Source organism: Oncorhynchus kisutch, linkage group LG6 (assembly GCF_002021735.2).
Source record: "Oncorhynchus kisutch isolate 150728-3 linkage group LG6, Okis_V2, whole genome shotgun sequence".
NCBI classification, from domain to species: Eukaryota; Metazoa; Chordata; class Actinopteri; order Salmoniformes; family Salmonidae; genus Oncorhynchus; species Oncorhynchus kisutch.
This window is the reverse complement of record NC_034179.2, coordinates 16202914-16341413: the sequence shown is the minus strand read 5'-3', so window position 1 is coordinate 16341413 and position 138500 is coordinate 16202914. Positions and strand designations below refer to the sequence as shown.

At 44.0% G+C, this 138500-nt stretch overlaps 2 protein-coding genes across 3 annotated transcripts; one reads left to right on the top strand and one right to left on the bottom strand.

Annotated features, from left to right (window-relative positions):
- Positions 1–23912: 23912 nt before the first annotated feature.
- LOC109892401 (mucin-2) lies at positions 23913–75216 on the bottom strand. The gene is made up of 4 exons (XM_020484902.2): positions 74382–75216; positions 53263–57918; positions 47909–47983; positions 23913–25145 (listed from the first exon to the last, which is right to left on the bottom strand). The coding sequence occupies exons 2-4, from the start codon at positions 56823–56825 to the stop codon at positions 24944–24946; spliced, it is 3840 nt and encodes a 1279-aa protein (XP_020340491.2). The 5' UTR covers positions 56826–57918; positions 74382–75216; the 3' UTR covers positions 23913–24943.
- Positions 75217–90252: 15036 nt separating this feature from the next.
- Positions 90253–136851, top strand: zgc:73226 (BCL2/adenovirus E1B 19 kDa protein-interacting protein 3). Of its 2 annotated transcripts, XM_031826297.1 has the most exons (6): positions 90253–90613; positions 99685–99829; positions 132460–132547; positions 132703–132782; positions 133307–133456; positions 135866–136851. In XM_031826297.1, exons 1-6 carry the CDS (start codon positions 90571–90573, stop codon positions 135912–135914), a joined length of 555 nt encoding a protein of 184 aa, XP_031682157.1. In that variant the 5' UTR covers positions 90253–90570; the 3' UTR covers positions 135915–136851. The 2 variants fall into 2 exon arrangements, 1 of the variants encoding a protein (XP_031682157.1); XR_004210196.1 differs by lacking the exon at positions 99685–99829 and having other exon boundaries at positions 90323–90613.
- Positions 136852–138500: the final 1649 nt, after the last annotated feature.

The window sequence follows — 138500 nt, the reverse complement described above, 5'->3', positions numbered from 1 at the left end:
CTGCGAGCCAGGCCTAATTTCCATCCTCACCAATGCTCTTGTGGCTGAATAGAATCAAGTCCCACAGCAATATCATGTTTAGTTGTTAAGTTGGATCATTATCTATTACTTTAGTAATAGTTATAACTGCAAGGGGTCCTCGCAAAACACAAAACAATGGGGCATATGTGGGTCATGCACACAAACCTGCAGCATGTTTGTAAACCAAAGGCCAAGTTTCAAGTGTTAATTTCACATGCACAAGTACAGCCTTTCTTGCAAGCTCTAACCCCGACAATGTAGTAATCAATAATACTTTTCAAGTGACTTTAACATGTATCCTTCCTTTCTTCCTTGAGGTAATCACTGATCTGTTCCACTTTACATTGCTCTCATCAATCATGTCATGTCAGATTAGTGATTACCTCAAGGTAAGAACAAAGGATCCATTTTAAAAGTGCTGCAACGGGGCCATTATTTCTGCAGTGTAGTCTGTGCCCTCGTCTGAGCTCAGTGGGATAGTATAATACAATGCACAACAGAATGCTCTACTGGGGGTCATTAAAGACCAGTGTCTGGGTCCAGCTCTGGTTCTGATTCTGGTTCTGGTTCTGATTCTGGGTCTAGTTCTGGGTCTGGTTAGGTTGTGTGGGACCTAGGTGAGTGTGTTTAGTCCTGACATCGACTGAGTAGATGTGACTGGCTCTGGAGTTCCTCTTGGTCATCTGATGGACCACCTGCTGCTGCGTCCACTCCACCTCCAGAGACATGGAGGTTACAGGACCACTACTGTCAGCTACTTAGTATGGAATGCACACTTTTGTTTTGCATGTTTGCTGATTCTGCTGAATTCCTTACAGGTGAAAGGTCCAATTATATTCATATATATGTATTTATGTAAATGTAGTATGTCTTATGCGTGTGTGCCTGCGTGTGTGCAGGACGTCATGCAGCTGCTAAATTATGTAGGAATGTGTCAATAACACCTCCAGTGGACTCTAGTTACATTGGACTCTAGTTACAGTTAATATACTTTCTCTGTTGAATCTATCATTGAAGGACCGACTTCATTTAGAAAGCAGACTAGCCTAGATATCAGATTGCCATCTTCAATGGCCCTGCATAATCTTCTTTCAGTCACTCACAGGTGATAAAATCAACTAGGCCTATTGGTCAAACTGCAGATTTCACTATACTGTGAGTGTACAAAACATTAGGAACACCTGTTCTTTCCATGACATAGACTGACCAGGTGAATCCAGGTGAAAGCTATGATCCATTACTGATATCACTTGTTAAATTCACTTCAATCAGTGTAGACAAAGGGTAGGAGGCAGGTAAAAGAAGGATGTTTAAGCCCTGAGACAATTGAGACATGGATTGTGTATATGCTCTTCTATTCAGAGGGTGAATGGGATTTTAACACTCAACAGTTTCATCAAGAATGGTCCACCACCCAAATCAAATCAAATCAAATTGTATTTGTCACATACACATGGTTAGCAGATGTTAATGCGAGTGTAGCGAAATGCTTGTGCTTCTAGTTCCGACAATGCAGTAATAACGAACAAGTAATCTAACTAACAATTCCAAAAAACTACTGTCTTATACACAGTGTAGGGGATAAAGAATATGTACATAAGGATATATGAATGAGTGATGGTACAGAGCAGCATAGGCAAGATACAGTAGATGATATTGAGTACAGTATATACATATGAGATGAGTATGTAAACAAAGTGGCATAGTTAAAGTGGCTAGTGATACATGTATTACATAAGGATGCAGTCGATGATATAGAGTACAGTATATACGTATGCATTTGAGATGAATAATGTAGGGTAAGTAACATTATATAAGTTAGCATTGTTTAAAGTGGCTAGTGATATATTTACATCATTTACCATCAATTCCCATTATTAAAGTGGCTGGAGTTGAGTCAGTGTCATTGACAGTGTGTTGGCAGCAGCCACTCAATGTTAGTGGTGGCTGTTTAACAGTCTGATGGCCTTGAGATAGAAGCTGTTTTTCAGTCTCTCGGTCCCAGCTTTGATGCACCTGTACTGACCTCGCCTTCTGGATGACAGCGGGGTGAACAGGCAGTGGCTCGGGTGGTTGATGTCCTTGATGATCTTTATGGCCTTCCTGTAGCATCGGGTGGTGTAGGTGTCCTGGAGGGCAGGTAGTTTGCCCCCGGTGATGCGTTGTGCAGACCTCACTACCCTCTGGAGAGCCTTACGGTTGAGGGCGGTGCAGTTGCCGTACCAGGCGGTGATACAGCCCGCCAGGATGCTCTCGATTGTGCATCTGTAGAAGTTTGTGAGTGCTTTTGGTGACAAGCCGAATTTCTTCAGCCTCCTGAGGTTGAAGAGGCGCTGCTGCGCCTTCTTCACGATGCTGTCTGTGTGAGTGGACCAATTCAGTTTGTCTGTGATGTGTATGCCGTGGAACTTAAAACTTGCTACCCTCTCCACTACTGTTCCATCGATGTGGATGGGGGGGTGTTCCCTCTGCTGTTTCCTGAAGTCCTCAATCATCTCCTTAGTTTTGTTGACGTTGAGTGTGAGGTTATTTTCCTGACACCACACTCCGAGGGCCCTCACCTCCTCCCTGTAGGCCGTCTCGTCGTTGTTGGTAATCAAGCCTACCACTGTTGTGTCGTCCGCAAACTTGATGATTGAGTTGGAGGCGTGCGTGGCCACGCAGTCGTGGGTGAACAGGGAGTACAGGAGAGGGCTCAGAACGCACCCTTGTGGGGCCCCAGTGTTGAGGATCAGCGGGGAGGAGATGTTGTTGCCTACCCTCACCACCTGGGGGCGGCCCGTCAGGAAGTCCAGTACCCAGTTGCACAGGGCGGGGTCGAGACCCAGGGTCTCGAGCTTGATGACGAGCTTGGAGGGTACTATGGTGTTGAATGCCGAGCTGTAGTCGATGAACAGCATTCTCACATAGGTATTCCTCTTGTCCAGATGGGTTAGGGCAGTGTGCAGTGTGGTTGAGATTGCATCGTCTGTGGACCTATTTGGGCGGTAAGCAAATTGGAGTGGGTCTAGGGTGTCAGGTAGGGTGGAGGTGATATGGTCCTTGACTAGTCTCTCAAAGCACTTCATGATGACGGATGTGAGTGCTACGGGGCGGTAGTCGTTTAGCTCAGTTACCTTAGCTTTCTTGGGAACAGGAACAATGGTGGCCCTCTTGAAGCATGTGGGAACAGCAAACTGGTATAGGGATTGATTGAATATGACTGTAAACACACCGGCCAGCTGGTCTGCGCATGCTCTGAGGGCGCGGCTGGCGATGCCGTCTGGGCCTGCAGCCTTGCGAGGGTTAACACGTTTAAATGTCTTACTCACCTCGGCTGCAGTGAAGGAGAGACCGCATGTTTTCGTTGCAGGCCGTGTCAGTGGCACTGTATTGTCCTCAAAGCGGACAAAAAAGTTATTTAGTCTGCCTGGGAGCAAGACATCCTGGTCCGTGACTGGGCTGGATTTCTTCCTGTAGTCCGTGATTGACTGTAGACCCTGCCACATGCCTCTTGTGTCTGAGCCATTGAATTGAGATTCTACTTTGTCTCTGTACTGGCGCTTAGCTTGTTTGATAGCCTTGCGGAGGGAATAGCTGCACTGTTTGTATTCGGTCATGTTACCAGACACCTTGCCCTGATTAAAAGCAGCACCACCCAAAGAACATCCAGCCAACTTGACACGAGTGTTGGAAGCTTAGGAGTCAACATGGGCCCAAATCCCTGTGGAACGCTTTCAACACCTTGTAGAATCAATGCACCAACGAATTGAGGCTGTTCTGAGGACAAAAAGGGGGTGCAACTCTATATTAGGAAGGTGTTCCTAATATTTTGTAAACTCAGTGTATGAAGCCTATGTGTGATTTGATTGACAACAATTTTGTCATTTACAAATACTTTATACAGCATTAAGAGTTAATAAATGGCCTAGCATATGAAGGATTTAGTGACTGACACACATCCCTCCCTTCGAAATGTTGAATTGCACTGTATGATTAGGCCTAGACTAGGCTTCTTTGTATGGCAGACGAGTAGCCTGATTAGTGAGAAGTTGACACCGCTGTCCTTGAGATGATGCTAACAATGTAATTATGGCAGACACAGAGATGGTTGAGCCCTCCTATTCATTCAGGATCAGTTCAGGACAGTGGTAGTGGATAAACTGGGATCTACACGTCAGTGGAATATTATCCATCCCTATCTGTTATCCATTAAAACCAGCATTTGTTGTGTTAAAGAGATTTTGGCAATGAGGCCCTTTATCTACTTTTCATGAGTCAGACGAACTTGTGGACACCATTTTTATGTCTCTGCTTACAGTTTGAAGGAAGTTTCTAATTAGTGCTAGCACAATTGCTCACTAGCATTAGCACAATGACTGGAAGTCTATGGGTATTAGCAGATACCCACAGACTTCCAATCATTGCGCTAACACTAACGGTAGTTAGCATTGACTTGCGAAACTAGGTCTGACTTCCTTCATGCTGGACACAGAGAAAAACAAATGGTATTCACAAGTTCATCTGACTCTGGGGTTGTAGATAAAGGGTCTAATTGCCAAAATCCCAAAGTATCACTTTAAGAAGACCTTGAACTGACACCCTCTGAATGAACATTTGATTCTCAATCCATTCCCAGAACGTGCTAATGTTTTAAATGATTTGCTGATATATATACACACTACCGTTCAAAAGTTTGGGGTCACTTAGAAATGTCCTTTTTTTTAAAGAAAAGCAATTTTTTAATCAGAAATACAGTGTTATTAATGTTGTAAATGACTATTGTCGCTGGAAACGGCAGATTTTTTTATGGAATAGCTAAAGCAACTATCACTCCTGTGTTCCAATGGCATGTGTGTTAGCTAATCCAAGTTATCATTTTAAAAGGCTAATTGATCATTACAAAACCCTTTTTCAATTATGTTAGCACAGCTGAAAACTGTTGTCCTGATTAAAGAAGCAATAAAACTGGCCCTCTTTAGACTAGTTGAGTATCTGGAGCATCAGCATTTGTGTGTTCGAACTGGCAGCTTCATTAAATAGTACCCGCAAAACACCAGTCTCAACGTCAACAGTGAAGAGGCGACTCTGGGATGCTGGCCTTCTAGGCAGAGTTGAAAAAAAAAAACATATCTCAGACTGGCCAATAAAAACACAAGATGAAGATGGGCAAAAGAACACAGACACTGGACAGAGGAACACAGCCTAGAAGGTCAGCATCCCGGAGTCGTCCCTTCACTGTTGACGTTGAGACTGATGTTTTACGGGTACTATTTAATGAAACTGCCAGTTGAGGACTTCTGAGGTGTCTGTTTCTCAAACTAGACACTCTAATGTACATGTCCTCTTGCTCAGTTGTGCACCGGGGCCTCCCACTCATCTTTATATTCTGGTTAGGGCCAGTTTGCGCTGTTCTGTGAAGGGAGTAGTACACAGCGTTGTACGAGATCTTCTGTTTCTTGGCAATTTCTCTCATGGAAGAGCCTTCATTTCTCAGAACGAGAATAGACTGACGAGTTTCAGAAGAAAGTCTTTGTTTCTGGCCATTTTCAGCCTGTAATTGAACCCACAAATGCTGATGTACCAGATACTTAACTAGTCCAAAGAAGGCCAGTTCTATTGCTTCTTTAATCAGGACTACAGTTTACAGCTGTGCTAACATAATTGCAAAAGGGTTTTCTAATGATCAATTAGCCTTTTAAAATGATAAACTTGGATTAGCTAACACAATGTGCCATTGGAACACAGGAGTGATGGCTGCTGATAATGGTCCTCTGTACGCCTATGTAGATATTCCATAAAACATCTGTCATTTCCAGCTGCAAAAGTAATTTACAACATAAATAATGTCTATACTGTATTTCTGATCAATTTAATGTTATTTTAATCAACAAAAAATTTGCTTTTCTTTTAAAAACAAGAACATTTCTAAGTGACCCCAAACTTTTGAACGGTATATATATATACAGTGACTTCAGATATTATTCACGTTACGTTACAGCCTTATTCTAAGATGGATTAAATAAAACATATTCTTCAGCAATCTACACACAATTCCCCAAAATGACAAAGCGAAAACAGAATTTTAGAAAATGTAGAAAAATATATATATATATATCCACCTGTGGTAAATTAAATTGATTGGACATGATTTGGAAAGCCACACACCTGTCTATATAAGGTTCCACAGTTGACAGTGCATGTCAGAGCAAAAACCAAGCCATGATTTCGAAGGAATTGTCCGTAGAGCTCCGAGACAGGATTGTGTCAAGGCACAGATCTGGGGAAGGGTACCCAAAACATTCTGCAGCATTGAAGTTCCCCAAGAACCCAGTGGCCTCCATCATTCTTCAATGGAAGAGGTTAGGAACCACCAAGACTCTATCTAGAGCTGGCCACCCGGCATAACCGATCAATCTGGGGAGAAGGGCCTTGGTCAGGAAGGTGACCAAGAACCCGATGGTCACTCTGACAGAGCTCCAGAGTTCCTCTGTGGAGATGGGCGAACCTTCCAGAAGGACAACCATCTCTGCAGCACTGCACCAATCAGGCGTTTATGGTAGAATAGGCAGACAGGAGCCACTCATCAGTTAAAGGCACATGACAGCCTGCCTTGTGTTTGCCAAAAGACACCTAAAGGACTCAGACCATGAGAAACAAAATTCTCTGATCTGATGAAACCAAGATTGAGCTCTTTGTCCTGAATGTGAAGCGTCACGTTGGGACGAAACCTGGCACCATCCCTAAGAGTGAAGCATAGTGGTGGCAGCATTATGCTGTGGTGATGTTTTTCAGCGGCAGGAACTGGGAGAGTAGTCAGGATCGAGGCTAAGATGAACGGAGCAAAGTACAGAGAGATTCTTGAGGAAAACCTGCTCCAGAGCGCCCAGGACCTCAGACTGGGGGTGAAGGTTCACATTCCAACAGGACAACGACCCTAAGCACACAGCCATGACAACGCAGGAGTGGCTTAGCGACAAGTCTCTGAATGTCCTTGAGTGGCCCAGCCAGAGCCCGGACTTGAACCCGATCGAACATCTCTGGATAGACCTGAAAATAAGAATGGGATATTTTCCCAAATACAGGTGTGCCAAGCTTGTAGCCATACCCAAGAAAACCCGATGCTGTAATCACTGCCAAAGGTGCTTCAACAAAGTACTGAGTAAAGGGTCTGAATACCTACGTAAATGTGATATTTCCGGGGTTTGTTGTATTAATTTGCAAAAAAAACAAAAAAACTTTTTGCTTTGTCATTATGGGGTATTGTGTGTAGATTGATGAGGGGAAAAAAAACTATTTAATCAGTTTTTGAATAAAGCTGTAACCTAACAAAATGTTGAGAAAGTCAAAGGGCCTGGATACTTTCCGAAGGCACTGTATATTATAATTTCATCATCGAGCCAATGTTGATTTATTATTGATATGAATCATTCATTGTAATTCTGTATTGTGTATTCAATGTTTTGCAATAGTTGTGCTCGAAGATTAATTCCCTTTTTGAGTTAAATGTATTCCTTTTGAATTGGAGTATTAATCTAGTATTCCACTTTGGGAAAAAAACTAACTGGATGAAAGCTGAACAAAACAAAGAAAATGCACCTCTCGGCAAGCAGTCACACCACTTTGAAGTTATATAACATATACTGGGAGAGACTGACTTTGATGTTTAAAAACATTCATTTCAAATAAATGGCAAATTCCTCTGGAAATAATTGTTAAACTGTGTTCTTGAGCACCTTGACTGCCCCACAGGTAACTAAGGCACCAGTCCTCCTACCTATTTATTTGGTTTTAAAAAGTCTTGCTGTAATGCAAACTTTTATTGCACCTCTAGTGTACAGGTCCCTAGGGGTCAGTTGTTGAATGGAAATACACACAAAACATATTGAAGTTTTGAAAGTCTGTGTGATAACATGCGTCTTGGTGAGAGGTGTAGGAGTCAGGCGCAGGAGAGAGCAGGAATGTCTGAGAAGCGTGTTTAATTAATAATATAGTCCAGCAATACAAAAACGGCACAGACCAAAACCCCAAAACTACGCTCTCGAATCATCAGAAACTCGTCCAAACGCATGGAGGGACAAACACAGTTCCGACACTTTACATACACATGCGTAATAGCGAAAAAACAACAAACATCAAATACACTCGAGCGCAATGCACACAAGTCTAATCCTGCACGAATTACGGCAGGTAACAGGTGCCCTATATACCCACAGAAAACAAAGCAATGAAAACCAGGTGTGAAAAGGAACACAGACAAAACAACCAGAAAAAGAAAAAGGGATCGGTAGCGGCTAGTAGACCGGCGACGCCGAGCGCCGAGCGCCGCCCGAACAGGGAGAGGAGTTACCTTCGGTAGAAGTCGTGACAGTACCCCCCCACCTGAAGCGAGGCTCCCGCAGCGCGACGACGCCGGCCTCGAGGACGACCCGGAGGACGAGGCGCAGGGCGATCCGGATGGAGGCGGTGAAACTCCCTTAGCATAGGTGGATCCAGTACGTCCTCCACCGGCACCCAGCATCTCTCCTCCGGACCGTACCCCTCCCAGTCCACGAGGTACTGAAGACCCCCCACCCGACGCCTCGAGTCCAGTATGGACCGAACTGCATACGCCGGCACCCCCCCGATGTCCAGGGGTGGTGGAGGGACCTCCCGCACCTCATCTTCTTGAAGCGGACCAGCCACCACCGGCCTGAGGAGAGACACATGAAACGAGGGGTTAATACGGTAATACGGGGGGAGCTGTAACCTATAACACACCTCGTTTATTCTCCTCAGGACTTTGAATGGCCCCACAAACCGCGGACCCAGCTTCCGGCAGGGCAGGTGGAGGGGCAGGTTTCGGGTTGAGAGCCAGACCCGGTCCCCCGGTGTGTACACCGGGGCCTCGCTGCGGTGGCGGTCAGCACTGGCCTTCTGCCGCCCTTCGGCCCATTTAAGGTACCCGTGGGCGGCCTCCCAGGTTTCCCTTGAGCGTTTCACCCAATCGTCCACCGCAGGAGCCTCGGTCTGGCTCTGATGCCATGGTACCAGGACCGGCTGATAGCCCAACACACATTGGAAGGGCGACAGGTTCGTAGAGGAGTGGGGGAGTGAGTTCTGGGCCATCTCCGCCCAGGGGATGTACTTCGCCCACTCCCCTGGCCGGTCCTGGCAATACGCCCGCAGAAACCTACCCACATCCTGGTTCACTCTTTCCACCTGCCCATTACTCTCGGGGTGAAACCCAGAGGTCAGGCTGACCGAGACCCCCAAACGTTCCATGAACGCCTTCCACACCCTGGACTTGAACTGGGGACCCCGATCAGAAACGATATCCTCAGGCACCCCGTAGTGCCGGAAGACGTGAGTAAACAGGGCCTCCGCCGTCTGTAGGGCCGTAGGGAGACCGGGCAAAGGGAGGAGACGACAGGATTTAGAAAACCGATCCACAACGACCAGTATCGTGGTGACGGTGGCAGATCGGTCCTTGAAGTCAACCGACAGGTGTGACCAAGGCCGCTGTGGAACGGGAAGGGGTTGTAACTTCCCTCTGGGCAGGTGCCTAGGAGCCTTGCACTGAGCACACACTGAGCAGGAGGACACATAAACCCTCACATCCTTGGCTAAAGTGGGCCACCAGTACTTCCCACTAAGACATCGCACCGTCCTCCCGATCCCCGGGTGACCAGAGGAGGGGGATGTGTGAGCCCACCAAATTAACCTGTCTCTAACCACCAGCGGAACATACACCCGTCCCTCTGGACACTGTGGTGGAGTGGGCTCAACACGCGATGCTCGCTCAATGTCTGCGTCCACCTGCCACCTCACAGGTGCCACTAGACAAGAAGCCGGGAGGATGGGCGCAGGATCAATGGCCCGCTCCTCCGTATCATATAGTCGGGACAGTGCATCTGCCTTAGTGTTCTGGGAGCCTGGTCTATAGGAGATGGTAAACCTAAATCGGGTGAAAAACATGGCCCACCTTGCCTGACGAGGGTTCAGTCTCCTCGCTGCCCGAATGTACTCTAGATTACGGTGGTCAGTCCAGATGAGGAAAGGGTGTTGGGCCCCCTCAAGCCAATGTCTCCACACCTTCAGGGCTCTGACAACAGCTAGCAGCTCCCGATCCCCCACGTCATAGTTTCGCTCCGCCGGGCTGAGCTTCCGAGAAAAGAAAGCACAGGGGCGGAGTTTCAGTGGCACACCCGAGCACTGGGAGAGTACGGCTCCAACCCCAGCCTCGGATGCGTCCACCTCCACTATAAATGCCAAAGAGGGGTCCGGATGCGCCAGCACGGGAGCCGAGGTAAAAAGAGCCTTCAGGCGACCAAAAGCCCTGTCCGCCTCAGCCGACCATCCCAGACGCGTCGGCCCCCCCCTTCAGCAGTGACGTAATGGGCGCAGCCACCTGCCCAAAACCCCGGATAAACCTCCGGTAGTAGTTGGCAAACCCTAAGAACCGCTGCACCTCCTTTACCGTGGTTGGAGTCGGCCAATTACGCACGGCTGCAATGCGGTCATCCTCCATCACCAACCCCGATGTGGAAATGCGATATCCAAGGAAGGAGACGGCCTGTTGGAAGAACGAGCATTTCTCAGCCTTGACGTACAGGTCATGCTCCAACAGTCGCCCAAGTACCCTGCGCACCAGAGACACATGCGCGGCCCGTGTAGCGGAATAGACCAGAATATCATCGATGTAAACCACCACACCCTGACCGTGCAGGTCCCTGAGAATCTCATCCACAAAAGATTGGAAGACTGCTGGAGCATTCTTCAACCCGTACGGCATGACGAGGTACTCATAATGGCCGGATGTGGTACTAAACGCCGTCTTCCACTCATCTCCCTTCCGGATACGCACCAAGTTATATGCACTCCTGAGATCCAGTTTTGTGAAAAACCGTGCTCCGTGAAATGACTCAATCGCCGTGGCAATGAGAGGTAGCGGGTAACTATACCCCACCGTGATGGAATTTAGACCTCTATAGTCAATGCACGGACGCAGACCACCCTCCTTCTTCTTCACAAAAAAGAAACTCGAGGAGGCAGATGAGATGGAGGGCCGAATGAACCCCTGCCCCAGAGATTCCGATATGTATGTCTCCATAGCCACCGTCTCCTCCTGTGACAGGGGATACAAGTGACTCCTGGGAAGTGCAGCGCCTACCAGGAGATTTATCGCACAATCCCCTCGTCGATGGGGTGGTAATTGGGTCGCCTTCTTTTTACAGAAGGCGATAGCCAAATCGGCATATTCTGAGGGAATGTGCACGGTGGAGACTTGGTCTGGACTCTCCACCGTTGTAGCACCGATGGAAACTCCTACACACCTGCCTGAGCACTCCTCCGACCACCCCTGTAGAGCCCTCTGTTGCCAAGAAATCTTGGGGATGTGACGACCCAACCAGGGGATCCCCAACACCACCGGAAACGCAGGAGAATCAATGAGGAAGAGACTAATTCTCTCCTCATGACCCTCCTGCGTAACCATACCCAGTGGAGCCGTGCCCTCCCTGACTAGCCCTGACCCTAATGGTCGGCTATCTAAGGCGTGCACTGGGAAGGGTTTGTCCAGCTGAATAAGGGGAATCCCTAACCTGTTCGCTAAACCGCGGTCAATAAAATTCCCCTGAATCTACTAGCGCCTTATGCCGGGAAAGAGGGGAAAATTCAGGAAAAACAATCCATACATACATGTGACCAACAGGGGGCTCTGGGTGAGCCTGGTGCCGACTTACCTGAGGTGTCCGGGCAGTGCTCGGCCTGGCGTCTCGACTCCCGGGGGGACCCCCCAGCACCGGTCAGCAGTGTGCCCTCTGCGACCACAGCTGGCACAGGAAAGGCCCCCTCCTCCGGTCGCCCTCCCTGAAGCACCTCCCAGATCCATGGGTGTTGGAGTGGTGGAGCTGGGAGATGGAACTGACAGAGCCCGGTCTGGACGTCCGCGGGTCGCCAGCAAGTTGTCCAACCGAATGGACATGTCAATCAATTGGTCCAAGGACAGGGTGGTGTCTCTACAGGCCAGCTCCCTACGGACGTCCTCACGCAAACTACACCTATAGTGATCGATCAAGGCCCTGTCGTTCCATCCCGCGCCAGCGGCCAAGGTCCGGAACTCTAGAGCAAAGTCCTGAGCACTCCTCCTCTCCTGCCTCAGATGGAACAGCCGTTCACCCGCCGCTCGACCCTCAGGTGGGTGATCGAACACGGCCCGAAAGCGGCGGGTGAACTCTGGGTAGTGGTCCCTCGCCGAGTCAGGATCGTTCCATACCGCGTTGGCCCACTCCAGGGCTTTACCTGCGAGGCAGGAGACGAGGGCGTTCACGCTCTCACCCCCCGAAGGAGCCAGACGAACGGTCGCCAGGTATAGGTCCATCTGGAGTAAGAAGCCCTGGCACCCGGCCGCCGTCCCATCGATTCCGCGTCGAATCCCACTGTGCTCAGGCAATGAAGGAGAGGGGAGTGGTACTGGTTGTGGTGTGGCTGATAACGGTGTGGGAAGGCCACCTCTCTCCCATCTCTCCATCGTCGCCATCACCTGATCCATGGCGGTCCCCAGTCGGTGTAACACTGCCGCGTGGTGTTGAACTCGCTCCTCCACGGACCCTGGGAGTGCGTCCACTCCTGCTGACTCCATAATTATATTGGTGCAGGATTCTGTGAAACATGCGTCTTGGTGAGAGGTGTAGGAGTCAGGCGCAGGAGAGAGCAGGAATGTCTGAGAAGCGTGTTTAATTAATAATATAGTCCAGCAATACAAAAACGGCACAGACCAAAACCCCAAAACTACGCTCTCGAATCATCAGAAACTCGGAGGGACAAACACAGTTCAGACACTTTACATACACGTGCGTAATAGCGAAAAAACAACAAACATCAAACTCGAGCGCAATGCACACAAGTCTAATCCTGCACGAATTACGGCAGGTAACAGGTGCCCTATATACCCACAGAAATCAAAGCAATGAAAACCAGGTGTGAAAAGGAACACAGACAAAACAACCAGAAAAAGAAAAAGGTATCGGTAGCGGCTAGTAGACCGGCGACGCCGAGCCCGCCCGAACAGGGAGAGGAGTTACCTTCGGTAGAAGTCGTGACAGTCTGAAAGTCTTTAGTTTTTGTTTTCAGCAGTTGTTGCTTGCTATTAAAACCTTAAATATGCCCGAAACCTTAAATATGCCCTAAATATGTCCTTTATGCAGTCTAATACACAGGCAATAGGCCAGGTTACTTTACCTACACAACCCCTCTAATAAAACGCACTAGCTACTGTGGCAAGTGGCTGCAGGGCTAGCCATATGAGTAATATAGTAAGTTAGTCATTATACACTGCTCAAAAAAATAAAGGGAACACTTAAACAACACAATGTAACTCCAAGTCAATCACACTTCTGTGAAATCAAACTGTCCACTTAGGAAGCAACACTGATTGACAATAAATTTCACATGCTGTTGTGCAAATGGAATAGACAACAGGTGGAAATTATAGGCAATTAGCAAGACACCCCCAATAAAGGAGTGATTCTGCAGGTGGTGACCACAGACCACTTCTCAGTTCCTATGCTGCCTGGCTGATGTTTTGGTCACTTTTGAATGCTGGCGGTGCTTTCACTCTAGTGGTAGCATGAGACGGAGTCTACAACCCACACAAGTGGCTCAGGTAGTGCAGCTCATTCAGGATGGCACATCAATGCGAGCTGTGGCAAGAAGGTTTGCTGTGTCTGTCAGCGTAGTGTCCAGAGCATGGAGGCGCTACCAGGAGACAGGCCAGTACATCAGGAGACGTGGAGGAGGCCGTAGGAGGGCAACAACCCAGCAGCAGGACCGCTACCTCCGCCTTTGTGCAAGGAGGAGCAGGAGGAGCACTGCCAGAGCCCTGCAAAATGACCTCCAGCAGGCCACAAATGTGCATGTGTGTGCTCAAACGGTCAGAAACAGACTCCATGAGGGTGGTATGAGGGCCCGACGTCCACAGGTGGGGGTTGTGCTTACAGCCCAACACTGTGCAGGATGTTTGGCATTTGCCAGAGAACACCAAGATTGGCAAATTCGCCACTGGCGCCCCGTGCTCTTCACAGATGAGAGCAGGTTCACACTGAGCACATGTGACAGACGTGACAGAGTCTGGAGACGCCGTGGAGAACATTCTGCTGCCTGCAACATCCTCCAGCATGACTGGTCTGGCGGTGGGTCAGTCATGGTGTGGGTGGCATTTCATTGGGGGGCCGCACAGAGGTATCCTGACTGCCATTAGGTACCGAGATGAGATCCTCAGACCCCTTGTGAGACCATATGCTGTTGCGGTTGGCCCTGGGTTCCTCCTAATGCAAGACAATGCTCTACCTCATGTGGCTGGAGTGTGTCAGCAGTTCCTGCAAGAGGAAGGCATTGATGCTATGGACTGGCCCGCCAGTTCCCCAGACCTGAATCCAATTGAGCACATCTGGGACATCATGATCACCACAGACTGCCCAGGAGTTGGCGGATGCTTTAGTCCAGGTCTGGGAAGAGATCCCTCAGGAGACCATCCGCCACCTCATCAGGAGCATGCCCAGGCGTTGTAGGGAGGTCATAAAGGCACGTGGAGGCCACACACACTACTGAGCCTCATTTTGACTTAAGGACATTCCATCAAAGTTTGATCAGCCTGTAGTTTGGTTTTCCACTTTAATTTTGAGTGTGACTCCAAATCCAGACCTCCATGGGTTGATAAATTTGATTTCCATTGATAATATTTGTGTGATTTTGTTGTCAGCACATTCAACTATGTAAAGAAGGATGTGTTATTTTAGTGTTCCCTTAATTTTTTTGAGCAGTGTAATTCACAGCACAATGAATACCTCAACCCTTTATTCCTCCTGATGATGGAAGCCAGCCTTCTTTCATACCCAGGGAATCCTCTGGTTGAAAAACCTGAAATTCACTGCTTTCATTCACCTGCTTACTCTGCCCTCATATTTAGCCTAACAACCAGGGCTACAAGTAGAACACAAAACGATTTGACGTGAGCTATCATGACACAAGGCAAGACCCAGATGCAGACACAGGAGGCAGATTGTTGGAGTCTTACAATGTTTATTAATCCAAAAGGCTTACCTCCTTAAATGCTCTACAACAAAGCTTTCTTATTGTCCAACAAGCTTTCTCTGCCCCTAACCTTCTTCTGAACACCTCCACAACAAAGGTCATGTGGTAAGAGGAATGTCATGTTGTATTGCTACTATGTTGTGTTGCTGTCTTTGGTCTCTCTTTAATTAAGTAGTGTTGTGGTGTCTTGTCGTGATGTGTGTTTTGTCCTACATAAAAAATGTTTCATCCCAGCCCCTGTCCCCGCAGGAGGTATTTTGACTCTTGGAAGGCCATCACTACAAATAAGAATTAGTTTTTAATTGACTTGCCTAGTTAATAACGGTTAAATACAAATAATAAATACAATTGTAATGACTTAAGCAAAATGTCATGTACGTGTTAATGTTCGTGAGAGTATCAGCTTTTCATATTGTGGTCACAATAGTTTGTAACTCATACCGTTCAGACCTTATAGACGTTTTTGTGAGAAGACCTGTTTTCGGCATTCACTCTTTTCTCACAAACACGGCTCTAGTTCATCCCCCATTGGTATCAGCGGATGCAGAAGAAATAGACAAATCCAATGCATGAAACAGTCCAATGCAGTCTGTCGCTCAAACACACAATGCTTAAAAGGGCTTGGAAGCACTAAATCACGCCAGCATTACCATGGGATTCAAAGCAATTTATTTAACTGGGCTTTATTTACATATACTGGTATTTCTATTTTACATATACCTGGTATTTCTTCACTTCGTTGATGTTTTTTTTTTTTTACCTTTATTTAACCAGGCAAGTCAGTTAAGAACAAATTCTTATTTTCAATGACGGCCTAGGAACAGTGGGTTAACTGCCTGTTCAGGGGCAGAACGACAGATTTGTACCTTGTCAGCTCGGGGGTTTGAACTTGCAACCTTCCGGTTGCTAGTCCACCGCTCTAACCACTAGGCTACCCTGCCGCCCCAGGGGCGGCAGGGGAGTGTGGGGGGTGGCAGGCGAGAATTTGGCAAATATTTTATTAAACCAATCTGAGCCTGAGTTGACTTAGAAACTGGGCAGGTCGTCTTTTTAATGAATCATTCACTGCGCACCTGTGACAGCCCTGCTGAGGCAGTACACATGTAGATGGCACTCGGATAAGTACGGCTGTTCTGCCTTTGCTAGGAGATGTGCCGGGCATTGTTTAACTCCCTGCAGTTAAGAAAAGTTTATTCTCCAGCTCCACTATGTGTGTGAGTGTATTAGTGTGCCTCTAATACAGCAGTTTCAAACTCATTCCATGGAGGGCATAGTTTCTGCTGGTTTTAGTTTTTTCCTTTCAATTAAGACATACACAACCAGGTGAGGGGAGTTCCTTACTAATCAGTGACCTTAATTCATCAGTCAAGAACAAGGAAGGGAAAACCCACAGACACTTGGCCCTCCGTGGAATGAGTTTAGCACATGCTATAACACAAGACTCAAATCTTGCATGAAATGCCGTATCTTTCTGCTAACCATTCAGTATCATATTATCATGTTTCCCCTCTCCACTGTAGTCAATACCGCTCATCGACCTGGCCAAGGCTTTCGACTCTGTCAATCACCACATTCTTATCGGCAGACTCAATAGCCTTGTTTTCTCTAATGACTGCCTCGCCAGGTTCACTAATTACTTCACAGACAGAGTTCAGTGTGTCAAATCGGAGGGCCTGTTGTCCGGACCTCTGGCAGTCTCTATGGGGGTGCCACAGGGTTCAATTCTCGGGCCAACTCTTTTCTCTGTATACATCAATGACGTTGCTCTTGCTGCTGGTGATTCTCTGATCCACCTCTACACAGACGACACCATTCTGTATACTTCTGGCCCTTCTTTGGACACTGTGTTAACAAACCTCCAGACGAGCTTCAATGCCATACAGCTCTCCTTCCGTGTCCTCCAACGGCTCTTAAATGCAAGTAAGACTAAATGCATGCTCTTCAACTGATCGCTAACTGCACCCTCCCACCCGTCCAGCATCACTACTCTGGACGGTTCTGACTTAGAATATGTGGACAACTACAAATACATAGGTGTCTGGTAAGGCTGTAAACTCTCCTTCCAGACGCAAATTATGCATCTCCAATCCAAAATGAAATCTAGAATCTGCTTCCTATTTTGCAACAAAGCATCTTTCACTCACGCTGCCAAACATACCCTCGTAAAACTGATTATCCTGCCAATCCTTGACTTCGGCGATGTCATTTACAAAATAGCCTCCAACACTCTACTCAGCAAATTGGATGCAGTCTATCACAGTGCCATCCGTTTCGTCACCAAAGCCCCATATACTACCCACCACTATGACCTGTATGCTCTCGTTGGCTGGCCCTCGCTTCATATTCGTCGCCAAACCCACTGGCTTCAGGTTATCTATAAGTCTTTGCTAGGTAAAGCCCCGCCTTATCTCAGCTCACTGTTCACCACAGCAGCACTCACTAGTAGCACGCGCTCCGGCAGGTATATTTCACTGGTCACCATAGCAGCATCCACCCATAGCACGCGCTCCAGCAGGTATATTTCACTGTTCACCCCCAAAGCCAATTCCCCCTTTGGCCGCCTTTCCTTCCAGTTCTCTGCTGCCAATGACTGGAACAAATTGCAAAAATCACTGAAGCTGGAGACTCATATCTCCCTCACTAACTTTAAGCACTAGTGGTTAGAGAGTTGGACTAGTTCAAATCCTCGAGCTGACAAGGTACAAATCTGTCGTTCTGCCCCTGAACAGACAGTTAACCCACTGTTCCTAGGCTGTCATTGAAATAAGAATTTGTTCTTAACTGTCTTGCCTAGTTTAATAAAGGTAAAATAAAAAATTGTTGTCCTGTTATGATCTGATGTAAGTGAGACTTCATTTCTCTATTATTTAACAGCTTAGGCCAATGATTCATATTAGCTTTCGTCTCCAGCACCTACTGCACAAGGGAAGTCTCAGTTGTCACATGGACTTCATACACTTTTGCTGATGCCTCGAGTCAGAGTCAGTGAAGCCTATTAGCCACATTGCATTGGATTGCGTCGCTTTGGCCAACTTTGACCCTGGCATTGCTTTGAAGTGTCTCAATAACAGACATTATGGTCATCCATTTGAACCCATCACTCCTGCTTCCCTCCTGCTTCTCCGTAATGACCCTCACAGAGCCGAGCCCATCTGATAAACTCTGACATCTGCCTTGGAACTCACACCGACAGAGCAGAGCTGCATTGGCGTGAGAGGGGGGACTCTTTTGTGTATCACCCTTATCTGTCTTACCTTACCGTTTTCCAGTCCAACCTGGCTGGCTTTTTGTGCATTCCGAGCCAGTCTTCCTCTCTTCCCCTTTGTTCCTTCCTCCAGGCGGACCTCAGATCTTCTTCTCTGTTCTGTAAACCCTGCTCTGTCATCAGGATTACAGCTCACTGCTGTACAGGATTAATGACTGACAACTCTATACTCCTTACACAGAGCCAGGGAAGAGAGATGGGGATAGGCCTCTGGATGTGTGGGTGAGAAACAACTGTGTTGCTCTGTCTGAGAGATTTTCTCTGAGAGAAGCACAATACATGTGTGTTGGGGTCTGTGTGTGTTGGGGGGTTTGTGTGTGTGTTATAGGGGGCTAGTGTGTGTGTATGTTGGTGGGAGGGTGTGTGTATGTGTGTTTATAATTTTAGGACTGTGGTACTTGCACCGCAAAAGCACATCTACTTATACTTTTATTTTCGTAACTCTTCTTGAATTGCACTGTTGGTTAAGGGCTCGTAAGTAAGCATTTCACGGTAAGATCTACACTTGTTGTATTCGGTGCATGTGACAATGTCAAGGTGTGTATGAAGGCGAAGTCAGGTGCAGGAGAGCAGAGCATACTAAATAAAGCGCACTTTATTATAGTTACAAACCGGGAGCACAACAAAAGCGATCAAAAAATGGAACAATAAAGTAAAGTGCTTAACAAACATCACTTGACATGAAAACAATTACACACAAAACATGATGGGAAAAAGAGGGTAAATTACAAGTAGATTGATCGGGGAAATGAAAACCAGGTGTGTATGAAAACAAGACAAGAAAAATGAAGCGGCGATGGCTAGAAAGCCGGTGAGGTCGATCGCCAAACACCTCCTGAACAAGGAGAGGAGCCGACTTCTGTGGAAGTCGTGACAGACAAATACATTTGGATTTGACTTGATTTGTATACCTCGCTGAAGCACAGCAGGATGGACAGTTCAGTTGGTATGCCTCGGGCCTCTATTAAACTGAGTTAGGTTGTGTGATGCAACATCCCAGAATGTACACTGCCGTTCAAAAGTTTGGGGTCACTTAGAAATGTCCTTGTTTTTGAAAGAAAAGCAATTTTTTTGTCCATTAAAATAACATCATATTTATCAGAAATACAGTGTAGACATTGTTAATGTTGTGTAGACATTATTAATGTTGTAAATGACTATTGTAGTTGGAAACAGCAGATTTTTTATGGATTATCTACATAGGGGTACAGAGGTCCATTATCAGCAACCATCACTCCTGTGTTTCAATGGCACGTTGTGTTAGCTAATCCAAGTTTAGCATTTTAAAAGCCTAATTGATCATTATAAAACCCTTTTGCAATTATGTTAGCACAGATGAAAACTGTTGTCCTGATTAAAGAAGCAATAAAACTGGCCTTTGGACTAGTTGAGTATCTGGAGCATCAGCATTTGTGGGTTCGATTACAGGCTCAAAATGGCCAGAAACAAAGCACTTTCTTCTGAAACTCGTCAGTCTATTCTTGTTTGAGAAATGAAGGCTATTCCATGCGAGAAATTGCCAAGAAACAGAAGATCTCGTGCAACGCTGTGTACTACTCCCTTCACACAACAGCGCGAACTGGCTTTAACCAGAATAGAAAGATGAGTGGGAGGTCCCGGTGCACAACTGAGCAAGAGGACATGTACATTAGAGGTTCTAGTTTGAGAAACAGATGCCTCACAAGTCCTCAACTGGCAGCTTCATAAAATAGTACCCACAAAATGCCAGTCTCAACGTCAACAGTGAGGACTCTGGGATGCTGGCCTTCTAGGCAGAGTTGAAAAAAAAAGAAAAATCTCAGATTGGCCGATAGAAATGAATTATTAAGATTGGCAAAAGAACACAGACACTGGACAGAGGAACTCTGGCTAGAAGGCCAGCATCCAGGAGTCGCCTCTTCACTGTTGAGATTGAGACTAATGTTTTGCGGGTACTATTTCATGAAGCTGCCAGTTGAAGACTTGTGAGGCGTCTGTTTCTCAAACTAGACACTGTAATGTATTTCTAAGTGACCCCAACATTTTGAGCGGTAGTGTATGTGTGAGTGACTGACTGAGTGTGTGAGAGTGAGAGAGAGAGAGAGAGAGACTCTGTGACTGTGTGAGGATCCATGTCTGAGTGCTCAGTGGCAGCAAAACATGCCAGTTCTCTCTCTCCAAATGTTCAGCCAAGTGTCCTATCTATCGACAAACAGGGGCATGTTGCTTGAAACCTGTTCAGAGTGTTGCACCCTGAAACAGTTAGGCTGTTGGGTTGTGTCTGTGAAGCCTTGAAATATCAATTCCCTCTCTGCTATATCTGCCAGACTACATCTGTTCACATACAAAATACTCCATTCTCCTTCCTTCAGAGAACACTGTCTGGTCTCTATTGGGAAACTGGCATCTACATTTCTGTTACAAATAGGGATGGGTAGAATCATTTGAATCAATTGAATAGAATTTAGAAGAAAACAAAATGACACTGTTGTTATCAAATATTTGTGTACATTTTTGACACAAGTATGTGTCACGATGAGAGAGACCATCACTAACAAGGAATCTGGCGTGGTTTTCGTTGTTTGCAGTCTTAAAGCAGATGAGGCTTCTTTTTGTGTGATGGGCCCTGCAGCATCCAGGAGAAGTGAGCTGTCTGCACAGCCATCTGGGGAAATATGATGCACTGCTTCTGCATCTCCTTGTGTTGGGTTGCGTAATCATATTATAAATGTTTAGGGTCCTGCATTTAGGTCAACAGGCATTTCACGGTTGACCTCATTCTAAGAATGTAACATTGTGACCATAACTACTGTTCCCTGAAGGAGAATGATCTCTGTGAACCAAGGCTGCCTTGGCCAACAGGGAGCCACAAGAATCAATGGAAAGGCACCCAGTTCAATGTTGGCTGAATATAAACCACTGGCAGAAACGCGTAAAAGAGGATCAGCGACCACTGGTGCGCCAGTTGGTCCGTTCCTGTTTTCTTGTGATGTATAAAGATTTACATCTTTAAAAGAGCGCCAAGCCCCCTAAAGAATGTTACACGATTGTCAAGAGAACCTGCGCCGCAGACTAGTAGAGGAGCAGTGCCAGCCGTCCCCTAGTCTAGCACACAAACTGATTAGAGCTGGGGCAGCCTAAGCATGCACTGACCCGTGACATACAAGACAACAAATGTGAGTATCTTTTGATTCATAGGGGCATGGTCGCAAACCCAATCCCAGCTTGTTAACCTTTGTTGTTTCGGTCGCATTAGCCATTTTACTTATTGCTATTGCCAGGTCAAGCATTTAGAAGAATAAATAACTGTTCATGATTAGGAAACGTATGAGAACCATACAAACTTCAGAACACAACATCCAGGGGGTGACCACGCTCTACCACTAAGGGACAGTTTTGTTGGCAAAACGTACAGTCTCGTGTTCCAATTGTTTGTTTTAGTAGAGTGAATCATTCCTGTTCACACAAGGTGAAAAGCGGAATAATTCAACGAATGAACCCAAGCCTTACACTTATGAACTGTGGAAGGCGGGGCTTCCAGCGAGAAGCGGATTTCAGTGGCCTTGTCAGGCGTGATTGTAGATCCTTCAACCGAAGTCGCTAGAGTGCGACTCCCCATAGTATGTTGTACTGAAGTTGACTGACTGAAAGGGAACTACCTCTTACATGAGTCTTGCAAGAAGGGAAATCTGGTGAGACGTCTCTTTCAGAGAACCGGGGTTACATATTGTAACTCAAATTTCTCTTTCAGTCGTCTTGGTTTTACATCTCACTATGGGACACTTATCAGAAATCTTTATTTACCAGGCTGCTGGGAAATAAATGCAGTCTTTATACCTTCGGTGTAGTGAAAGTATAGCTAAAAGGGATATTTACACTGAACAAAAATCTAAACGCAACATGTAAAGTGTTTCATGAGCTGAAATAAAAGATCCCTGAAATTTTCCATACGAACAAAAAGCTTATTTCTCAAAAATGTTGCGCACAATGTTGTTTACATCCCTGTTGAGAATTTCTCCTTTGCCATGATAATCCATCCAGGTAGCAGGTGTGGCATATCAAGAACCTGATTAACAGCTTGATCATTACACAGGTGCAACTTGTGCTGGGGACAATAAAAGGCCACTCTAAAATGTGCAGTTGTGTCACACAACACAATGTCACAGATGTCTTAAGTTTTTAGGGAGTGTGCAATTGGCATGCTGACTTGAGGAATGTCTACCAAAGCTGTTGCCAGAGAATATAATGTTAATTTGTCTACCATAAGCTGCCTCCAACGTTGTTTTAGAGAATTTGGCAGACCATCCTCAGACCACGTTTAACCACGCCAGCCCAGGACCTCCACATCCGGCTTCTTCACCTACTGGATGGTCTGAGACGAGCCACCCAGACAGCTGATGAAACTGAGGGTTTGCACAGCCGAGGAATTTCTACACAAACTGTCAGAAACTCAGGGAAGCTCATCTGCATGCTTGTGGTCCTCACCAGGGTCTTGACCTGACTGCAGTTTGGTGTCGTAACCAACTTCAATGGGCAAATGCTCACCTTTGATGTCCACTGGCACGCTAGACAAATGTGCTCTTCTTGGATGAATCCTGGTTTCAACTGTACTGGCAGATGACAGACGCGTATGGTGTCGTGTGGGTGAGTGGTAATCTGATGTCAACGCTGTGAACAGAGTGCCCCATGGTGGCGGTGGGGTTATGGTATGGGAATACATAAGCTACAGACAACGAACCATATTGCATTTTATTGATGGCAATTTGAATGCACAGAGATACCATGACGAGATCCTGAGGCCCATTGTCGTGCCATTCATCCACCTCCATTACCTCACGTTTCAGCATGATAATGCACATGCCCATGTCGCAAGGATCTGTACACAATACCTGGAGGCGAAAATGTCCCAGTTCTTCCATGACCTGCATACTCACCAGACATGTCACCCATTGAGCATGATTGGGATGCTCTGGATCGATGTGTTTGACGGCGTGTTCCAGTTCCCGCCAATATCCAACAACTTCGCACAGTCATTGAAGAGGAGTGGGACAGCCTTTCACAGACTACAATCAACAGCCTGATGAACTCTATGTGTCGCGCTGCATGAGGCAAATGGTGGTCACACCATATACTGACTGGTTTTCTGATCCACGTCCCTACCTTTTTTGAAGGTATCTGTGACCAATAAATGCATATCTGTATTCCCAGTCATGTGAAAACCATAGTTTAGGGCCTAATGAATTTCAATTGACTGATTTGTCAGTAAAATCGTAGAAATTGTTGCGTTTATATTGCGTTTATATTTTTGTTCAGTGTAATTAGCTGGCTAACTGACGATAGCCAGTTAGCTGAGCCATCGCGTGAAATACCAATTTCTGACTCGAGTATCTTGAGGTAGAAATGCATGGCTAGGTTAATGTAAAAGGGATGGTGCTTCAATGGTGTGGTAACACACTGTGAAGAAACAGCACTGCTCGTGTTAGCCAAACAAACCGAATGGGGGTTTAGCCCAAAGGTTGCTAGCTAAAACACCTGTGGTGCAGTTGTAACAACGCTAATTGTGTTTAGGCCAGGCAACAGGTGTTCTGTAGTTACCCGACGACAAAAAGCACTGCTAACAAGCTATACCAACTTGTGACTCATCACAAGACTTAATCTTGTAAAAAATCAAAGACAGCATTAATGACAATATTCCCAAACAAGTTGTTGTAAAATACTTTATAGAGCAGTAATCCGTATCTGAAATATAGCAATTCAACCAGTAGAATATGTTTTTTCCCCCTCACTTTTCCTCCTGGTGCATTTCTCAGCCTGTCTTGTTGTATGTATGTGTGTGGTTTTTGTATAATCAATTCTATTAAAAGTTTTGAATAAGGGTCATCATAATAATTGATTTGTTGAAATGTCTCAGGGTATAAAAGCTGGTGTTCTAACCATCATCTGTCCATTAGTGATGCGGATGGATCCTTCCACTCTTCTCTCTGTACACTCATTCTTTTCCGCTCTTTTTTAATCCCACCATGCCCTAGCCTTTTATACCTCCTCACTTTCTTGACCTTCATTTTGTCCTTACCCTTTATTTTCATCTTCTACACTTTCACTTCAACAATTGCCTTTACAGTACCTCCCTCCCTGCACTTAAAACTGACCACAGGCGCTGAAGAGGCATTTATTGAGGTGCAACTACAACACAAGCATGTTCGTTTCACTCTTCACTCTATACAGTTCCAACACCAGGAACAGCACAGATTCCATTCATCCACACACCACGGTTCTTCCAGGTCCTTTAACTACTTTTATGTTTCTTTTATACCTCTGTTATTTATGTTTGATTTCTCTTTATACCTCTTTTATTTATATTTTATATCTATTTTATACCTCTTTTATATCTCTTTTAAACTCTCATGTTTACTGCTTCTTCTCACACTTGTTTTGAGCTTCCATTTTCTTTCTCTCTCTCTATCCACATCAGGGCCGCACACTTCACACTCTACCATTCAGACCCTCACAGTCTATAGAGGAAGCATGTAAAGTACTGTATCCATCTCCGTCCTTCACAATCTTAAGAAGGAGTGGCCTTATTCATTGTGTCCTTCCCTATCCCACCCTCCCTCCAAAGTTTAAAGTTCACAAGAACCAGAAGCACTTCTTCCTACTTTTCTTGCCGCTGTGAGGGGGGCGTGCCAGTGTCACCGGCAGGGGTGTTTCCTGGCGGTGTGGCGTGGTGGGCTGAGGTGTCACAGTGGGCAGGAGGGAAACCTCTGGAGGGTCCTCTACCCTCCACGTGCGGGTCACTGCCCCCTCCTGCAGTCGGAAGTCATGCTCCACACTGCAAAGGAGGGAGAGAAGGAAGGTTTGTGTCACAAATACTCATCTCACATGATCATGTCAACCTGAAAACTGTACCATGCTGGCTTGGATATTTTATTTTCACATTGGGTGCATTCATAAATTCACTCTGGCAATCTACTGTGATATAAGTGCACTCTGGTTTGATAGTCTCAGAGCGCAGAATAATTTATGCATTTACGAACAACCTACAACCAGTTGTTAAGACAGGTTTCAGTTAACATAAAAAAACACAATTCAATTGTTGACGGTAACACAGTTACAATCACTAACCCTTATACAGTATACTCTTAGACAAAAAGGGTTCCTCATAGGAGAATCCTTTTTCGTTCCAGGTAGAACATTTTTGGTTTCATGCAAAACCCATGCAGAACCCTGTGGAATGGGTTCTGTATGGAACAAAAGGTTTCTACCTGGTACCAAAAAGGGTTCTTCAAATGGTTCTCCTATGAGGACAGCCGAATAACCCTTTAAGGTTCTAGATAGCACCTTTTTTCCAAGAGTATAACCAGGTCTGCTAGGGCAAGTAAAATTGCCAGAGTGAAGTGTTCTCTCATTTATGTCTGAATGTAGCTAGCAAGCTAGCCAACTTTAGCCAGTTAACTTCGGTGCTTGACTGCCGTTGTGAGATCAGAACGCTTGGATCAACCCTACTCTTCAGCCCAAGCAGCCAGAGCGTCCAGTATGCGCTCCGACCACTCTAATAGTGAATGGCTCGGAATTTACAAACTGAAAATCTGACAACACTCTGATTTTATGAATGTCCCAGAGTGCACTCTGACACTGGAGGCAATTTACGAACTGAAAATCTGACAACACTCTGATTTTATGAATGTCCCAGAGTGCACTCTGACACTGGAGGCAATTTACAAACTGAAAATCTGACAACACTCTGATTTTATGAATGCCCCAGAGTGCACTCTGACACTGGAGGCAATTTACGAACTGAAAATCTGACAACACTCTGATTTTATGAATGTCCCAGAGTGCACTCTGACACTGGAGGCAATTTACGAACACACCCATTGTCCTTTCCTGCACTCTTAGATATAAGGTGCTATCTAGAACCTAAAATGGTTCTTCGGCTGTCCACAGAGGAGAACCCTTTGAAAAACCCTTTTGGTTCCAGGTAGACCCCTTTTGGGTTATATGTATAACCCTTACCACAGAGGGTTCTACCTGCAACCAAACATTTTTTTTATCTGGAACCAAAAAGTGTTATCCTATAGGGACAGCTGAAGAACCCTTTTGGAACACTTTTTTCTATGTGTGCTTGGTTCCAGCAACTATGTTGGATAAGTAAGCAGATCAGCAGAGTACAGCTTGGCTCGGCTTGGTTCAGCTTGACTCTGTAGTGTGAATGAACCAAAAGAGGGGTAGAAAAAGGAAGGGAAGAAATAAGTCAAATAAAAGGCAGCTAAGATACTGTGTCAGAAGAGGTGGACCCAGTATGTAGGAGTAGCGTCAGTTTTAAACTCTGATGCACCTCTCCCACATTCTTTAAGATATTCGGGTGAGGCATTAATAAATAAACACATCGTAGATAAAGAAAAGCCTATACGGACAATATTTACTGGCTGAACTACTTTTGTCAGCAGTTGCACGTTCAGTATACGAAATTGTGCTTCCCACTGCAAACAGACTTCTTCTCTCTTTTTTGACTTTGCTGCCTGCTGATTCTTGCTGATTACGCAGTGAGTGTCCTAGTTTGCTAGGTAGAGTTTCTCATCACAGCACAGATGCTTAGATGAAGTGAGGAGTCCCTCTTTCAGTGGGAGGAGAGAGAGAGAGATGCTGAGGGAGAGACTTCTCTTTCAGTGGGAGGCGAGAGAGAGAGAGAGATGCTGAGGGAGAGACTTCTCTTTCAGTGGGAGGAGAGAGAGAGAGAGAGATGCTGAGGGAGAGACTTCTCTTTCAGTGGGAGGAGAGAGAGAGAGAGATGCTGAGGGAGAGACTTCTCTTTCAGTGGGAGGAGAGAGAGAGAGAGATGCTGAGGGAGAGACTTCTCTTTCAGTGGGAGGAGAGAGAGAGAGAGAGAGAGAGATGCTGAGGGAGAGACTTCTCTTTCAGTGGGAGGAGAGAGAGAGAGATGCTGAGGGAGAGACTTCTCTTTCAGTGGGAGGAGAGAGAGAGAGAGATGCTGAGGGAGAGACTTCTCTTTCAGTGGGAGGAGAGAGAGAGAGTGAGATGCTGAGGGAGAGACTTCTCTTTCAGTGGGAGGAGAGAGAGAGAGATGTGAGGGAGAGACTTCTCTTTCAGTGGGAGGAGAGAGAGATAGAGAGAGAGAGAGAGAGAGAGAGAGAGAGATGCTGAAGGAGAGACTTCTCTTTCAGTGGTAGGAGAGAGAGAGAGAGATGCTGAGGGAGAGACTTCTCTTTCAGTGGGAGGAGAGAGAGAGAGAGATGCTGAGGGAGAGACTTCTCTTTCAGTGGGAGGAGAGAGAGAGAGAGAGAGAGAGAGATGCTGAGGGAGAGACTTCTCTTTCAGTGGGAGGAGAGAGAGAGAGAGATGCTGAGGGAGAGACTTCTCTTTCAGTGGGAGGAGAGAGAGAGAGATGCTGAGGGAGAGACTTCTCTTTCAGTGGGAGGAGAGAGAGAGATGCTGAGGGAGAGACTTATCTTTCAGTGGGAGGAGAGAGAGAGAGAGAGATGCTGAGGGAGAGACTTGACACAACAGCAGGACCCTGAGCTTCAGAAGAGCAACAACTGCAGAACAATGATATGTAACGGGAGCTTCATATTCCTCTCGAGTCATACTAGCTGTCAGAATTTGCCACACACACATTTAGGAATTCAGGCACTCAGACAGACGCAAGCAGGTAGAGTAGTGGACAATCAGCAGGCAGAAACACTAAATGGGAACATTACAGACAGGGTATGTCAAAGAGGATCCATCCCCACTATACACTACAGACAGTAGCCTAGAAGGTGGTGAAAAGCCAATTCAAAACTAAACCTCTTTTCATAGAGCGCGTTGATGTCTGCTGTGTGGCGACTGCTAAAGCTTCAAACAAAAACACAGACCAACTGCAGCAAAGCATAAATAGTGGAGAGGCAGCATCAAACACTAGCTGAGTAGCCTACTCCCTCTGCCCCATCCTAACACACACACACGCCACCACTATCCCAACATCACTCCCCCGGGGAGATGTCCTGTGTTCGCGCTGTGTTCCTCTGTACAAATGAATAGCCCCAGTCAGTGGGCCCAGCGTGATCAAGGCTCTAGGGCACTGGAGGGAGCTGTCCTTCCTCAACCTTAATTATCTCGGCTAACTTCGAGCAACGAGGAGCCTACATAGTGACTACAGTAAAGTGCTGTGTCAAGAAGCTAAGCACCAAACACAACACATGCATGCGCACACACACACACACACACACACACACACACACACACACACACACACACACACACACACACACACACACACACACACAGAGAGAAACAGATTCAGATAGTGAGATTTGAGAGAAAGTGATAGGTATGGGATTCTTTACATGGGATCTTATCGATGATATGCATCTATACAGTGTGCGGTGTGTATGCATTTAATATGATCTTTAATTCAATATTTTTTAAATATTTGAAGACATGGTTATGTGAAGAAGTTTGAGAAAATACTGTAAGATGTACTGTAAGGAAATATTTGACAGTTTTCTGAGTTTTTCTTGATTCTATTGTAGGGGGGTTGAGTTGAACACAGCTATAGCCTAAAGGGACTAGGGAGAGGAGGATCAAAGAGATTCCAAAGTCAACAATAAAATAAATGGGAATGTTCCTCTCAATGCTGAAAAGGTTTTAGCAGGAAGCCATCCCATTCTACTGAGTGGCCTGACCTTGCTCTGCAAACTTTTATATCTTCTGAGACTTGTACTTTTTAAACTGTTTTTTTTTGGTTTGTTTCCACAACTGGGTACCGGTAGTATGCTGAAACAGTAGCGACCTTGCTCAAGGGCACCACAACAGCGTACCGCACCAGGGACTTGAATCAGCAACGTTCTGGTCACAACCCCACTAGTCATCCTAACCCTTAGGTCTTACGGCATGTTGTTGCCCTGACAATATTATTAGAGAAAATAAACACAAGAACACTGACAACTATTGGCTGAAACAATTCTATTAAGGGTAGAGTGACACTCACTCACTCAGATGAGTGTCTGATCATCCAGGATGAAACACCATTTTGTCCAAAGGGAATGGGCTCCGGTGGATTGGATAGTAAAATGTGACCGACCAGCTCAATTCGGGTTTATGTAGCAACATTTGAAATTGACTCAGAGCTATAAAATTGAATATCATACACTACAGGTAAGGAACAATGGGAAAGTAATTCTGCTTTGAAAATGAATAAACTTGTAACCCCACTTTTGAGAAAAAGGCTCTTGAATTATTTGGGACACCTACTGGAGAGCTCTTCTTTGTATACACCCATTCACCCATCCATCTCTTTAAGGATTCACATAAATCCTCATGTAAACAACCAAAGATTTCAAGACTAAAGGCTGGTTTATATTACGTCTATCAATATGTCTGTATACAGTTGTCATTCATCACAACAAGGTCATTATTTGCAAGTTAATATAATTAATAGTTAAGATAATTAGAAAAAAATAGCTTACGGTTGTAAGTGTGATGAATTAAAAGCAGGGCATTCTACTGGATAATTGTTGGAACTTTTCTCGTTGGCCTAACGTTTAATCCTAATTTGACTTTGGTGCAGGTCATGTTGTCCTTCACATTACCGTCTCTGGTAAACACACACTATATCATATAAAATCTAAGTTTATTTGTCACATGCACAGGATATAGAAAGTGTCAAAGGTACAGTGAAATAGCTACTTGCATGTGGAGTCTTGTTTAGATGTAGAATAATATTACTACACATTTCATACATGTACAGTAATGTTAGCTAGCTGCTTTAACTTGCAATGAGAACGACTTCTGACAAAATTAGAAACGTATAATACAATGTAGCTAGGTAGACTCTCTTACCCGTATACACAATGAACGCTTCTCTCTTTCTGTCACGGATGCCATGGTTGCCCTTAGTTTGAAGATGTAATCTGGAGACAGGTGTTTTATACAACAGCCTTCGACTCCCTCTGCATTTGCAATCAAACGCCTGAGTTTTCTCCATCCTCTTGGCTATCATACTCTGCTTCCACCGGGCATTCCACTGATTTCAAAACTCAGTCCTCCAGAAAGAGAGCTATCTTTAAAAGAAATCTGAGATAGAAAGGATTACCTACACATACTGAGCAGCTCATTATAGACAGAAGAGTGCTACATGGCAGACCAATCCAAACAGCATGTCCAGCCCATCCATTATTTCAGCCAATCATGGCTAGTGGGAGCGTTCCTGTCTTTTCTGTGGCTAAACCAACTAGGTTCATAATTTAACAATTGTATTTGTATTTACAGATGGCATACACATTTGTTATTAAGGCACATGAAAGTTCACATGTTCAAGAAGGCATCAAAAAAATATGTTTACTTTCAAATGCCTCTCCTGTGAGGTAGTGACACGGATCACTACATTTATGATTTCAGTGTTTACCTGTTTTTTATGTATTGGAGATTAAATTAGATTGTACAATTACAGAGGCAGTAAAGTTTTATGCTCACCTTCTGTGCTTGGTGATATTCCGGGGTGCATCATGTAGGAGTTGTTTGATTCAGGTGGGAGATTCAGTATGTCTCAACCCATGACTTTTATATAATATTCTTATTTAGCTAGCAGTTAAGGAACAGCAGGTGATGGACATTTCAATCAATCAATCAAATGTATTTTATAAAGCCCTTTTTACATCAGCAGGTGTCAGAAAGTGCTTATACACTTGGATAATTTATTCCACATTTACCAGCAGAAAACAGCAAGATATATTTGTAGTTCTCTCCAAGGAACCCGGACTGAACATGTTAAAAGAAAATAACATTTTGTTTTAGTGGGAAACTAAACTGAACATTGTGCTAAAAGCTCAGGGGCTTTAACTCTCTCTTTCTCTTGGTCTCTCTCTCTCCGTCTCGCTCTCTCCCTCTCTTATACCTGGACCTGGAGACTTGGACACATTTGCATTCTGTTCCACCAAGTACCTCATTGGCATTCAGTTCCCAAACTGTGACCATTCTTTGAAAATAGTCTCTCTTTTTACTTGAGTAAACCATCAGGACGGGCAGATTGTGTAGTGAGCTATAAAGAATGTGTGTCATAGAGACCAAAGTGTCGTTGTTTAGGTGTTTTATTACGTATCCAGAGGGGTACCATTTTGTAGGCTGTTATCCTATTAGTTTAGTCTCTCCAAGAGTATGTTATCAAGCGCTGCTGGACAACAGTGGCTGACACAATTTTAACTACTTTCAGGTATGAAACAAACAGACACTCATAATATAAAATCTACAATTCCCAGTTGATGCTTCAAAACCAACTTTATAAGATGTTTTAAAAATAGGTTCTATTGGACTCAAACTTACATGACACACAGTAAGACATTGTTGGCAAAATAGATGGATGCAGTTCAATGCATGATTCATATAATTCACCAATACATTTCTTGGTAGTCCCAAAAAATACTGATATCAGGTTATAAATCACAGATGGCCTGGTACATTGCTTGCTGCATCCACACATTTGGGATTCAATGTTTCAGTTTCAACGACTCAATATTTTGAACAAAAACGCACGACTGTAAATAAGGCTGGGAATGCGAATGCAAACTAGCAAGGACAATGATCACAAGTCAGTCATAACGTGCCCAATAGGCTAGCGCACATGTCAAACTAAAGGTCCACGGGCCGAATAGAATACACAGCATATTATGCACATCTGCAAGCATAGCAGCAAAGGCTGGACAAATATTATTGATCTTTTCTTTTGTTTTAATGTAAAAATTATATATACATATATATCCTATGTACATAAGTGGGAATTATAACGGGCCATATCCTTTCAAATAAAACAATAAAGCAAAAGCCTGCAGAGTTCTGTCATACTATCCAGGTCTATGCACAAACAGTTTGAGATCCAGAAATAGGTCCCTCACTGTTGCCGCTTGTTATAGACCCCCTACCAGCTCCTAGCTGTGCCCTGGACACCATGTGTGAATTGATTGCCCCTCATCTTTCATCAGAGTTTGTACTGCTTGGTGACCTAAATTGGGATATGTTTAACACCCCGGCCGTCCAACAATCTCAGCTAGATGCCCGCAATCCCACACCAAATATCAAGGAACCTACCAGGTACAACCCCAAATCTGTAAACATGGGCACCTTCATGGGCCCTCTAAATGGGCTCTCTAAATACACCTCTGCTGTTTTCAACCAGGATCTCAGCGATCACTGCCTCATTGCCTGCGTCCGTTATGGGTCCACGGTCAAACAACCACCCCTCATCACTGTCAAACGCTCCCGAAAACACTTCTGCGAGCAGGCCTTTCTAATCGACCTGGCCAGGGTATCCTAGAAGGATATTGACCTCATCCGTAAGTAGAGGATGCCTGGTTGTTCCTTAAAAGTGCTTTCCTCAACATCTTAAATAAGCATAACCCGTTCAAAAAATGTAGAACTAAGGACAGATATAGCCCTTGGTTCACTCCAGACTTGACTGCCCTTGACCAGCACAAAAACATCCTGTGGCGTACTGCACTAGAATTGAAGAGTCCCCATGATATGCAACTTTTCAGGGAAGTCGGGAACCAATATACATAGTCAGTAAGGAAAGCAAAGGCTAGCTTTTTCAAACAGAAATTTGCATCCTGCAGCACAAATTCCAAAAAGTTTTTGGACACTGTAAAGTCCATGGAGAATAAGAGCACCTAATCCCAGCTGCCCACTACACTGAGACTAGGAAACACTGTCACCACCGATAAATCCACGATTATCGAGAATTTCAAAAAGCATTTCTCTATGGCTGGCCATGCTTTCCACCTGGCTACCCCAACCCCGGCCAACAGCTCTGCACCCCCTGCAGCAACTGGCCCAAGCCCCCCCCCCCCCTGCTTCTCCTTCACCCAAATCCAGACAGCTGATGTTCTGAAAGAGTGGCAAAATCTGGATCCCTAAAAATCAACTGGGCTAGACAATCTGGACCCTCTCTTCCTAAAAGTATCCGCCGCCATTGTTGCATCCCCTATTACTAGTCTGTTCAACCTCTTTTTTGTATCGTCTGAGATTCCTAAAGATTGCAAAGCGGCTGTGGTCATCCCCCTCTTCAAAGGGGGAGACACTCTAGACCCAAACTGTTACAGATCTACATCCATCCTGCACTGCCTTTCTAAAGTCTTCGAAAGCCAAGTGAACAAACAGATCACCGATCATTTCAAATCCCACCGTACCTTCCCCGCTATGCAATCCGGTTTCCGAGCTGGTCACGGGTGCACTTCAGCCACACGCAAGGTCCTAAACAATGTCATAACCGCCATCAATAAAAGACAGTACTGTGCAGCAGTCTTCATCGACCTGGCCAAGGCTTTCGACTCTGTCAATCAATGCATTCTTATCGGCAGACTCAACAGCCTTGGTTTCTCTAATGACTGCTTCACCTGTTTCACAAACTACTTCTCAGAAAGAGTTCAGTGTGTCAAATCGGAGGGCCTGTTGTCCAGACCTCTGGCAGTCTCTATGGGGGTGCCACAGGGTTCAATTCTCGGGCCGACTCTTTTCTCTGTATATATCAATGATGTCGCTCTTGCTGCAGGTGATTCTTTGATCCACCTCTACAGACGACACCATTCTGTATACATCTGGCCCTTCTTTGAACACTGTGCTAACAAACCTCCAGACGAGCTTCAGTGCCATACAATACTCCTTCGGTGGCCTCCAACTGCTCTTAAATGCTAGTAAAATGAAATGGCATGCTCTTCAACCGATCGCTAACCAACCGCCTGTCGAGCATCACTATTCTGGACGGTTCTGACTTAGATTATGTGGACAACTACAAATACCTAGGTGTCTGGCTAGACTGTCGTGGGTGGAAGAAGAGGAGGACCAATGCGTAGCGTGGTAAGTGTTCATATTCTTTAATGAAACAACTGAACACTGGGGGGGGGGGAGGAGACAAATGAACAGTCTTGTATGTTGAAGAAAAACACAGAACAGAAAATAATCACCCACAACTCAAGGGTGAAAACAAGCTGCCTAAGTATGTTCCTCAATCAGGGACAACGATTGACAGCTGCCTCTGATTGAGAACCATACCAGGCCAAACAGAAATACCAAGTCATAGAAAAAATAACATAGACTGCCCACCCAACTCACGCCCTGACCATACAAAAAAAAAAGACATCACAAAGGAACTAAGGTCAGAACTTGACAGATAGTGTGGTCGACAGCTTATCGTAAGGTACTCTACCTCAGGCGAGCAATACCTAGAGACTTCTTTATTATTAGACACCGCGCACCAGTTGTTATTGACAAAAATACACACACCCCCACCCCTCATCTTACCAGAGGTAGCGTCTCTGTTCTGCCGGTGCATGAAAAATCCCACCAGCTCTATATTTTCCGTTTCTTCGTTCAGCCATGCTTCGGTGAAACATAAGGTGTTACAGTTTTTAATGTCCCGTTTGGTAGGATAATCTTCATAGTAGGTCCTCACTTTTTATTTTCTAACGATTGCACGTTAGCAAGGAGAATGGAAGGCATTGGGTTTTTATTTGCTCGCCTCTGGCTTCTCAGCAGGATCCCCGATCTGCGTCCCCTTTTCCGGCGTATTTTCTCCACGCACAAGGCGTGGATCTGGGCCTGTTCCAGTGAAAGCAGTATATCCTTCTCGTTGGACTCGTTAAAGGAAAACGTTTATTTCAGTCGGTGCTGAATAATCTCTTTTCTGATGTCCAGAAGATTTCGGTCATAAGAGCCGGTAGCAGCAACATTTATGTACACAATAAGTTTAAAAATAAGTTAAACAAAACGCAAAAAATAACAAAATTGCACAATTGGTTGGGAGAATGTAAAACGTCCGCTATGTTCTTCGGCACCATCTTCCCTCATTAGATTTAAGCTCATCTCGCTCTGGCTAGCATTAGTTGATCTTGTTATTGTTGATGTGCATAGGCAAATGAGGGACAGAGAGCCTAACTTTTCATGGTTGTTTGATCAATAGGACTGTGAAGTTCTCAAATGTAAGAGAACTCCTGTGGTATTTGCATATTTACAGAAATCCATTCAGGTGTATTTTCTGGCTTTTGGCAAATGCGTTTTAATGATCTAAAGTCGCGCTGTTGCTACTGCCTATAAACACACAGTCCAGTTCAAAGTGAATGGCAGGCACATGTGGCAAATGGCTTATATGCATATAGGCCTACTTTAGCTCTGATTGGCTATGGCGCACCGGTCCTAGACAAGACAGATGTTTTTATTAGATTTTATTTACTGCAGTGTCTATCAATTGTCCAAACGCACGTTACTTTCCCACTCTATATTGCTATAGAATTTTAACAAATGCCTTACTATACGTCATTCCCAAACATTCTATGGATTTATGAAAACATGAAAATGACCATATCTAAGTGCTTGCTTGTCAGAAAATGTTTTTTTAAATTGTCAGATTTTTCCTGGGGGTGTACATGAACAGGTTTGAATACGATTTCATGTTGCTAAAACACTGTCAGTTCCACATTAAATATAAACTTTCAAACTGACATTTAGTAGTAGAACTAAGCGAGAGGGGGTGCACTTTCAGTATATAGCTTTCATCCAGCTGCATCATAGGATCCTAATATACTAAAGTGCACACACACAGAGAGATAAATGCAAAAATGCCTGTGTGTATGCTTGTATGTGTGCGTGCTCTTTAAAACAGGTAGTTTGGCTACTCAGTGATGGTGGATTAAAAAGCGAGTTGAGGTGATGGATGGCTGGATACTGCCTTTGTTTGTCCTGAGACTAACTGCTGCGCTGTTGAGCTATTGACTGACAGCTGCTGGAACGAAAGGGACTGATGGATGGATGGATGGATGGATGGAAGAAAGAAAGAAAGAAAGGAGGAACGGGTGGATGGATACAGATGATATTTCAGGAGGAGAGGTGTGACAGTCGCCTTACTGGAGGAATGGAGGGATGGGGAAGAGAGAGAGAGAGACACAGAGAGAGAGAGAGAGAGAGAGAGAGAGAGAGAGAGAGGTAAATATCACTTAGCATCTCTCCAACTGTCTCTCCCATTCACTCACACATGAACACACGCATAGCGACCACGTTGAGCTTACTCTTCTCGTTTGTTTTTTAGTCTTTTTACATTTTCGGACTGTGAAGGTTAAGATGATCCCAAGGGGAGTGGCAAAATATGTTTGAGGAGTGGAGCGAGAGAGTGGTGGAAGGGGAGGGTAGGGGAGGGGTGTGCAGAGAGGCAGGAAATAGGGAACAGGCTGAGAGGAATGGGCAGGAACACACTTAATGCTCCATAAAACTTGACATCCTCGGGCGACTGATGGAGGATGGCGGTCACCAACAGCAGAGGCCAGGCATATCAACCTGACCACAACGCTTTCTTAATGGTGCTCTGTAGAAGGAATGGAAGAAGGAATGAATGCTGAGAACTACTGGTGCAGTCCATTAGGTGAGACCTACTGGTGCAGTCCATTAGGTGAGAACTACTGGTGCAGTCCATTAGGTGAGACCTACTGGTGCAGTCCATTAGGTGAGAACTACTGGTGCAGTCCATTAGGTGAGAACTACTGGTGCAGTCCATTAGGTGAGACCTACTGGTGCAGTCCATTAGGTGAGAACTACTGGTGCAGTCCATTAGGTGAGAACTACTGGTGCAGTCCATTAGGTGAGAACTACTGGTGCAGTCCATTAGGTGAGAACTACTGGTGCAGTCCATTAGGTGAGAACTACTGGTGCAGTCCATTAGGTGAGAACTACTGGTGCAGTCCATTAGGTGAGAACTACTGGTGCAGTCCATTAGGTGAGAACTACTGGTGCAGTCCATTAGGTGAGAACTACTGGTGCAGTCCATTAGGTGAGAACTACTGGTGCAGTCCATTAGGTGAGAACTACTGGTGCAGTCCATTAGGTGAGAACTACTGGTGCAGTCCATTAGGTGAGAACTACTGGTGCAGTCCATTAGGTGAGAACTACTGGTGCAGTCCATTAGGTGAGAACTACTGGTGCAGTCCATTAGGTGAGAACTACTGGTGCAGTCCATTAGGTGAGAACTACTGGTGCAGTCAATTAGGTGAGAACTACTGGTGCAGTCCATTAGGTGAGAACTACTGGTGCAGTCCATTAGGTGAGAACTACTGGTGCAGTCCATTAGGTGAGAACTACTGGTGCAGTCCATGCAGTCCATTAGGTGAGAACTCCCATTAGGTGCAATATGGATTTGTAAAAGGAACATTGCAGTGATATGAAATTACACTTTTATAATTAACCTAAAGCAATCAGACCTATTCTTACTTCAGATGGGTTGGGTTAAATGCAGAAGACACATTTCAGTTGAATGCATTCAGTTGGTCAACTGACTAGGTTTCCCTTTCCTTTTTATATTTAGTCTCTCCCAGACTTCCACCACCATAAAAATACTTTTAGTCAGCTGAAGCAAACAAACCGTTTTTGTCTGTAACTTTTTTGGTTATTGAATTATTCACCAAAATACTTTAACATTTACAGACGTTTCTGTAAATGAGAATATATGATATTGAGTCTATCTGCTAGTTTAACATTATTGGACAAATAGAACCATCTCACTGGTTGATTCAACGTTGTTTCCACATCATTTCAACCAAAAACATATATTTGGTGAAGTTCACTCAACATGGAAAACTGATTGGATTTTCAAAAAAGTAATCACCCAATGGGCATTTTGTGTTTTTTTTAACCAAAAAAATGAATGTACTTATCATATATCATATATTCTTATCAAAACAAGACATTGAACTGACGTCTGTGGGATCCTTCTCATATTGCATCCAAATAGCAGATTCATCCTCTTACATTAAGAGACGACCTATTTCAGCAGATTGGGGATTGTGCTAATGTAAGCGGTTTAGCTTGGCTAATTTAGCTGTGGGTGTGATATGAGTGTGATTAGTATTTATATTACACAGCCACATTAGGCAGTTTATTCTTGTTATGTACGGCACTCTCTTCCCTGTTTCAAAGACATGATGGCATGACACGGATGGATACCATCTGGCATCAATATTGGCATGAGCAGTATCTGTGATTATTGCCAAAGACAGCATAAACAAGGGTTCTCTATCATTCCTTATTTCTCTCTCTCTCTCACACACACACACACACACACACACACACACAAACACACACACACACACACACACACACACACACACACACGTTTCAGTTTCAGTTTCAGAAATAAACACCTGCAGTCACATACACACATACTATACAACAAATATTTGAGAGAAGAGCCAGATCATGCTGGCTGAGCATCATATCCCTGTGCTATTTCATCCAAATGGGAATCGAACCCACAGGGTTTCTTTCACCTCTCCCCTGTGAGCCGCCTGTTGCTCTATGGCCTGGCTGCCCCTGAAGGAAAGATGGATTGCATCAGGAGCACAGCGCACTACCGACCCTGCCCTTTACAAACACACATGCACACGCGTGTACACACACACCATCTACTCCATTGTCCACCTCATCCGCAGGCCGCTAACTCAGATATACTGACAGGGTATTTTAGGGAAAGGTCGGGGGTAAAGAATCGGACAAATCCCTCTTTAGAAAAACATGATTCCTACTCATCTAGTTCTGCAGAATGCACATGTCCAGTCTACCGTTTAGCGCTTTACTCTTTCTGTTCTTCTCTTTCTTACACAACCACCACACACACACACCATTGGAGGTCGGTGCTATTTAAGATGAGGGAGACAGATTCTTTTTTTTATGAGCATGGCCTTATTTCTATTACAGCATACTGGATGACTGTCATTCATATTCCATTCACCCAGCTCAATGTAACATCAATAGGTTTAGGCTGCTACATGATACTCTTATTTTCCCTCTACCCAACATGAGGTTGCTACAACCTAGCCAATTAATGAAAGTTTACAACGTAGGTGCACACAGGTCAAGAGAAAGAGTTGAGGTGGCAGACAGTGACATATGGAGAGACAGTGACACATTCAATATAGCCTTGCACAGTCTTCCCTGCATCTAGCTGTTCTACGGTGTAATCATTAGTCCAACAGTTGCAAACAAGAGTTTCTATTGGACAAATTCAGGTATGTTTATCCCCGTTTTGTTCCATTTGCAAAACATTTTTCAACAGAATGAATACACATAAACAGAGTTCACTTTCATAGCAGCCACTTCATAGTCCTTCTCACATTTCCACTCTCTCCTACATTTGAGTCATTTAGCAGACACTCCTATCCAGAGAGTACTTAGTGTATAGTATATTTTCTTTGTACTGGTCCCCTGTGGGAATCAAACCCACAACCCTAGCACTGCAAGCACCATGCTCTACCAATGGAGCCACAGTACATGGGACTCTCCTTTGCTCACCTTTTCCCTCCACTTCTGGACTTCAATGTACAACACATCAGCTGTCTGTGACCAGGCAAAAACAAAACCTTTCCAAGCCAAACCACATAACCGCTAACCCCTATATCATTGTCACCATTTTAGCTAAAGTAACATCATAGTCAACATAACTAATAGAACTAACACATTAGTAAATCCGCTACAATCATGCAGCACAGTAAGCAGTCAGTAAGCAGTTTAGCAGTTACAGGCCCCGTGTCAATAAATGAGTAAAACCAAAAGCTTACCTTGACTAGGAAGAGTTCCGTTCCAGTGTTGGATAGTCATAGTCAGAAAGCTAACATAGCATCCCTCTGTTTGAGCCAGGTGCTTGAGTTGGAAAAACTAGCCAGCTGAATTTGCTAGCTACTGTAAGTAAGTGAAATTTTGAAATCGCTCTCATTTTTCAATTTTTTAAAGAAATTAATTTGTTCCAAACTGTTCAACTATTGTCTTTCTCTCTCTACATTTCAATTACTATGTAAGTCTGAGAATCATGAGCCTACTAGGTTTTGCATTGAAGTCAATGTACCCAGAGGTGGACAGAAGCTAGTAGTCCTCCGGTACACCATGGTGCTACCCTACAGAGTGCTTTTGAGGCTACTGTAGACCTTCATTGCAAAACAGTGTGTTTTAATCAATTATTTGGTGATGTGAATATATTTAGTTAAAAAGGATAACTTTTTTAATGTTTGACTATTTTTATTTGTATGAAATTCACTGAGAAGGATGGTCCTCCCCTTCCTCTTCGGAGGAGCCTCCACTGACACACACACATACACATACATGCACTCTCTCTCTCGCTCTCTCGCTCATTTGTAGGAGCCTAATGTGATTTCCTACTCTGCCAGGGCTTTCCACAACCTTTTACGATCATTTCAGGTACCGTCGTTGTCGTCAATGTTTAATGAATGACTTTAGGGTTTGCACTGTGTGAGAAGACTTCCCTCCAGAGATGTAGTCACACAGAAAGTTAATCTTGGTCAGAAGTCAGTAAGTGTTTGTAAGGCATAACAGAGGAGACTAGAAGATGAAGGATATAGTGGCTGTTCTGCTGTTGTATTGTAACGCAGGTTTTGATTCGTCAGGGCATAGGGAAATATTTTGTTCTAATTCATTCAGTTGTCAAGGTGGAAAACAAACTGGTAAATAACCCACCCACGCAGTACCTATTCCTCTCACCTTCTGTGGCCTCCCTTCAGCCTTCCTCCCTTCCCTTCCTCTCTCCTCCTCTTCTCTTCTTCCCTCTCCTCTCCTCCTTTCCCCTCTCCTCTTTTCCCCTTCCCCTTCCTCTGAGTATGCACCAAGCTTTCCCCCATCATCCCTCATCCCTCTTTAGGTGTGAAATGCATTGGTATTCTGCGGAGCAGAGAGATGGGAGGGGAAAGTGACACAGCCAATCTAATAGAGGAGGCGGTCATGCCTGATGTCTGTCAAAAAACATATTTCTGAGGATCAATCCGTGAAAATACCCAGCTGTCACATCCAATGAGCTATCCCTTTTCACAGAAAAATGTCTTCATGTAGTTGCCAAGCCCTGCTATGGCTCGGGCTCAGACTCAGGCTCCGCATTGAGGAAGTGAGGGAGATGCCAATGAAAGCAGACGTGAACCCAAAACCCGGGACGATGGTAGCATTCTGGGTCTCTGGAGCTCTGCAGCCAGCCAGAAGCACATTATGAATGTCATAAGAGGAGTGAAACTTACAGTGGTGATTTTAGAATGTAAATCTTGATGGGGCAAACTCAGCATTTTTTCTTTTTAGATGCATGCCAACGAAGCCACTATACAACATAAACAATACATTAATTGCACTATAATGGTGACAAACCGTGCCCACAAACTGTTAGGGCCTACATAAAGCTGTGCCAACAGTGGAGCTTTCATTTCAGCACCATGGAGTGAATCCTTACCACCCCTACACCTGGCGGAGCCTCGTTTAGCAGAGAAACAGCTCATTCAACCACATTTACTTGCTTTTCAAAAACCATAGCTGATATGGCTGATTTGTTTAAATTAACACATTTTTTACTGGCTCCTTGTGGATTTGTGTTACTTGATAAGAACCACATTCTCCTTCAATAATAATGAATGCCAACATGAGTTCACTTTTGAACCATACACAAACATTATTACATTTATGTTCAGTAAATTCACAATGTTTATTCTTATATTATTAACAGCTCTAAGTATAAGTGCAAGCAAACGAACTGCGACGAGATAGACCTATTCGTTCAGCGACAGGAATTCAGAGAGATGTTCAGATAAATTCAGCCAGATGTTGAGGCCTGAACTTTACTCTTCTTTAAGTCACAACACAGAGAAAGAGAGAGAGAGAGATGGAGGGAGGGAGAGCGAGAGCGAGACGTGGACTCAGAGGTTAGCCTACTGTTTGACATATTGTATCATGTGGTCTACAAAGCAAGGAAAATACAATCACGAGGATCCACTTTTATAGACAATATATCGACGCACAGACAGCAGATTAAGCAAACAAAACAACCCTTGCAATATCAGCTGGAATTACATGTGTCTATTACTGAAATTCTTTTGTATTTTTATTTTTTTTAATGGGAAGGTGACTGTCACTGGCGAACATGGTCACAGACCCAACAACATTATCCCTCCTCGTGTAGAAAAGCACATGAGGTGATTATAGTACACAAAGTAAGCAAAACAATGATATGCATCATTCTAACATGCCTTAAAATGAAGAATAAGATACTAATGTGATAGCCATATAAGAAATATAATAATGGCATAATGGGAGGAGGAGTGGATAAGAGGCGTCATTTCGAATAAGACATGAGCAAGCTGAGACTGATGTAGCCTATTTGCCTATTTTTTCATCCATACAATTTAATGCACGCTATGATTCTGACAAGCACGTACTGTACCTACTCTCCTCCGTCTGTTGGTTGTGAAGGTCACGGCTTGTCTGTCTGTGGCGTCTAGCTGAGCCACAACGTTAGATTTCCCCAGTTTAACAGCGTCTACTTGTGATGCACAATTTTCATGTTTTCAGACAGTAAGCCACTGCTTCCTTCCACATGGTTGAATTTGCAATATCCGACTTGTTTTGCAATGTTTATGTAAAATGGTCCAAGAGCACCGAGACTCATGATATTGACATGATCAGTCCAATCAAAGCTACGGGAGATATAACATGAATTGACGTCATTTTATCTGTGGCCAATGACCTTGAGGCTTCTTGGACGGGCATTTCTACTGTCAATCCATGTTAACACCCCAGGTGGACTTGAACTGCCTAGTTCTCCCATAGATTCAGCAGTGATGTAGTGTCCCCATGAGTGACAGAACCCTGAGCCAATCACAGCATAACCAGAGTACGCTCTGTGCTTTCACTGGCTGGCACTCCACCACAGAAAGCACTGTTCTATTCTGAAACAGCTGCATTATGGAGCTGCCTTACTCAAAGAAAAATACCATGTTTTTATGCTGCTTTAATAACTCAAGGACTTTTAAAATATTTTTTTACATTGTTTGCTAAACTGATATGTGACACAAATAAATGCTAGAATTACATGTAAAACTGGGCAACTTTTGTATTGTATTTTTTTTTTTAAACAGGTGGGGCTGCCACTGGAAAGGGGAGTCTTTCACCACAGCTGATGTCCCTTGAGTGCAAGAAAGAGATGCTGTGCTTTGTTTCTACTAGATTCTACACTTTGCACTGGTCTCAAACACACACACAGACACACACACTCACACACTGGATCTTTTTGGAGGGAATGTACCCCTTTTATCTTTTAACCCCTGCACAGTGCGCAGTGTGCCCTTTTGCTAATACTTACAGCACAGGAACTGGCAAGGAACTGGGACCTTGATGGTTTGAGTGAGTCATGTCCTTTTAAAATGTGCATTTAATTCCGTTAAAGTCTATCAATTCCTGTCATCCCTCTAAGGTTTTTTAACATGCAGACAGCGTAGCATGCTCAGTCGCAAGGACAGCTCAGTCCAGCCCAGTCCAGCCCTCTGGCGCGGATCCTTCAGACACCGACCAGACGAGTCCTGAGGAGAGACGTTTTGTCCCTTTAACTCTATTATCACTTTTAAAAATATTTTAACACATTGATGAATATTTAAAGCAGATTAATATTTCACTGTGGCACACCGCAGTCAGGAGATGAGAAAAAAAGATAGAAAAAGCAGCAGAAAAAGAGAGAGAGGAGAGAGAGAGAGGGGAGAGAGACGAGAGAGAGGAGAGAGAGAGAGGGGAGAGAGACGAGAGAGAGGAGAGAGAGAGAGGGGAGAGAGACGAGAGAGAGGAGAGAGAGAGAGGGGAGAGAGACGAGAGAGAGGAGAGAGAGAGAGGGGAGAGAGACGAGAGAGAGGAGAGAGAGAGAGGGGAGAGAGACGAGAGAGAGGAGAGAGAGTGAAAGAGACATTGAGATGCAGGGAGAGTCACCTCTTCTTCTTCCAACATGCAGTCTCGCAAGTCCTCTGCCTCGCCCAGGTCTCCTGTCCTGTCCTGTCCTCTCCTCTCCTCTCCTCTCCTCTCCTCTCCTCTCCTCTCCTCTCCTCTCCTCTCCTCTCCTCTCCTCTCCTCTCCTCTCCTCTCCTCTCCTCTCCTCTCCTCTCCTCTCCTCTCCTCTCCTCTCCTCTCCTCTCCTCTCCTCTCCTCTCCTCTCCTCTCCTCTGATGCATAGTCAGTCAGAGGACAGTGTAGTGTGTGAGAGTCCAGTACTGTCAACCAGTGTTGTGTCAGTGGAGTGCTGTTGCGGGAAAGCGCTGAGTCATGATGTGTGTGTGTGGAGAGAAGGAGAACGATGAGTTGGTAGGCGCTGTCAGGGGACGTTCATCTCAAACCGATGAGACGGATCATTACGAGTTCACACTTGCTCCAGTGACTCAATCCTCTACTCTCCCCTCTACTCCCTCCTTTGCCCCGCAGACCCAGCCGAGACTCTTTTGCATTTGCAAGACACTCTACACTTCGAAGGGGGGGGGGGGACGGTTTTGTCGACAAGCTCCAAATCATTTGAGACTAATTTGAGGTCAAAGGTTCACATGGGATGGGCATCAAACGTGAATGAAAGCCATTGCTATCAAACAGTATATGAGCACCGCTGAATGATAACCACGCAAGCAACACATGAGGAAAAATGCACCCTCAGCAGCCATTCTATAGCGCTTATCTGCAGTTCACCGAGTACGATATGAAGGATTGTCCTCGCAAACCATAAACTCTTAGGAGCCACTCAAAGTAATTCAAAACTCATCATCCACAGAGTGGCTTCATTTTTTTCTCCATGCATTAAACTAATTCATCATAGTCTAGGGCCCTATTGGCTTCCTCAAGAAAGGTGCATCATTAAACAATATCTTGTGAGGAAGAGACAGAGGTTTGGCCAGTGATCTGATTAGACTGCTGTCCCTGTAAACCTTATAGGGCTCCAAGCAAAAGAGTTCCCTGTTAGAACTCAAGCTTTGTTCCATAAATATGCCATTAGCAAAATGCATAATAGGGAGGACTTTTATATTCCAAACGCTGCTCCCTAATTAATGTTCCTGCACGCCTCACAATGATATTTGCATATTAATATGCAGTTAATGCGCCACGGGTGCTGGATAAATAACATCAGATACAAGCGTTCCTCTACTTTTACAGATACCAGATTTAGAGGAAAAAACTGGAAACAAATGGAGCATTTATTTGGCGAGCTGCAGTGCAATTTGTAAATATGCTACATTTTAATGCAATCATGTTTACATTTGCATTGCTTAAAGTTTTTCATTAGCATTTTCAAGTAAGGCTTGTTTTAAAAGGAAATATTCGGATGGAACTGAAGAGCAAAGGTTTATGTCTGTATATTAAGCCTACTGACAAACATTTCCCTTGGAGCCATTCCCAATGGGCAAAACTGTTGCAATGACATCAATCTGACGTCTTTTATGACATCATTTTGTCTGCTGGGTTCGAGCGTGCAGCATTGAGCTGCACAAAGAGAAAATATCTGACTAGACATACAGGTATAGGATCTTAATTTGATCACTCTTTTGTTGCGGATCGTTTTTCTGTACTGCAGGAAATGCAGTTGAGCTTTGTGATTTGCATAAATGTAACACAGGGTTATGTGAACAGCATTGCAATTTTCATGTAGCCTACTTTTGGCCAGCTAATAGCCTAACCACCAATCAAGCAATATTGAAATTAAAACGTTCAAATTATTATTATTCTGTGACAATATAGGTCAAATTAAGATCCGTAAGGTACGCCTTAGAGCTGTAATAAAGTATGGGATAGATTGCACAATATGAGCCATTGAAGGGAATGCATTGGCACGTAGGAACATGTGGAGGAGAGTGAGACAGAGGGTGGCGCTGTATTCTGATTCTATGAAGGGAAGTGTTGGTCTTCAAAGGGTATAGATGAGTGTGATATGAGAAATGGTAACCATGGACATATCTTTTCATGAGGATACAGTATGTTAGGTTCTGTTACTGTAAAAGGTCAAACATTATGGGCCCGTTTCCCTGACACAGATTAAGCCATGTCCCTGACTAAAAACACTACAGAGATTCCCATTGAGAATGCTTTTCGTCCAGGACTTGGATGTGATTGTGGGAAGTCTGTGGTGCTGGGGGTTAATACAGCTACACAACCGGTGATAAAAACAGAGAGTTAAAAAACATATTAACGTTCAAAATCGATAAATATCAAACACACCAACCCATTTACAGAGATCGAACTTTACTGAAACACTTGGCACACAAACTGAAAGGTAAAATAATAAGGTATTGATATTCAATCAATCAGCAATAAGAAGAACAAGAACCTGAGTCTTTCATGTCTTTCTTCTCTTCCTTCTTTCTCACCTCTTGTTTTCTCTATCTATTTCCATCCTCTGCCAGACCAGGCTCAACTAAGCTTAAAAGAAGGAAATATCCTCCTCACTAAAGCCTGTGAAATCCACATGTCAAGCTGAGCTGAGGTGAACGCTACGGCCTAGACAGGACACTATGGTGACAAGTGTTCTTTTGACCGGAAAACAATATGACCGTGTGTAACAGTAACATTAACTAGTCTAGAGAAACGCCAGACCAGCCTGGGTTAGCTGGGGAGGATAATATGCCTGTCTAAATTCTTCATGACTTATCTCTTCTTCTCCCACTCTCGCTCTTCCTCACTCACTCACTCTCTCTCTCTCTCTCTCTCTCTCTCTCTCTCTCTCTCTCTCTCTCTCTCTCTCTCTCTCAAACTATCTTTCCTACTCTTTCTCTCTCTCACTATCTCTTGCTTTCTCTCTCACTATCTCTCTCTTTCTCTCTCTATCCACACTCTCTCTCCGCACTCTCTCTCAGGCAGGCTTTTCTCTCTCTCTTCGTCTCATCTCACTATACTGCTAGTCTCGAGGTTTCCTTTTCTCTTTTAATACCCTTTTCAGATGTGGGAGCTGCGTTCAGTTTCGGAGTGATTCCTTTTCATTGAGTCTCTTGCCTTCTCCCTCTGTTTCTCTTAGATCTCAGCAGGGACCTGGCAGGCCCAACTTCTACAGTGTTCTCTCTCTCTCTCTCTCTCTCTCTCTTTCTCTCCCGCTCTCTCTTTCTCTCCCTCTCTCTCCCTCCCTCCTTCCCTCCCTCTCCCTCTCTCCCTCTCTCCCTCTCCACTGCTCCTGTGTTGTTTCTCTTGATTTTTATATTTACAACTAAGAGACATGGATTTCCATTTCATAGTAATCATCCAGTGCTCATCTGCCTTTTATTAATCTTACTGTAAACTGTGAAATCCTGTTTGTTAATTGATTGATTTCAATTCAAATTTCAAACAGCAATGGGGTGATTAAGCAGTATCTGTGACTTTTTTTAAGAGTCTTCTGCATTTTTGTTCATGTGTCAGTGAATATATTTGAGTGTGTCAGTGAATGTGTGTGAGTGTGGAACGCCCGACTTCCCAAATCCCCCCCTCACTGGGCGCAGTGAACTAACCTGCAGCAATATTCACACCTTTGACTTGAAAGTGTGAGATGAACAGCCTATATCCTAAGTGTTGCGTGCCATTGCTTGATAATCACAGAGACTGCCTCATGGATGTCGTAATCCTGCCGAGCCAATAGGGACGAGATTTGAAATGACAGTGAACCGTACGTTACCGTAGGACACACATATAATGCATATAGAATACACACATCCACCATATCGGAAACACACATCCCTATTTAATACATGCGCTTTAACATGCGCACATGCACACTCAAAACACACGTGCAGACACACACACTCTAAAGCCATGTCATACCTGTATATGATGCAGGCACAGTCTCTACACGTACCACAGTTCTCTATGTCTTGGCCTGTCCGGTAGGAGTGTCTCCTGGGGTGGAAAAATAGATGACATCATCACCACGGGACCATAGCATCCGTCACCTTGGCTTGAGTCACAGGAGAGACCATGATGTGACAGTAGTGCGTGCGTGTGTGTGGTGAAAAAGGGATTAGAAATAAGCAGGATCTCAGTTTTACCATCCCTAGCTAGGTTTCATCACTTCCTCTGAGAAGTAGCTAGCTCTTGTTTTTTTAATCGTGATGAAGTGTTGCCTCAGTCCCATGATTCTCCTCCAACTAACTCCTCATCTAGAATCCCACTCCTGATAATTTCTTATGAATGATTTCCCTCAACTGACTCCCTGATGATTACGCAAAAAATGACTCACTTTATCTTCAGGGACAAATTAATGCTGATGAGGTAAAAGTCAAGTATGAATTCATTACATGTAGATCTCAGAACAAGAGCCCTTGTGAGAGAAGATTCAGTGCTTCTACAGGCTTTAAAGACTAGTAGAAACGTATTTAACTTGAAAGATAGGTCAAGACTGTACAGTCCGAGTGATATACAGAGTCATATACACCCAGTGCACGCTAACCAGGTTGCCAGGCGCACAGTGTTTCCTCCGACACAATGGTGCGGCTGGCTTCCGGGTTGGATGCGCGCTGTGTTAAGAAGCAGTGCTGCTTGGTTGGGTTGTGTTTCGGAGGACGCATGGCTTTCAATCTTCGTCTCTCCCGATCCCGTACGGGAGTTGTAGCGATGAGACAAGATAGTAACTACTAACAATTGGATACCACGAAATTGGGGAGAAAAAGGGGGGTAAAAATTCACACCTGGATTGTACGATATTTGCACATGATTGTTTTTGGAATTATTCAAGTTAAGTCAAGTTGGTTGTTGATCATTGCTAGACAAACATTTTCATGTCTTGACATAGATTTTCAAGCCGATTTAAGTCAAAACTGTAACTAGGCCACTCAATGTTGTCTAGGTAAGCAACATCTAGGTATATTTAGCCTTGTGTTTTAGTTTATTGTCCTGCTGAATGGTGAATTTGTCGCCCAGTATCTGATGGAAAGAAGACTGAAGCAGGTTTTCCTTTAGGATTTTGCCTGTGCATAGCTGTATTCAATGTATTGCTATCCTAAAAAAACTCCCTAGTCCTTGCCAATGACAAGCATACCCATAACATGATGCAGCCACCACCATGCTTGAAAATACAAAGAGTGGTACTCAGTAATGTGTTGTGGATTTGCCCCAAATATGACATTTCGTATTCAGGACATAAATTTCTTTACAACACTTTTGCAACACAACAAGTTTTACTTTAGGGCTTTATTGCAAACAGGACGGACGCATGTTTTGGAATATTTTTTGTCTAAGAACATAATTCCACTTTGACATTATGGGGTATTTGGTAACACAAAATCTATTTTAAATTCAGCAATATTCACACCTGTAATACAAGAAAAGCTGGAAAAAGTCAAGGGGTGTGAATACTCAGTGATCAGTGATGGCACTGATCTCGTACAACACTGTGTACTACTCCCTTCACAGAACAGCGCAAACTGGCTCTAACCAGAATAGAAAGAGGAGTGGGAGGCCCCGAAATAGACTGACAAATGTCAAAGAAAGTTCTTTGTTTCTGGTCATTTTGAGCCTGTTTTTATTTTATATTTTACTAGGCAAGTCAGTTAAGAACAAATTATTATTTTCAATGACGGCCAGTTAACAGTGGGTTAACTGCCTGTTCAGGCAGATTTGTACCTTGTCAGCTCGGGGGTTTGAACTTGCAACCTTCCGGTTACTAGTCCAACGCTCTAACCACTAGGCTACCCTGTCGCTCCTGTAATCAAATCCACAAATGCTGATGCTCCAGACACTCAACTAGTCTAAAGAAGGCCAGTGGTATTGCTTCTTTAACTAGCACAACAGTTTTCAGCTGTGCTAACATAATTGCAAAAGGGTTTTCTAATGATCAATTAGCCTTTTAAAATGAAAAACATGGATTAGCTAACACAACGTGCCATTGGAACACAGGAGTGATGGTTGCTGATAATGGGCCTCTATACGCCTATGTAGATATTCCATAGAAAATCACCTGTTTCCAGCTACAATTGTCATTTACAAGATTAGCAATGTCTACACTGTACTTCGGATCAATTTGATGTTATTTTAATGGACAAAAAATGTGCTTTTCTTTCAAAAACAAGGGCATTTCTAAGTGACCCCAAACGTTTGAATGGTAGTGTATGTATTAATTTGTGTATGTCCATTACCCATTTTGTAATGTTATGAATTTACAAAACATACAATATGTTACGAAATTGGAAAAACATACAATGTGTTACAATTTGCAAAACCTTAGGGGTTAGGGTTATGTTTAGGAGTTGGTTATTAGCTAAAATGCTAAAGGTGTCCGTGATGATATTCGATCTTGAAACCTTTGGGTTGCTATAAATTTGCCTTATACAAATTCTAGCTTGGTGACTAACGTTAGCTAGGCTAGGGGATACGGTTAAGGGTTAGGGTTAGGGTTAAGGTTAAAGTTAAGTTTTGGAGTTAGGTTAAACGGTTTGGGTTAGGGGAAGGGTTAGTTAAAAGGGTTAAGGTTCATTTGAGTGTCCTGGATTTACATTTACTATGTTACGTCTCGTCTATGAGACCAGGCTGAAATATGTTATCCCACCCAGGCGTTCACATTCGCAACCACAGTACATTGGTGATTACACCGTTCATGATTACAGGCTTTTTCCTCCATAGACCACATGCATGTCTTCTCTCCAGGAGTTTTCCCCCCTCCTCTGATCTACCATGTTGGTATGATACCGACGGTGGAAAAATCCGTAAACAGCTTAGAAATGTGGGAAGTAGATTAATTAAAGTGTTGATGAGAATCATAAAGGGTTTACACTAAGAGCCTGTGCCGCAACTAAACCCAAAGCCTGCACCCGCATGACTTCATCATCAGCACTGATCGCTATTGCCGCCCATTGCAATGAGGAAATTATATAGAAATGATGTGTAGACCCCCCGCCTGAAAAAAATTATACAAATAAATAAATAATGTGCGTATTAATTTCTCACTTGAAGTTTTGAAATTTTGGTTGGGAATATGAGAAAAGTTTTGACTTGTTGTTGACGTGATGGATTTCATCATTTGGATTTAATCTCTCTCTCTCTCTCCCTCTCTCTCTCTCCCTCTCTCTCTCTCATCTGGCATCTCCTCACACCCTCCCTGCTTCTCCTCTCCTCCTCATTTTTACCAAATGTACATTTCATTCTGTCCGCCCAAAGTATTTACAGCCTCACCATGCTGGGGTTGGCCTATAAATAGATGGGCGGTAGAACAGGAAAGCTCAAACAAAACAAACGTCCATCTGTAATATGAATAACACAACACATGCTGGATTATAACAGGGCTGCATGCTGTTGGTTTTTCTATCATCATCCGAGGAGTGACAGCTACCAACAATAACCCTCGATTTGATTCCAGAATGAGAAAGGAAATGTTGTCGTGCCAAGCTATGATCACATTGTATACTCTGGGGCTGATTAATTTTCACATTGGACAAATCTTTGCACAAACAATAACCTCTCGAAGCAGAGCTAAGAGCATTTATGTGTGACATTTACTTTCTTGTCCTTTGTGTTTCTGTGCTTCGAGGCATTCCTTTATTCTTATCCTTACCTTATCTTTTCTATAATTCCACTAACCATTCTTCAGTTTTCTTAATTTGGTCCTCCTCTATCTTTAAAGTAACCAATTAAATAACATTTTTGTTCTCGGAATTCTGTTAGACTTATATAATTACAGTAGCGGGGAAGCCAAGCCTGGGAAAAATAGCCCTATGACAACCTGTTGTGATACTTGCTTTGTTTGCTCTATAACCTGTTAGTTCATATGCCTTGCCACTGTGATATATAGGCCTAACGCCGAGACAATAAGAAGACACAGTGGCAGAATACATTCAACCACACCTGTGCTTTTTCACAAAACCGGAGAGCAACATCTGCCCGGTGAAGTCAACAAAGCATATTGCATGTAACAAACAGTTAGATGACCTACAGTATGGTCAAGCAAGTTAATGTTTCCAACATTTTCGGACCACCTAACAACTATTGATTTAGAACCACAGAGAAATCGCAAAGAATACAAGAGCTGCCTCCACTATTCCAGCACCATTTCAACATCATCAAATTACCTACAAATGACCTACCATTATGTATGGTCCTGAGTCTAATACAGTGACAACTAAAATACCCCAAAACGATTTAGTCAAATCAATGTAAGCTAAAAATTATGTGGCTGTCCATGGTACTGATTTCTCTGTCTGTGTCTGTGTGTGTGTGTATATGTGTGTGTGCCTGTGTGTGTGCACATAGAGAAATGCCAATGCCATCCTCCTCTCTTTCATGCTGCCGAAACGGTCTATGACTCTGTCATACAGTTCACACTTTTAGTTTTTTTTGTCCTAGTTACCTGGTTAAAATTCTTGCTCGCTAGCCTAACTTCCTTTCATGGGCAACGATGAGCTAGCTAGTTAACATTAGCCTACTACATCTAGCTACATATTGAACTTCCATCCTCTCAGGCAAGGGGCACAATGTATGAATTTATGGTTGGATCAGAGTCACTGTTATAATCATTGGCCAGTACGAAGAATTAATGAACACCACAATCCAAAACCCTATCTCCATCTAATGCAGGAATGACCAATTTTAGCTTTCTAGCTAGCCACTAGAGGACAACACAATGAGATGCAACAATTCAAGTTTTTGATGTGATGTGAAGAAAAATCCAAACTGACTTCCCTTGACATTTTTTGGGGGGTGAGCCAGAGCTATTCACATTTGAGCTCGCTCAGTTTAGTTCAACACTGATTGGCTTTTATTTGATACTTTTTGGAACAAAGCAGGCCAAATGCTCATTGGTTTCCCTTGCATTCAATGCCATGGGCGGCAACAAAGTAATACTATTTTCCAGACATCATCAGATAGATGGGCTACACAAACAGGAACAGAGGGCCGCTGTTCTGCTCGCTCGGATGCTTTCTCTGGTGAGATATAATCAGCATCTTGTGAATTGAATGAAAATTATGACGAAAGATCAATTATTTTCTTGGTCCATTTTTGGGGGAAGCATGGCTTATTTATGTGACTGTATAATTATAATATTGTCCCCAAGCAAGCATTATGTATGGTCCTGAGTTTTCATGAACATCGCCCTTTATTTTTAATTTGTCAGGTCATATTCAGAGCACTAATTGGGAACAAAAAGGTAATTGCCGATGATCTGTGTTGGCTCAGTGGGACTCACTCACCCATCTCTCTCAGCCTCCTTCTTCTCCAGGTCCTGAATAACGTCCAGCAGTACCTTGATGGTATTCTGGCTGGTCTCCAAGACCCCTTCGAGGCTGTGCAACTGGGTCTGCAGGCTACGGATGTCGTGCAGGGGCCCGTTGGGGCCCATCAGTTTCTCTGCCACCCAGGTGGGATCCAGTTTACTCCTGGCCCCTGACACCAGCCCCCCCAGGATTTCCTGCACCTGCCTCAGTGTGTCTGCCTGGATGGAGGTCAGTGGCTCGACCGAGGAGCCCCCTCCAGAGCCAGAGCAGCCCCCGGAGGGGTACTGGCCGGGGGGGAAAGCGTGCTGGCTGTTGGGGGTGTTGGGCCCAGAGCAGAGTATCTTATGGAGGACACCAATCTGAGCCCCCAGCTGAGCCTGAGCCTGGCCCAGGCAGGTGGGTCTGGGGATGGCCTTGGTTGGCGAGGAACCCTGGTCCCCTTGGTTCCCCTTCAGAGGGACCTCCGGGGGTGTTTGAGCTCTGTGTTTCAGAGAACAGGCTCGGGGACAGTGCACAGGTGACCCTGATCTCCCTGACTTCTCCTTCTCACTCGCTCGCCTGAGTAGGGGCGACCGGTGGCCTGGGCCTGAGGTGCAACTCACCCCCTCTTTGCGTGGGGTGTATGGGGGAGGTGGCGGAGGTGGCGGTGGAAGTATCCTTCTCTCCCCTCTACACTCCCACTCTATCACCCTCCTGTCCTGAGTGCTGCAGTGTTGGGCCTGAGGTGGGGGGGTGTAGGGGGGCGCAGGCCGAAATGTGGAAGCATAGAGGGGCACAGTTTTTGTGGGAGTGGCGCAAGATGGACCCGTTGGAAGTGTATGGTAGGATTTTACCATTGGAGGTGGGGAGTTGCAGCTTTTTACGATGGGAGAGGGAGAGGAGCAGTATTTTATCGTTTGGATTTGAATGTGGGCGGAGTAGGAAGGAACTACTGGAGGTTGGGAGAAGCAGGGTGGTATGGTCTGACATGGGGGGTTCCCAGGTGGTATGGTCTGACATGGAGGGTTCCCAGGGAGTATGGTCTGACATGGTGGGTTCCCAGGGGGTATGGTCTGACATGGGGGGTTCCCAGGTGGTATAGTTTGACATGGAGGGTTCCCAGGGGGTATGGTCTGACATGGGAGGTTCCAAGGGGGTATGGTCTGACATGGGGGGTTCCCAGGGGGTATGGTCTGACATGGGGGGTTCCCAGGGGGTATGGTCTGACATGGAGCGTTCCCAGGGGGTATGGTCTGACATGGGGGGTTCCCAGGTGGTATGGTCTGAATTAAGGAGATGTAGGGAGGGACGGTTTGGGTTGTTGGGTGGCACAATGTCACAGTTGGAGGTGGAGAGGTGCAGTAGATTACTGCTTTATTTAAGGAGGAGCAGGGTGGGGCAGTTTGTGTTAGGATGGTGCAGGGGGCTATAGTTGGATTGGTGTGGCAAGTTGGGGCTGAGTAGGGGGCTATCGTCGGGGTGGTGGAGAAAGTTGGAGCTGAGCAGGGGGCTATCGTCGGAGTTGGATTCGGGGAGGTGGAGAAAGTTGGAGCTGAGTAGGGGGCTATTGTCGGAGTTGGAGTCGGGGCGGTGGAGAAAGTTGGAGCTGAGTAGGGGGCTATCGTTGGAGTTGGAGTCGGGGTGGTGGAGAATGTTGGAGCTGAGTAGGGGGCTATCGTTGGAGTTGGAGTCGAGGTGGTGGAGAAAGATGGGGCTGAGTAGGGGGCTATCGTTGGAGTGGGGCAAAATTGGGCAGTGTAAGGGGCTAGAACATGAGTTTGTTTTGGGTCGAGGCAACTTGGGGCTGTGTCCGGATCTATCATTGAAGTTGGTGATTGGGTGGGCCAATTTGGAATTGAGGCTTTGGTTGTAGTTGTGGTGGTGCATGTTGGTTTGATTTGAATCAGGGAGGTACAGGGTGGAACAGGTTCAGTTTGTGTAGTGTGATGTGGAGTGGTTTGAGCTTTAGATGGAAGCACAGATTTTCTGGGGGGAGATGTACAGGTGGACTCATTCTGGGAGACACAAGGCAGAACCACCTGAGGGGGAAGTTCATAACGTGGATGGGTGGAGGTTAGCACAGTTTTAGGTAAGGAGGCATAGTGAAGCACAGTCTGAGTTTGGGAGGTGGAGGGCACAGTAGGAGGTGAGGAGATAGAGGGTCTCAAAGTCGAGGGAGGTGGAAAGGTGGAGGGACAGTCAGTTTGTGTTTGGGTGGTGCAGGCCTGTACAGACAAGGGAGGTGGGTAGGTGTAGGGTCCCACAGCAGAGGGAGATGGGGATGTGGAGGATCCCACAGTCGAGGGAGGTGGGGAGGTGGAGGGTCTGTCAGTTTGTGTTTGGGTAGTGCAGGCCTGCACAGTTGAGGGAGATGGGGAGGTGGAGGGTTCCACAGTCGAGGGAGGTGGGGAGGTGGAGGGTCCCACACTCGAGGGAGGTGGGCAGGTGGAGGGATTGTCAGCTTTTGTTTGGGTGGTGCAGGCCTGCACAGTCGAAGGAGGTGGGGAGGTGGAGGTGGAGGGTCCCACAGTCGAGGGAGGTGAGGAGGTGGATGGTCCCACAGTCGAGGGAGGTGGGCAGGTGGAGGGCTGCACTGTCAATGGAGGTGGGGTGTTAGGAGGGGAGACACAGGGACTCTCCGTCTGTGTTGGAGTGGCACAGTAGGACACCTCCCTTCCTGGGTCACTGATTGCATTGTTTATGCGCCTTCTCCTCCTCACTTGGGACGGAGTTGCACTCCCCTGGCATTTAGGAGGGGAAAAACAAGAAGAGTTATGCCAGGAAGAGTCCATGTGATTCCCAACAGCAAGGGAGCTAGCGTTAGCCTCACTAGTCCTGAGGCACTGGGTTTGGTTCACCAATCCCTGCTTAGTCTTAAACCCAGGGCCGTTTCCATCTCTGGATGCAGGCTCTGAAAGGTAGTTGTGGGTAGTGTAGTACTCATCATGTTCGTTGTCCTGTTTGTCATCCCCATCCACCTCCACCGAGTCCCCCACGCTGCGGACATTTGAGAGCATGGAGGGCTTGGGCTTCTGGAAGCGGGGGGAGGTCTGGATGGCCATGCTAGTGCACTGCCTCCGGGAGAGTGGCAGCGTGAGTGAGCACGGCAGTGGGGGTGATGGTGGTGGTGCCCAGCAGCGCCGCGTGGGCCCTGGGGTTAGCGGGTGAGGGGGCGCCCGAGCCAAAAATGCCGCCACCACCTCAATGGTGTCTGCCATGTCCCCTCGGACTGCCCCCACCACCGAGGCCTCCGTAAGCCATCCTTGGGGGGCCATGGGGCTTGTGGGGCTGTTCTTCCGGAAGGGGTGTGGGCTGTCACACTCAGCGGCAGTCTTCTGGTAGCTCTTGGCTCCAGTGGTCCCGCTGCCTAGTCCATCCTCCAGGTCTTTGAAGCGGACCTGCTGGGTGCGGTTGCGGCGGCGCTTTAAGCGGCTCTCGATATCCGGCGAGTCGCGGTTCAGCAGCACTGAGCGCACTGTCATGGTGCCAGGCAGCTTGTCGGTGGTCTTGCTGTTGGTGTGTTGGCCAGTGACCAAGTGATTAGTCTCTTTGCTCACCATGTCTCCTGTGGTGTCTTGTTCTTTCCCCCGACATCCACAGTCTCTGCAGGCCGTTTGATGTGATGAAATCCTCTTTCAGAGAGTAATTATATTCTATCTAGCTCAATGCAATTTGTCTGTTGACTATTATTTATTCTCTATGACAATGGATTATCGGTATTATCGGATTTGTTGAGCTGGAGTGCCATCAACAAGCAGATCTGGGGAGACAGCTGTAGCTTGTTGGTTTGAGTGATCATGGAGATGATTGGAAATAACTGTCACACTGCAGTGCTGTTTGTCCTGTCATCCCCCGTCTGCAGCACTCCAATGGACTAGTCCTTCCTCAGGTGTGTGTGTGTTGCTCTGGATATCTGACTTCCTGAGAGATGTAACCAAAGCCAGGTGGTCTGTACTTTGCTCAAACTACAGATAGAGAGAACTGTATCCTGGACTTCATAAAATAAGTCTTCAGGGTGAACCGGATTCTCATAGTCCACCAAACTTCATTTATTTATGGTAATAGTCCACATAGAGTCCTGATTTCCTTATAGATCTGTTCTATATAGCCACATTAAATGTAGAATTGATATCAGCATGTTAAACATGGGAACAAGTGCCAACTTAAAGCATGGCTCAGATCTCCCTCATACAAAATCTTCTTCTAAAAGAGGACATTTCACATTAAATAAGTGTGAAGACCCAGAAAAGAGCAGTGAGTGTGAGAACGGGGCACACAGTTCTGTTGCATGACTCCTGGATACTGTACAGTCAGCTCCAACTTCGTCTTAATAATATCCCAGAAGATCTTGACGGGGGAACGGTACCTACTGACAAATAGGCATGACTCCCCTGAATACACTTTGTCCATCCTTCCCATCAATGAATCTGCAGGCTTGCCTTTCCAACCCACTATTGTCCCGTGGGGCTGGAGGGAGATTGGATTGCTAAGGAGGGGGATAACGTTGTGTGACTCCCCATGATGTTCTATATTCCTCTTTTGCTTTCTACACGTTTTCTCTCTCTCTTTCTCTCTCTTTTTTTCTCTTCCGATACCTCTTCTCAGTGACTCATCTTCCACTCATTTTGCTGGATAACAGGATAGCCCAGGTTCCTGAGGTGACCAGAGAGAGAGAGAGACAGACAAGAGATAAGACAAGAGATGAGACAAGATAAGTAATCAGCGCCCCCTCCACCCCCAGGCATTTACCTTATCTAGAGAGAGAGAGAGAGGAATAGAGAGAGAGAGAGCGAGAGAGAGAAAGAGAGAGAGAGAGAGAGAGAGAGAGAGAGAGAGAGAGAGAGAGAGAGAGAGAGAGCAGATGAGCTCCTGCATTTTCAGGATGTTTTTACAAAAATATAGATTTAGAGTTAGATAAACGTGGATTTTTCCACAAGGACATATACAGGATAGTACCCTCCACAACATAACATTCACTCCAAATCAAAACTCCAAACCTACAACCTGATTTTGGACGACATTTCCTGGAAGGATTCCTACTACCAAAGATTCTTATTTCCAAGCTTCACAGCAAATGCTCTAGCAAGCAAACAACAGTAACCTAAAAACACCATCCAACCTGGAACTGAGTAAGTAATGTTTAGTCTGACTTTTACAACATTACAGTGTTATATTTTGCTTTATAAGGACTGAATGCTAAGTTAAGGCTACCAAGCATGCTAGGACAGAACATATCTGACTGCAACTTCAATTAGCACTGAGGTGTTAAGTGAAAGTTGTCAAAGCCCTTGAGCCCAACAGTGGCAGGAGAGTTTCACAGCCTACCCCACCAAAATGCAGAGGTCGTTGAAGCCCCCTCCCTCTGTTCAGAGGTCATTACAATACAGTACTGTTTGGATGTAAAAAAAAAATGATAAGGCACGAAAAGAGTACAAAAAGAAGCTCCTTATGGAAAACCAAGAGACACTTTTTGCTGACTATTATTAAAATGGGAACATAAGCAACTTCATCTTCCACACAGACCATCCCCTGTGCAGTGATATATTAACACACTACCCCTTTGTTAAGGGGGGGGGGTGTTAGCGATGGGTGGAAACTTAGGATATTAGACAACAAGGACTCTGAGTCAGCCAATGTCAACCTGTGCAAGTCTGGAACAGTAATGCTACAGGACAACCCCAAACAGTTTCAGTCTGACTTTCATATAATCAAAGAGCTAGCTCAGCAGGATAAGCTCTCTCTTGTGAAAGATACCCCCACCTCGAGCGTGTCAGACCAGATCTCTTCATTATATAACCCCACAGATGAACAACCGCAAGCGGAAAGAGATACATATCTGCACTCTGGACTGTGGTGAGACAACATCAACAGGAGAAAGAGCAGGAGCAGGAGAAGAACAGAGCTGCGGGGGTAGCCCGCCTTGGACTGTGGTGAGACAACATCAACAGGAGAAAGAGCAGGAGCAGGAGAAGAACAGAGCACTAGAGGACAAGGTGAAAGTGCTCGAGGAGAAGGTGAGAACGATGACGTGTGACATAGAACAACCCATTACAGAATTGGCTACCCCCGCAGAGAAGCCAGCAGAACAGCCCACCTTAGACCCTGACCATAGCCTCGGCATCACAGCAGGACAGACAACTGAAGAAAGCCCAGGGCAACCCACCCTCTCTGAGCATCCCTCCGTCAGCCACCCTGATAGCCTTCCTGACAATCCCCGCACACCCACTTAGGACATATACAAGCCACAGATTGTACTCCTTATGGACTCAAACTGGAAACTTATACAAGAAAATATACTTTTCCCCAAACACACAGTGTCTAAACTCTGATGTCCAAACAGCAAGCGCACCCTAGAACCTTCTGCCTGAGGACCACTAGTGTCACCCAGACACATAATAACACACACAGGCACAAACAACCTGATAACACAACAGGAAAGGGCAGCCACAGCACTCAAAAAATAGATTAAAAAAGCTTCTTCTACTTTCCCCAAAGCACAAGTGGTTATCTCCACCCTGCTAACATACAGCGGGTAAATGCAAGTCTTTGCTGTAACTGTGCCTCAAAACCAAATGTCTACCTGGCTCACCAGGCCAGGACTTGAATAGCCTTCACAACCAGGTTCACCTAAACAAGGCAGCAGTGCCCACCTTCGCATTGACCCTAAAGGACCTATATCAACACCCCCACACCAAACCAATCAACCCCCCCCTCCAAGTCAACCATGCCCACACCCCATTTAGGCTCCCTCAGATCAGATCAGACCTATACCTCTCCTGCCCAGCCCATGCCCCCCACTCCTGCAAAGAGGGCTTCAACATGAAAGTCACACATAAGCCCAGGCTGTGAGCAGGCAAACGAATAAGCCCTACCCCCACTCTTACACTAGCCCAAGCCAATTGCATGTACCAGATGCTCAGCAGACTCTGCTTACACTTACTGGTCGAAGCACACAACTAACAACAGTGGACACTTTATGGAACATTTATGAGGCCATCCAAGGCCTGAGGTCATCTACCTTTGGCCTAAAGAGCAGGAACCTGGACTTCCCAAAATACATCAGAAATATAGACATTGTCATACTACAAGAAACATGGTATAGAGGAGATGGACCCACTGGTTGCCCTCTAGGTTACAGGGAGCTGGTAGACCCATCCACCAAGCTACCAGGTGTGAAAAAGGGAAGGGACTCAGGTGGTATGCTAATTTGGTATAGAGCAGACCTAACTCAAAACAGGAACATTTTACATTTGGCTAGAAATTCAAAAGGAAAATGTCCTCCTGTGTGCTACCTATATCCCCCGATTAGAATCCCCATACTATCCCCCTGGAGGGGGAAATCAACCATTTCCAGGCCCATGGACATGTTAACTAGTCTGTGGCGGCCTAAATGACAGAACTGGACAAGAACCTGACACCTTCAGCACACAGAGGGACAAACACCTACCAGAAGGTGACAGCATTCCCTCCCCCATATGCCCCTCTAGGCACAACAACATAACAAACAAAAACGGGTCACAACTCCTGCAGCTCTGCCGCACGCTGGGTATGTACATAGTCAATGGTTGGCTTCGGGGGGACTCCTATGGTAGGTACACCTTAAGCTCATCTCTTGGCAGTAGTACTGTAGACTACTGCCTCACTGACCTCAACCCAGAGTCTCTCAGAGCGTCTCTCAGAGAAAAAAATTGTAGACCTCCACAAGTCTGGTTTATCCTTGGGAGCAATTTCCAAACGCCTGAAGGTACCACGTTCATCTGTACAAACAATAGTACGCAAGTTTAAACACCATGGACCATGCAGCCGTCATACCGCTCAGGAAGGAGATGCGTTCTGTCTCCTAGAGATGAACGTACTTTGGTGCAAAAGTGCAAATCAATCCCAGAACAACAACAAAGGACTTGTGAAAATGCTGGAGGAAACAGGTACAGAAGTATCTATATCCACAGTAAAACGAGTCCTATATTGACATAACCTGAAAGGCCCCTCAGCAAGGAAGAAGCCACTGCTCTAAAACCCCCATAAATAAGCCAGACTACGTTTTGCAACTGCACTAATAAAATAAAATAAAATGTTATTTGTCACATACACATGGTTAGTAGATGTTAATGCGAGTGTAGGGAAATGCTTGACAACGTTCATGGGGACAAAGATCGTACTTTTTGGAGAAATGTCCTCTGGAGTGATCAAACAAAATAGAACTGTTTGGCCATAATGACCATGGTTTTATTAGGAGGAAAAAGGGGGGGGGGGGCTTGCAGGTATTTTTTTAAAGCTTGGTCGCAAATGGGTCTTCCAAATGGACAATGACCCCAAGCATACTTCCAAAGTTGTGGCAAAATAGGACAACAAAGTCAAGGTATTGGAGTGACCATCACAAAGCCCTGACCTCAATCCCATAGAAAATGTGTGGACAGAACTGAAAAAGATTGTGCGAGCATGGAGGCCTACAAACCTGACTCAGATACACCAGCTCTGTCAGGAGGAATGGGCCAAAATTCTCCCAACTTACTGTGGGATGCTTGTGGAAGGATATCCAACATGTTTGACCCAAGTTAAACAATTTAAAGGCAATGCTACCAAATACTAATTGAGTGTGTGTAAACGTCTGACCCACTGGGAATATGATGAAATAAATAAAAGCTGAAATAAATCATTCTCTCTACTATTATTCTGACATTTCACATTCTTAAAATATAGTGGTGATCCTAACTGACCAAAGGCAGGGACCTTTTACTAGGAATACATGTCAGGAATTGTGAAAAACTGAGTTTAAATGTATTTGGCTAAGGTGGATGTAAACCTCCGACTTCAACTGTACATAAATAACAAGTGTGCGTTTAAAATTGGCAAAAAACACATTGATTTCTTTCCACATGGCCGTGGGGTGAGACAGGGATGCAGCTTAAGATCCACCCTTTTCAACATACAGTGCCTTGCGAAAGTATTCGGCCCCCTTGAACTTTGCGACCTTTTGCCACATTTCAGGCTTCAAACATAAAGATATAAAACTGTATTTTTTTGTGAAGAATCAACAACAAGTGGGACACAATCATGAAGTGGAACGACATTGGATATTGGATATTTCTAACTTTATTAACAAATCAAAAACTGAAATATTGGGCGTGCAAAATTATTCAGCCCCTTTACTTTCAGTGCAGCAAACTCTCTCCAGAAGTTCAGTGAGGATCTCTGAATGATCCAATGTTGACGTAAATGACTAATGATGATAAATACAATCCACCTGTGTGTAATCAAGTCTCAGTATAAATGCACCTGCACTGTGATAGTCTCAGAGGTCCGTTAAAAGCGCAGAGAGCATCATGAAGAACAAGGAACACACCAGGCAGGGTCCGAGATACTGTTGTGAAGAAGTTTAAAGCCGGATTTGGATACAAAAAGATTTCCCAAGCTTTAAACATCCCAAGGAGCACTGTGCAAGCGATAATATTGAAATGGAAGGAGTATCAGACCACTGCAAATCTACCAAGACCTGGCCGTCCCTCTAAACTTTCAGCTCATACAAGGAGAAGACTGATCAGAGATGCAGCCAAGAGGCCCATGATCACTCTGGATGAACTGCAGAGATCTACAGCTGAGGTGGGAGACTCTGTCCATAGGACAACAATCAGTCGTATATTGCACAAATCTGGCCTTTATGGAAGAGTGGCAAGAAGAAAGCCATTTCTTAAAGATATCCATAAAAAGTGTTGTTTAAAGTTTGCCACAAGCCACCTGGGAGACACACCAAACATGTGGAAGAAGGTGCTCTGGTCAGATGAAACCAAAATGGAACTTTTTGGCAACAATGCAAAACGTTATGTTTGGTGTAAAAGCAACACAGCTCATCACCCTGAACACACCATCCCCACTGTCAAACATGGTGGTGGCAGCATCATGGTTTGGGCCTGCTTTTCTTCAGCAGGTACAGGGAAGATTGTTAAAATTGATGGGAAGATGGATGGAGCCAAATACAGGACCATTCTGGAAGAAAACCTGATGGAGTCTGCAAAAGACCTGAGACTGGGACGGAGATTTGTCTTCCAACAAGACAATGATCCAAAACATAAAGCAAAATCTACAATGGAATGGTTCAAAAATAAACATATCCAGGTGTTAGAATGGCCAAGTCAAAGTCCAGACCTGAATCCAATCGAGAATCTGTGGAAAGAACTGAAAACTGCTGTTCACAAATGCTCTCCATCCAACCTCACTGAGCTAGAGCTGTTTTGCAAGGAGGAATGGGAAAAAAATTCAGTCTCTCGATGTGCAAAACTGATAGAGACATACCCCAAGCGACTTACAGCTGTAATCGCAGCAAAAGGTGGCGCTACAAAGTATTAACTTAAGGGGGCTGAATAATTTTGCACGCCCAATTTTTCAGTTTTGGATTTGTTAAAAAAGTTTGAAATATCCAATAAATGTCGTTCCACTTCACGATTGTGTCCCACTTGTTGTTGATTCTTCACAAAAAAATCTGTTTTATATCTTTATGTTTGAAGCCTGAAATGTGGCAAAAGGTCGCAAAGTTCAAGGGGGCCAAATACTTTCGCAAGGCACTGTATTTACAGATGGGCTTCTCTCAAGAGAAGACAGGCTATGTGCAAACTGCCTACAAAATGAGGTGGAAACTGAGCAGCTCTTCCTAATCTCCTACCAAATGTATGACCATATTAGAGACACACATTTCCCTCAGATTACACAGATCCACAAAGAATTAGAAAACAAACCCATTTTTGATAAACTCCCATATCTATTGGGTGAAATACCACAGTGTGCCATCACAGCAGCAAGATTTGTGACCTGTTGCCACAAGAAAAGGGCAACCAGTGAAGAACAAACACCATTGTAAATGCAACCCATGTTTATGTTTATTTATTTTCCCTTTTGTACTATTTGCACATAATATGACATTTGCAATGTCTTTATTCTACTGGAACTTTCGTGAGTGTCATGTTCACTGTTAATTAGTATTTTTATTTATCTTTTGTTTATTATCTACTTCACTTACTTTGGCAATGTTAACGTATGTTTCCCATGCCAATAACGCCCTTATAATGACTTGAAATAGAATTGAGAGATAGAAAGACAGAGAGAGAGAAAGAGAAAGAGAGGGCATTAGTGTTCATATTGTGGTCCTCTCATTTATTTCCATTGGATAATGAGATGACCTCATAATAATGAAGTTTGTAATGAGGTAGCCATTTTTTTTTTTTTATTATAAGAGAAGGGTCAACAGAGAGACACACAAAGCGTGAGAAGGGGAGATTAAGTTTGTTTAAGAGAAGTAATGAAAAGGAGAGAAAGAGAGAATGAGGAAGCATCGACAAAGAGAGAGGGAGAGAGAGAGAGAGTGTGTGTGTGTGTGTGTGTGTGTGTGTGTGTGTGTGTGTGTGTGTGTGTGTGTGTGTGTGTGTGTGTGTGTGTGTGTGTGTGTGTGTGTGTGTGTGTGTGTGTGTGTGTGTGTGTGTGTGTGTGTGTGTGTAAGTGTGTGTGTGTGTGTGTAAGTGTGTGTGTAAGTGTGTGTGTAATTGTGTTTGTGAGAGAGAGAAAAAGAGAAACAGAACTAGACAAAAAGAGAGAATACCAAAAACGAGACATATACATATCCTTTCAGTGATTGACAAATGTCCAGCCGTGAGAAGATGCTTTGTGACAAGAGGCAAGCCTGGCTCAGACCATCTGAGTTTCCTGAGGTCTGACGGTCTCTCTGCAGAGCCAGAGACAGTTAGTGTTGCCTCACAAGTTAGCGGTTATTTAGGGAATAGGGACCCCATGGAGGTTAATTACATTCACTTTTTTTCATATCTTGTTTCTTTTTTTTAAAGAGGAACATCTTTGTCAATTCCACACCCCCGCCGTCAACCTTTTAAAAACATGATTTTTAGGATAGATTATGATTACAGTCACGCTTTAAGGGCCCAAGAAGGGGATGAGGAAGGAACTGTGGGCTCCTGCACTTATTTGTATTAGTTAGTGGGTGAGGAACACAGAATTTCATCCTTGTTTTACTTTCTTGTTATCGCTGCGGTGTGTGTCTGTGTACCGATGATCTGCTTAAATGTGACTCACTGAGGAGCGTGTATCAGACTTGCTAATGATGATACATCAACGTCGCTACATTGAAACACACTTCAGTGGAGACACAGTCATTCACTTGAATAAGAATGATTTTGTTGTTATAGTTAATGTGTTGGATATGAATGGACTTTATAAATAATTAATGATCATCACGGCCTTGAAACACTGTAGTGGTTGGACAGACAACCGCTTGAATTAGAAAGATGTTTTTGTCGTTTTAGTTATCGTGGTGTAGCTCAGATGGAGCTTGTAATGCCAAGATATTGGATTTCACTCCTGGGATCACCCATATGTATAAAATGCATGCACGCATGACTGTAAGTCATTTTGGATAAAAGTGTCTGCTAAATGGCATGTATTATTGTTATATATTATCGTACTAGATGTGGACGGGTCTTTATGAATTATATGCTTTCATTGCAGCAATGAGAACATAGAGTAACTGTAAGGATTCTCCTCCTCTTCTGAGGAGGAGTAGGAAATATCGGACCAATGCGCAGCGTTGTAAGTGTCCATGTTGTTTATTAAAACCGGAACACTGAAGCAAAACAAAAATAGAACAAAACGCAACAGTTCTGTCAGGTACTCACACACAACACTAAACAGAAAACAATCACCCACACCACACAGGTGGGAAAAAGCTACCTAAGTATGATTCTCAATCAGAAACAACGAACAACACCTACCTGATTGAGAACCATGCCAGGCCAAACACAAAACCACAACATAGAAAAAAGAACATAGACTACCCACCCAACTCACGCCCTGACCATACTAAAACAAAAACATAACAAAAAGAACTAAGGTCAGAACGTGACAGTAAAACCTGAACCTATAGGGGAGGGTCTGGGTGGGCGTCTGTCCGCGGTGGCGGCTCTGACGCGTAACTCACTGGTATACATAATACAGCTGTATTTTTCAGTGGTGTAAAGTACTTAAGTAAAAATACTTTAAAGTACTACTTAAGTAGTTTTTTGGGGTGTCTGTACTATACTATTTATATTTTTGACAACTTTTACTATTACTTTATTACATTCCTAAAGAAAATGATGTACTTTTTACTCCATACATTTTCCCTAAAACCCAAAAGTACAATTTTACATTTCAAATGCTTAGCAGGACTACTGCCTCTTATCTGGCGGACTCACTAAACACAAATGCTTCATTTGTAAATTATGTCTGAGTGTTGGAATGTGCCCCTGGCTATCCGTAAAAAAATGTAAAACTAGAAAATGTTGCAGTCTGGTTTGCTTCATGTAAGGAATTTAAAATTATTTATTATTTTCCTTTTGATACTTGATGATATTTTAGCAATTATATTGACTTTTGATACTTAAGTATACTTAAAACTAAATACTTTTAGTATTTTACTCAAGTAGTATTTTACTGGGTAACTTTCACTTTTACTTGAGTCATTTTCTATTAAGGTAGCTTTACTTTATTCAAGTATGACAGTTGGGTACCTTTCCATCGCTGTATTTCTTTCCTGTTTATGGTCAAACTTGAATCAAAACTATTTCTTAACAGTGATGGTCATCCTCCCTATTTCTCCTTCTCTATTTCCTCAATGTTCCTTCTCTCTGAGAGTTTTCCATTCACCTTTCACCCTGAAAGGTTTCCCAAGTTACACTCGTTTCAGGACCATTACCCTCCCCTCATTCTCCTCCACGTCAACCCAAATCCAACCCCTCCTTCTGTCTTTCATCTGCCAATCCTCCCTTTTGTCCTTTTTGTTTTTTTACTCGCATTCTATCTCCACCCTTCTTTTTCTCATCCTCTCTTTCTCTCCCATTATCCTCATCTTTTCTCTCAGTTTCTCTCATCCTCCTCTACCTCCTTCCCTCGCTTTCTCTCCTCCCACTCAGTCTGCAAACTGACCTGAGATCAAAACTTACGCTGACAGACAGTTTAATGAATCCAGTGCTTCTTAATGCTTCGCACACTCTGGAGGCCAAGCCTTTCCTCATGTGACATTTTCATGGAAAGCTTTATTGGCAGACAACAGATAAAACAGCAGCCAGGAGAAGTCAAGGTGTTCAGCGGAATCATGTCAGCCGGGTTATAACTCTCCGTTGTTATTATTTAAGATTTACTAGGTTCCTCCTTAGAGAGGTTCCTACCTCTCTCCGCGGCCCGTCGACATGAAAACACTGAGTGAGTGTGCAAAATGTAGTGTGAAGGAGCAACGGTCATGTTTGATCTCTGTGCTTTCTAACCCACGTTGACATTGAGAGACAAAACAAGATATAGTGCACATGTACAGGATGTAACAGATATACACAGGAGATGAGAGAGACTAAGTGTTACATATTTCATATTTCATTTTTCATGATCTTACAAATCATGTTTAATGAAAATAAAGCACCTTGGAGTTTTGTGTGTGTGTGTTTTAAGGGGATGCAGGCAGAGTGCTTCAGATTGAATTGTTATGTAAAGGCGTGTCAGATTAGATTGTCTGGGCATGGCTAACTTTATCCGACAGGAATGTGTACACGCACAGCCACCAACAGAGGAAGGGGGAGAAAGGGGGTGGGGGTGGGTGTAGATACACATGGGTGGGTGGAGAGAGAGGGTGGGTGGATATATTTAGAGAGAGAAGAGAGAAAAAGACAATGAGACACATAGCTGGAGAGCTGTGGGGGGTGGGTGTAGGCAAGAGGATGGGGAAAAGGAGAGAGTGAGGCAGGAGGGTGTGAGGAAGGGAACAACCCCCTTGCAGCAGAGGAGAGGAAATGCCATGGTTAGAGTTCAGTGAAGTGGTAAATAAGTAGCATCAGCGTGTCAGGGCGTTTAAGGGGGAACTGGAGAGGAAATAAAAAAGGTACATGATCAGTTATTGGTTCTGGGAGCCCAGGGAGCCAGAGGAGAGAGAGGAGAGATAGGAGAGAGAGGAGAGAGAGGAGAGATACCTACACAGCCAAGGAGAGAGAGAGGAGAGAGAGGAGAGATCCCTACACAGCCATTGGGAGAGGGAGAATAGATACCTGCACAGCCAATATGATTGTATTTATAGATCGATGAGATGACTGAACAAAGGCAAAGTGCAAAGTTATGGTCATAGACAAAACAACCACATCAAATAAAAATCTACATTGATCAAATAATATGGAAAACAACCACTTTTTGTGCAGTATTAATCTATAGGCAGGCACAGCAAGGCACAAGGCAATAGTGATGGGTTCTCCTGTGGTTATATTTCTATGGCCAGGCAGAACAGAGGCAATAGTGGTGTGTTTGTTGTGTGTGAGAGAGCGAGAGAGCGAGTCTAATTCAGTAAACACCTCTGAGGAGCAGCGCCTAGGTAGGTGCATATTGTATTAAGTGTGTTTATAACTGTAATTTATGAAGTAAATTAAGATTTTCGCTATAGAGGTTTCTCCTGGGAAAATATTTCATTATGTTTGATAATGACCCAATAAACACACATGCGTGAGCACAACCACAAACACCTGTACACACACAGACATGCACACACACACAAGCGTGCACATGCACACACACATCGGCCCATCAGATATTTCCCATAAATCCTACAGTAAATGTAGTGAGGACTGTGTGAAACATATTAGCTGTGGTACAGTGAGCAACGCTAAACAAGCCTCCAGGCTAGAGCTGAGCCCACCCCTCTAACAAGTAGGCTGACCAGATAAGACCTCATATAACAGGGGCGCGAGATAGCCATTCAGAGAACAATATGTTTTCACAGGTGCCAGGCCACATTACAATAGAAATCTAGATAGCTGGACAGCCAGTGGCTACAGCTGCGTAACAGTTAAAGCTTTGAGCCTGCTCCAAGCTCTGTCTGATGTGAAAGCTTGCTGAGAATATCACTGCATTGGATCATAATGGAAGATTTTAAAAATATATATAGATACAATACCAGTCAAAAGTTTGAACACGCCTACTCATTCAAGGGTTTTTCTTTATTTAAAAAAAACTATTTTCTACATTGTAGAATACTAGTGAAGACATCAAGACTATGAAATAACACATGGAATCATGTAGGAACCAAAAAAAAGATTCTTCAAAGTATCCACCCTTTGCCTTGATGACAGCTTTACACACTCTTGGAATTCTCTCAATGCCAAGCATGTGCAAAGCTGATTCCATATGTCTTATTTCATAGTTTTGATGTCTTCACTATTATTCTACAATGTAGGTTTAAGGGAAGGTTACTCGTGACTCCCAAGCTCAACATTTTTAACAAACTACTTCCCAGTTTGAAGTTAGTCCCTAGCCAGATTACTCACAACATTTTGCAATGAGTAGCTAGGTTTACATCCAATTGGCAACAGATTTTCATGCGAATATTCAAAAATATGTATAAAGAACCAAACTGAATTGTTGTGGATAAAAATCAGTCCGTGATGACATAGTGAACACAACATGTACTTTTTGCTTAAGTTTTCATGGACAAAATACAAATCTAATGTTCAATGTGTTCAATTTTCAACTCTAGCGATTGATTTGTCACAAAAACTGTTGCAGGTACAGTGCAGGTAGGCTCTGTTGGTAGGTTAGGCATGATGAGATTATTATGGCAGTCAAGCATTGATCATCATGATACCAGAATAAGACACTCAAAACTTATTGGAAAAGAGCATCAAGCTCATACCATGCACTTTCACCACCCTATGAAGTTCATCATAACATCTACAGCCTAATAAACTGCATGGTTTCCTGAGTCGTAGTGGGAGGACCAAAACACCCTATCACCGCATGACTCCAAATTTACTTTGATATGATACTAAACTAGACACTCTAATGTACTTGTCATCTTGCTCAGTTGTGCACCGGGGCCTCTCACGCCTCTTTCTATTCTGGTTAGAGACCGTTTGCGCTGTTCTGTGAAGGGAGTAGTACACAGTGAATAGCCTGGAATAGCCTTAATTTGTCAGAACAAGAATAGACTGACGAGTTTCAGAAGAAAGTTATTTGCTTCTGGCCATTTGGAGCTTGTAATCAAACCCACAAATGCTGATGCTCCAGATACTCAACTAGTCTAAAGAAGGCCAGTTTAAATGCTTCTTTAATCAGGACAACAGTTTTTAGCTGTGCTAACATAATTGCAAAAGGGTTTTCTAATGATCAATTAGCCTTTTAAAATGATAAACTTGGATTAGCTAACAGAGAGAGTGAGAGATGCAGAGATGGAGGGATGGAGAGATGGAGGGATAGGGAGATGGAGAGATGGAGGGATAGAGGGATGAGAGATGGAGAGATGGAGAGAGTGAGAGATGGGGGGATGGAGAGAGTGAGAGATGGAGGGATGCAGAGATGGAGGGATGGAGAGATGGAGAGATGGAGGGATGGGGAGATGAAGATGCAGGGATGGAGAGATGGAGGTAGAGTGAGGAAAAGGTGAGGTGGATGAAGTGAGAGATCTAAAGGAAGATAAATGGAGGTAAAAATAGGGAGATGGTGATGATGATGATGATGATGATGATGATGATGATGATGATGATGATGATGATGATGATGATGATGATGATGATGATGATGATGATGACAGAAACAGCTAGGTTACATTCCTGTCGAGGAGCCTAAACCGACCTAAAAACTGCACAGTGATTAGATGAGATAAAAGAGGGGAAAGAGAGGGAGACAGGGAGGAGAGAAAGGAGAAGCAGGATGACAGACAGGACTAACAGCACAGCGTTTCCACAAAGAGGAAGCAGGGGGGTTAGAGTGTAGTGTAGTGTAGTGTAGTGTAGTGTAGTGTAGTGTAGTGTAGTGTAGAGTATATGCGCGCGTGTGTGCGAGGGGTGCATGCATGTGCATATTGATGTTCACATTTAAGTGAGTATGTGAGTGTGGGTATGATATTGTTAAGATTAAAAAAACATCTGCGTGACCTATGTATTCTACATACCTCCTTACACTATGAGTGAGATGACAACACACACACACTGTAAAAAAACCAGGTGTCAACTAAACAATTCAGGGAAAACCAGGACTCCAATGTACTATCCTTTATGGTCAAGGTGACTGTTTTCTATTGACTTTGTTCTCTGGGTGTGTTAAGTTACACTTTCTGTGTGTTAGAATAAAGAACACTGTTTGAGAAGGTTGCTTGGGTGAAGGATTTAGATCAAGAAAGCATTATTTACAATATCACAATGGAGCAGTTACAGGGTGCATCATTAAATACACGTTCATGCAGTATACACAAAGGCATGCCTCTCAGTAAGTACATAGACAGTGTACACATTAAATACACGTTCATGCAGTATACACAAAGGCATGCCTCTCAGTAAGTACATAGACAGTGTACACATTAAATACACGTTCATGCAGTATACACAAAGGCATGCCTCTCAGTAAGTACATAGACAGTGTACACATTAAATACACGTTCATGCAGTATACACAAAGGCATGCCTCTCAGTAAGTGCACAGACAGTGTACACATTAAATACACGTTCATGCAGTATACACAAAGGCATGCCTCTCAGTAAGTACATAGACAGTGTACACATTAAATACACGTTCATGCAGTATACACAAAGGCATGCCTCTCAGTAAGTACATAGACAGTGTACACATTAAATACACGTTCATGCAGTATACACAAAGGCATGCCTCTCAGTAAGTGCACAGACAGTGTACACATTAAATACACGTTCATGCAGTATACACAAAGGCATGCCTCTCAGTAAGTACATAGACAGTGTACACATTAAATACACGTTCATGCAGTATACACAAAGGCATGCCTCTCAGTAAGTACATAGACAGTGTACACATTAAATACACGTTCATGCAGTATACACAAAGGCATGCCTCTCAATAAGTACATAGACAGTGTACACATTAAATACACGTTCATGCAGTATACACAAAGGCATGCCTCTCAGTAAGTACATAGACAGTGTACACATTAAATACACGTTCATGCAGTATACACAAAGGCATGCCTCTCAGTAAGTACATAGACAGTGTACACATTAAATACACGTTCATGCAGTATACACAAAGGCATGCCTCTCAGTAAGTGCACAGACAGTGTACACATTAAATACACGTTCATGCAGTATACACAAAGGCATGCCTCTCAGTAAGTGCACAGACAGTGTACACATTAAATACAAGTTCATGCAGTATACACAAAGGCATGCCTCTCAGTAAGTGCACAGACAGTGTACACATTAAATACACGTTCATGCAGTATACACAAAGGCATGCCTCTCAGTAAGTGCACAGACAGTGTACACATTAAATACACGTTCATGCAGTATACACAAAGGCATGCCTCTCAGTAAGTGCACAGACAGTGTACACATAAAATACACGTTCATGCAGTATACACAAGGGCATGCCTCTCAGTAAGTGCACAGACAGTGTACACATTAAATACACGTTCATGCAGTATACACAAAGGCATGCCTCTCAGTAAGTGCACAGACAGTGTACACATTAAATACACGTTCATGCAGTACACACAAAGGCATGCCTCTCATTAAGTGCACAGACAGTGTACACATGTGCTCTCTTAAATACATGGATGCCCACACACTTTCACTCATGGAAAATATGCACTGACAGCATTCTAAGCATTAGTAGTGTTGGGCCAGTACCCCGAAAGGATACAGGTTTGAATACCTGAGCCGACAAGTGGAAAGATCTGTTACGGTGCCCTTGAGCAAGGCACTTCACCCTAATGTGCTCCAGTGGAGTTGTACTACTATGACTGATCCTGAATATCAACACATTTCACTACACCTATCATACTACTATGACTGACCCTGAATATCAACACATTTCACTACACCTATCATACTACTATGACTGACCCTGAATATCAACACATTTCACTACACCTATCATACTACTATGACTGACCCTGAATATCAACACATTTCACTACACCTATCATACTACTATGACTGACCCTGAATATCAACACATTTCACTACACCTATCATACTACTATGACTGACCCTGAATATCAACACATTTCACTACACCTATCATACTACTATGACTGACCCTGAATATCAACACATTTCACTACACCTATCATACTACTATGACTGACCCTGAATATCAACACATTTCACTACACCTACCCAGTGTATGTGACAATAAAACCTTTTTTATATATATTTTTTTCTTGCTTCAATCTGCAAACCGGCATCTCTGACAACCCAATATAAGCCCCTTGGTCTTTAAAGCCGCTCATAAAGATAAGCAATCTCACACACAACTCCCACACCAGCTGTAAAGCACTTCCTAACACACACACACACACAAACAGATTTCTCTCCCATTCATTTCCCCCATGGTTGTGATAAGTTTGCACACCCGAGTAGAAAGGAAGAGAAACACAAACGAGTCTAAACAAGCAGAAACCAGTAACTCACCAGTAACTCATCAATAACTCATCAATAACTCACCAGTAACTCACCAGTTACTCACCAGTTACTCACCAGTTACTCACCAGTAACTCATCAATAACTCATCAATAACTCACCAGTAACTCATCAATAACTCATCAATAACTCACCAGTTACTCACCAGTTACTCACCAGTTACTCACCAGTTATTCACCAGTAACTCATCAATAACTCATCAATAACTCACCAGTAACTCACCAGTAACTAACCAGTAACTCACCAGTTACTCACCAGTAACTCACCAGTTACTCACCAGTAACTCACCAGTAACTCACCAGTATCTCACCAGTAACTCACCAGTTACTCACCAGTTACTCACCAGTAACTCACCAGTAACTCACCAGTATCTCACCAGTAACTCACCAGTTACTCATCAGTAACTCACCAGTAACTCACCAGTATCTCACCAGTAACTCACCGGTTACTCACCAGTTACTCACCAGTAACTCACCAGTAACTAACCAGTAACTCACCAGTTACTCACAAGTAACTCACCAGTAACTCCACTGCATGTATTCCTCACCAGTAACTCACCAGTAACTCACCAGTTACTCACAAGTAACTCACCAGTAACTCCACTGCATGTATTCCTCACCAGTAACTCACCAGTAACTCACCAGTTACTCACAAGTAACTCACCAGTAACTCCACTGCATGTATTCCTTATATCGCTCCTTTACACCTGTCCTCTGATAATCTGTTGTCCCTTTTCCTACTCTCCTGGGACCATTCCTCCTCTCCCTCTGTCGTGGGCTGTTTGGGTAGAAGTGAAATGATGCTGGGAATATCCTTCAGAATACTGAACAGAGGAGTCACACACCATCTCTATCTCTCTTCTTTTTCATATGCTTCTTCCTCTTCTTTCCTATGCTCTGTTTGTTCCATTCTTACATCGCCCCATTTTTCCCCCTTTATTTCTTTCACATCTCTCTTTCACTGCTGCTCGGTGTTCTCAGTTCCTCCGTTCCCAGGCATCATCAGTAAGGACTCCATCTGTCCCTCTCCTCCTCTTCTCTCTCTCCCTCTATCTCTCTCTCTCCCTCCCTGCTGTGCCCTCTGTTTCACTCTCTTCTCCTCAGAGTCATCTCCTCAACTATAAGCCTACTCATTTCCCAGCCTGAGCACAGTGGCTTTGCAGGTGACTGTCAGCATGTATGTGTGTGTGAGTCTGAAAGTGTATGTCAGAGTGTGTGCGCAGGCGCATGTGTAAGAGAGAACAGGAGGGAGAGCAGGAGTCAGAGACACAGTGAATAAACAGGCAGTTATCCTCTTAGATGCGCCATTCAGTGTGCTCCCTCTGTCTCCCGCTCTCTTTCTCTCGCTCCTTCTCTTTCTGTCTCCCCCGCTCTGTCTTTTTCTCGCTCCCTCTCTTTATGTCTCCCTCACTCTGTCTTTCTCTCGCTCCCTCTCTCCATTTCTGACCTTTCTGTCCCTCTCAGTGTCACCGCGCAAGTCCTGTATCCTTGTCAGCGGAGAGAGACCGAGAGAGAGCAAGAGAAAGAGAATGAGAGGGAGGGATAGAGAGGGAGGGGGAGGGAGGGAGAGCGAGAGAGGGCGGAGTGAGAGATGGGTGAGAGTAGGAGATAGGAGAAGGTGGGGCTTGTGTCTCTGTCTAATTAAAAAACAGAGTATGTACAGCTGCAGAGAAAGGGAGCGAGGAAGAGGGAGAAAGAGGGAGAAAGAGAGATATAATTGAATTGAAATTGAATTGATTGAGAGAGAGAGAGAGAGAGAGAGAGAGAGAGAGAGAGAGAGAGAGAGAGAGAGAGAGAGAGAGAGAGAGGAAGAAAGAGTGGGAGGGAGAGAGAGGGACCTTAAATTGAATTGAGAGAGAGAGAGAGAGAGAGAGAGAGAGAGAGAGAGAGAGAGAGAGAGAGAGAGAGAGAGAGAAACCCTGGCATGTGAGGTGGGAAAAGGAAGGAGGTATGACACGACACCAAGGTTGGCTGTATAGGGCTGGAAGAAGGGCAGAGAGGGGAAGCAGAGAAGAAAAGAGAGAGGATAAGAGATATGAAGAGAGGTTGAATTCTGCAGATGTATTTTACTCATAATATGAACAGAAGCAGCACAACCAGAGAATCATGAGGGGAACAATGGAATGCATATGAGTAAAGCATACACCGTATTCGATGTCCAATTCTAGAATCCTATTCATAGCCACACACAGTTGAAATAGAAGGTTAAACTGCTGTTCTGTATGGATACAGTATATCTACCGTATAAAGATATTCCAAATCACCTTGATGTTGATTTAAAAAAAACGTATAAGCAGTTTTATCCAAGTGATGATTCATAGATTCATTTGGCCTTGGCTGCAATTTATGCTGAGGTCTTTGCGCGTCTGTGTGTGTGTGTGTGTGTGTGTGTGTGTGTGTGTGTGTGTGTGTGTGTGGCTGCGCTGCCACACATATTTTCACATTCCCTGCATGTGTGTGTGTTTATGTGAAAATTAAGCAGTGTGCTGTGATGTCACGCCACAGTAGATAAATCTAATATGTTGTTTTATTCTGTCACGCTCGGGGTGTTGCTCTTTCTCTCTGTTTTACATGTAATAGAGTATGCTATTTTCTGATCGCAGTCTGTTGACTAGAACCAATTGATTCAAGCAATTTTCTTCTTGTATTGTTACGACTGTATCATTATTCCTACAGTACTTGTCATCCACCTAGTGTTGTAGAGCTTGCTGGGTGAGGGGATGCAGAGATAAGGTAAATGCCTGGGGGGTGGAGGGTAGACAGATCTCATCCCATTTGATTCTCTCTCTCTTTCTCTCTCTATCCAGCAAGGACAATGAATAACATGATAGGATATGATGAATAAGGAAGCTTCAAAGTGTCATTGGTGGAGATGGCGAGAGGATGACAGCCACTTAAACTTAATTAACATGAAGCTCCTGGAACTCATCCTCGGTGGATTTGGGCCAGTTATTATGTAAAAACAAGCCGTGACTGCAGTCACGTCCCTCAATTCATCAAATACATCTAAAAGTGTGAACAGAGTGCTTATACGTGCAATAGGCCTTGGTTGTTTAGTAACACAGAACCATGGCGTGGTGTCGATCCACGATCCCTCTCTGAGCCAATAGGTGTCCGTCCTCTAGGGGCGAGGCCGGGAACTGTAATTATTATTTATCACACTAATCCAAGCAGGCTCGGCGGGGCAGCCAATCAGATCCTGTTTTCACAGGGTCCACGGGAGCCAACGAAAGAACACAACTAGTTTTATTGGCGTTCATTAATCAAGCCAGCCATGTCTGGCCGGCTACAAGAGCGAATTTTATGCAGAAGCCTTTAGTGCCGACTCAGATCAAGTCATCAATCATCTCCTAATGCAGTCTTGTAGAATTGGGGACATTGTCTAATGGGATGATCTAACCGTAGCCATTACCTGAAAAGGTTTTATTTTTCGCTATCTGCAAACGTAAAACATGATGGATGAGTACCACGGATGGTCATTTGCTGGTCTCTTAAGAGCGTGTCATCCCAGAATGCACATATTCTTCTACGAGACAGAGACGGAACATTGTCATAGAGATCTTAAGCTCCTTTGATGAATGGCTAACTTCTGGGTTTCTGTGTCAGGGCAGAATGGGAGGTCAGATGAGATGAGAAACAAAGTGAATCAATGGAAGGGAGGAGAAAATGGGTAAAGGAATAGATTGTGAAAGCCAATATCATAGACCTAGTCTTGGCACCAGGGTTTTAGGGGCCTGAGGTTTTGGCCAGAGACTGAGAGAAAAACACCTTTATGGGATATGGACTTATCCCTTATCCCAGATGTTATCTGTATAGGGCATTCTTTGAATATGAAAACTTCCTCACTTCTCTGTTTGAACCAATTCAAATTGCATTAGGTTGCTCATCAACTTTGGAATACTAATGCAGTAGTAAAAGTGTCTGAATATTAGTGCAGTTTAACATAAGCCCGGTTAGGCGTGAAAGCTGGACAAAGCTCTAGTGTAGTGTAGGCCTTGCAGTGATATGGTACACAGTCATCATTGAGAGCTGTAACAGCCAGGTGGCAGTGTTGTCTGTGAGAAGGACAACCAATAGTATGACCAACACAAAGCAACATCAACAACAACTGAAGTGGTGTATAATAGCCTACATAATCAATATTTAATAATCTTCTTACTGCAGGCCCATTGATTAGAGATGACAACAATTGATTCATAATTTTTGTAATGATAGGCTTCACTGGGCAGTTGTTTTTCAGAATGCCCTAGAGAAAAAAGCGATCACAGATTCATTCAATCCAAAGCCTCTATGTGAAGAATACGATCACTAGTTATGTTTCCGTCTTGTGATTTTTTGCAAATAAATAAAGACAATTGCCTGCTAAGGTGCGTTTCCAGTTAACTATCTTGCGTCGATAAAAACAGCTGGACGTAACAATGTCACGCCCACAAAAAAAACTAGAGTTTAATAAAAATGAGGTGGTTGAAGGGTTTCCATTACCCATGTAGGCAAAATACACATTCATAAATTGTTGACAGCCTGTGTGCCCTCCCACCTATTTTAGAGATGGGAAACGGGCCAATAAACCGTGGGGGAAGCTTGCGGGATTCCACCCGGAGGGGCAGATCCCGGATGGATAGCCATACCTTCTGCACAAGACAATACCGGGGAGCCGGAGTCCGATGGCCATCTGCTTGCCGCTGATACCTGGAGGTGGTCTTGAGAATTGGTAACCGGGTTCTCCTCCAGGTACGAAGACAGCGGCGGACAAACCAGAAGGTACGCCAACGTCTTCCTCTTGCTCGAGGAAGAGAGGGGGCTGATACCCCAGGGAACATTCAAAGGGCGATAGGCCCATGGCAGAGCAGGGAAGGGTGTTGCGGTTGGCGCAGACCAGGCAGCGCAGAGTTGTCTCAAGGTCCTGGTTGGAGGACAGGCTGGCCGACAATCCAATAAGGGTGCAGGACGCCTTCCAGAACCGAGACGAGAACTGAGGGCCCAGGTCAGAGACCATGTCCATGGGCAGTCCATGGATCCGGAACACGTGCTGCATCATGAGCTAGGCCGTCTTCTTGGCTGAGGGTAGTTTGGGGAGAGGAATGAAGTGGGCGGCCTTGGAAAACCGGTCGACCACCGTCAGAATGGCAGTGTTGCCCTCAGACGGGGGGAGATTCGCGACAAAATCCAGGGATATGTGGGACCATGGACGGTGATGGACAGGCAGAGCTTGCAGAAGGCCAGCCGGAGCTTGCAGAGTAGCCTTGTTCTGAGCACACACTGTGGAAGAGGCGACGAATGTGGAGACATCAGGAACCATTGTGTGCCACCACAAGCGTCGTCGCACAAATTCCAGGTAGCGGACCACGTCAGGCACGAACATCTGGCTATCAGGACCCCACCCCTGGGGTTTGACTGGGAATGCTGTGCCTCCCGGTCCTGTTTCCCTATACTCCAGCTGAATGCCGTTACCAGGCACAAAGGGGAGAAGGATGGTCTCGGGCTCCTTGGTATTAGCCGTGGAACTATAACGGCGAGACAGTGCATCCGGCTTGACATTCTTGGATCCCGGTCGATAGGAGAGGGAGAAGTTGAACTGTGTGAACAGCAGGGCTTGCCGGATGTGGCAGGGTTTGCAAATCATTATCCACTACAAAGGGAAGCACAGCCGAGAGCTTCCCAGTGACACGAGCCTACCAGACCAGCTAAACTACTTCTATGCTCGCTTCGAGACAAGTAACACTGAAACATATATGAGAGCACCAGCTGTTCTGGAAGACTGTGTGATCACACTTTCCGCAGCCAATGTGGGTAAGGCCTTTAAACAGGTCAACATTCACAAGGCTGCAGGGCAAGACAGATTACCAAGACGTGTACTGCGAGCATGTGCTGACTACTGACCCGTAGAACACACGTCTGTAGCCATGAAGTGCTTTGAAAGGCTGGTCATGGCTCACATCAACACCATTATCCAAGAGACCCTAGACCCAATCCAATTTGCACCTAAAATAGGTGGGAGGGCACACAGGCTGTCAACAAGATGATGCAATCTCGATTGCACTCAACACAGCCCTTCAACACCTGGACAAAAGGAACACCTATCTGAGAAAACTATTCATTGACTACAGCTCAGCGTTCAACACCATATTACCCTCAAAGCTCATCAATAGGCTAAGGACCCTGGGACTATACACCTCCAACTGCAACTGGATCCTGGACTTCCTGACGGGCCTCCCCCAGATGGTAAGGGTAGGTAACAACACATCCGCCACGCTGATCCTCAACACAGGGGCCCCTCAGGGGTGCGTTCTCTGTCCCCTCCTGTACTCCCTGTTCACTTATGACTGCACGGCCAGGCATGAGTCCAACACCATCATTAAGTTTACCGATGACACAACAGTGGTAGGCCGACAACGACGAGACATCGTACAGGGAGGAGGTCAGAGACCTGGCTGTGTGGTGCCAGGACAACAACCTCTCCCTCAATGTGATCAAGACAAAGGAGGTGATTGTGGACTACAGGAAAAAGGGGACCGAGCACGCTCTCATTCTAGGGGCTCCACGGGGCTGCAGTGGAGCACATTGAGAGCTTCAAGTTCCTTGGTGTCCACATCACCAACAAACTAACATGGTTCAAGCACACCAAGACAGTCATGAAGATGGCATGACAAAACCTATTCCCCCTCAGGAGACTGAAAAGATTTGGCATGGGTCCTCAGATCCTCAAAATGTTCTACAGTTCTATAGCTGCACCATTGAGAACATTGCATGGCAACTGCTCGGCCTCCAACCACAATGTGTGGGGGCACTGGTTGTTATCATCATAGTCACTTTCATAACTCTACCTACATGTACATATTATCTCAAATAACCAGTGCCCCCACACATTGACTCTGTACCGGTACCCCCCTGTATATAGTCTCACTATTGTTATTTTACTGCTGCTCTTTAATTAGTTATTACTTTTATTCCTTATTCTTATCCATATTTTTTAAACTGCATTGTTGGTTAGTGGCTCGTAAGTTAGCATTTCATAGTAATGTCTACACCTGTTGTATTCGGCGCATGTGACTAATGTGGCGTTTGTCGGTGCTGATATACTGCAAGTTTTTGTGGTCGGCCCATACAATGAATGGATGTTCCGCCCCTTCCAGCCAGTACCTCCATTCCTCCAACGCCATCTTCACTGCGAGAAGCTCACGATTTCCCACATCGTAGTTTCTCTCCGTATTGTTGAGGTGATGGGAGAAGAAGGCGCAGGGATGTAGCTTCAGGTCCAGTGCAGAACGCTGGGACAGAACCACCCCCACTCCTACATCCGACACATCGGCCTCCACCACGAACTGATGGGAAGGGTCAGGATGAACCAGGATGGGAGAAGTGGTGAAGCGGTGATTGAGGTCCCTGAATGCACAGTCAGCAGCAGGGCACCACGTGAATGGAACCTGGGGAGAAGTGAGTGCTGACAGGGGGGAAGCAAGGGTGCTGTAACCCCGGACGAAGCGGCGATAGAAGTTGGCGAACCCCAGGAAACGTTGCAGCTGCACCCTGGAAGAAGGCTGGGGCCAATCCACCACTGCTCTCAACTTCCCGTGATCCATCTGGACACTACCAGTGGAGATGATGTACCCCAGAAGGGGGATGGTGGGGCAATGGAACTCACACTTCTCTGCCTTAACAAACAGCTGGTTCTCTAGGAGGCGTTGAAGAACCTGTCGGACGAGGAGCACATGTTCTTGGGGGGAGCGGGAGAAGATGAGGATGTCATCAATGTAGACGAAGACGATCCAGTTCAACATGTCGCGGAGAACATAATTTACCAGAGCCTGGAACACAGCAGGGGCATTGGTGAGGCCAAACGGCATGACCAAATACTCGTAGTGGCTGCTGGCCGTATTGAAGGCGGTCTTCCACTCATCTCCCTCCCGTATCCACACCAGGTGGTAGGTGTTCCATAGATCCAGCTTGGAAAACCTGGTGGCCCCCTGGAGTGGCTCGAAAGCAGAGGAGATGAGTGGTAGCGGGTCTTCACCGTTATGTCATTGAGTCCTAGGTAGTCGATGCATGGGCACAGGGTCTTGTCCTTCTTCTCCACAAAGAAGAACCCTGCGCCAGCGGAAGAGGATGAAAGACGTATAAATCCTGCAGCTAGGAAATCCCCAATGTAGGTGTCCATAGCCTTGGTCTCCAGTCCCGACAACAAGTACAGTCGGAGCAGTGCTAGGGACAAGGTCAATCCCGCAGTCATAAGGTCGGTGCAACAAAAGCAAAGTGGCTCAATTCCTTGTTGAACTGCCCCCAGTCCTGGTACTCTGCGGGAATGGCAGAGAGGTCCGGGGCACCTTCCAAGCCCCCAGGAAGACGTCCCGGGGCAGGTTGCACTGACTTCAGTCACTGGACATGGCAGAACGGACTCCTGCCCATGATGGCACCAGTAGACTAGTTGATGAGGGGATTGTGTCGCTGGAGCCAGGAGAATCCCCATACCATGGGAATCTAAGGAGACTTGATGAGCAGGAATTGAATAGTCTCGCTGTGATTCCCTGACACTCGTAGGTTTATGGGAGTGGTAATATGAGTGACCCAGTCTGTTCAGCTCGGAAGCCAGGGTAGTGTCCAAAAAACTCGGCCCAAGAATCAATGAGGACCCGGAGAGATTTAGACTGGCCTCCCCACAGCAGAATGGCATGAACAGGGGCGCGAGCAAGGGAGGTGGGAAAGTTCTCCATATAGCCCACCAGAGTACTTGTTCTTACCAGTGAGCCTCATCTTTTTAAAGGACAAGAGGACACAAAATGACCAAAAACCGCTGGTAGAATTGACAAACAAGACCAACTGGTCACAGATAAATTCACAGGGGATAATGGGGAAGGTGGGCGGCACCTGGAGGGGGGTGGAGACAATCACAAAGACAGGTGAAACAGATCAGGGTGTGACAATTTTGTTTGTTTTGAGTCCTGGCCTTCCTCTATTTCTGATGTCCGTCCAGTTTGATTTCTATTTGCCATATATTTTTAACTGTGCTATTTCACAAACGTTCTGAACCTATATACATTACATTATATTTTACTGTTGTTATTAGTCCCACCCTTCATCAGCCCCTCCCATCTATCTCTTACCACCATCCATATTGGATTTCTATTTTTTACCTTTACTAAACTAGGTAAGTCAGTTAAGAAAGTTTATACTTAAAAAAAATTGTTATCAATTAGTATATTTGAATTTAACCACAACATTTGTATTATTTGTTCTGTCTTTTCTGGTGGATTAAACTGAAATTGCAACCAACTTTCTATGGCTTGTTTTAAAAATAGCGATGTTTTGGAGATTATTTTGTTTTCAAATAAATGAAAGTGAGAGGTTGTAATCTGAACAAAGGGAAAAAGGCCATTCTTGAACATGGGGTGAGACATTCTTACTAATTTGCTAGAGAACCCATTCGGATTTAAGTATAACTTTGCATGACTGACGCCTTTAGTGATTGAATCATTTCTGCCCTCCAAATTCATATTCATTATATAAATAAGCATGTTTAATTTTGTCTGGCTCATATAATTAAAAAAAACTGGTCACTAGGTGTAGGCAAATCCATAAGCAAATAATTAAACTGTGATATGACTAAATAGTTAATCAGTGTGATTTTCCCACAAATAGACAGGTATTTTCCTGTGTGAGATCATTTCTTTCTTTCGGGACATGTATACCGATTATGTCCACATCCCCGTCAGACCATTGTATTGGTGAACTACACGGTAATGTAAAAGTTGTATTTTTTAGTGATCCAATACGTAATATCATAATTTGGTTTTAATCAAATCAAATCAAATCAAATCAAATTTTATTTGTCACATACACATGGTTAGCAGATGTTAATGCGAGTGTAGCGAAATGCTTGTGCTTCTAGTTCCGACAATGCAGTAATAACGAACAAGTAATCTAACTAACAATTCCAAAAAAACTACTGTCTTATACACAGTGTAAGGGGATAAAGAATATGTACATAAGGATATATGAATGAGTGATGGTACAGAGCAGCATAGGCAAGATACAGTAGATGATATCGAGTACAGTATATACATATGAGATGAGTATGTAAACCAAGTGGCGTAGTTAAAGTGGCTAGTGATACATGTATTACATAAGGATGCAGTCGATGATATAGAGTACAGTATCTACGTATGCATATGAGATGAATAATGTATAATGAATTATATAAGAATAATGAATTATATAAGGTAGCATTGTTTAAAGTGGCTAGTGATATATTTACATCATTTCCCATCAATTCCCATGATTAAAGTGGCTGGAGTAGAGTCAGTGTCATTGACAGTGTGTTGGCAGTAGCCACTCAATGTTAGTGTTGGCTGTTTAACAGTCTGATGGCCTTGAGATAGAAGCTGTTTTTCAGTCTCTCGGTCCCAGCTTTGATGCACCTGTACTGACCTCGCCTTCTGGATGACAGCGGGGTGAACAGGCAGTGGCTCGGGTGGTTGATGTCCTTGATGATCTTTATGGCCTTCCTGTAGCATCGGGTGGTGTAGGTGTCCTGGAGGGCAGGTAGTTTGCCCCCGGTGATGCGTTGTGCAGACCTCACTACCCTCTGGAGAGCCTTACGGTTGAGGGCGGTGCAGTTGCCATACCAGGCGGTGATACAGCCCACCAGGATGCTCTCGATTCTGCATCTGTAGAAGTTTGTGAGTGCTTTTGGTGACAAGCCGAATTTCTTCAGCCTCCTGAGGTCGAAGAGGCGCTGCTGCGCCTTCCTCACGATGCTGTCTGTGTGAGTGGACCAATTCAGTTTGTCTGTGATGTGTATGCCGAGGAACTTAAAACTTGCTACCCTCTCCACTACTGTTCCATCGATGTGGATGGGGGGGTGTTCCCTCTGCTGTTTCCTGAAGTCCACAATCATCTCCTTAGTTTTGTTGACGTTGAGTGTGAGGTTATTTTCCTGACACCACACTCCGAGGGCCCTCACCTCCTCCCTGTAGGCCGTCTCGTCGTTATTGGTAATCAAGCCTACCACTGTTGTGTCGTCCGCAAACTTGATGATTGAGTTGGAGGCGTGCATGGCCACGCAGTCGTGGGTGAACAGGGAGTACAGGAGAGGGCTCAGAACGCACCCTTGTGGGGCCCCAGTGTTGAGGATCAGCGGGGAGGAGATGTTGTTGCCTACCCTCACCACCTGGGGGCGGCCCGTCAGGAAGTTCAGTACCCAGTTGCACAGGGCGGGGTCGAGACCCAGGGTCTCGAGCTTGATGACGAGCTTGGAGGGTACTATGGTGTTGAATGCCGAGCTGTAGTCGATGAACAGCATTCTCACATAGGTATTCCTCTTGTCCAGATTGGTTAGGGCAGTGTGCAGTGTGGTTGAGATTGCATCATCTGTGGACCTATTTGGGCGGTAAGCAAATTGGAGTGGGTCAAGGGTGTCAGGTAGGGTGGAGGTGATATGGTCCTTGACTAGTCTCTCAAAGCACTTCATGATGACGGATGTGAGTGCTACGGGGCGGTAGTCGTTTAGCTCAGTTACCTTAGCTTTCTTGGGAACAGGAACAATGGTGGCCCTCTTGAAGCATGTGGGAACAGCAGACTGGTATAGGGATTGATTGAATATGTCCGTAAACACACCGGCCAGCTGGTCTGCGCATGCTCTGAGGGCGCGGCTGGGGATGCCGTCTGGGCCTGCAGCCTTGCGAGGGTTAACACGTCTAAATGTCTTACTCACTTCGGCTGCAGTGAAGGAGAGACCGCATGTTTTCGTTGCAGGCCGTGTCAGTGGCACTGTATTGTCCTCAAAGCGGGCAAAAAAGTTATTTAGTCTGCCTGGGAGCAAGACATCCTGGTCCGTGACTGGGCTGGGTTTCTTCCTGTAGACCCTGCCACATGCCTCTTGTGTCTGAGCCGTTGAATTGAGATTCTACTTTGTCTCTGTACTGGCGCTTAGCTTGTTTGATAGCCTTGCGGAGGGAATAGCTGCACTGTTTGTATTCAGTCATGTCACCAGACACTTTGCCCTGATTAAAAGCAGTGGTTCGCGCCTTCAGTTCCACACGAATGCTGCCATCAATCCACGGTTTCTGGTTAGGGAATGTTTTAATCGTTGCTATTTGAACGACATCTTCAACGCACGTTCTAATGAACTCGCACACCGAATCAGCGTATTCGTCAATGTTGTTATCTGACGCAATACGAAACATCTCCCAGTCCACGTGATGGAAGCAGTCTTGGAGTGTGGAGTCAGCTTGGTCGGACCAGCGTTGGACAGACCTCAGCGTGGGAGCTTCTTGTTTTAGTTTCTGTCTGTAGGCAGGGATCAACAAAATGGAGTCGTGGTCAGCTTTTCCGAAAGGGGGGCGGGGCAGGGCCTTATATGCGTCGCGGAAGTTAGAGTAACAATGATCCAGGGTCTTTCCACCCCTGGTTGCGCAATCGATATGCTGATAAAATTTAGGGAGTCTTGTTTTCAGATTAGCCTTGTTAAAATCCCCAGCTACAATGAATGCAGCCTCCGGATAAATCGTTTCCAGTTTGCAGAGAGTTAAATAAAGTTCGTTCAGAGCCATCGATGTGTCTGCTTGGGGGGGGATATATACGGCTGTGATTATAATCGAAGAGAATTCTCTTGGTAGATAATGCGGTCTACATTTGATTGTGAGGAATTCTAAGAGACTGGACATTGGCAAGAAGAATGCTAGGGAGTGGTGCACGATATGCCCGTCTCCGGAGTCTGACCAGAAGACCGCTTCGTTTCCCTCTTTTTCTGAGTCGTTTTTTGGGTCGCTGCATGTAATCCACTCCGTTACACTGGTTGTAAGGCAGAACACAGGATCCGCATCGCGAAAAACATATTCTTGGTCGTACTGATGGTGAGTTGACGCTGATCTTATATTCAGTAGTTCTTCTCGGCTGTATGTAATGAAACCTAAGATGACCTGGGGTACAAGTGTTAGAAATAACACGTAAAAAAACAAAAAACTGCATAGTTTCCTAGGAACGCGAAGCGAGGCGGCCATCTCTGTCGGCGCCGAGAGGTTAGAGAAAGCATATAGATCCTCTATGAGGCTGTAGAGGAATTCTCATTGTGGATTTAAAAGAAAACATGAACATGAAACATATGCTTACATGCTGACCAGACCGGACACGTCATGTGTGCGAGCGTTAATACATTTACACATACATGTTATTCAATCATTGCACCCACCCATAGGAGCATATACCCATGTGGGTGATTGAAAGATGAACTGAAGTCTACACTCCAGTTGGTTGTAGTAATGCACCGTAAAGTTGGTTGCCAACCGCAATATAAAGTTAGTTGCCAACCGTAATATAAAGTCCAGAAAAAGAAAAAGAAGCCTGAAGGAAGGAGGAGAGATGACGAGAAACAAATTTTGTTTACTGTTTTATCTGTTGTTTATCTGATCTACATTTTTTTTCTAAGGTCTTGGCTGATTTCTTTGGTTTTTCCCATGATGTCAAGCAAAGAGGCACTGAGTTTGAAGGTAGGCCTTGAAATACATCTACAGGTACACCTCCAACTGACTCAAATTATGTTAATTAGCCTATCAGAAGCTTCTAAAGCAATGACATCATTTTCTGGAATTTTCCATGCTGTTTAAAGGCACAGTCAACTTAGTGTATGTAAACTTCTGACCCACTGGAATTGTGATACAGTGAATTTTAAGTGAAATAATCTGTCTAAACAATTGTTGTATAAATTACTTGTGTCATGCACAAAGTAAATGTCCTAACCGACTTGCCGAAACTATAGTTTGTTAACAAGAACCTAAGTGTGTGTAAACCTCTGACTTAAACTGTATATGGGGCTTTGGTGACAAAACAGAAGGCACTGTGATGGACTACATCCAGTTTGCTGAGTAGAGTGTTGGGGGCTATGTTGTAAATGACATCGCCAAAGTCAAGGATCGGTAGGATAGTCAGTTTTACGAGGGTATGTTTGGCAGCATGAGTGAAGTAGGATATGTTGCGAAATAGGAAGCCGATTCTAGATTTAATTTTGGATTGGGGATGTTTAATGTGAGTCTGGAAGGAGAGTTTACAGTCTAACCAGAAACCTAGGTATTTGTAGTTGTCCACATATTCAAGGTCAGAACCGTCCGGAGTAGTGATGCTTGTCGGGTGGGAGGGTGCGGGCAGCAATCAGTTGAAGAGCATGCACTTTGTTTTACTAGCATTTAAAAGCAGTTGGAGGCTATGGAAGGAGTGTTGCATGGCATTTTACAATCTAAGGTAACACCAAGTAATTTAGTCTCCTCATCTTGTTCAACAGCCACAACATTCACCACTTTTTACCAAATATGATGCTCTTAGTTTTAGAGATGTTCAGGACAATTTTATTACTGGCCACCCATTTCAGAACTTACTGCAACTCTTTGTTAAGGGTTTCAGTGACTTCATTAACTGTGGTTGCTTACGAGTATAGGGTTGAGTCATCGGCATGGGTACACAGATTTTTTTAAATGCCAGTGGCAGGTCATTCGTAAAAATAGAAAAGAGTAGAGGGCCAAGAGAGCTGCCTTCCGGTACACCACATTTGACATGTTTGACATTAGAGAATCGTTCTATTTTATAGATAGCTCTGAATCCACGAAATAGCAGAGATTGAAAAGCCATAACAGATAAGTTGGTGTTATTGTGGTGTGTTGTTAGGTATTACTGCATTGTAGGAGCTAGGAACACAAGCATTTCACTACACACGTCATAAAATCTGCAAAATATGTGTACACGACCAATAAAATTGGGTTTGATATCATGATGATTTGTATCAAGTGTGTGGTCTTTTGTTTTGCAAACTCTGGTAGAATTCAGTGCAGCATACTGTGGTCTGATGCTGGAAAAACATATGTTGGATGCTGGAAAAACATATGTGCATATGCTATCTTGTGGATAAATAGTTATCTGTCTAACAGAACACAGAGGGTGTTCTTTAATGGAAGCCTCTCCTACATAATACACTTTTTTTTTTAGATCTTATTTTCAATGACAGCCTAGGAACAGTGGGTTAACTGCCTGTTCAGGGGCAGAACAACAGATTGGTACCTTGTCAGCTCGGGGATTTGAACTTACAACCTTTCAGTTACTAGTCCAATGCTCTAACCACTAGGCTACCCTGCCACCCGCATAGTCAAGGACACCACTGGTGTCACACACACAGTGTCTACCATTGTCCTAGCTAGCTAAAGTAGCGGTGTCACCTTCCGCTTGTGTTTTCATTCTTTTTTCGTGTTATTATGGTGAATAAATGTATTGGCTTGTAAGAATGTGGTATATTTTTTTTTATCTAGCTGCCACAGCTGCTGGTGGGCCAAAAATGTAGTTTTTAGGCTCTGTTCGTAAACCATGTCGAAGGTCATTCCAAATCCAGTCACAGGCATTTGTTTACACCTTGTTCCTTCATGTTAACTCATTAGCTAGCTAAAAACCTGGTTCATTCACCAGTATATCTAAACATTTGGGGGCATAGAAAAAAAGGAAAATGACTAGCTTCTTTAGAAGGTCAATGATCATAGCAATTAATAAATGACTGATCTCTTGCATGTCGTCACTCAAAAACGTTGTGCTCTTAAAGAGACCGTGTAGAATTTTCTATTCAATGCATCTCAATAGGTAGAGTTTTACACCATGTAGAAACCTACTATTCTACAAACGACTTTGAATTAATTTCAATTACAGGTTTTTGTATCAACATTTTAGATTTTTATAATAAACAAATATCTTTACAGGGTTAAATATTGGTTTCTAGAGCACAACATGTGCTTCAAAAGTAGATATAGGCCCAATATACTATATATCGATCAATAAAAAAATATTCTGGTTCTCCTAGATTTCATGTTGTGCTCCTAACTTTTTTATATTAGGAGCACCAGTGCTACCAATGAACAATATTAATTTAGAGCCGTGTGTGTGTGTGTTTGAAGAGGAAGCATGGAAGCAAAAACATGGAATCAGAAGAGCTACTGTGCATCATGACGGCCCGCCCTTGTGCGTCATGGTATCTCTATGGACACAACAACATGCACTTACTTCACAGGCACTGTACGAGCCTGCGTCTACATGCGGAGTGCTGATGTCACTAGTTGCTAGGCTTCTTTTCAAAGGAATTAAATGGATCAGTCACTGTCCACCAACCACCACAAGCTGTGACAACTCTATTTGATTCAGACGAAAAATTGTTAATGTGGGGTAGCTCATAGATTGTATACTGAACAGAAATATAAATGCAAAAATGTTAACAATTTTACATGTGTTTATATTTTTGTTCACTATATATACACTGTATGTGTATATAGGATACACTGTATGTGTATATAGGATACACTGTATGTGTATATAGGATACACTGTACATATTATTATATGGGTGAATTTGTTTGTCTTTTAAACATTCCCTGGATGTGCATTTAAAACTATTATTTAAATGAATTTCAATACACAATGTCTGAATGGAGTTGAAGTGAGTTAAATCAATTATCTCTTAATCTAATACACTGTACAAGTGTTGTCAGCTACTTAAATTGCTGTATGGCTCTTTACTGTTGAGCTTTCCCACTGGGCACGGACGTCATTTCAACATCTATTCCACGTTGGTTCTTTGAAATTATGTGGAAACAACGTTGATTCAACCAGTGTGTGCCCAGTGGGTCAAGTCTGTTTTGTTTACCTCGATCTTCTCTGCACGTGAGTAGGGAGGGAGTGCTGGCGGATTAGCGTGCTCTGATCATCACAGTCTACGCGCTACCATAACAACAGTGAATGAAGAAAGGCCGTTTAGAATACAGTTTTCTCCTCATTGCTCGTGTTTGTCAGTGTGAGAATCTCTCTCTCTGAATTTAAATCATCCTTCGGCCACTAACCATGTCTCTGTCAGGTTCGCAGACTCCAGAGGACGGCTTGTACGGTAAGGGTTTGGGGGACTGAGCTGGCCGGGGTGGTTACTTTGTGTCAATGTATAAAAAATGATTTATTGTTTTTGGGTCAATGCAAAGTCGGGTCAATGATGATTGATTTGTGTGTTACTATCAAATGTTTCCAAAAGCCTTGTTACTGCCCTAGGATGACTCCTTCTCTGTGTTTACCATAGGGATTAACTATGTCCAAGTGTTCTTCTAGGTTACATTCTTTATAAATAATTCCAAAAGGGGTCCATCAGGAAAAGAACACTATTGATGTATAAATTATTATGTTCATCCTCAGGCCTGTAACGCTTATTTGTTAGTAACAATCAGTTAATGATGCATGAACATTGACCTCTTTCATTAGAAGAAGGTTGTTTGCTACATTTGACTTAATTCACACACAACACTTATATAATCATTAACCATGACAGAATGCATGGATAGCGTGGACTAAAAGGGCAGGTTAGGGGAGAAACGTTAGCACACCCATTTGGAGTTGTTGCAACGGACATGTCATTGTGTAAACAGATTTCATGACTCACCTTTTTCTATCTCCCTAAGCCAATTAAACCCGGGAGATTCCCCTGAGGCTTATAGCTCACTGTACAGTTTGCTTATAGCCTCTACAGTACATGGGAGATGTTGTCCAGCTGTCAATGTATACACAACTCATACACAGACGGGAATAGTACATTGGACATGGTTGAACCGTAAACAGATTTATAAAGCCGTAATATCTAGGACTTTAACGCAAAGCTTTGGAACGAGCACAACAACACAGTTGTGCTGTTTTTCAAGAACTAGGCCTATATTAACAGACATTACATAAACCTGATTGGCACTAATTCTATGGATGGATACTGGACGATTGACAGGCATGGGGTATTGCTGCAGTGCAACATGGTCAAGGCCAGAGAGAGAGAAAGAGAGAGAGAAACAGCAGGCTGTCAGCCAGTGATTATGTCATAACTCTCTCACTCTGGGAGGAAAACTAGGGCAACAGCACAATTTTCCCTCTGTGCTCTCTTCTCCACCCCCCCCCCCCCCTCTATTCATAATGCCATCTCCACTGTTGCTGTTTACATGGTCTCTCACTTCCTTAAAGAAAATAAAACAGGGGAAGAGAAAAACAGAGGGGATGAGTGTTGATGATGTTTGCATACATGCATTCCTGAGAGAGAGATAATGAGACAGGAGAGAGGAGAGGGTGGATCATCTCATACAGAAATAAGATCTTATATAAGCAGGCGGCACTCTGTCAGGGCACACTGCCAGGGCACTCTGCCAGGGCACTCTGTCAGTGCTTGGCCCTGTTTGTTTGTGTGTGTTAGTGTGTGTTGTGTTCATCCTTGTGCATGTGTTGCATGTGCTTATCATGGAACACTCAAACAATGCAACGGACTAGTTTCAGAGGGAGCAGTGAAGAGATTATCATGTTAAAGACCAGAGACCAGTAGGTTTAAAGATAAGTGCTAAATGCATTTTAAGGAATATAGTTGTAGTTGTTATCTTAATAAAATATATACAATTCACAACGTGATTCACACAATAAACAATGTTCACAATAGGCCTAGTTAAATTTCCATATCTCGGGTAAATAGTCTATTAGTATTTCAATATCTTGGGTAAATAGTCTATGGGTATTGCAATACCTCAGGTGCACCCATCTAATATCAATAATCACCGGTATATCATCAGATCAATTCAATATAGAACTTCGCTAGCACAGACTGGAATATGTTCCGGGATTCATCCAATAATATAGAGGAGTTTACCACATCACCGGCTTCTTCAATTAGTGCTACGACGAAGTCTACCCCACAGTGACCATACATCCATATCCCAACCAGAAGCCATGGATTACAGGAAACATCCACACTGAGCTAAAGGCTAGAGCTGCCGCTAATCCGGCCTCTTATAACAAATCCCGCTACGACCTCCGACGAGCCATCAAACTTGAAAACGTAATGCAGGACTAATATCGAATCCTACTACTGGCCCTGACGCTTGTCGGATGTGGCAGGGCTTGCAAACTATCACAGATTACAAAGGGAAATCCAGCCGTGAACTGCCCAGTGACGTGAGTCTACCAGATTACCTAAATGTACTGAAATAAAACATCTCAGAAATGTTCCATGTGCACAAAAAGCATATTTCTCTCAAATGCTGTGCACACATTGGTAATATCCTTGTTAGTGAGCATTTCTTATTTGCCAAGACAATCCATCCACCTGACAGGTGTGGCATATCAAGAAGCTGATTAAGTAGGATGATCATTACACAGGTGCACCTTGTGCCGAGGACAATAAAATGGCACTCTAAAATGTGCAGTTTTGTCACAATACAATGCCACAGATGACTCAAGTTGAGGGAGCATGCAATTGGCATGCTGACTGCAGGAATGTCCACCACAGCTGTTGCCAAAGTTGTTTTAGAGAATTTGGCAGTACGTCCAACTGGCTTCATAACCACAGACCATGTGTAACCACGGCAGCTCAGGACCTCCATATCTGGCTTCTTCAACTGCGGGATCGTCTGAGACCAGCCACCCGGACAGCTGATGAAACTGTGGGGTTTCTACAACTGAAGAATTTCTGCACAAACTGTCAGAAATTGTCTCAGGGAAGCTCATTTGCGGGCTTGTGGTCCTCCCTAGGGTCTTGAAGTTAGCATTGGCCCAGTAATGCGACGCAAACACAGTAGCTTGATTTGTAACAAATTTTACTTAATAAGTTAATGGTCCACAAACTCATTCAACCAGTCTCAGGACGAGCTCCAAATTAACTGTAGTATAGATCCATTACACTTTGTGAGAAAAAATGGGAAAGGGGAACCAGAATTGTTTTATTTTATATGAATTAATATATACAATAATATATATAGTAATATATACAGTACCAGTCAAAAGTTTGGACACACCTACTCATTCCATGGTTTTTCTTTATTTTCACTATTTTCTACACTGTAGAATAATAGTGAAAACATCAAAACAATGAAATAACACATATGGAATCATTTAGTAACCCAACATTTTTTAAACAAATCAAAATATATTTTATATTTGAGATTCTTCAAAGTAGCTCAAATAATCAAAGAGAAATGACAGACCATCATTACTTTAAGACATGAAGGTCAGTTAATGTGGAAAAACGTTGAAAGTTTCTTAAAGTGCAGTCACAAAAACCATCAAGCGCTTTGATGAAACTGGCTCTCACGAGGACCGCCAAAGGAAAGGAAGGCCCAGAGTTACCTCTGCTGCAGAAGACAAGTTCATTGGAGTGAACTGCACCTCAGATTGCAGCCCAAATAAATGCCTCGCTGATTTCAAGTAACAGACACATCTCAACATGGTCGATTTGCTGCAAAGAAACCACTACTAAAGGACACTAATAAGAAAAAGAGACTTGCTTGGGCCAAGAAACACAGCAATGGACATTAAACAGGTGGAAATCTGTCCTTTGGTCTAATGAGTCCAATTTTGAGAATTTTGGTTCCAACCGCCAAGTCTTTGTGAGACGCAGAGTGGGTGAACGGATGATCTCCGTATGTGTGGTTCCCACCGTGAAGCAAGGAGGACGAGGTGTGATGACGTGGTGGTGCTTTGCTGGTGACAATGTCTGTGATTTATTTAGAATTCAAGGCACAAGTAACCAGCATGCCTACCACAGCATTCTGAAGCGATACACCATCCCATCCGGTTTGCGCTTTGTGGGACTATCATTTGTTTTTCAACAGGACAATGACCCAACACACCTTCAGGCTGTGTAAGGGCTATTTGACCTAAAAGGAGAGTGATGGAGTGCCGCATCAGATGACCTGGCCCCACAATCTCCTGACCTCAACCCAATTGAGATGGTTTGAGATGAGTTGGAATGCAGTGAAGAAAAAGCAGAACAACAAGTCCTCAGCATATGTGGGAACTCTTTCAAGACTGTTGGAAAAGCACTCCAGGTGATATATATATATATATATATTGTATTACCCTACCTACTAACCCTATACTAATTAAAACCTGGAACTTATTCCAGTCAATCAATCAAATGTATTTATTAAGTTCTTCTTACATCAGCTGATGTCACAAAGTGTTGTACAGAAACCCAGCCTTAAACCCCAAATAGTAAATCATTCCACTACTTTAACTACCCCAGGCCAATGACCTGAGAGGATGGGACACTACCACTCAACACACTCTTGCAACTCTTCTGAAGTCAAATCTCGTACCCCCATGTACTTCTCTGCAGCTGGCACCACAACATCTATTTTCTGTGATTCACGTTCCATTTCTGTGGTACAGTTGATAACCATTGCTATGAATGCTAAGAAGCCAACCTTACTGAAGCATATGTCACTCATTGGTCTATCCCTCTGTGCTGGCACAGATCTACGATTCACAGGGATCCTCTCAGAATCCCTGACTATTGACCCATTCTCCTCTACTTTTTTTTCACACTGGACACTTCCAATCCCCAGCAACATGTGCACCCCTACAGCTGACACACACAACTTTATCCGCCAAAGCTACACAGTCCTCTATCCCATGCCTTCCTGCACACTTCCCACATCTTGGAATCTCCCTCCTGCAACCAGCTATGACATAAACGTATAAACGTTGCACCTGAAACAGCACAGTGGATTCGCCACAAACACTCTAACAGGATAATTGATATATTCTAACATGACCTTGTCAGGTAAAGACTGACTCAAAACTCAAAAGGACTGACAGTGCCTCCTCTGTTTCACCACGCTCACCACCACCACGTATGTGTCACACCAAACGGTGGGCGTCACAAACACCAGGAATCTTCAACTTCAAATGCTCCACCTCCACACGTAATGCTACCCCAAAAATCACTCCTTTCAATCGTGCCCTGTTCCTAAGAGTAAAGTAAAAAACAGATCTTGACCCAAGTTGCGTCGCATGGAGCGCCTCCTCCCTCTGATCTGAAGAAACCCAAACAAACATCATAAGACCACTTTGGGTTACCTTCACCAACTCAATACCACCCACCATCTTTTCCACCCAACCTGAAACCACCCATGGATCAGCCAATCAGCCTGTTTCCACCCTCTTCAAAAGTCTAATTCCCACGGGACCAAACGTATCTTTATCAACCTCGGGCTCTATCCATTTCACCTCCAGAACTCGAACTGGTTTCCGGCTCACTCTGTTTGAACTTGCCAAAAACCTTCCTCAACATACCCTCTCCCTTATTATTGCAAGCTTCAACAGATTTGAACCCATCCTCAGTATTTTCAACCTCCTCTCTCTTTCCCTCCAATCCTCCTCCAATAACCAATTACCTGACTCTGAAAATATTAAACTTTCCAAGCTGAAATCTCCTTCTAGACACATGCTAAGCCCTGTTCTCCCTCCACTTCAAACATACCAACCTTATCTAGGTTATACTCGCTATTTCGCTGTCTAAAATGGTGCATCCTCTGCAGGGCTTTCTCGAGATTGAAAATGATTGAGGTGTCACTCAAAGGCGGGACCAAAATCATTTGCGCACTTCTGATTGGTTAAATCGTTTCTCACATACACATAAAGATGTTTTAAGGAAAACTTTGCAATTTTGTGAATTAAGCCTTTTTTCCTACTTACCCAGAGTCAGACAAAGTCATGGATACCATTTTGATGTCTTTGTGTGTAGTTTGAAGGAAGTTGAAGGTAGCATATCGTTAGCTTTGCGCAATTAGCCTCTCTGGAATCTGGAAAGTATTCGGCATGGACTCTCAGATCCTCAGAAAGTTCTACAGCTCCACGACTGAGAGCATCTTGACTGGCTGCATCGCCACTTGATATGGCAACTGCTTAGCATCCGACCGCAAGGTGCTACAAGACCTACAGTATATACCAGGCAGTGTCAGAGGAAGGCCCTAAAAATGGTCAAAGACTCCAGACACCCAAGTCATAGACTGTTGTCTCTGCTACCGCACGGCAAGCGGTACCAATGCACCAAGTCTAGAACCAACAGCACCCAGAACAGCTTCTACCCCAAAGCCATAAACTGCTAAATCATTCACCAATAGCTACCTGGAATATCTGCATTGACCCTTTTTGCAACACCTCTTTTGACTGATCACATACTATTTCTCTAGTATTTATCTTTCTCTCTCTGCATTGTTGGGAAGTAAGTAAGCATTTCACTGTTAGTCTACACCTGTTGTTTTAGGAAGCAAACTACTAGCTGGCTTCTCTCAAAAGCAGGGAAATAGACCTTCTAACTACTCAAAAGCTGGGTGGTTGGTCATTTATAGTTTTACAAAGCTATACATAGTAATCAATACAGGTGTATGCCACCTGGCAAAGATTGTAAAAGAGGTGCATGAAAAGCTATTTATTATGTGTGAATTGTTTCGTATTGTTTTCTAGGTATTACTACTGCACTGCTGGAGCTAGAAACACAAGCATTTCACAGCACCTGTGATAACATCAGCAAATCTGTGTATAATAAACTTTGATTTGACTAGGCCATAACATGCTTAAACTACTCCCCAACGGGCTCGGGAGAGGCGAAGGTCAAGAAATGCGTCCTCCGAAACATGATCCGCTACGACACACTGCTTCTTAACACACTGCTCACTTAACCCGGAAGTCAGCCATACCAATGTGTCAGAGGAAACACTGTTCAACTGACGACTGAAGTCAGTTTGCAAGTGCCGAGCCCGCCACAAGGAGTCTCTAGAGCACGATGAGCCAATGACAGCCCCCCGGCCAAACCCTCCCCTGACTCGTGCGCCTCCCTATGGTGCCAGCTGTGACACAGCCTGGGATCAGCTCTTCGATGTCGTGCCTTAGAACGCTACGCAATTTGGGAGGCCCAAGCTTATCTGTCAAAAATAAATTCAGAATATTCTAATTCTAATCAATTCAGAATGTTTAGGCATGTTAGCTGGCTAACTCATTGATCCTGCTTTGTAGTATACCCCTCTGCATTACGTGTCATAACCTTAAGACAGCCGTCTACTGTAATGATAAAGCAACAACAGACAATTAAACAGTCTCTTTAGATCAAATCAAAGGTTATTGATCGAGTACACATTTTGCAGCTGTTATCGCAGGTACAGCGAAATGCTTATGTTAGTATACCTAAAAATAGAAAACAACACAAGCAAATCCCCAAAAATTTAAATAAAAAAATGAAGAGATTTAGTACCCACAAAACACCAGTCTCAACGTAAACAGTGAAGAGGTGACTCTAGGATGCTGGCCTTCAGGCAGAGTTCCTCTGTCCAGTGTCTGTGTTCTTTTGCCCATCTTAATCTTTTATTTTTATTGGCCAGTCTGAGATATGGATTTTTCATTGCAACTCTGTCTAGAAGGTCAGCATCCCAGAGTCGCCGCTTCACTGTTGACGTTGAGACTCGTGTTTTGCAGGTACTATTTAATGAAGCTGCAAATTGAGGACTGGTGAGGTGTCTGTTTCTCAAACTAGACACTCTAATGTACTTGTCCTCTCGCTCAGTTGTGCACTGGGGCCTGCCACTCCTCTTTCTATTCTGGTTAGGGCCAGCTCGCGCTGTTCTGTGAAGGGAGTAGTACACAGACCAGAGGACATTTCTCCAAAAAGTACAATCTTTGTCCCCATGTGCAGTTGCAAACCGTAGTTTGGCTTTTTTATGGCGGTTTTGGAGCAATGGCTTCTTCCTTGCTGAGCGGCCTTTCAGGTTATGTTGATATAGGACTTGTTTTACTGTGGATATAGATATTTTTGTACCTGTTTCCTCCAGCATCTTTACAGTCCATCTTTGCATCTTTACAAGGTCCCTTGCTGTTGTTCTGGGATTGATTTGCACTTTTCGCACCAAAGTACGTTAATCTCTAGGAGACAGAATATGTCTCCTTCCTGAGCGGTATGACAACTGGATGGTCCCATGGTGTTTATACTTGCGTACTATTGTTTGTACAGATGAATGTGGTACCTTCAGGCATTTGGAAATTGCTCCCAAGGATGAACCAGATTTGTGGAGGTCTACAATACTTTTTGGAGGTCTTGGCTGATTTCTTTAGATTTTCCCATGATGTCAAGCAAAGAGGCACTGAGTTTGAAGGTAGGCCTTGAAATACATCCACAGATACACCTCCAATTGACTCAAATGATGTCAATTAGCCTATCAGAAGATTCTAAAGCCATGACATAATTTTATGGAATTTTCCAAGCTGTTTAAAGGCACAGTCAGCTTAGTGTATGTAAACTTCTGACCCACTGGAATTGTGATACAGTGAATTATAAGTGAAATAATCTGTATGTAAACAATTGTTGTAAAAATTACTTGTGTCATGCACAAAGTAAATGTCCTAACCGACTTGCCAAAACTATAGCTTGTTAACAAGAAATCTGTGGAGTGGTTGAAAAACAAGTTTTAATGACTCTAACCTAAGTGTATGTAAACTTCTGACTTCAACTGTATATAGGGCAGCAGTCTCTAAGGTGCACGGTAGAGGACATGGATGGTAGCCGGCTCGTAACAGTGACTAAGTTCAGGTCAGGGTATTGGGAGCAGGCTGGCTAGTGGTGACTATTTAACAATCTGATGGCATCTAATTTTTAGGTCTCTTGGCCCAGCTTTGATGCACCTGTACGGTCTCTGCCTTCTAGATAGTAGCGAGGTGAACAAGCCATGGCTCAGGTGGCTGAGGTCCTTCATGGTCTTCTGGGCCATTCTGTGACATAGCGTGCTGTAAATGTCCTGGAGGGCAAATAGACTTATTTGTCTATTTTTAGTGTGATCATGCTGTATCCCCCACTTGCATGACTGCTGGCTGATATGTGGTCTGCCAAACCCTCCTGATTTAGCCTACAGTCTTCCAGAATGGGGCTTTAGTAACGTTATTCTGGGAGATTGAAAACGATTGAATAAGATTAACTGAAATGTAAACTATGGAATGTTCCAGAATTAGCTCAGTTCTCAGTTTGCAACATTGCTGACAGGGTGCATGTCTCTGTCTCTCTCTCTCTCTCTCTCTCTCTCACACACACACACACACACACACACACACACACACACACACACACACACACACACACACACACACACACACACACACACACACACACACACACACACACAGACTCTTGGGTGGAGCTGGAGGAGCTGCTATCAGCGGTGAGCAGCAGGGAGAGTCTGACAGGACAAGAACAGGACACAGCCTCCTGGGCCCTGCAGGGGGAGCTACAGAGGATCCTGCTAGAGGCACAGCTCGAGAGTAAAGACAGGTTAGTAGCTGAGAGGGGAATAATAACAGGTTAGTAGCTGAGAGAGGAGTAATGACAGGTTCGTAGCTGAGAGGAGTAATGACAGGTTAGTAGCTGAGAGAGGAGTAATAACAGGTTAGTAGCTGAGAGAAGAGTAATGACAGGTTCGTAGCTGAGTGAGGAATAATAACAGGTTAGTAGCTGAGAGAGGAATAATAACAGGTTAGTAGCTGAGAGAGGAGTAATGACAGGTTAGTAGCTGAGAGAGGAGTAATGACAGGTTCGTAGCTGAGAGGAGTAATGACAGGTTAGTAGCTGAGAGAGGAGTAATAACAGGTTAGTAGCTGAGAGAGGAATAATAACAGGTTAGTAGCTGAGAGGAATAATAACAGGTTAGTAACTGAGAGAGGAATAATAACAGATTAGTAGCTGAGAGAGGAATAATAACAGGTTAGTAGCTGAGAGAGGAATAATAACAGGTTAGTAGCTGAGAGAGGAGTAATGACAGGTTCGTAGCTGAGAGGAGTAATGACAGGTTAGTAGCTGAGAGAGGAATAATAACAGGTTAGTAGCTGAGAGAGGAATAATAACAGGTTAGTAGCTGATAGAGGAATAATAACAGGTTAGTAGCTGAGAGAGGAATAATAACAGGTTAGTAGCTGAGAGAGGAATAATAACAGGTTCGTAGCTGAGAGAGGAGTAATGACAGGTTCGTAGCTGAGAGGAATAATAACAGGTTAGTAGCTGAGAGGAATAATAACAGGTTAGTAAAAGAGAGAGGAGTGATGACAGGTTAGTAGCTGAGAGAGGAATAATAACAGGTTCGTAGCTGAGAGAGGAATAATAACAGGTTCGTAGCTGAGAGAGGAGTAATGACAGGTTAGTAGCTGAGAGAGGAGTAATGACAGGTTAGTAGCTGAGAGAGGAATAATAACAGGTTAGTAGCTGAGAGGAATAATAACAGGTTAGTAGCTGAGAGGAGTGATGACAGGTTAGTAGCTGAGAGGAGTGATGACAGGTTAGTAGCTGAGAGGAGTGATGACAGGTTAGTAGCTGAGAGGAGTGATGACAGGTTAGTAGCTGAGAGGAGTGATGACAGGTTAGTAGCTGAGAGAGGAATAATAACAGGTTAGTAGCTGAGAGGAATCATAACAGGTTAGTAGCTGAGAGAGGAATAATAACAGGTTAGTAGCTGAGAGAGGAGTAATGACAGGTTAGTAGCTGAGAGGGGAATAATAACAGGTTAGTAGCTGAGAGAGGAGTAATAACAGGTTAGTAGCTGAGAGGAGTAATGACAGGTTAGTAGCTGAGAGAGGAATAATAACAGGTTAGTAGCTGAGAGAGGAGTAACGACAGGTTAGTAGCTGAGAGAGGAGTAATGACAGGTTCGTAGCTGAGAGGAGTAATGACAGGTTAGTAGCTGAGAGAGGAGTAATAACAGGTTAGTAGCTGAGAGAAGAGTAATGACAGGTTCGTAGCTGAGTGAGGAATAATAACAGGTTAGTAGCTGAGAGAGGAATAATAACAGGTTAGTAGCTGAGAGAGGAGTAATGACAGGTTAGTAGCTGAGAGAGGAGTAATGACAGGTTCGTAGCTGAGAGGAGTAATGACAGGTTAGTAGCTGAGAGAGGAGTAATAACAGGTTAGTAGCTGAGAGAGGAATAATAACAGGTTAGTAGCTGAGAGGAATAATAACAGGTTAGTAACTGAGAGAGGAATAATAACAGATTAGTAGCTGAGAGAGGAATAATAACAGGTTAGTAGCTGAGAGAGGAATAATAACAGGTTAGTAGCTGAGAGAGGAGTAATGACAGGTTCGTAGCTGAGAGGAGTAATGACAGGTTAGTAGCTGAGAGAGGAATAATAACAGGTTAGTAGCTGAGAGAGGAATAATAACAGGTTAGTAGCTGATAGAGGAATAATAACAGGTTAGTAGCTGAGAGAGGAATAATAACAGGTTAGTAGCTGAGAGAGGAATAATAACAGGTTCGTAGCTGAGAGAGGAGTAATGACAGGTTCGTAGCTGAGAGGAATAATAACAGGTTAGTAGCTGAGAGGAATAATAACAGGTTAGTAGCTGAGAGAGGAGTGATGACAGGTTAGTAGCTGAGAGAGGAATAATAACAGGTTCGTAGCTGAGAGAGGAATAATAACAGGTTCGTAGCTGAGAGAGGAGTAATGACAGGTTAGTAGCTGAGAGAGGAGTAATGACAGGTTAGTAGCTGAGAGAGGAATAATAACAGGTTAGTAGCTGAGAGGAATAATAACAGGTTAGTAGCTGAGAGGAGTGATGACAGGTTAGTAGCTGAGAGGAGTGATGACAGGTTAGTAGCTGAGAGGAGTGATGACAGGTTAGTAGCTGAGAGGAGTGATGACAGGTTAGTAGCTGAGAGGAGTGATGACAGGTTAGTAGCTGAGAGAGGAATAATAACAGGTTAGTAGCTGAGAGGAATCATAACAGGTTAGTAGCTGAGAGAGGAATAATAACAGGTTAGTAGCTGAGAGAGGAGTAATGACAGGTTAGTAGCTGAGAGAGGAATAATGACAGATTAGTAGCTGAGAGGAATCATAACAGGTTCGTAGCTGAGAGAGGAATAATAACAGGTTAGTAGCTGAGAGAGGAGTAATGACAGGTTCGTAGCTGAGAGGAATAATAACAGGTTAGTAGCTGAGAGGAATAATAACAGGTTAGTAGCTGAGAGAGGAGTGATGACAGGTTAGTAGCTGAGAGAGGAATAATAACAGGTTCGTAGCTGAGAGAGGAATAATAACAGGTTCGTAGCTGAGAGAGGAGTAATGACAGGTTAGTAGCTGAGAGAGGTATAATAACAGGTTCGTAGCTGAGAGAGGAATAATAACAGGTTAGTAGCTGAGAGGAATAATAACAGGTTCGTAGCAGAGAGGAGTGATGACAGGTTAGTAGCTGAGAGGAGTGATGACAGGTTAGTAGCTGAGAGGAATAATAACAGGTTAGTAGCTGAGAGAGGATTAATAACAGGTTCGTAGCTGAGAGGAGTAATGACAGGTTAGTAGCTGAGAGAGGAGTAATGTCAGGTTAGTAGCTGAGAGGAGTAATGACAGGTTAGTAGCTGAGAGAGGAGTAATGACAGGTTAGTAGCTGAGAGAGGAGCAATGACAGGTTAGTAGCTGAGAGGAGTGATGACAAGTTAGTAGCTGAGAGGAGTAATGACAGGTTAGTAGCTGAGAGGAGTAATGACAGGTTAGTAGCTGAGAGAGGAATAATAACAGGTTAGTAGCTGAGAGAGGTATAATAACAGGTTCGTAGCTGAGAGAGGAATAATAACAGGTTAGTAGCTGAGAGGAATAATAACAGGTTCGTAGCAGAGAGGAGTGATGACAGGTTAGTAGCTGAGAGGAGTGATGACAGGTTAGTAGCTGAGAGGAATAATAACAGGTTAGTAGCTGAGAGAGGATTAATAACAGGTTCGTAGCTGAGAGGAGTAATGACAGGTTAATAGCTGAGAGGAGTGATGACAGGTTAGTAGCTGAGAGGAATAATAACAGGTTAGTAGCTGAGAGAGGAATAATAACAGGTTCGTAGCTGAGAGAGGAATAATAACAGGTTAGTAGCTGAGAGGAGTGATGACAGGTTAGTAGCTGAGAGAGGAGTAATGACAGGTTCGTAGCTGAGAGGAGTGATGACAGGTTAGTAGCTGAGAGAGGAGTAATGACAGGTTCGTAGCTGAGAGGAGTGATGACAGGTTAGTAGCTGAGAGAGGAGTAATGACAGGTTCGTAGCTGAGAGGAGTGATGACAGGTTAGTAGCTGAGAGAGGAGTAATGACAGGTTCGTAGCTGAGAGGAGTGATGACAGGTTAGTAGCTGAGAGAGGAGTAATGACAGGTTAGTAGCTGAGAGGAGTAATGACAGGTTAGTAGCTGAGAGAGGAGTAATGACAGGTTAGTAGCTGAGAGGAATAATAACAGGTTCTGAGAGAGGAGTAATGACAGGTTAGTAGCTGAGAGGAATAATAACAGGTTAGTAGCTGAGAGAGGAGTGATGACAGGTTAGTAGCTGAGAGGAGTGATGACAGATTAGTAGCTGAGAGGAGTGATGACAGGTTAGTAGCTGAGAGAGGAGTAATGACAGGTTAGTAGCTGAGAGGAGTAATGACAGGTTAGTAGCTGAGAGAGGAGTAATGACAGGTTAGTAGCTGAGAGGAGTAATGACAGGTTAGTAGCTGAGAGAGGAGTGATGACAGGTTAGTAGCTGAGAGGAGTGATGACAGGTTAGTAGCTGAGAGGAGTGATGACAGGTTAGTAGCTCAGAGAGGAGTAATGACAGGTTAGTAGCTGAGAGGAGTGATGACAAGTTAGTAGCTGAGAGGAGTAATGACAGGTTAGTAGCTGAGAGGAGTAATGACAGGTTAGTAGCTGAGAGAGGAATAATAACAGGTTAGTAGCTGAGAGGAATAATAACAGGTTAGAAGCTGAGAGGAATAATAACAGGTTAGTAGCTGAGAGAGGAATAATAACAGGTTAGTAGCTGAGAGAGGAATAATGACAGATTAGTAGCTGAGAGGAATCATAACAGGTTCGTAGCTGAGAGAGGAATAATAACAGGTTAGTAGCTGAGAGAGGAATAATAACAGGTTCGTAGCTGAGAGAGGAATAATAACAGGTTAGTAGCTGAGAGGAATAATAATAGGTTCGTAGCAGAGAGGAATAATAACAGGTTAGTAGCTGAGAGAGGAATAATAACAGGTTCGTAGCAGAGAGGAGTGATGACAGGTTAGTAGCTGAGAGGAGTGATGACAGGTTAGTAGCTGAGAGGAGTGATGACAGGTTAGTAGCTGAGAGGAGTAATGACAGGTTAGTAGCTGAGAGAGGAGTAATGACAGGTTAGTAGCTGAGAGAGGTATAATAACAGGTTCGTAGCTGAGAGAGGAATAATAACAGGTTAGTAGCTGAGAGAGGAATAATAACAGGTTAGTAGCAGAGAGGAGTGATGACAGGTTAGTAGCTGAGAGGAGTGATGACAGGTTAGTAGCTGAGAGGAATAATAACAGGTTAGTAGCTGAGAGAGGATTAATAACAGGTTCGTAGCTGAGAGGAGTAATGACAGGTTAGTAGCTGAGAGGAGTGATGACAGGTTAGTAGCTGAGAGGAATAATAACAGGTTAGTAGCTGAGAGAGGAATAATAACAGGTTCGTAGCTGAGAGAGGAATAATAACAGGTTAGTAGCTGAGAGGAGTGATGACAGGTTAGTAGCTGAGAGAGGAGTAATGACAGATTCGTAGCTGAGAGGAGTGATGACAGGTTAGTAGCTGAGAGAGGAGTAATGACAGGTTCGTAGCTGAGAGGAGTGATGACAGGTTAGTAGCTGAGAGAGGAGTAATGACAGGTTCGTAGCTGAGAGGAGTGATGACAGGTTAGTAGCTGAGAGAGGAGTAATGACAGGTTCGTAGCTGAGAGGAGTGATGACAGGTTAGTAGCTGAGAGAGGAGTAATGACAGGTTAGTAGCTGAGAGGAGTAATGACAGGTTAGTAGCTGAGAGAGGAGTAATGACAGGTTAGTAGCTGAGAGGAATAATAACAGGTTCTGAGAGAGGAGTAATGACAGGTTAGTAGCTGAGAGGAATAATAACAGGTTAGTAGCTGAGAGAGGAGTGATGACAGGTTTGTAGCTGAGAGGAGTGATGACAGGTTAGTAGCTGAGAGGAGTGATGACAGGTTAGTAGCTGAGAGAGGAGTAATGACAGGTTAGTAGCTGAGAGGAGTAATGACAGGTTAGTAGCTGAGAGAGGAGTAATGACAGGTTAGTAGCTGAGAGGAGTAATGACAGGTTAGTAGCTGAGAGAGGAGTGATGACAGGTTAGTAGCTGAGAGGAGTGATGACAGGTTAGTAGCTCAGAGAGGAGTAATGACAGGTTAGTAGCTGAGAGGAGTGATGACAAGTTAGTAGCTGAGAGGAGTAATGACAGGTTAGTAGCTGAGAGGAGTAATGACAGGTTAGTAGCTGAGAGAGGAATAATAACAGGTTAGTAGCTGAGAGGAATAATAACAGGTTAGTAGCTGAGAGAGGAATAATAACAGGTTAGTAGCTGAGAGGAATAATAACAGGTTAGTAGCTGAGAGAGGAATAATAACAGGTTAGTAGCTGAGAGGAATAATAACAGGTTAGAAGCTGAGAGGAATAATAACAGGTTAGTAGCTGAGAGAGGAATAATAACAGGTTAGTAGCTGAGAGAGGAATAATGACAGATTAGTAGCTGAGAGGAATCATAACAGGTTCGTAGCTGAGAGAGGAATAATAACAGGTTAGTAGCTGAGAGAGGAGTAATGACAGGTTCGTAGCTGAGAGGAGTGATGACAGGTTAGTAGCTGAGAGAGGAGTAATGACAGGTTCGTAGCTGAGAGGAGTGATGACAGGTTAGTAGCTGAGAGAGGAGTAATGACAGGTTCGTAGCTGAGAGGAGTGATGACAGGTTAGTAGCTGAGAGAGGAGTAATGACAGGTTAGTAGCTGAGAGGAGTAATGACAGGTTAGTAGCTGAGAGAGGAGTAATGACAGGTTAGTAGCTGAGAGGAATAATAACAGGTTCTGAGAGAGGAGTAATGACAGGTTAGTAGCTGAGAGGAATAATAACAGGTTAGTAGCTGAGAGAGGAGTGATGACAGGTTAGTAGCTGAGAGGAGTGATGACAGATTAGTAGCTGAGAGGAGTGATGACAGGTTAGTAGCTGAGAGAGGAGTAATGACAGGTTAGTAGCTGAGAGGAGTAATGACAGGTTAGTAGCTGAGAGAGGAGTAATGACAGGTTAGTAGCTGAGAGGAGTAATGACAGGTTAGTAGCTGAGAGAGGAGTGATGACAGGTTAGTAGCTGAGAGGAGTGATGACAGGTTAGTAGCTGAGAGGAGTGATGACAGGTTAGTAGCTCAGAGAGGAGTAATGACAGGTTAGTAGCTGAGAGGAGTGATGACAAGTTAGTAGCTGAGAGGAGTAATGACAGGTTAGTAGCTGAGAGGAGTAATGACAGGTTAGTAGCTGAGAGGAGTGATGACAGGTTAGTAGCTGAGAGGAGTGATGACAGGTTAGTAGCTGAGAGGAGTGATGACAGGTTAGTAGCTGAGAGGAGTAATGACAGGTTAGTAGCTGAGAGAGGAGTAATGACAGGATAGTAGCTGAGAGAGGTATAATAACAGGTTCGTAGCTGAGAGAGGAATAATAACAGGTTAGTAGCTGAGAGAGGAATAATAACAGGTTAGTAGCAGAGAGGAGTGATGACAGGTTAGTAGCTGAGAGGAGTGATGACAGGTTAGTAGCTGAGAGGAATAATAACAGGTTAGTAGCTGAGAGAGGATTAATAACAGGTTCGTAGCTGAGAGGAGTAATGACAGGTTAGTAGCTGAGAGGAGTGATGACAGGTTAGTAGCTGAGAGGAATAATAACAGGTTAGTAGCTGAGAGAGGAATAATAACAGGTTCGTAGCTGAGAGAGGAATAATAACAGGTTAGTAGCTGAGAGGAGTGATGACAGGTTAGTAGCTGAGAGAGGAGTAATGACAGGTTCGTAGCTGAGAGGAGTGATGACAGGTTAGTAGCTGAGAGAGGAGTAATGACAGGTTCGTAGCTGAGAGGAGTGATGACAGGTTAGTAGCTGAGAGAGGAGTAATGACAGGTTCGTAGCTGAGAGGAGTGATGACAGGTTAGTAGCTGAGAGAGGAGTAATGACAGGTTCGTAGCTGAGAGGAGTGATGACAGGTTAGTAGCTGAGAGAGGAGTAATGACAGGTTAGTAGCTGAGAGGAGTAATGACAGGTTAGTAGCTGAGAGAGGAGTAATGACAGGTTAGTAGCTGAGAGGAATAATAACAGGTTCTGAGAGAGGAGTAATGACAGGTTAGTAGCTGAGAGGAATAATAACAGGTTAGTAGCTGAGAGAGGAGTGATGACAGGTTTGTAGCTGAGAGGAGTGATGACAGGTTAGTAGCTGAGAGGAGTGATGACAGGTTAGTAGCTGAGAGAGGAGTAATGACAGGTTAGTAGCTGAGAGGAGTAATGACAGGTTAGTAGCTGAGAGAGGAGTAATGACAGGTTAGTAGCTGAGAGGAGTAATGACAGGTTAGTAGCTGAGAGAGGAGTGATGACAGGTTAGTAGCTGAGAGGAGTGATGACAGGTTAGTAGCTGAGAGGAGTGATGACAGGTTAGTAGCTCAGAGAGGAGTAATGACAGGTTAGTAGCTGAGAGGAGTGATGACAAGTTAGTAGCTGAGAGGAGTAATGACAGGTTAGTAGCTGAGAGGAGTAATGACAGGTTAGTAGCTGAGAGAGGAATAATAACAGGTTAGTAGCTGAGAGGAATAATAACAGGTTAGTAGCTGAGAGAGGAATAATAACAGGTAAGTAGCTGAGAGGAATAATAACAGGTTAGTAGCTGAGAGAGGAATAATAACAGGTTAGTAGCTGAGAGGAATAATAACAGGTTAGAAGCTGAGAGGAATAATAACAGGTTAGTAGCTGAGAGAGGAATAATAACAGGTTAGTAGCTGAGAGAGGAATAATGACAGATTAGTAGCTGAGAGGAATCATAACAGGTTCGTAGCTGAGAGAGGAATAATAACAGGATAGTAGCTGAGAGAGGAATAATAACAGGTTAGTAGCTGAGAGAGGAGTAATGACAGGTTCGTAGCTGAGAGGAGTGATGACAGGTTAGTAGCTGAGAGAGGAGTAATGACAGGTTCGTAGCTGAGAGGAGTGATGACAGGTTAGTAGCTGAGAGAGGAGTAATGACAGGTTCGTAGCTGAGAGGAGTGATGACAGGTTAGTAGCTGAGAGAGGAGTAATGACAGGTTAGTAGCTGAGAGGAGTAATGACAGGTTAGTAGCTGAGAGAGGAGTAATGACAGGTTAGTAGCTGAGAGGAATAATAACAGGTTCTGAGAGAGGAGTAATGACAGGTTAGTAGCTGAGAGGAATAATAACAGGTTAGTAGCTGAGAGAGGAGTGATGACAGGTTAGTAGCTGAGAGGAGTGATGACAGATTAGTAGCTGAGAGGAGTGATGACAGGTTAGTAGCTGAGAGAGGAGTAATGACAGGTTAGTAGCTGAGAGGAGTAATGACAGGTTAGTAGCTGAGAGAGGAGTAATGACAGGTTAGTAGCTGAGAGGAGTAATGACAGGTTAGTAGCTGAGAGAGGAGTGATGACAGGTTAGTAGCTGAGAGGAGTGATGACAGGTTAGTAGCTGAGAGGAGTGATGACAGGTTAGTAGCTCAGAGAGGAGTAATGACAGGTTAGTAGCTGAGAGGAGTGATGACAAGTTAGTAGCTGAGAGGAGTAATGACAGGTTAGTAGCTGAGAGGAGTAATGACAGGTTAGTAGCTGAGAGAGGAATAATAACAGGTTAGTAGCTGAGAGGAATAATAACAGGTTAGAAGCTGAGAGGAATAATAACAGGTTAGTAGCTGAGAGAGGAATAATAACAGGTTAGTAGCTGAGAGAGGAATAATGACAGATTAGTAGCTGAGAGGAATCATAACAGGTTCGTAGCTGAGAGAGGAATAATAACAGGTTAGTAGCTGAGAGAGGAATAATAACAGGTTCGTAGCTGAGAGAGGAATAATAACAGGTTAGTAGCTGAGAGGAATAATAATAGGTTCGTAGCAGAGAGGAATAATAACAGGTTAGTAGCTGAGAGAGGAATAATAACAGGTTCGTAGCAGAGAGGAGTGATGACAGGTTAGTAGCTGAGAGGAGTGATGACAGGTTAGTAGCTGAGAGGAGTGATGACAGGTTAGTAGCTGAGAGGAGTAATGACAGGTTAGTAGCTGAGAGAGGAGTAATGACAGGTTAGTAGCTGAGAGAGGTATAATAACAGGTTCGTAGCTGAGAGAGGAATAATAACAGGTTAGTAGCAGAGAGGAATAATAACAGGTTCGTAGCAGAGAGGAGTGATGACAGGTTAGTAGCTGAGAGAGGAGTAATGACAGGTTCGTAGCTGAGAGGAGTGATGACAGGTTAGTAGCTGAGAGAGGAGTAATGACAGGTTCGTAGCTGAGATGAGTGATGACAGGTTAGTAGCTGAGAGAGGAGTAATGACAGGTTCGTAGCTGAGAGGAGTGATGACAGGTTAGTAGCTGAGAGAGGAGTAATGACAGGTTCGTAGCTGAGAGGAGTGATGACAGGTTAGTAGCTGAGAGAGGAGTAATGACAGGTTAGTAGCTGAGAGGAGTAATGACAGGTTAGTAGCTGAGAGAGGAGTAATGACAGGTTAGTAGCTGAGAGGAATAATAACAGGTTCTGAGAGAGGAGTAATGACAGGTTAGTAGCTGAGAGGAATAATAACAGGTTAGTAGCTGAGAGAGGAGTGATGACAGGTTTGTAGCTGAGAGGAGTGATGACAGGTTAGTAGCTGAGAGGAGTGATGACAGGTTAGTAGCTGAGAGAGGAGTAATGACAGGTTAGTAGCTGAGAGGAGTAATGACAGGTTAGTAGCTGAGAGAGGAGTAATGACAGGTTAGTAGCTGAGAGGAGTAATGACAGGTTAGTAGCTGAGAGAGGAGTGATGACAGGTTAGTAGCTGAGAGGAGTGATGACAGGTTAGTAGCTGAGAGGAATCATAACAGGTTCGTAGCTGAGAGAGGAATAATAACAGGTTAGTAGCTGAGAGAGGAATAATAACAGGTTCGTAGCTGAGAGAGGAATAATAACAGGTTAGTAGCTGAGAGGAATAATAATAGGTTCGTAGCAGAGAGGAATAATAACAGGTTAGTAGCTGAGAGAGGAATAATAACAGGTTCGTAGCAGAGAGGAGTGATGACAGGTTAGTAGCTGAGAGGAGTGATGACAGGTTAGTAGCTGAGAGGAGTGATGACAGGTTAGTAGCTGAGAGGAGTAATGACAGGTTAGTAGCTGAGAGAGGAGTAATGACAGGTTAGTAGCTGAGAGAGGTATAATAACAGGTTCGTAGCTGAGAGAGGAATAATAACAGGTTAGTAGCAGAGAGGAATAATAACAGGTTCGTAGCAGAGAGGAGTGATGACAGGTTAGTAGCTGAGAGAGGAGTAATGACAGGTTCGTAGCTGAGAGGAGTGATGACAGGTTAGTAGCTGAGAGAGGAGTAATGACAGGTTCGTAGCTGAGATGAGTGATGACAGGTTAGTAGCTGAGAGAGGAGTAATGACAGGTTCGTAGCTGAGAGGAGTGATGACAGGTTAGTAGCTGAGAGAGGAGTAATGACAGGTTCGTAGCTGAGAGGAGTGATGACAGGTTAGTAGCTGAGAGAGGAGTAATGACAGGTTAGTAGCTGAGAGGAGTAATGACAGGTTAGTAGCTGAGAGAGGAGTAATGACAGGTTAGTAGCTGAGAGGAATAATAACAGGTTCTGAGAGAGGAGTAATGACAGGTTAGTAGCTGAGAGGAATAATAACAGGTTAGTAGCTGAGAGAGGAGTGATGACAGGTTTGTAGCTGAGAGGAGTGATGACAGGTTAGTAGCTGAGAGGAGTGATGACAGGTTAGTAGCTGAGAGAGGAGTAATGACAGGTTAGTAGCTGAGAGGAGTAATGACAGGTTAGTAGCTGAGAGAGGAGTAATGACAGGTTAGTAGCTGAGAGGAGTAATGACAGGTTAGTAGCTGAGAGAGGAGTGATGACAGGTTAGTAGCTGAGAGGAGTGATGACAGGTTAGTAGCTGAGAGGAGTGATGACAGGTTAGTAGCTCAGAGAGGAGTAATGACAGGTTAGTAGCTGAGAGGAGTAATGACAGGTTAGTAGCTGAGAGAGGAGTAATGACAGGTTAGTAGCTGAGAGGAGTAATGACAGGTTAGTAGCTGAGAGAGGAGTGATGACAGGTTAGTAGCTGAGAGGAGTGATGACAGGTTAGTAGCTGAGAGGAGTGATGACAGGTTAGTAGCTCAGAGAGGAGTAATGACAGGTTAGTAGCTGAGAGGAGTGATGACAAGTTAGTAGCTGAGAGGAGTAATGACAGGTTAGTAGCTGAGAGGAGTAATGACAGGTTAGTAGCTGAGAGAGGAATAATAACAGGTTAGTAGCTGAGAGGAATAATAACAGGTTAGTAGCTGAGAGAGGAATAATAACAGGTTAGTAGCTGAGAGGAATAATAACAGGTTAGTAGCTGAGAGAGGAATAATAACAGGTTAGTAGCTGAGAGGAATAATAACAGGTTAGAAGCTGAGAGGAATAATAACAGGTTAGTAGCTGAGAGAGGAATAATAACAGGTTAGTAGCTGAGAGAGGAATAATGACAGATTAGTAGCTGAGAGGAATCATAACAGGTTCGTAGCTGAGAGAGGAATAATAACAGGATAGTAGCTGAGAGAGGAATAATAACAGGTTAGTAGCTGAGAGAGGAGTAATGACAGGTTCGTAGCTGAGAGGAGTGATGACAGGTTAGTAGCTGAGAGAGGAGTAATGACAGGTTCGTAGCTGAGAGGAGTGATGACAGGTTAGTAGCTGAGAGAGGAGTAATGACAGGTTCGTAGCTGAGAGGAGTGATGACAGGTTAGTAGCTGAGAGAGGAGTAATGACAGGTTAGTAGCTGAGAGGAGTAATGACAGGTTAGTAGCTGAGAGAGGAGTAATGACAGGTTAGTAGCTGAGAGGAATAATAACAGGTTCTGAGAGAGGAGTAATGACAGGTTAGTAGCTGAGAGGAATAATAACAGGTTAGTAGCTGAGAGAGGAGTGATGACAGGTTAGTAGCTGAGAGGAGTGATGACAGATTAGTAGCTGAGAGGAGTGATGACAGGTTAGTAGCTGAGAGAGGAGTAATGACAGGTTAGTAGCTGAGAGGAGTAATGACAGGTTAGTAGCTGAGAGAGGAGTAATGACAGGTTAGTAGCTGAGAGGAGTAATGACAGGTTAGTAGCTGAGAGAGGAGTGATGACAGGTTAGTAGCTGAGAGGAGTGATGACAGGTTAGTAGCTGAGAGGAGTGATGACAGGTTAGTAGCTCAGAGAGGAGTAATGACAGGTTAGTAGCTGAGAGGAGTGATGACAAGTTAGTAGCTGAGAGGAGTAATGACAGGTTAGTAGCTGAGAGGAGTAATGACAGGTTAGTAGCTGAGAGAGGAATAATAACAGGTTAGTAGCTGAGAGGAATAATAACAGGTTAGAAGCTGAGAGGAATAATAACAGGTTAGTAGCTGAGAGAGGAATAATAACAGGTTAGTAGCTGAGAGAGGAATAATGACAGATTAGTAGCTGAGAGGAATCATAACAGGTTCGTAGCTGAGAGAGGAATAATAACAGGTTAGTAGCTGAGAGAGGAATAATAACAGGTTCGTAGCTGAGAGAGGAATAATAACAGGTTAGTAGCTGAGAGGAATAATAATAGGTTCGTAGCAGAGAGGAATAATAACAGGTTAGTAGCTGAGAGAGGAATAATAACAGGTTCGTAGCAGAGAGGAGTGATGACAGGTTAGTAGCTGAGAGGAGTGATGACAGGTTAGTAGCTGAGAGGAGTGATGACAGGTTAGTAGCTGAGAGGAGTAATGACAGGTTAGTAGCTGAGAGAGGAGTAATGACAGGTTAGTAGCTGAGAGAGGTATAATAACAGGTTCGTAGCTGAGAGAGGAATAATAACAGGTTAGTAGCAGAGAGGAATAATAACAGGTTCGTAGCAGAGAGGAGTGATGACAGGTTAGTAGCTGAGAGAGGAGTAATGACAGGTTCGTAGCTGAGAGGAGTGATGACAGGTTAGTAGCTGAGAGAGGAGTAATGACAGGTTCGTAGCTGAGATGAGTGATGACAGGTTAGTAGCTGAGAGAGGAGTAATGACAGGTTCGTAGCTGAGAGGAGTGATGACAGGTTAGTAGCTGAGAGAGGAGTAATGACAGGTTCGTAGCTGAGAGGAGTGATGACAGGTTAGTAGCTGAGAGAGGAGTAATGACAGGTTAGTAGCTGAGAGGAGTAATGACAGGTTAGTAGCTGAGAGAGGAGTAATGACAGGTTAGTAGCTGAGAGGAATAATAACAGGTTCTGAGAGAGGAGTAATGACAGGTTAGTAGCTGAGAGGAATAATAACAGGTTAGTAGCTGAGAGAGGAGTGATGACAGGTTTGTAGCTGAGAGGAGTGATGACAGGTTAGTAGCTGAGAGGAGTGATGACAGGTTAGTAGCTGAGAGAGGAGTAATGACAGGTTAGTAGCTGAGAGGAGTAATGACAGGTTAGTAGCTGAGAGAGGAGTAATGACAGGTTAGTAGCTGAGAGGAGTAATGACAGGTTAGTAGCTGAGAGAGGAGTGATGACAGGTTAGTAGCTGAGAGGAGTGATGACAGGTTAGTAGCTGAGAGGAATCATAACAGGTTCGTAGCTGAGAGAGGAATAATAACAGGTTAGTAGCTGAGAGAGGAATAATAACAGGTTCGTAGCTGAGAGAGGAATAATAACAGGTTAGTAGCTGAGAGGAATAATAATAGGTTCGTAGCAGAGAGGAATAATAACAGGTTAGTAGCTGAGAGAGGAATAATAACAGGTTCGTAGCAGAGAGGAGTGATGACAGGTTAGTAGCTGAGAGGAGTGATGACAGGTTAGTAGCTGAGAGGAGTGATGACAGGTTAGTAGCTGAGAGGAGTAATGACAGGTTAGTAGCTGAGAGAGGAGTAATGACAGGTTAGTAGCTGAGAGAGGTATAACAACAGGTTCGTAGCTGAGAGAGGAATAATAACAGGTTAGTAGCAGAGAGGAATAATAACAGGTTCGTAGCAGAGAGGAGTGATGACAGGTTAGTAGCTGAGAGAGGAGTAATGACAGGTTCGTAGCTGAGAGGAGTGATGACAGGTTAGTAGCTGAGAGAGGAGTAATGACAGGTTCGTAGCTGAGATGAGTGATGACAGGTTAGTAGCTGAGAGAGGAGTAATGACAGGTTCGTAGCTGAGAGGAGTGATGACAGGTTAGTAGCTGAGAGAGGAGTAATGACAGGTTCGTAGCTGAGAGGAGTGATGACAGGTTAGTAGCTGAGAGAGGAGTAATGACAGGTTAGTAGCTGAGAGGAGTAATGACAGGTTAGTAGCTGAGAGAGGAGTAATGACAGGTTAGTAGCTGAGAGGAATAATAACAGGTTCTGAGAGAGGAGTAATGACAGGTTAGTAGCTGAGAGGAATAATAACAGGTTAGTAGCTGAGAGAGGAGTGATGACAGGTTTGTAGCTGAGAGGAGTGATGACAGGTTAGTAGCTGAGAGGAGTGATGACAGGTTAGTAGCTGAGAGAGGAGTAATGACAGGTTAGTAGCTGAGAGGAGTAATGACAGGTTAGTAGCTGAGAGAGGAGTAATGACAGGTTAGTAGCTGAGAGGAGTAATGACAGGTTAGTAGCTGAGAGAGGAGTGATGACAGGTTAGTAGCTGAGAGGAGTGATGACAGGTTAGTAGCTGAGAGGAGTGATGACAGGTTAGTAGCTCAGAGAGGAGTAATGACAGGTTAGTAGCTGAGAGGAGTGATGACAAGTTAGTAGCTGAGAGGAGTAATGACAGGTTAGTAGCTGAGAGGAGTAATGACAGGTTAGTAGCTGAGAGAGGAATAATAACAGGTTAGTAGCTGAGAGGAATAATAACAGGTTAGTAGCTGAGAGAGGAATAATAACAGGTTAGTAGCTGAGAGGAATAATAACAGGTTAGTAGCTGAGAGAGGAATAATAACAGGTTAGTAGCTGAGAGGAATAATAACAGGTTAGAAGCTGAGAGGAATAATAACAGGTTAGTAGCTGAGAGAGGAATAATAACAGGTTAGTAGCTGAGAGAGGAATAATGACAGATTAGTAGCTGAGAGGAATCATAACAGGTTCGTAGCTGAGAGAGGAATAATAACAGGATAGTAGCTGAGAGAGGAATAATAACAGGTTAGTAGCTGAGAGAGGAGTAATGACAGGTTCGTAGCTGAGAGGAGTGATGACAGGTTAGTAGCTGAGAGAGGAGTAATGACAGGTTCGTAGCTGAGAGGAGTGATGACAGGTTAGTAGCTGAGAGAGGAGTAATGACAGGTTAGTAGCTGAGAGGAGTAATGACAGGTTAGTAGCTGAGAGAGGAGTAATGACAGGTTAGTAGCTGAGAGGAATAATAACAGGTTCTGAGAGAGGAGTAATGACAGGTTAGTAGCTGAGAGAGGAGTAATGACAGGTTCGTAGCTGAGAGGAGTGATGACAGGTTAGTAGCTGAGAGAGGAGTAATGACAGGTTAGTAGCTGAGAGGAGTAATGACAGGTTAGTAGCTGAGAGAGGAGTAATGACAGGTTAGTAGCTGAGAGGAATAATAACAGGTTCTGAGAGAGGAGTAATGACAGGTTAGTAGCTGAGAGGAATAATAACAGGTTAGTAGCTGAGAGAGGAGTGATGACAGGTTTGTAGCTGAGAGGAGTGATGACAGGTTAGTAGCTGAGAGGAGTGATGACAGGTTAGTAGCTGAGAGAGGAGTAATGACAGGTTAGTAGCTGAGAGGAGTAATGACAGGTTAGTAGCTGAGAGAGGAGTAATGATAGGTTAGTAGCTGAGAGGAGTAATGACAGGTTAGTAGCTGAGAGAGGAGTGATGACAGGTTAGTAGCTGAGAGGAGTGATGACAGGTTAGTAGCTGAGAGGAGTGATGACAGGTTAGTAGCTCAGAGAGGAGTAATGACAGGTTAGTAGCTGAGAGGAGTGATGACAAGTTAGTAGCTGAGAGGAGTAATGACAGGTTAGTAGCTGAGAGGAGTAATGACAGGTTAGTAGCTGAGAGAGGAATAATAACAGGTTAGTAGCTGAGAGGAATAATAACAGGTTAGTAGCTGAGAGAGGAATAATAACAGGTTAGTAGCTGAGAGGAATAATAACAGGTTAGTAGCTGAGAGAGGAATAATAACAGGTTAGTAGCTGAGAGGAATAATAACAGGTTAGAAGCTGAGAGGAATAATAACAGGTTAGTAGCTGAGAGAGGAATAATAACAGGTTAGTAGCTGAGAGAGGAATAATGACAGATTAGTAGCTGAGAGGAATCATAACAGGTTCGTAGCTGAGAGAGGAATAATAACAGGATAGTAGCTGAGAGAGGAATAATAACAGGTTAGTAGCTGAGAGAGGAGTAATGACAGGTTCGTAGCTGAGAGGAGTGATGACAGGTTAGTAGCTGAGAGAGGAGTAATGACAGGTTCGTAGCTGAGAGGAGTGATGACAGGTTAGTAGCTGAGAGAGGAGTAATGACAGGTTCGTAGCTGAGAGGAGTGATGACAGGTTAGTAGCTGAGAGAGGAGTAATGACAGGTTAGTAGCTGAGAGGAGTAATGACAGGTTAGTAGCTGAGAGAGGAGTAATGACAGGTTCGTAGCTGAGAGGAGTGATGACAGGTTAGTAGCTGAGAGAGGAGTAATGACAGGTTAGTAGCTGAGAGGAGTAATGACAGGTTAGTAGCTGAGAGAGGAGTAATGACAGGTTAGTAGCTGAGAGGAATAATAACAGGTTCTGAGAGAGGAGTAATGACAGGTTAGTAGCTGAGAGAGGAGTAATGACAGGTTCGTAGCTGAGAGGAGTGATGACAGGTTAGTAGCTGAGAGAGGAGTAATGACAGGTTAGTAGCTGAGAGGAGTAATGACAGGTTAGTAGCTGAGAGAGGAGTAATGACAGGTTAGTAGCTGAGAGGAATAATAACAGGTTCTGAGAGAGGAGTAATGACAGGTTAGTAGCTGAGAGGAATAATAACAGGTTAGTAGCTGAGAGAGGAGTGATGACAGGTTTGTAGCTGAGAGGAGTGATGACAGGTTAGTAGCTGAGAGGAGTGATGACAGGTTAGTAGCTGAGAGAGGAGTAATGACAGGTTAGTAGCTGAGAGGAGTAATGACAGGTTAGTAGCTGAGAGAGGAGTAATGATAGGTTAGTAGCTGAGAGGAGTAATGACAGGTTAGTAGCTGAGAGAGGAGTGATGACAGGTTAGTAGCTGAGAGGAGTGATGACAGGTAGTAGCTGAGAGGAGTGATGACAGGTTAGTAGCTCAGAGAGGAGTAATGACAGGTTAGTAGCTGAGAGGAGTGATGACAAGTTAGTAGCTGAGAGGAGTAATGACAGGTTAGTAGCTGAGAGGAGTAATGACAGGTTAGTAGCTGAGAGAGGAATAATAACAGGTTAGTAGCTGAGAGGAATAATAACAGGTTAGTAGCTGAGAGAGGAATAATAACAGGTTAGTAGCTGAGAGGAATAATAACAGGTTAGTAGCTGAGAGAGGAATAATAACAGGTTAGTAGCTGAGAGGAATAATAACAGGTTAGAAGCTGAGAGGAATAATAACAGGTTAGTAGCTGAGAGAGGAATAATAACAGGTTAGTAGCTGAGAGAGGAATAATGACAGATTAGTAGCTGAGAGGAATCATAACAGGTTCGTAGCTGAGAGAGGAATAATAACAGGATAGTAGCTGAGAGAGGAATAATAACAGGTTAGTAGCTGAGAGAGGAGTAATGACAGGTTCGTAGCTGAGAGGAGTGATGACAGGTTAGTAGCTGAGAGAGGAGTAATGACAGGTTCGTAGCTGAGAGGAGTGATGACAGGTTAGTAGCTGAGAGAGGAGTAATGACAGGTTCGTAGCTGAGAGGAGTGATGACAGGTTAGTAGCTGAGAGAGGAGTAATGACAGGTTAGTAGCTGAGAGGAGTAATGACAGGTTAGTAGCTGAGAGAGGAGTAATGACAGGTTAGTAGCTGAGAGGAATAATAACAGGTTCTGAGAGAGGAGTAATGACAGGTTAGTAGCTGAGAGGAATAATAACAGGTTAGTAGCTGAGAGAGGAGTGATGACAGGTTAGTAGCTGAGAGGAGTGATGACAGATTAGTAGCTGAGAGGAGTGATGACAGGTTAGTAGCTGAGAGAGGAGTAATGACAGGTTAGTAGCTGAGAGGAGTAATGACAGGTTAGTAGCTGAGAGAGGAGTAATGACAGGTTAGTAGCTGAGAGGAGTAATGACAGGTTAGTAGCTGAGAGAGGAGTGATGACAGGTTAGTAGCTGAGAGGAGTGATGACAGGTTAGTAGCTGAGAGGAGTGATGACAGGTTAGTAGCTCAGAGAGGAGTAATGACAGGTTAGTAGCTGAGAGGAGTGATGACAAGTTAGTAGCTGAGAGGAGTAATGACAGGTTAGTAGCTGAGAGGAGTAATGACAGGTTAGTAGCTGAGAGAGGAATAATAACAGGTTAGTAGCTGAGAGGAATAATAACAGGTTAGAAGCTGAGAGGAATAATAACAGGTTAGTAGCTGAGAGAGGAATAATAACAGGTTAGTAGCTGAGAGAGGAATAATGACAGATTAGTAGCTGAGAGGAATCATAACAGGTTCGTAGCTGAGAGAGGAATAATAACAGGTTAGTAGCTGAGAGAGGAATAATAACAGGTTCGTAGCTGAGAGAGGAATAATAACAGGTTAGTAGCTGAGAGGAATAATAATAGGTTCGTAGCAGAGAGGAATAATAACAGGTTAGTAGCTGAGAGAGGAATAATAACAGGTTCGTAGCAGAGAGGAGTGATGACAGGTTAGTAGCTGAGAGGAGTGATGACAGGTTAGTAGCTGAGAGGAGTGATGACAGGTTAGTAGCTGAGAGGAGTAATGACAGGTTAGTAGCTGAGAGAGGAGTAATGACAGGTTAGTAGCTGAGAGAGGTATAATAACAGGTTCGTAGCTGAGAGAGGAATAATAACAGGTTAGTAGCAGAGAGGAATAATAACAGGTTCGTAGCAGAGAGGAGTGATGACAGGTTAGTAGCTGAGAGGAGTGATGACAGGTTAGTAGCTGAGAGGAATAATAACAGGTTAGTAGCTGAGAGAGGATTAATAACAGGTTCGTAGCTGAGAGGAGTAATGACAGGTTAGTAGCTGAGAGGAGTGATGACAGGTTAGTAGCTGAGAGGAATAATAACAGGTTAGTAGCTGAGAGAGGAATAATAACAGGTTCGTAGCTGAGAGAGGAATAATAACAGGTTAGTAGCTGAGAGGAGTGATGACAGGTTAGTAGCTGAGAGAGGAGTAATGACAGGTTCGTAGCTGAGAGGAGTGATGACAGGTTAGTAGCTGAGAGAGGAGTAATGACAGGTTCGTAGCTGAGAGGAGTGATGACAGGTTAGTAGCTGAGAGAGGAGTAATGACAGGTTCGTAGCTGAGAGGAGTGATGACATGTTAGTAGCTGAGAGAAGAGTAATGACAGGTTCGTAGCTGAGAGGAGTGATGACAGGTTAGTAGCTGAGAGAGGAGTAATGACAGGTTAGTAGCTGAGAGGAGTAATGACAGGTTAGTAGCTGAGAGAGGAGTAATGACAGGTTAGTAGCTGAGAGGAATAATAACAGGTTCTGAGAGAGGAGTAATGACAGGTTAGTAGCTGAGAGGAATAATAACAGGTTAGTAGCTGAGAGAGGAGTGATGACAGGTTTGTAGCTGAGAGGAGTGATGACAGGTTAGTAGCTGAGAGGAGTGATGACAGGTTAGTAGCTGAGAGAGGAGTAATGACAGGTTAGTAGCTTAGAGGAGTAATGACAGGTTAGTAGCTGAGAGAGGAGTAATGACAGGTTAGTAGCTGAGAGGAGTAATGACAGGTTAGTAGCTGAGAGAGGAGTGATGACAGGTTAGTAGCTGAGAGGAGTGATGACAGGTTAGTAGCTGAGAGGAGTGATGACAGGTTAGTAGCTCAGAGAGGAGTAATGACAGGTTAGTAGCTGAGAGGAGTGATGACAAGTTAGTAGCTGAGAGGAGTAATGACAGGTTAGTAGCTGAGAGGAGTAATGACAGGTTAGTAGCTGAGAGAGGAATAATAACAGGTTAGTAGCTGAGAGGAATAATAACAGGTTAGTAGCTGAGAGAGGAATAATAACAGGTTAGTAGCTGAGAGGAATAATAACAGGTTAGTAGCTGAGAGAGGAATAATAACAGGTTAGTAGCTGAGAGGAATAATAACAGGTTAGAAGCTGAGAGGAATAATAACAGGTTAGTAGCTGAGAGAGGAATAATAACAGGTTAGTAGCTGAGAGAGGAATAATGACAGATTAGTAGCTGAGAGGAATCATAACAGGTTCGTAGCTGAGAGAGGAATAATAACAGGATAGTAGCTGAGAGAGGAATAATAACAGGTTCGTAGCTGAGAGAGGAATATTAACAGGTTAGTAGCTGAGAGGAATAATAATAGGTTCGTAGCAGAGAGGAATAATAACAGGTTAGTAGCTGAGAGAGGAATAATAACAGGTTCGTAGCAGAGAGGAGTGATGACAGGTTAGTAGCTGAGAGGAGTGATGACAGGTTAGTAGCTGAGAGGAGTGATGACAGGTTAGTAGCTGAGAGGAGTAATGACAGGTTAGTAGCTGAGAGAGGAGTAATGACAGGTTAGTAGCTGAGAGAGGTATAATAACAGGTTCGTAGCTGAGAGAGGAATAATAACAGGTTAGTAGCTGAGAGGAATAATAACAGGTTCGTAGCAGAGAGGAGTGATGACAGGTTAGTAGCTGAGAGGAGTGATGACAGGTTAGTAGCTGAGAGGAATAATAACAGGTTAGTAGCTGAGAGAGGATTAATAACAGGTTCGTAGCTGAGAGGAGTAATGACAGGTTAGTAGCTGAGAGGAGTGATGACAGGTTAGTAGCTGAGAGAGGAGTAATGACAGGTTCGTAGCTGAGAGGAGTGATGACAGGTTAGTAGCTGAGAGAGGAGTAATGACAGGTTCGTAGCTGAGAGGAGTGATGACAGGTTAGTAGCTGAGAGAGGAGTAATGACAGGTTTGTAGCTGAGAGGAGTGATGACAGGTTAGTAGCTGAGAGAGGAGTAATGACAGGTTCGTAGCTGAGAGGAGTGATGACAGGTTAGTAGCTGAGAGAGGAGTAATGACAGGTTAGTAGCTGAGAGGAGTAATGACAGGTTAGTAGCTGAGAGAGGAAGTAATGACAGGTTAGTAGCTGAGAGGAATAATAACAGGTTCGTAGCTGAGAGAGGAATAATAACAGGTTCGTAGCAGAGAGGAGTGATGGCAGGTTAGTAGCTGAGAGGAATAATAACAGGTTAGTAGCTGAGAGAGGAGTGATGACAGGTTAGTAGCTGAGAGGAGTGATGACAGGTTAGTAGCTGAGAGGAGTGATGACAGGTTAGTAGCTGAGAGAGGAGTAATGACAGGTTAGTAGCTGAGAGGAGTAATGACAGGTTAGTAGCTGAGAGAGGAGTAATGACAGGTTAGTAGCTGAGAGGAGTAATGACAGGTTAGTAGCTGAGAGAGGAGTGATGACAGGTTAGTAGCTGAGAGGAGTGATGACAGGTTAGTAGCTGAGAGGAGTGATGACAGGTTAGTAGCTGAGAGAGGAGTAATGACAGGTTAGTAGCTGAGAGGAGTAATGACAGGTTAGTAGCTGAGAGAGGAGTAATGACAGGTTAGTAGCTGAGAGAGGTATAATAACAGGTTCGTAGCTGAGAGAGGAGTAATAACAGGTTAGTAGCTGAGAGGAATAATAACAGGTTCGTAGCAGAGAGGAGTGATGACAGGTTAGTAGCTGAGAGGAGTGATGACAGGTTAGTAGCTGAGAGGAATAATAACAGGTTAGTAGCTGAGAGGAATAATAACAGGTTAGTAGCTGAGAGGAGTGATGACAGGTTAGTAGCTGAGAGGAGTGATGACAGGTAGTAGCTGAGAGGAGTAATGACAGGTTAGTAGCTGAGAGAGGGAGTAATGACAGGTTCGTAGCTGAGAGGAGTGATGACAGGTTAGTAGCTGAGAGAGGAGTAATTACAGGTTAGTAGCTGAGAGGAGTAATGACAGGTTAGTAGCTGAGAGAGGAGTAATGACAGGTTAGTAGCTGAGAGGAATAATAACAGGTTCGTAGCTGAGAGAGGAATAATAAGAGGTTCGTAGCTATGAGAGGAATAATAACAGGTTCGTAGCAGAGAGGAGTGATGGCAGGTTAGTAGCTGAGAGGAATAATAACAGGTTAGTAGCTGAGAGAGGAGTGATGACAGGTTAGTAGCTGAGAGGAGTGATGACAGGTTTGTAGCTGAGAGGAGTGATGACAGGTTAGTAGCTGAGAGAGGAGTAATGACAGGTTCGTAGCTGAGAGAGGAGTGATGACAGGTTCGTAGCTGAGAGGAGTAATGAAAGGTTACTAGCTGAGAGAGGAGTAATGACAGGTTAATAGCTGAGAGGAGTAATGACAGGTTCGTAGCTGAGAGAGGAGTAATGACAGGTTAGTAGCTGAGAGAAATAATAACAGGTTAGTAGCTGACAGGAATAATAACAGGTTAGTAGCTGAGAGGAATAATAACAGGTTCGTAGCTGAGAGAGGAATAATAACAGGTTCGTAGCTGTGAGAGGAATATAACAGGTTCGTAGCTGAGAGAGGAGTGATAACAGGTTCGTAGCAGAGAGGAGTGATGACAGGTTAGTAGCTGAGAGGAATAATAACAGGTTAGTAGCTGAGAGAGGAGTGATGACAGGTTAGTAGCTGAGAGGAGTGATGACAGGTAGTAGCTGAGAGGAGTGATGACAGGTTAGTAGCTGAGAGAGGAGTAATGACAGGTTAGTAGCTGAGAGGAGTAATGACAGGTTAGTAGCTGAGAGAGGAGTAATGTCAGGTTAGTAGCTGAGAGGAGTATAGACAGGTTAGTAGCTGAGAGAGGAGTATGACAGGTTAGTAGCTGAGAGAGGAGTAATGACAGGTTAGTAGCTGAGAGAGGAGTAATGACAGGTTAGTAGCTGAGAGAGGAGTAATGACAGGTTCGTAGCTGAGAGAGGAGTGATGACAGGTTCGTAGCTGAGAGGAGTAATGACAGGTTAGTAGCTGAGAGAGGAGTAATGACAGGTAGTAGCTGAGAGGAGTATAGACAGGTTAGTAGCTGAGAGAGGTAGTAATGACAGGTTAGTAGCTGAGAGAGGAGTGATGACAGGTTCGTAGCTGAGAGAGGAGTGATGACAGGTTAGTAGCTGAGAGGAGTATAGACAGGTTAGTAGCTGAGAGAGGAGTAATGACAGGTTAGTAGCTGAGAGAAATAATAACAGGTTAGTAGCTGACAGGAATAATAACAGGTTAGTAGCTGAGAGGAATAATAACAGGTTAGTAGCTGAGAGAGGAATAATAACAGGTTAGTAGCTGAGAGAGGAATAATAACAGGTTAGTAGCTGAGAGGAATAATAACAGGTTAGTAGCTGAGAGGAGTAATGACAGGTTAGTAGCTGAGAGAGGAATAATAACAGGTTAGTAGCTGAGAGAGGAATAATAACAGGTTAGTAGCTGAGAGAGGAGTAATGACAGGTTCGTAGCTGAGAGAGGAATAATAACAGGTTAGTAGCTGAGAGGAATAATAACAGGTTAGTAGCTGAGAGAGGAATAATAACAGGTTCGTAGCTGAGAGAGGAATAATAACAGGTTCGTAGCTGAGAGGAGTAATGACAGGTTAGTAGCTGAGAGAGGAGTGATGACAGGTTAGTAGCTGAGAGGAGTGATGACAGGTTAGTAGCTGAGAGGAGTGATGACAGGTTAGTAGCTGAGAGGAGTAATGACAGGTTAGTAGCTGAGAGAGGAGTTAATGACAGGTTAGTAGCTGAGAGAGGAGGAATAATAACAGGTTAGTAGCTGAGAGAGGAGTAATGACAGGTTCGTAGCTGAGAGAGGAATAATGACAGGTTCGTAGCTGAGAGGAGTAATGACAAGCGTTAGTAGCTGAGAGAGGAGTAATGATAGGTTAGTAGCTGAGAGGAGTAATGACAGGTTAGTAGCTGAGAGAGGAGTAATGACAGGTTAGTAGCTGAGAGAGCAGCAATGACAGGTTAGTAGCTGAGAGGAGTGATGACAGGTTAGTAGCTGAGAGGAGAAATGACAGGTTAGTAGCTGAGAGGAGTAATAACAGGTTAGTAGCTGACAGGAATAATAACAGGTTAGTAGCTGAGAGAGGATTAATAACAGGTTAGTAGCTGAGAGAGGATTAATAACAGGTTTGTAGCTGAGAGAGGAATAATAACAGGTTAGTAGCTGAGAGAGGAATAATAACAGGTTAGTAGCTGAGAGGAATAATAACAGGTTCGTAGCAGAGAGGAGTGATGACAGGTTAGTAGCTGAGAGAGGAGTAATGACAGGTTAGTAGCTGAGAGGAATAATAACAGGTTAGTAGCTGAGAGAGGAGTGATGACAGGTTAGTAGCTGAGAGAGGAGTAATGACAGGTTCGTAGCTGAGAGGAGTGATGACTGGTTAGTAGCTGAGAGGAGTGATGACAGGTTAGTAGCTGAGAGGAGTATGACAGGTTAGTAGCTGAGAGAGGAGTAATGACAGGTTAGTAGCTGAGAGAGGAATAATAACAGGTTAGTACCTGAGAGGAATAATAACAGGTTAGTAGCTGAGAGGAGTAATTACAGGGTAGTAGCTGAGAGAGGAATAATAACAGGTTAGTAGCTGAGAGAGGAATAATAACAGTTAGTAGCCTGAGAGAGGAGTAATGACAGGTTCGTAGCTGAGAGAGGAATAATAACAGGTTGTAGTGAGAGGAATAATAACAGGTTAGTAGCTGAGAGAGGAATAAAAACAGGTTCGTAGCTGAGAGAGGTAATAATAACAGGTTCGTAGCTGAGAGGAGTAATGAAGGTTAATAGCTGAGAGAGGAGTGATGACAGGTTAGTAGCTGAGAGTAGTGATGAAGGTTAGTAGCTGAGAGGAGTGATGACAGGTTAGTAGCTGAGAGGAGTGATGACAGGTTTAGTAGCCTGAGAGGAGTAATGACAGGGTTAGTAGCTGAGAGAGGAGTAATGACAGGTTAGTAGCTAGGAGAGGAATAATAACAGGTTAGTAGCTGAGAGAGGAGTATGACAGGTTCGTAGCTGAGAGGAGTAATGACAGGTTAGTAGCTGAGAGAGGAGTAATGACAGGTTAGTAGCTGAGAGGAGTAATGACAGGTTAGTAGCTGAGAGGAGTAATGACAGGTTAGTAGCTGAGAGAGGAATGACAGGTTAGTAGCTGAGAGGAGTGATGACAGGTTAGTAGCTGAGAGGAGTAATGACAGGTTAGTAGCTGAGAGGAGTAATGACAGGTTAGTAGCTGAGAGAGGATTAATGACAGTTTAGTAGCTGTGAGAGGAGTAATGACAGGTTAGTAGCTGAGAGAGGAATAATAACAGGTTAGTAGCTGAGAGGAATAATAACAGGTTAGTAGCTGAGAGGAGTAATAACAGGTTAGTAGCTGAGAGAGGAATAATAACAGGTTAGTAGCTGAGAGAGGAAGTAATGACAGGTTAGTAGCTGAGAGAGGAGTAATAACAGGTTAGTAGCTGAGAGAGGAATAATAACAGGTTAGTAGCTGAGAGAGGAATAATAACAGGTTAGTAGCTGAGAGGAATAATAACAGGTTCGTAGCAGAGAGGAGTGATGACAGGTTAGTAGCTGAGAGAGGATAATGACAGGTTAGTAGCTGAGAGAGGAATAATAACAGGTTAGTAGCTGAGAGAGGAATAATAACAGGTTCGTAGCTGAGAGAGGAATAATAACAGGTTTGTAGCTGAGAGGAGTAATGACAGGTTAGTAGCTGAGAGGAGTATGACAGGTTAGTAGCTGAGAGGAGTGATGACAGGTTAGTAGCTGAGAGGAGTGATGACAGGTTAGTAGCTGAGAGGAGTAATGACAGGTTAGTAGCTGAGAGGAGTAATGACAGGTTAGTAGCTGAGAGAGGAGTAATGACAGGTTAGTAGCTGAGAGGAATAATAACAGGTTAGTAGCTGAGAGAGGAGTAATGACAGGTTAGTAGCTGAGAGAGAGGATAATGACAGGTTAGTAGCTGAGAGAGGAGAATAATGACAGGTTAGTAGCTGAGAGAGGAGTAATGACAGGTTAGTAGCTGAGAGGAGTAATGACAGGTTAGTAGCTGAGAGAGGAGTAATGACAGGTTAGTAGCTGAGAGAGGAATAATGACAGGTTAGTAGCTGAGAGGAGTAATGACAGGTTAGTAGCTGAGAGGAGTGATGACAGGTTAGTAGCTGAGAGGAGTAATGACAGGTTAGTAGCTGAGAGGAGTAATGACAGGTTAGTAGCTGAGAGAGGAATAATGACAGGTTAGTAGCTGAGAGAGGAATAATAACAGGTTAGTAGCTGAGAGGAATAATAACAGGTTAGAAGCTGAGAGGAGTAATGACAGGTTAGTAGCTGAGAGACGGATAATAACAGGTTAGTAGAGCTGTGAGAGAGGAATAATAACAGGTTTAGTAAGTCCCTGAGAGAGGAGTAGTAATGGACAGGTTCGTATCTGAGAGAGGAATAATAAACAGGTTTGTAGCGATGAAGGAGAGGTAGTAATGAAGGTCGTAGCTGAGAGGAGTAATGACAGTGTTAGCAGCTGTAGAGAGGGAGATAATGACAGGTTTAGTAAGCTGAGAGGAAGTCAATGACAGGGAGTAACTGACAGTTAGTAGCTGAGAGAGGAGTAATGAGCAGTTTAAGTAGCTGTGAGAGGAGTAATGACAGGTTGAGCTGAGAGAGGAATAATACAGGTTAGTAGCTGAGAGGAAAATAACAGGTTAGTAGCTGAGAGGAATAATAACAGGTTAGTAGCTGAAGAGAGGAATCTACCAGGTTGTAGCTGAAGAGCGAATAATAACAGGTTCGTAGCTGAGAGAGGAATAATAACAGGTTAGTAGCTGAAGAGGAAATAATAACAGGTTCGTAGCTGAGAAGAGGAATAATAACAGGTTCGTGCATGAGAGAGGAATAATAAGAAGGTTCGTAGCTGAGAGAGGAATAATAACAGGTTCGTCAGCAGAGAGGAGTGATGACAGGCTTAGTAGCTGAGAGAGGAGTAATGACAGGATTAGTAGCTGAGAGGAAAATAACAGGTTTAGTTAGCTTAGAGAGGGAAGTGATTGACAGGTTAGTAGCTGAGAGGAGTGATGACAGGTTAGTAGCTGAGAGAGTGGATGACAGGTTAGTAGCTGAGAGGAGTGATGACAGGTTAGTAGCTGAGAGGAGTAATGACAGGTTAGTAGCTGAGAGAGGAGTAATGACAGGTTAGTAGCTGAGAGGAGTAATGACAGGTTAGTAGCTGAGAGAGGAGTAATGACAGGTTAGTAGCTGAGAGGAGTAATGACAGGTTAGTAGCTGAGAGGAGTAATGACAGGTTAGTAGCTGAGAGAGGAGTAATGACAGGTTAGTAGCTGAGAGGAGTAATGACAGGTTAGTAGCTGAGAGAGGAGTAATGACAGGTTAGTAGCTGAGAGAGGAGTAATGACAGGTTAGTAGCTGAGAGAGGAGTAATGACAGGTTAGTAGCTGAGAGAGGAGTAATGACAGGTTAGTAGCTGAGAGGAGTAATGGCAGGTTAGTAGCTGAGAGAGGAGTAATGGCAGGTTAGTAGCTGAGAGAGGAGTAATGACAGGTTAGTAGCTGAGAGAGGAGTAATGGCAGGTTAGTAGCTGAGAGAGGAGTAATGACAGGTTAGTAGCTGAGAGAGGAGTAATGACAGGTAGCTAGCTGACGAGAGGAGTATGCAGTTAATAGCTGGAGAGAGGAGTAATGCCAGGTTAATAGCTGAGACGAGGAGTAATGACAGGTTAGTCGCTGAGAGAGGAGTAATGACAGGTTAGTAGCTGAAGAGGAGTATGACAGGTTAGTAGCTGAGAGGAGTAATGACAGGTTAGTAGCTGAGAGAGCAGCGATGACAGGTTAGTAGCTGAGAGGAGTGATGACGGTTAGTAGCTGAGAGGAGTAATGACAGGTTAGTAGCTGAGAGGAGTAATGACAGTTAGTTAGCTGAGAGAGGATTAATGACAGTTTTAGTAGCTGTGAGAGGAGTAATGACAGGTTAGTAGCTGAGAGAGGAATAATAACAGGTTAGTAGCTGAGAGGAATAATAACAGGTTAGTAGCTGAGAGGAATAATAACAGGTTAGTAGCTGAGAGAGGAATAATAACAGGTTTGTAGCTGAGAGAGGAATAATAACAGGTTAGTAGCTGAGAGGAATAATAACAGGTCCGTAGCTGAGAGAGGAATATAACAGGTTCGTAGCTGAGAGAGGAATAATAACAGGTTCGTAGCTGAGAGAGGAATAATAACAGGTTCGTAGCAGAGAGGAGTGATGACAGGTTAGTAGCTGAGAGAGGAGTAAAGACAGGTTAGTAGCTGAGAGGAATAATAACAGGTTAGTAGCTGAGAGAGGAATAATAACAGGTTCGTAGCTGAGAGAGGAATAATAACAGGTTCGTAGCTGAGAGGAGTAATGACAGGTTAGTAGCTGAGAGAGGAGTGATGACAGGTTAGTAGCTGAGAGGAGTGATGACAGGTTAGTAGCTGAGAGGAGTGATGACAGGTTAGTAGCTGAGAGGAGTGATGACAGGTTAGTAGCTGAGAGGAGTAATGACAGGTTAGTAGCTGAGAGAGGAGTAATGACAGGTTAGTAGCTGAGAGAGGAATAATAACAGGTTAGTAGCTGAGAGAGGAGTAATGACAGGTTCGTAGCTGAGAGAGGAGTAATGACAGGTACGTAGCTGAGAGGAGTAATGACAGGTTAGTAGCTGAGAGAGGAGTAATGACAGGTTAGTAGCTGAGAGGAGTAATGACAGGTTAGTAGCTGAGAGAGGAGTAATGACAGGTTAGTAGCTGAGAGAGCAGCAATGACAGGTTAGTAGCTGAGAGGAGTGATGACTGGTTAGTAGCTGAGAGGAGTGATGACAGGTTAGTAGCTGAGAGGAGTAATGACAGGTTAGTAGCTGAGAGAGGAGTAATGACAGGTTAGTAGCTGAGAGAGGAATAATAACAGGTTAGTAGCTGAGAGAGGAATAATAACAGGTTAGTAGCTGAGAGGAATAATAACAGGTTAGAAGCTGAGAGGAGTAATGACAGGTTAGTAGCTGAGAGAGGAATAATAACAGGTTAGTAGCTGAGAGAGGAATAATAACAGGTTAGTAGCTGAGAGAGGAGTAATGACAGGTTCGTATCTGAGAGAGGAATAATAACAGGTTTGTAGCTGAGAGAGGAGTAATGACAGGTTCGTAGCTGAGAGGAGTAATGACAGGTTAGCAGCTGAGAGAGGAGTAATGACAGGTTAGTAGCTGAGAGGAGTAATGACAGGTTAGTAGCTGAGAGAGGAGTAATGACAGTTTAGTAGCTGTGAGAGGAGTAATGACAGGTTAGTAGCTGAGAGAGGAATAATAACAGGTTAGTAGCTGAGAGGAATAATAACAGGTTAGTAGCTGAGAGGAATAATAACAGGTTAGTAGCTGAGAGAGGAATAATAACAGGTTAGTAGCTGAGAGAGGAATAATAACAGGTTCGTAGCTGAGAGAGGAATAATAACAGGTTAGTAGCTGAGAGGAATAATAACAGGTTCGTAGCTGAGAGAGGAATAATAACAGGTTCGTAGCTGAGAGAGGAATAATAAGAGGTTCGTAGCTGAGAGAGGAATAATAACAGGTTCGTAGCAGAGAGGAGTGATGACAGGTTAGTAGCTGAGAGAGGAGTAATGACAGGTTAGTAGCTGAGAGGAATAATAACAGGTTAGTAGCTTAGAGAGGAGTGATGACAGGTTAGTAGCTGAGAGGAGTGATGACAGGTTAGTAGCTGAGAGGAGTGATGACAGGTTAGTAGCTGAGAGGAGTAATGACAGGTTAGTAGCTGAGAGAGGAGTAATGACAGGTTAGTAGCTGAGAGAGGAATAATAACAGGTTAGTAGCTGAGAGAGGAGTAATGACAGGTTCGTAGCTGAGAGAGGAGTAATGACAGGTTCGTAGCTGAGAGGAGTAATGCCAGGTTAATAGCTGAGAGAGGAGTAATGACAGGTTAGTAGCTGAGAGGAGTAATGACAGGTTAGTAGCTGAGAGAGGAGTAATGACAGGTTAGTAGCTGAGAGACATAATAACAGGTTAGTAGCTGAGAGGAGTAATAACAGGTTAGTAGCTGAGAGAGGAGTAATGACAGGTTAGTAGCTGAGAGGAGTAATGACAGGTTAGTAGCTGAGAGAGGAGTAATGGCAGGTTAGTAGCTGAGAGAGGAGTAATGGCAGGTTAGTAGCTGAGAGAGGAGTAATGACAGGTTAGTAGCTGAGAGAGGAGCAATGACAGGTTAGTAGCTGAGAGGAGTAATGGCAGGTTAGTAGCTGAGAGAGGAGTAATGGCAGGTTAGTAGCTGAGAGAGGAGTAATGACAGGTTAGTAGCTGAGAGAGGAGTAATGGCAGGTTAGTAGCTGAGAGAGGAGTAATGACAGGTTAGTAGCTGAGAGAGGAGTAATGACAGGTTAGTAGCTGAGAGAGGAGTAATGACAGGTTAGTACCTGAGAGGAGTAATGGCAGGTTAGTAGCTGAGAGAGGAGTAATGGCAGGTTAGTAGCTGAGAGAGGAGTAATGACAGGTTCGTAGCTGAGAGGAGTAATGACAGGTTAATAGCTGAGAGAGGAGTAATGACAGGTTAGTAGCTGAGAGGAGTAATGACAGGTTAATAGCTGAGAGAGGAGTAATGACAGGTTAGTAGCTGAGAGGAGTAATGACAGGTTAGTAGCTGAGAGGAGTAATGACAGGTTAGTAGCTGAGAGAGGAGTAATGACAGGTTAGTAGCTGAGAGGAGTAATGACAGGTTAGTAGCTGAGAGAGGAGTAATGGCAGGTTAGTAGCTGAGAGAGGAGTAATGTTAGGTTAGTAGCTGAGAGAGGAGTAATGACAGGTTAGTAGCTGAGAGAGGAGCAATGACAGGTTAGTAGCTGAGAGGAGTAATGGCAGGTTAGTAGCTGAGAGAGGAGTAATGGCAGGTTAGTAGCTGAGAGAGGAGTAATGACAGGTTAGTAGCTGAGAGAGGAGTAATGGCAGGTTAGTAGCTGAGAGAGGAGTAATGACAGGTTAGTAGCTGAGAGAGGAGTAATGACAGGTTAGTAGCTGAGAGAGGAGTAATGCCAGGTTAATAGCTGAGAGAGGAGTAATGACAGGTTAGTCGCTGAGAGAGGAGTAATGACAGGTTAGTAGCTGAGAGAGGAGTAATGGCAGGTTAGTAGCTGAGAGAGGAGTAATGACAGGTTAGTAGCTGAGAGAGGAGTAATGACAGGTTAGTAGCTGAGAGAGGAGTAATGGCAGGTTAGTAGCTGAGAGAGGAGTAATGACAGGTTAGTAGCTGAGAGAGGAATAATAACAGGTTAGTAGCTGAGAGAGGAGTAATGGCAGGTTAGTAGCTGAGAGAGGAGTAATGCCAGGTTAATAGCTGAGAGAGGAGTAATGACAGGTTAGTCGCTGAGAGAGGAGTAATGACAGGTTAGTAGCTGAGAGAGGAGTAATGGCAGGTTAGTAGCTGAGAGAGGAGTAATGACAGGTTAGTAGCTGAGAGAGGAGTAATGACAGGTTAGTAGCTGAGAGAGGAGTAATGGCAGGTTAGTAGCTGAGAGAGGAGTAATGACAGGTTAGTAGCTGAGAGAGGAATAATAACAGGTTAGTAGCTGAGAGAGGAGTAATGGCAGGTTAGTAGCTGAGAGAGGAGTAATGACAGGTTAGTAGCCTACACCAACAGAAATATGAGAAGCTTTACGCCCCTCTTGCACTCACTCCCTCTTTCTTTCTCTTTCTCTCTCTTTTCTCTCCCACTCTGTGCGTGTGTGTGTGTATGTGTGTGTGTGTGTGTGTGTGTGTGTGTGTGTGTGTGTGTGTGTGTGTGTGTGTGTGTGTGTGTGTGTGTGTGTGTGTGTGTGTGTGTGTGTGTGTGTGTGTGTGTGTGTGTGTGTGTGTGTGCGTGTTGTTATTGAGAAGTCATGTTGACTTGCCCTCTGTGTTCAGTCCTCCACAGGTGGTGACTCCTCCACAGACTGTTGCTTCCCCTCCCCACAGTGAAGGCAGCAGCAGTACAGACTGTGTTACCATACAGGTACTAAACAAACACACAACATTCACATCACATATTTTACTGTAGCAGTAGCCTTTGCTATTAGATAGCTTTAACACCACACAAGTCAGTGTTTTCATGATGGCAAATGTACTTATTAAATGACATTTATCCATCCCTCTCTTCTCCCGTCTCAGTCCGAAGAAGAAGGGGAGAGGGGGCTGATTTCTGAGTGGGTATGGGACTGGTCCAGTCGGCCTGAGAACCTTCCACCAAAGTAAGAACCTACGCATATAATTGGAATTATTCCAAATTGATTTTCACTGTAATTCATTTTAATTCCATTGACCTTATTTGAGTAGTTGCAATGTGAACACATTAACATACACACAGTACTTGGCTGCTAAGAACAACCACTGACTCATGGGGGGCCTGTGGATTTGCTAGAGGGAATGTAGTTATTATTTTAATACATAATGAATAAAACTGGTTACAATAGCATTGAAACCTGACAGATAATATCTCTCCATTACATCTGAACATGACATATGATGTTATTTTACAGTCATGAAGGTATGTTTCTCTTCATGGTATGAGACTACAGAATTTATCCTGAGAAATCTCCTTTTATCTTGAAAAACAAGACAAAACAAAATGTTTCATTCATGTCTTCCCCCTCTCTCCTTCTCTTCCTCCTTTCTTTCTATCTATCTATGTTCCCATTTCTCCTGATCTCTCTAAATCTCTTTCTATCTTCATCTCCCTTGTTTCCCTTCCCCCCCATCTCTCTCGCTCCCCCAGGGAGTTTGTGTTCCAGCACCCGAAGCAGCAGTCAGGCTCCCTGAGTGTAAGGAAGAGTGAGGTGATGAAGAGAGGCCTGTTCTCCTCCGACGTCCTCATGATCCTCATCCCCTCACTGCTGGTCTCACACCTTCTCACACTGGGAGTGGGGTAAGACACACACACACACATGCCCGTTCAAAGTTTGGGGTCACTTAGAAATGTCGTTGTTTTTGAAAGAAAACCACATCTTTGGTTCATTAAAATAACGGCAAATCAGAAATTAAGAAAAATTAAGTGAAAACAATGTTAAGGTTGTAAATGACTATTGTAGCTGGAAACGGCAGATTTTTTAAAATTGAATCTCTACATAGGCGTACAGAGTTCCATTATCAGCAACCGTCACTCCTGTGTTCCAATGGCATGTTGTGTTAGCTAATCCAAGTTGATCATTTTAAAAGGATAATTGATCATTAGAAAACCCTTTTGCAATTATGTTAGCACAGCTGAAAACTGTTGTTCTAATTAAAAAAGCAATAAATATGGCCTTCTTTATTAGACTAGTTGAGTATCTGGAGCATCAGCATTTGTGGGTTCGATTACAGGCTCAAAATGGCCAGAAACAAAGAACTTTCTTCTGAAACTCATCAGTCTAATCATGTTCTGAGAAATAAAGACTATTCCATGTGAGAAATTACCAAGAAACTGAAGATCTCGTACAACGCTCTGTACTACTCCCTTCACAGAACAGCGTAAACTGGCCCTAACCAGAATAGAAAGAGGAGTGGGAGGCCCCGGTGCACAACTGAGCAAGAGGACAAGTACATTAGAGTATCTAGTTTGAGGACCTCAAGTCCTCAACTGGCAGCTTCATTAAATAGTACCTGCAAAACATCAGTCTCAACATCAACAGTGAAGAGGTGACTCCGGGATGCTGGCCTTCAGGCAGAGTTCCTCTATCCAGTGTCTGTGTTCTTTTGCCCATCTTAATCTTGTGTTTTTATTGGCCAGTCTGAGATATGGATTTTTCTTTGCAACTCAGCCTAGAAGGCCAGCATCCCAGAGTCGCCTCTTCCCTGTTGATGTTGAGACTGGTGTTTTGCAGGTACTATTTCATGAAGCTGCCAGTTTCTCAAATTAGACATTCTAATGTACTTGTCCTCTTGTTCAGTTGTGCACCGGGGCCTCACACTCATCCTTCATTTCTCAGAACAACAATAGACTGATGAGTTTCAGAATAAATTCTTTGTTTCTGGCCATTCTGAGCCTGTAATCGAACCCAAAAATGCTGATGCTCCAGACATTTAACTAGTCCAAAGAAGGCCAGTTTTATTGCTTCTTTAAACAGGACAACAGTTTTCAGCTGTGCTAACTGTCAAGGGAATTGTATCATTCCTATATGTGTTCATTAACCAATACAATTAAAACCCCTCTGTCTGTTTCTAAGAATTTGTAAGATCCTTATTTGCATAAAATAGACAGAGACCAGGCTTATCAAAATTAGCCAATAGCATTTATTCTCGGAGCGCGCTGCTCATATAACCCTGTACAACAGTTTATATATCAAATATGACGTCATAGGTTTTAAAATGTCCTTCCTCCTCTCGATCAGGACAAAGCAGGTTCAAAGGTTCATTCCAACTCACCAGCGCACATACATGACACACAATATAACTGGATTAACTCCTGAAGTCTCACCATAATTTATTACCACTTTAGCAGACAGTTCCAGATACGGAAAACCTGGAGAGGCTCTCGCTGTCTTATTTGATCGCCACAGAGTTATAGTTGAGTCGGTTCAAAATAGGTTAATGACCCTCTTTGCTTACTTAAGACACACACACACACATTCCTTCCTACACAATGGTTATCATTTCCAATTACCCCTTATCCATGCTACATAACCTCTTTCTTAGGAACTAACATTATTCATCAGATATTGTAAAACAGAGTAGAGTTTAATTAGTTATAGTTCTATTTAAATGTAGATATTGTTTAGTCATTATTCATAAAATTCCTAACACTAACATAATTGCAAAAGGGTTTTCTAATGATCAATTAGCCTTTTAAAATTATAAACTTGGATTAGCTAACACAAGGTGCCATTGGAACACAGGAGTGATAGTTGCTGATAATGGACCTCTGTACGCCTATGTACATAGATATTCCATTAAAAATCTGCTGTTTCCATTTACAATAGTCATTTACAACATTAACAATGTCTACGCATTATTTCTGATCAATTTGATGTTATTTTAATGGCCAAAAAAGGTGTTTTTCTTTCAAAAACAAAGACATTTCTATGTAACCCCAAACTTTTGAATGGTAGTGTATATATGTTACAGAGAAGTACAGGACATATTAGCTACCAGCAGAGATAATGAGATGCAGTTTATCTTAGTAATGATAATGAAGTAGCCTACTATTAGGCCACCACCACCTGACTTTCCTAATGACAGCAATCTGTTTTTATACAACAACCAGGTAAATGTGGTTAGAAATGGCAGATTAAAGATATAAGTATAAGTATAAGTATTGTGTTATCAATATTAGCAGTATATTTCTCTCTCCCTTTCTCAGGATATACATAGGGAAGCGATTGGCTGCCTCCACAACTAGCACTCTGTGATATATGCTTCAGGGTAGCGCTCCCATTTGTTGACGGCAGACCAATAGGAATGGCAGGCCTTGCCACAACACACCCATTGCCCCCCTCTCTCGCTGTCATGGGGCAACATAGGACCAGGCCTTTCTTTACCACTGTCTCTCTGTCTGTCTCAATATGTCTGTCTGTCTGTCTGTCCACCACCCACCAGCACGTTGTGTGTCTGTCCATCAGTCAGTCACCCAGCATCTCTGAATCTGTGATTGTCCCAGGGCCAGAGAGAGTGTGTGTGTGTGTGTGTGTGTGTGTGTGTGTGTGTGTGTGTGTGTGTGTGTGTGTGTGTGTGTGTGTGTGTGTGTGTGTGTGTGTGTGTGTGTGTGTGTGTGTGTGTGTGTGTGTGTGTGTGTGTGTGTGTGTGTGTGTGTGTGTGTGTGTGTGTGTGCGTGTGTCAGGGCCGGAGAGAGACTGCTATACAGACATTGTGTCAATAACTCAGACTGAGATCACTATTACTTTACCAGCAGAGTAACACTGATCTCAGTTAACTAACAGAGAGAAACGAGTGATGAGATGGAGAGAGAAAAGGGAGAGAGAAAAAAGAGAGTAACTCCTCACTAAATCCCCATGGAAGGTATGAGCAGGGCGTTGAAGAAATAGGGTATATAGTCCAATGCTTAACCAAATTTAAACCAAAATCGAATTCTGGTGAAAGAAAGTCCCTAACAGTATATCTTTATTTGACTCTGGTCACCAATAATTTGTGTCAGAAATAACAGATCTGTGATAAGCCTGGGTGGTTTGTATAACGTTGAGGAATGGTTTGTATAACGTTCTAAGTGGTTTATGACAACACAAGTGGCGCTGGTTGTTTTTGTTGTCCTATATAACCATCTGACTGTTTAAACTCTGAACTGTTTGAAGGACCATAAGCCCATTAAACTTCATTCCTCATACAGCTCCACATGCCTGTGGTCCGTTTGTCTCTCTTACTAGATCTTTCCTTTTTTATACACTTTTATTGTGTTTGGCTACGCAATCATTTTATGCTAATAATGATACAAGTGCTAGAGAACTGTGATATAATAACATATACAGTACCAGTCAAACGTTTGGACACACCTGCTATTTTTAATTCTATTTAAGGGTTTTTCTTTATTTTTTACTATTTTCTACATTGTAGAATAAAAGTGAAGACATCAAAACTATGATATTACACATATGGAATCATGTAGTAACCAAAAATGTGTTAAACAAATCAAAATATATTTTATATTTGAGATTCTTCAAAGTAGCCACCCTTGGCCTTGATGACAGCTTTGCACACTCTTGGCATTCTCTCAACCAATTTAATGAGGTAGTCACCTGGAATGAATTTCAATTAACAGGTGTATTTTGTTATAAGTTAATATGGGGAATTTCTTTCCTTCTTAATAGGTTTGACTCAATCAGTTGTGTTGTGACAAGGTAGGGGGTGGTATACAGAAGATAGCCTTTCTAGATGAAAGACCAAGTTCATATTATGGCAAGAACAGCTCAAATAAGCAAAGAGAAACGACAGGCCATCATTACTTTAAGACATGAAGGTCAGTCAACACGGAAAATGTAAAGAACTTTGGAAGTTTCTTCAAATGCAGTCGCAGTAACCATCAAGCCCCATGATGAAACTGGCTCTCATGAGGACCGCCAAAGGAAAGGAAGTCTCAGAGTTACCTCTGCTGTAGATGATAAGTTCATTAGAGTTACCAGCCTCAGAAATTGAAGTCCAAATAAATGCTTCACAGAGTTCAAGTAACAGACACATCTCAACTGTTCAGAGGAGACTGCATGAATCAGGCCTCCATGGTTGATTTGCTGCAAAGAAACCACTACTAAAGAACACCAATAAGAATAAGAGACTTGCTTGGGTCAATAAACTTGAGCAATGGACATTAGACTGGTGGAAAACTGTCCTTTGGTCTTATGAGTCCAAATTTGAGACTTTTGGTTCCAACCGCCATGTCTTTGTGAGACGATGAGTAGGTGAACGGATGATCACTACATGTGTGGTTCCCACTGTCAAGCATGGAGGAGGTGTGATGGTGTGGGGGTGCTTTGCTGGTGACACTGTCTGTGATTTATTTAGAATTCAAGGCATACTTAACCAGCATGCCTACCACAGCATTCTGCAGCAATATGCCATCCCATCTGGTTTGTGCTTAGTTGGACTATCAATTGTTTTTCCACATTACAATGACCCAAAACACACCTCCAGGCTGTGTAAGGGCTATTTGACCAAGAAGGAGAGTGATGGAGTGCTGCATCAGATTACCTGGCCTCCACAATCACCTGACCTCAACCAAATTGAGATGGTTTGGGATGAGTTGGACCGCAGAGTGAAGGAAAAGCAGTCAACAAGTGCTCAGCATATGTGGGAACTCCTTCAAGAATGTTGGAAAAGCACACCAGGGGAAGCTGGTTGAGAGAATGCCGAGAGTGTGCTAAGCTGTCATCAAGGCAAAGGGTGGCTACTTTGAAGAATCTAAAATATATTATGATTTGTTTAACACTTTAGTTACTAAATGATTGCATATGTGTTATTTCTTAGTTTTGATGTCTTCACTATTATTATAC

Coding starts and splice junctions, on each gene's coding strand:
- LOC109892401 (XM_020484902.2), bottom strand. CDS start 56,825: ATGGTGAGCAAAGAGACTAATCACTTGGTCACTGGCCAACACACCAAC. Junction 47,984..53,262: donor AAGGAGGCTGAGAGAGATGG/GTGAGTGAGTCC, acceptor TTTCCACCCCAG/GAGACACTCCTACCGGACAG. Junction 25,146..47,908: donor TGTGCCTGCATCATATACAG/GTATGACATGGC, acceptor CCTCCTTTGCAG/TGTGGAGCATGACTTCCGAC.
- zgc:73226 (XM_031826297.1), top strand. CDS start 90,571: ATGTCTCTGTCAGGTTCGCAGACTCCAGAGGACGGCTTGTACG. Junction 99,830..132,459: donor CAGCTCGAGAGTAAAGACAG/GTTAGTAGCTGA, acceptor CTCTGTGTTCAG/TCCTCCACAGGTGGTGACTC. Junction 132,548..132,702: donor CAGACTGTGTTACCATACAG/GTACTAAACAAA, acceptor CTCCCGTCTCAG/TCCGAAGAAGAAGGGGAGAG.